The sequence below is a fragment of the Musca autumnalis genome, unplaced genomic scaffold, assembly GCF_047663935.1.
Source record: "Musca autumnalis isolate F117 unplaced genomic scaffold, ASM4766393v1 scaffold_3, whole genome shotgun sequence".
Lineage (NCBI taxonomy): Eukaryota > Metazoa > Arthropoda > Insecta > Diptera > Muscidae > Musca > Musca autumnalis.
In genome coordinates this window covers 162,261,693-162,405,871 of record NW_027411866.1, presented here as the reverse complement: position 1 = coordinate 162,405,871, position 144,179 = coordinate 162,261,693, and the positions used below count along the sequence as shown (strand labels likewise).

General features: G+C 36.9%; 1 protein-coding gene across 2 annotated transcripts; it reads left to right on the top strand.

Moving 5' to 3' along the window:
* The first annotated feature begins 43,074 nt into the window (after positions 1-43,074).
* Positions 43,075-126,295, top strand: LOC141398057 (uncharacterized). Of its 2 annotated transcripts, none has more exons than XM_073975178.1 (3): positions 43,075-43,955; positions 114,900-115,421; positions 125,133-126,295. In XM_073975178.1, exons 1-3 carry the CDS (start codon positions 43,904-43,906, stop codon positions 125,276-125,278), a joined length of 720 nt encoding a protein of 239 aa, XP_073831279.1. In that variant the 5' UTR covers positions 43,075-43,903; the 3' UTR covers positions 125,279-126,295. The 2 variants fall into 2 exon arrangements, with proteins under 2 accessions (XP_073831279.1, XP_073831280.1); XM_073975179.1 differs by lacking the exon at positions 43,075-43,955 and adding an exon at positions 79,181-80,473.
* The last annotated feature ends 17,884 nt before the right edge of the window (positions 126,296-144,179 follow it).

Below are 144,179 nucleotides of genomic sequence, written 5' to 3'. Positions count from 1 at the left end.
GTCTCTTCCAGGAATAAAAATATAAGCGACCTACAGGGCATCTACTAAATCGGAAAAAATATGTTTTTGGTCCATTTCACCCGGTAAATATTTCACGATCATCACCAATTAAAATAACGATATATTCTGATGTGAAACCGACCTCCATACCAAATTTCGTGACGATCGGTCCATAATTGCGGCCTGGAGTTTGATTACAATTTATAATGGACAGACGGACACACGGACGGACGGACACACATCTTAAAATCGCTTTATCTCGCCGAGATATGAAGATTGGTATACCACATTGGGGTTCTCCGACGAATATTTCGCGGTGTTACATGTATTTTTACCAAAACAAACTTATAATATCCTTTCCACATAGTCAAATATGTATTAGAAGGAATGGGCCCAGCAAAATTGTTTCTCTATTTTGGGAAATAACTAATTTTTGCAAATTTCTGGAGAAAGAAATAGTTATTTTTCGGGAACTATAACAGATACTGCGTTCATTCTTTTTTGTTAAGTTATTAGGGTTGATTAAACAAAATTCTCCAGTACAAATCCGCTCGCGAGCAAATTTTTGGTTTTTGTGGACAAAATTCATCGCGGTTTTACTTCTGCTTTTATTAAAGCGCTAATTATTTTAAGGAGCACAATTGTCACTAAAAGTTATCACGAAGCTACGTCAGTGAGTAGATTGCATAATATTTGTAAAGTGTTATTCAGTATTCGCGGAATTTACAAAAATTGACAACATTTTAAATGTAATACGACTTTTTTTACAAAATATAGGCCCATTTACGCGTCAAAAATTACAAAAAATTAATTTTAAATAAAAACTTCACGGGGAATCAAATGAGACCAAAATTATAAAGATCGGGATAATAGTTTGGATGTTATAGCCAAAATAAGCACATATTTGGGTAACAAGAAATGAATTTTGGTTTGAAAAAAATAGTTTTCACATGCATTCTAGAGTTGAAAATACTGGAAAAAATCTATAGGAGTACTTCTTTCATATTTCTTCAAAATTCCAAGAAAATTTGCGGATTTTGCTTTATCTACGTTCACTTAGAAGGTTTCCCATCAAGAAAAATTATCGGGTTGTTGAGATAAATCATTAGGCTTCTTAAACGAAAATAGAGCACAAATAAACCGTTTCAATTTATATGCATTTTTAAAATATGTGTAAATCGCGTAGTTATCAAAATTATTTTGTCCGCATGTGATTTTCATACCATATCTTTAATTTGTATATATTTTTCGAAATATAATTTGGACGCTAAGATGTAGCATCGGCTGCATCTTAGCATTAAAAAACCTATAAAACATCGCTAATTTGCGCAAAGTGCATACAATTTTGTTCCGCATCCTGTTTCAGTGTCACCACGAAAGTCTACAACGATATATATATATATATATATATATATATATATATATATATATATATATATATATATATATATATATATATATATATATATATATATATATATATATATATCTATTTCAAGGCGATCAATCAGGAACCGTGGATGTAGCATTACACAATATTTTTTGGGATAAAATGAATATAGCTCCCTTAGCAGTGAAGTTGCTGAATCTCGGTTTCCGCAAAAACGAAGATGCTGCACTAGTTTTTTCATTGCAGTGGAAACGGCACCCAGAATACGCGATAAAATGCTCCATATTTTCGAAAACAATTTTAGGTGATTTTCCTATCTTGGAATTTCTTGTATCTCGCGTTTTAGTAGATGGAATTGTACGAGTAAAGATTTATTAGATCCACAACGTAAAAATCTAAAATTTGCAATCAAGTAAAAATAGGCCCGAAAAATAGGATTTTTAGAAAAATTTTCGCACAAAATTTTCGTATTTGGTTGCAGATTTCTGTGAAGCTGTGTAGGCTACATTCACGAGACATATGTATATCAAATAACTCAGAATCGCGATTTCTACAATCCTATATACGAATTTTTGGAAAACGTGTTTGCGGAACGAAATTAGAAGAAAATTCCAAAAAACACTTAAAATCTGGCTTCAAAATATCAGTATCATTTAATGGTAGAAGCAGATCAAATTGTGAAAAGTTATAAATAGGTGAGATGATCCTTATTTTGTTGGCTTCTACATTTAATTTGACAGGATTATCGTGAAAAGTGTGGTTTAATCACAAATCGAGAGAAAACAAAAAAAGACAAGTTGGCTTCAGCCCATTTTTTCCCATTATTTAACATAACCGTAGCCACAGCTTCCATGCAAATTAAGTTTTAAACCCAATAGTTTTTGCCAAGTCTAAAAACATTTCATTTTATCCGAAAGCATTTAATTTGTATAATATTCAACAACATTTCGCGAGTTATAAACGGATAAACCTTGGCTTCAACTATGTTAAATTTTCAAAAATATTGCCCATATACACTTTCATACAGGTAAAATGTGCCTCATCGAAATAATGGTTTTAGACCCAAGTATGTTTGGACGAAATGTGTCCACCCCTTCTGGTACCTCCCCCACAAAAGTTCGAAAATGTTCGGAAAATTTGTACGCACGATAACTCTTGAAGGGAGTAAATGATTTGGTCCATACTTTGCAAATCGTGAAATGTCTGCCAGACTTAGATGAGGTTCAAATATGGACTCCATCGGTCCACTCCTTCGGGTACCTCCCACACAAAATTTCGGATAAGGTCAGTTTAGGACCTGCTCTCCAATTGCTTTGATTTTTGTCTTAACAACTTGTATTCACTGCCCCCTACACGACGGTACCAGTTTCATCAGGGGCAAGTACACACTTCCTGAGAAAATAAACTGAAAGTTGCAAAAACCCTATGACCGTGTGAGGTGGTTGGAGCGCAAGACAACTCTCGAACGGATCTGTCGATTTGGTCCAAAATTTGGCCTTAGTAATATTTTGTGCAAACATAGTTTAAGTTCGAAGATAAGCCATATCGGTCCACTCCTTCAGGTACCTCCCCCACAAAAGATCAAAAATGTTCGGAAATATTGTTTGTACGGTAACTTTTGAAGGGAGTGGTCCATACTTTACACATCCTAATATATCTACCAGATATAGATCCGGTTCAAATATGGACTATATTTTTCCACTCCATCCGGTACCTCCCACACAAAATTTCGGATAAGTTCACTTTAAGACCTTCTATCGAATCACTTTGATTTTAGTTGAAGTAACTTGCATTCGCTGCCTCAATTACGATGGTAAACGTTTTTCAGCGGCAAGTCCATTCCAACCGCCCGAAGGGTGTAAAAACCCCTTATGGCACCATATGTAGTGGCAGATCCACTTCCATAATGGTCAATGTCGATCCATTCCTTTAAGTATCTCCTCCGCAAAACTTTTGAACTTTAATCATTATTAACATTTTTGTCTGTTCATACGCCCAGAATTTTTAAAACCACCCAAATACATTGTTTTTTTGGGAAAAAATTGTTTCAATATACACAGGCTGAGGGTATATCTCTGTCGGCAAAGCCGATTGATAATTTTTTCCTTGTTCCATAGGCAGGTCAAGTTCGTTCTACGTTTTGGTATAGCCCCCATATAACGGTATCTCCCGATTTTCGGTATTTTGAGGATTTTAACTACAATTTTTACCCGAACAATCTGTAATTTGACATTTGAGATTTTTAGGTGTCAAAACACTACTCCATCAAAAACTGTCAACATGGGTCCATGTTTAGATATAGTCCCCATATAACTGTACCCATATAACTGTTCGGTATATTTAGGGTTTTAGCTACGATTTTTAATGGAATTAGCTGTAATTTTACATTTTAGGTTCCAAGGGGTCACAATATTACTCCACCAAAAATTGTCAACATGAGTCCATGTTTAGGTATACCCCCATATAATGGTACCTCCCGATTTTCGGAATTTTGAGGGATCTAGCTAAAATTTTTAACAGAATTAGTTGTATTTTGATACTTAAGGTTCCTAGGGGTCATTACACTACTCCACCAACAACTGTCAATATAGGACCGTATTTTGACATTGAAGGTAATTTGACATGTAAGGTTCTTAAGGGTCACAATATTACTCCACCAAAAACTGTCAATATAGGTCAATGTTTTGACAATCTAAGTTCTCAGTGGCCACAAAATTCTCCCCCAAAAATCGTAAACATATGTCCATGTTTAGGAATAGCTCCCATATAACGGTACCTCACGATTTTCGATATTTTGAGGATTTTAGCTATATTTTTTGACACAACTATTTGACATTTGAGGTTATCAGTGGTCATGAACATTTGTCACTAAAAATCATTAACAAAGGTCAGGGTTTTGGTAAACCCCCTATAACGGTATCTCCCGATTTTGGTATATTGAAGATTTTAGCTACATTTTTAAACGAACTACCTGTAGATTGACGTTTGAGGTTCCCAGTGGTCATAAAATGTCTCCACTGCAAACTGTCAACATAGGCCCACGTTTTGGTACAGCCCCCATATAACGGTAGCGCCCGATGTATTTTGAGAATTGTAGCTACATTTTTGACCGAACTACCTGTAATTTGACTGTTGAGGTTCCTAGTGATCACAAAACATTTCCACCAAAAATTGTCAACATAGGTCCACACTTTGATCTAGCCCTATATAAAGGTGGTTATGACCTGTGATCCAAGTAAGAACTACTCTGGTCGGACGCCCTTATTTTCCAAGTTCTTCACGTTAACATTGATAACGTGACCGTTCAGTGGTGATCCGTTAATCCATTCTTTTCGGCTTGGATATTTGACTTCAAAAGGCTGGTCAAAAGCCATTGCAGAAGTGCAGTGCGTGATCTGATAGTCGTCATATATTGGAGATTGCATATTTGGTTTTTGTAGTAAATAGCACCATCTCAGTTTTCCATGGAATCTTCCCCCAGCGCACTTCTTTTAGTCTAGGTATCTAGTGCTTTGGCGGATCCGTTTATGAGGCCACTCAGAACAGCACGGACGGAAACCTTTAAAGTAAGCGTTTTACTAGAAGATGTTGATTGAGTTCTCCATAACTTCTCGAATATGCACGTAGATGAGTCTCTCAAGTGTGTAGCATTTTTCGATTTCTACCACTAATTCTACTGGTCAATAAAATAAAAAAGTTTGATGTTTCATCCGAAGAGCTGACGGAGAAAAACCGCGACCGGATTCGGAAATAACTTACCGATTTTACTTAGAAACCCAAATAAAATTCGGATGAAACAAAAGTCGTGTTGAGCAGTGATATTATACATCGCCAAACACTAAAGACATTTTCCCCTCTGCAACCTCTCCCCCACAATAAATTTCAATACGATCCGATCGAAAAAGCGACCTGTAGTGTGCTTACAAGGATTATATGGATTTACACTCGTAGCCAGGTCCACTCAGCTCTTCGAAATATTTATTTTAGTAAAATATACATATATTCCAAAAACAAACAATAAAATAAAACACTTTTAATTTCGAGAACGAAAATATAAACTGAATATTTCATATAAATATGTAAGCGTATGGTTGTGACTAAAATGGTATGTTTCAACAACACCCATATGTATTTATGTATGTGAGTTAACTTGAAACCCGCAAACTTTTCATTCATTTACTTTATTTGTAAGCAACCAAAGCAACGATTGAGTTTAGCAAAGCAGTAATTGAAATAGCATTTTCCCCCATCAATTATTCCTTGTTTCGGTAATTATGATTTTGACATTGAAACACCCACACATACGAAATCAATAAATTTTCTCTTTTAGTTAAACACATATTTGAAATCAATTACAAAAACCAATTTAATTGTCTGCAAATAACATTAATTGAGTTGTACGAATTGTGTGTTAAAATGGATTACAATAGCGATGCTTAGTTAAAAAATGTCAAATCGGGATGTGAAATGTGTCATAAAAACGTACTTAATTTGATAAAAAAAAAAAATAATTGCTAGAAAATGATTTATGAAAATTGACGTGATGTACATACATTACAAAATATTTTTTTGTGAAATAGTTTATTAAAATATGTTTCACGGCTGACTAGAAGGAGAGATCCATGTATTTGGTCTGGAAAAACAAGATTTTGGATGTAAAGAACTGGAAAAATTTACACATGGGGGGCAAGTGAAGTGGTAAAACACATATAGATTTAATTTGACAAGACTAAAACGAGTAACCCCCTGTTTTTGTAACTATTTTTTGTTCGTTCGTCTATATTCGTAATAATTTGAGTATCCATAGCTCAGCCCCTAGACGATATACAGACCTAATTCTTCGTAGGCATGTTCTATATATAGTATAGAATTCCTCATTCAAAAATCAGCGTTCTACATTTGCCCTAAGGCGAGTAAATCGATCTACAAAATTTGACAATTCGTGTGAGAACAATAAATATTTTTACAAAAACTGGGGGTAAGTGGTCAATAAAGGCACCAGACATTTAAGTAGCTTAAACGCTATAATATAATACAACAAGTAAAAACGTATCAGCCGGGCTTTGCCGACAGACCTAATGAAGAGAAGCAAACACAATGTGGGTTGTTTTATTACTTTGGTAGTTAATACTTCCGGAACTCTCCGAAATAAAGTTTAAAATTTATCCGCGGACACGTCTGAAAATGTTCCTAAACGTAAAATTTTAACTTTTATGGAGAGGTACAGGAATAAGAGGACCGATACGAGGGCTGAACGATTTTGATCTGGCCTAACAATGATAACGCAAATATTTACCATCAAAAATAGTTTTATTGTTTTCTTAAGTAGTCTCCAGTACGATTTATACGCTTCTTCATGCACTCAAACCAGTTATTGAAACCCTTTTTCCACTCCGATTTAGACACCTCCAAACCATGGTTTTTGAAAGCATCTTCTGGCTACGAAAATCATTGAGCACGCTTTTTTCTTGATATACTGGAATCAAATAAAGTCATTGGATTCCCAGTCAGGGCTGTACGGCGGATGAACCATATATTCCACGTTTTGTCCGGTCAAATATGCACTGGTTTGAATCACTGTGTTAGAGCTCGGATTGTCATGATGCAGAATGATTCCTCTTCTCTTGTTCGTTTTTCGAATTTCTCAGGAGACTTCAGGCAAACAAATTATAGTATACTTCTCAGAATTAACCGTCCTACAATCCTGAAGCCGTATAGTCGCCACACGTTCAGTTTTGCCGAAGAAACAGGCGACCATTTGCTTCGATGTGCTTCCTACATGATCAACTTTCGTTGGATTTGGCTCGCTTTCGTAGACCTAAACGGTCGATTTCGGGTTTGTTTCGGGCTGTTAAGCACAGATTCAAGATTCGTCGTCTGTGGCGATCTTAAAAACGTCGTTTGAAGCACAACGATCGATTTTATTCTCAATTTCTTTGCACCAATCCACAAGAGCCTCATTTTGAGCGATTGTCCAATTTTGCTGGATCTAACGAGAAAATCCATTTTTGCTGCCAGTTGTTCATGCAATATCAAATCTTAGTTGGTGGAAGAAATGCCCACGGATGCCTCTATCTCACAGTTTATAACATGGCGATCTTGCGTTATCAGTTCATACACGGCTTAATTTTTTTCTGGCACAACGACCGATTTTGCGCTATCCTCACGACTTTCGTTTTTTGGCTAGTGTAGGCCACGATTGAATTCATTAAACCAGTTTTTCATAGTGCTATAAGATGGCCATTTATCAACATACAAATATTTAATTTGATCGATGCACACTTGTCGTGATTATCCACGTCGAAGTTTGTGAAAAATGATCGGACGAAAATGATCACAGGTAAATTCCATTTTTATACCCTCAGCCTTTAGGCTAAGATACGATGAAAATGTGCCTCATCGAAAGAATGTTTTTAGACCCCAAGTCTGTTTGGACGAAATGTGTTTCAGACAATTTGGAGTCGATCTAGCCATGTCCGTCCGTCTGTCTGTCCTGCTGGCTGGAGCGCACGTTAACTCTCGAACGGATGAACCGATTCGGTTCAAATGTTGGCTTTCGTAATATTTTGCCCAAACTTAGTTCAAGTTCGAAGATGAGCCACATAGGTCCACTCCTTCCGGTACCTCCCCCACGAAAGTTCGAAAATGTTCAGAAAGTTTGTGCGCACGATAACTCTGGAAGGGTCCGATTTGGTCCATTTTTTGTACATCGTAAACTTTCTACCAGAGTAATATGAGGTTCCAATATGGTCTCAATAGGTCCACTCCTTCGGGTACCTCCCACACAAAATTTCGGGAAAGTTCAATTTAGGGCCATCTCTTGAATCGCTTTGATTTTTGTTTTAGCAACTTGTATTCCCTGCCCTCCACACGACGGTACAAGTTCCTTCAGGGGCAAGACCTTACTTCCTGAGAGAATAGCATGAAAGTTGCAAAAAACCCCTATGACACCGAGTGAGGTGGCTGAAGCGCAAAATAACTCTCGAACGGATCTGCCGATTCGGTCCAAAATATGACCTTAGTAATATTTTGTCCAAACATAGTTTAAGTTTGAAGATAAGCCATATCGGTCCACTCCTTCAGGTACCTCCCAAACAAAAGTTCAAAACTGTTCAGAAAAATTGTTCGTATGGTAACTCTTGAAGGGAGTGGCCGAATTGGTCTATACTTCACACATCCTAATATACCTACCAGATATAGATCAGGTTCAAATATGGACTATATTTGTCCACTCCATCCGGTACCTCCCACACAAAATTTCGGATAAGTTCACTTTAAGACCTAATATCGAATAACTTTGATTTTTTTTGAAGCAGCTTGCATTCGCTGCCTCAATTACGATTGAGTCCGAAGAGTGTAAAAACCCCCTATGGCACCATATGTTGTGGCTGGAGATCCACTTCCATAACGGTCAATGTCGATCCATTCCTCTTAGTATCTCCTCCGCAAAACTATTGATATTTAATCCTAGTCAACATTTTTGTCTGTTCAAACGCCCAACATTTTTAAAACCCCCTAAATACATACGTATTTTGGAAAAAAAATGTTTCAATATACACAGGCTGAGGGTATATCTCTGTCGGCAAAGCCGACTGATACTTTTTTACTTGTTTTTTTTAGGCCAGATGGTTTTTGTGTAGCCCTCGTACAATCCATTTTAGGCCAGATGGTTTTTGTGTAGCCCTCGTACAATCCATTTTCGGATTTGAAGTAAGTTTGGAAGAACGATTACGATGAGCAAAAAGTGGACCAATTCAGGACTCCACCAAAGAGCAACCCAATATGGACTAACCGCCGTTTAAAATTGAGCCCACAGGACTAAATGCTGTCAAAATTTCCAAACTATCCTAAATATGTCATTAAATTGCAAATTAGCGAGAAGTATTTAAAATTTGTGCGGGAGGTAACAGAGGAAGTGGACCGATATAGTCCATGTTCGAACATGATTTAAGTCTGAAAGAAATATTACGATGTCCAACATTTAGACTAATGTAAATAACTACTTTCTAAATTTGCTAACGATTCTAAACAGTATTTGATCAACAATTTAAAGATATTCGTGGAACTTGATGTACGTTGGGAAAACATTTTACGATGTGCAATATTTCGGCCAAATCGGATACACAATTTCGTAAGCTCATCAGTGATTTGAACTGGTGCCGACACAGTTTTTTTAGAATTTTGGGACATTACCTCAGGAAGCATGGACTTGTCCCGAAAAAATTGTCGGTGTCAAGCTTAAGTGTTCCATACGTCATTTTTGACTTTTTGAGATACAGGTGGTTTCCAAGGTTTTTCGGTATGCTCTATCTGAATTTTTGGTCTGCTCTAGTTTTCCAGACATCCACTCTTCGACTCGAAAGCTTAAACTTGTTTTAGTTAGGAAATTAATATTTCAAAAACGTACAAGTTAAAAAAAAAAAACATTTCGAAAATCAGAACTTTAATTTTCGATTTAAAAGATTTTCATTTATTGAGGCAAAGATAGAATTTTTTTGTCACTTTGTTCCATATGGTGTACAATATTTCACATTTGTATCATAATTGTGGATATAGAACAAATCGAACAATTTCTTTTTTAATAAAATCTCTATAACTTTTACATTCCAATACATATTTGTCTATATTTTACTTATATGTTCTATATACTTTAATTAATAACACTGTGCAGCAGCATTTTGGTGGTGGGAAATTCTCTTTCAAAATTATTTTATTCTCGCATCGGAATCAACAAAGTTGCAATCAGCGAATTGATTTCATGTGATTCACGATTTTATAAGCTTTCTAATGGTGTACATATAAGCCTTATCGGTTATTTGAAACCGGTTCAAAACTCGAGTATTATATCGAAATATCCGGCTCAAAAATTTTGAAAACCGTATCTATCCTCCAAGAAAATTTGTCATTAACGTGTTTGGCATAACGAGAGCTATTTATGGTAAATATTTCAGATGCACCCCAGATGTCTATATAAGCAATAACCAATAGACACATATACAAACCAATAACGAATATACAGAAAAACAAAACAGTTTAATTCTGAAACAAGTCCGAGTAATTGTCAAAAATGACAATGAAAACGGGACAAAATCGATTACTTGTCAAACAGCACTGTTCCTAAAATCTTCTGAGCAACATTTTTTGTAGAATATTTGGATGTTGAAAATATCTCATCTTGTAGTACTTTTAATGCGGTACAAGAAATAAAGGGCGAAAAGGACATGAAAAACATTGAGTTAGACGAATGAAATGTTCTATAAATAGATTCGCCAATCGATATGGCTGAAGACATGTCATCTTAAAACGACGATACCACAACGCCAAACAGAGAAATAGAGCTATCTTTCCAAGTATTATAGGAAACAAGTAAAAAAGTATCCGTCGGCTTTGCCGACAGAGATATACCCCCAGCATATCTGAATTTAAACTATAATCTACGGACAGATCGAATGTATTTAGGGTCTTTTCAGAATTTTGTGGCCCTTTTTGGACATTTGAACTTGCCGACAAAAATGTGGATTAGGATTAAAATTCAAAAGTGTTGCGGAGGAGGTACTTAAAGGAATAGACCGATATAGTGCATTACGAAAGTTGATATTGTTTTTGATAGATATCATAAATTTTGGACCAGAAAATCGATATCGGTCATTTTGGAAGTTAAACTAAATTTGGACAACATATTAGGAGATCCAAAGGTTTGAACAAATTGGTTGCGCCGTTCAAGTGACATCGTGCATTCCATTTTGCATGTTCTGTGAAATTTTTGAAATATTGAGGGAGAAATACCGGATGTTGTTGCCCATCTTCGAACTGAGACTAAGTTTGGACAAAATATGACGAATGCTAAATTTTGGACCAAATCGGTTAATCAGTTCGAGAGTTATAGTGCTATCCAGCGACTACATATGGTGCCATGGGGTTTTTACACCTTTCGGGCAGTTTTATCAAGAAGAATGGACTTGTCGTAATTGAGGCAGCGAATGCATGTTGCGTCAAAATGAAAGATGATTCGAGCAGGTTTTAAAATGAACTTATGCGAAATTTTGTATGGGAGGTACGCAAAGGAGTGGACAAATATAATCCATATTCAAAACTGATATACATCTTGTAGATATATCGTGCGCACAATTTTTCCGAACATTTTTAAACTTTTATGGGGGAGGTACCTGAAGGAGTCTACCGATATGGCTTATCTTCGCTTAAGTTTGGACAAAATATGACGAAGGTCAAATTTAGGACCAAATCGGGAAATCAGTTGTAGAGTTATCTTGCGCTCCAACCACTACACACGGTGTCATTGGGGTTTTTTGCAACATTCCGGTTATTTTCTCAGGAAGTATGGACTTGCCCCAGATAGAACTTGCACCGTCGTATGGGGGGCGGTGAATACAAGATGTTACAACAAAAACCGAAGCGATTCGAGAGCTGGTCCTAAACTGAACTTTTCCGAAATTTTGTGTGGGAGGTACCCGAAGATAGTGTACTCAGGATATGGAAAGAACATTTTTCAAATCTGTTGGTATCCAATAGCAGCGAAGACGACGAAGATACCACAGTCCCAATCCCAGAAGATGGTATTGAATGTATACCGCCCAGCCAAGATGAGGTAAGACAGCAATAAATCGGCTGAAGAATAATAAGGCAGCAGGAGCCGATGGCTTACTAGCCGAGCTGTTCAAAACCGGAGGCGACACGCTGATAAGGTGTATTCATCAGCTAGTTAGCACCATCTGGCAGGAAGAACGAGTACCTGTGCCCCGTCCACAAGAAGGGAGATAAGACTGTATGCTCTAACTATAGGGGCATAAGTCTACTCCCTATTGCCTACAAGATCGTGTCAGGGATATTGTGCGAACGACTAAAGCCTATGGTCAACTAGATAATTGGACCATACCAATGCGGCTTTAGACCTGGCAAGTCCACCATTGACCAGATTTTTACCCTGCGGCAAATCCTGGAGAAGACCCAAGAGATGCAGATCGAAACCTACCACCTTTTTGTCGATTATAAAGCAGCCTTCGACAGCCCGCTGCGTTCAAAGGTATTCCAAGCCTTGTCTGAATTCGGCTTTGCAAAATGACTTTAACTGACACGAGGTCCTCAGTTAAAATAGGAAAGAACCTCTCCGAAGAGTTTGGTACCAAAAGAGGTTTCAGATAAGGAGACAGCCTTTCGTGTGATCTCTTTAACATCCTGCTGGAAAAGGTTATACGAGAGGCAAACGTCAAAAGAAGTGGCACAATCTACACCAATAGTCACATGTTACTTGCTTATGCTGATGATATAGACATCATAGGCCGATCAGTAAAAGAAGTAACTGATACCTTTATGAAGGTCGAAGGAGAATCTGCTAAAGTGGGTCTGGCGGCAAACGGTGAGAAGACCAAGTTGATGGTGTCGACGCGCAATGCGTCCATTGAGCTCGGACCGACTGTGGAAGTTGGTTCCTATAATATTGAGGTAGTAAAAGACTTCGTCTACCTCGGCACCTCCGTAAACACAACAAACGACATCAGTTGTGAAATAAAAAGAAGAATTGTATTGGCCAACAGATGCTACTTTGGTTTAAGTAAGCAGTTTAAAAACAAAGCCACATCTCGTCAAACAAAAATAACGCTCTACAATACACTGATACTACCCGTGCTGATGTATGGCTCCGAAGCCTGGGTACTTGCGCAAGCAGACATGGCAGTGCTTGTTGTGTTTGAGAGAAAAATTATTCGAAAGATCAACGGACCAATCTGCGTTGACGGTGAATATCGACGTCGCATGAACCACGAGCTGTATCTGCTGTACAACGACATCAATATAGTTAAACGTATCGAGATACAGCGATTGCGTTGGCTAGGACATATCATAGGAATGAGCGATGATGACCCCGCTAAAAAGGTGTATAAACACGGACCGCTTGGCGGTGCACGCAGAATTGGCTGGCCAAGGAATAGATGGCGCAAACAAGTGGATGATGAGATGAGAAGGCGCGGTATTCCAGAAAGCGAAGCAACAAATAGAGAGAATTGGAGATCTTTTCTTAGTTCGGCCTATAGAACAAATGTTCTGTAATGGGCCAGCTAAGTAAGTAAGTAAGGTACCCGAAGGAGTGAACCGATTGTAGATTGTAGGTAGAAATTTCACGACGTGCAAAGCATGGACCATATCGGTTACTCCCTTCAAGAGTTATCGTGCGCACAAATTTTCAGAACATTGTCGAACACTTGTGGGGGAGGTACCGGAAGGAGTGGACCGACATAACCCATCTTCGAACTTAAACTAAGTTTGGACAAAATATTACGAAAGCCAAATTTTGGGCCCAATCGGCTCATCCGTTCGAGAGTTATCGTGCGCACCAGGCAGCAAGGGAGACAGACGGACATTGCTTAATCGACTCCAAATTGTCTGAAACACATTTCGTCCAAACATACTTGTGGTCTAAAACCATTACTTCGATGAGGCACATTTTGTCCGTATGAAAGTTAGCCTAAATGCTAAGGGTATAAAGAATCAAAAACTTCAACGCGCTATATTTCAGGAACTTGACCTATGCCGAAAATTTCCTTTTGGGTTCTTAGTATATTTTCCACCCCCACGACTTTGTGTTTCATTTTGTGTCACAGTGTAATTCAAGTAAAAACAAGTAAGAAGGTATCAGTCAGTTTTTTTTGGACATAGACCCTCAGCCGATATATTCCATATTCCATCCTGATACATGACTGGATAAAATAATACGATGTGCAAAATTTGCAACAATTATAAAATCTCTGCGAGAATAATATTGAGGATTTACCATTTTGTTTGGTTCCGTTAAGGTTTCTTGGAGCTTTTCGGCCAATATCTCAGGAAGTATGGCCTTGCACATGAAACTACTTGTACCGTCGTAATGGGAGCCGCAAGGACAAGTAACTGAAAAAAATTTCAAAACGATCCGAGGGGAGCTTCTATACTATACGTTATCCTTTATTATTGTGTAGGATGTGGACCGATATAGCCCGCAGTCGAACCTGACCTATATCTGGAAGGAATGATACGATGTGCAAAGTTTGGACCAACTCGATTGCTCCCTTTTCGATTTTAGAAAAATTTCGAACTTTTGTGGGGGAGGTACCCGAAGGGGTGGACCGAAATGGCCCATTTTCGAACTTAAACTAAGTTTGGACAAAATATTGCGATACCAAAAATTGGGTTTGAATCGGTTGATCCATTCGAGAGTTATCGTGCGCACCAGCCAGACAGACGTACAGACAGACGGATGGACGCGGCTAAATCGGCTCCAAATTGTGTGAAACGAATTTCGTCCAAACATACTTGGGGTCTAAAACCGTTATTTCGATGAGGCACATTTTTGGTCGTATCAAAGTGTACATATATATATACCCTTTCTAGCCTAAAGGCTGAGGGTATAAATATAAATATTTTCTTAAGTTAGCAGTTGTGACGCAAAATATTAGAATGCGATTATCTCAAAACGGGCAAATGGTGTATTGAACACTTAAGTATGACACCGACGATATAGCATAGGTACAAGCGTTCGATAATTCGAACAGTCAACTTTGCATATATGTACATAAAATCGCGCTTGTGCAACTAAATTTTTATATATATTTTGTGAAACTGTTAATTTTTTAAAATTTTTTAAAATTAATTAAAAAAGTATCCAAAAATATACGTTTGTGACTTAATATACATGGGGATTTCTGAGTGAAATCGGACACTTTTTCAAGATGAGGTTTTTGATTTCCTTTATTTTTTGCTGTGGTGATGCTGTTGATTAACAAAACATTTTAGTATATTTTCAGATTTTTTTTGACTAACGGTTCCAGAGATATCGCGCCTTGAAAAAGTCAAATTCTGTAAAAACTACATGCAATGAAATACTCATAACTTCTTTAATATTGGTCAAAATTGAAAAAAATCTTTTTTTTGTATGTTTTGTTGTTTTATCAGCTATTAAATAAAAAATAGCGAAAAAAATTGCACAGTGGGCTTGGATGCTATTTTCGCGATTTAATATTTAAAATCAATTTTTAAAGATGTTCGACCCCTTCGATTTTCTTTAAATTTTTTGTATTAAACTACGTTCAATTACAACAATTTTAAGTCCTATGTGGTAATGGGATTCGGACGATTACTATTTTTTCTGAATTTTTTAAAATTTGTCAATACAATTTTTCCTTAATACCTTTGTCCAAAATTTGTATTTCCTGTATTTTTGAAGCTAAGAGTACATTTTTATCATTATATATTATATATTTATCATAAGAAATAGAAAAAACATGCACAGTGGGCTTTAATGGAATTTTCGCTGATGCATTTTCAAAATCGAAAAATGACGCAGTTTTTAAGATGTTTGAGATAAATTCATAAATATAAAATCAAAACAAATATTTATAAATGAAACTTTTATTTTTTAATAAAATAATAAATTTTGGACAAAGGTATAAAGGAAAAATTGAATTGACAAATTTTAAACAATTCAGAAAAAATAGTAATCGTCCGAATCCCATTATCACATAGGACTTAAAATTGTTGTAATTGAACGTAGTTTAATACAAAAAAATTAAAGAAAATCGAAGGGGTCGAACATCTTTAAAAATTGATTTTAAATATTAAATCGCGAAAATAGCGTCCAAGCCCACTGTGCAATTTTTTTTCGCTATTTTTTATTTAATAGCTGATAAAACGACAAAACGTACAAAGAAAGATTTTTTCAAATTGGACCAATATTAAAGAAGTTATGAGTATTTCATTGCATGTAGTTTTTACAGAATTTGACTTTTTCAAGGCGCGATATCTCTGGAACCGTTAGTCAAGAAAAATCTGAAAATATACTAAAATGTTTTGTTAATCAGCAGCATCACCACAGCAAAAAATAAAGGAAATCAAAAACCTCATCTTGAAAAAGTGTCCGATTTCACTCAGAAATCCCCACATATATATATGCTAAAACTTGTTTACAATTTTACCTTTTCATCCGTATTTTTTTTTAAGTGATTTTACTATTCGGAAAATCGAACACCAATTACGAAATGGGTTAAATCAAGTTCAAAGATATAGTCTATTATCGGACAACACCTTCTTTAACAAAATTTTAACGTTTTCGCATATTTGCAGTTTAAGGACTCATCGTGTATTGTTTTGAAATTTATTATAACTACCCTTTATGTTTCCATATCTGCATATAATCGAGTCACCAGAATGTATGTACCTCAAATAAACTATAACTCACTTTAAAAGTAAATGACCTCCGAAAATATTCGCAATATTACGGTTTTGGAATTTTTAATGCATGTTAAATGTCGCTGGCTCCGATTTATTATATCTGAGCCATGACCACCAATATGTATGAGTATAACTTTCAGCACATTTTTTGAATAAATTTTCTGGAAGCATTTTTTCTCATCTGTCAATGGTACTTTTTTCTAGTTTTTACTGGAATTTTTTGTTCTTTCATGAATGTAAGAAGGAAAAAAAAATAACTTACAACATTTTTACTGTCATTGATAAATGGTGGTTAGCAATGGACTTTACAACAACAGTATCCCATCACCACCACCAGTAGTAGAAAAATAACAAAAACAATGATGAGTCCAATAACCATCCATTGCCACACTGCAAAGACAACAATTGAAGCTACCACGGCAAAGAAGGTGGCCGACGGACGACCTTCAACGAAACGTACGTACATACATACATACTGTGTATATGGACATTTGCACTTTTTGGTTTTTATATATGGCTCTGTGTAGTTCAGATCTCCCCGGTTGATATTCACAAACAATTTTCACTCTATTCTCTAAGTTCAGTTATATATGCTTGCTTTAACGGTTTTGCTTTTTTTCCTGTACAATGTCAGTTACAAGTCATAGTTTGCCAAAGGACATAAGGTCCTTAGTAGCAAGTAGCCGTTTGGTGTGTGTGTGACTGGTTTTATTTTTTGTAATGTAAGGACTGCTATATTGCGTCGCAAAGCATTTTGCTATGCAAATGAAAAATAACACATTAAATGCAAACTAAAATGGGTAATCGTTTTGGACATTGTTCACCCAATCATCGAATAGTGAATGTGACTCTTACATGCAACACCGGTGGAGAAAGGAGCAAAAAACAAAAAATAGCATGTGCATTCGATGAGTAGTAATATGCATCTGTGGCACCTGCAAGCAATTTTAAAGTACAAACGAGGAAAGTTTTGTAAAACATTCAATCAGAGTTACGTGTACGATGCTATTATTTGGTTAAATGATGGGACATTAATTTTACCATATGGTTCATTTAAGTTTACAATATGTTACAGGTGACATTGTTAATTGGTAATTATCCCCATGAAAGGAAATTGTTATACATTTTGTACAAAGACAATTTATTTATTAAATAGAGCAGCCTAAAATAGTTGGTTGGTTCGAGAGCTGATGTGTTTTCTGTCATTCCCGAAATAAATGAAATTAATCTTTATAAATAACAAGTAAGAATGACGTTAAGTGCGGCTCGGCCGAACTTGTTATACCTTCCACCACGAGTTGTATTGAAGTGAAATTGAAAAATTAGTTTCTTTTTGTTTATGAAGAAGACAATTTAGGTAAAACAATGTGGCTATCTTTCAAAATACCGAAATGTGGGGTGAAGGCGTGGAGCTGTACGGACAAATTTCGGAGGGAAATTTTTTACTACCAACGAAGACTAAATACGAAATTTCAGCCATTTCGGAATATTGAGGCCATAAACTTCAAAATACCGAAAACTGGGATGTGCCGTTTTATGGGAGCTATATAAAGGCGTGGACCAAAACCGACATATTTAGAGGTGAAAGTATACAACGAAGACTAAATACCAAATTTCAGCCATTTCGATAGATTATTGTGTCTATAACCTTGAATATAACGAAAATCGGGAGACACCGTTCTATGGGGGCTATATTAAGGCATGTACCTGTACCGACACATTTCTGAGGGAAATTTGTATACCACCAACGAAGACTAAATAAAAAATTTCAGCCATTCCAGAAGAATATTGAGGCCGTAATCTTCAAAATACCGAAAATCGGGATGTACCGTTCTATGGGGGGCTATATGAAGGCGTGGACCTATACCGACAAATTTCATATGGAAAGTTTTATACCACAAATGAAGACTAAATACCAAATATAACCATTTCGGTGGAATATTGAGGCCACAACCTTCAAACACACAGAAAATCGGGAGGTACCGTTCTATGGGGCTATAGGCGTGGACCTAAACCGACAGATTTCATATGGAAAGTTTTGCACCCCAAGATAATATTCCAAATTTCAGACATTTCGGAGGAATATTGAGGTCACAACCTTTAAAATATATGAAGGCGTGGACCTATACCGACAAATATGGAAAGTTTTATATCCCAAGTGAAGACTAAATACCGAATTTTAGCCATTTTGGAGGAATATTGAGGCCACAACCTCCAAAATACCATTCTATGGGGGCTATATGAAGCGCCTATACCGACAAAAAAGTTTTCCGATTTTCCTGAAATTGTCAGGGAATATATCCCCCGGTAAAATAGGGTACACATTTTGTTGAATTTCGGAGGGAGGGGTACCATCCCTATACCCTATTTTTTTTAAAAAATACTATATTAACAAGAATTAATTTTGGACATTAATGCGCGAGACAATTGTGTTTGTGTCTCCGACCTTACCTATTTATGTGGGACCCAAAGACTTGACCACGCCTACTTTTCTAAATATGTTATATCTCCAAAACTACTGAACCGATTTCCATGAAATTAGCAGCAACTGCTCAAGGTTTGCCGTTCAATGTATTCTTTCTGAATTGACCATTTTTTAACTTTTATAATTTGATCGCTTTAGGATGAAGATAGGGGATATGAACGATAATAAATGCTAAACAGCATAAATGGGCGAAAAAATCCGACAAAGTTCGTAAAAGAATAGAAAGATTACATACAAAATCTTTTGATAAATTTAAAATCCTCAATGAATACAAATACCTATTTTTGAGTTGTAAAGCATAACAAGAATTGTCATTAAAACTTAATACGATGGGCCAGCTATGCGGACCCGGGTCTGCTAGTCTTAAATAAAAAAAAATAAAACCATTTAACAAGTAAAAAGCGTTGGTCGAATTTTTCATACCCTCCATCATGAAATATTCTGGGCTAAAATGGAATAATTAGTTTTGATTCCTGTCTACAACTTCAGGTGACCACGGATACCCCAAATGCCAAAATAAGGTTCGAAAATGTACCCAACATTTCTTTAATCGGGCTCCACATTTATATGGGGTCTATGACAAATTACACATAGTTCGGCTAATAATTGTAGCTAAAACCAAAAATGGGTAGATACCGTTATGTAGGTGCTGTACCAAAACATGGACAATGACATGACAATTTTTGTTGGAGAGGTTTTGTCGTTTTTTGCACTTTTAATAACGCGAGTTTCCCATTTTGATTCGAAGAAAGAACATTTAAAATTATATATTTTGTTTTCAAAAATATTTTAAACTCGCTGTTAAAATCAAAATTTCGAAAACAAAATAAAAAATATCAAAACTCAGAGCAGAATTTACACGCAATTTGTAAGAATTTGGTAATAATCAAAAACATCCCAGCTAGCGATTGGAAGACTGTTTTTTCAAAAATCACATTGAGGAGTCTTTTTAGAGTCCTTTTGGTGATCAAACATTGATTAAGTCGCTTGTATGAACAGAAAGGGACTCGAAAGTGACTCCCTATAATGATTAAAAAGAGTTCAATTTAAAATACAACAACAAATATGTAGCAATCACAAATAAATCGTTCAGGTGTTTAAAATGTGACCATTTTTTTATTTATTGTCACATTTCGATCATCTGGAAGATTGAAAAATGCTTAACCAAAAAAGGTCGTGCAGGTGTTTGAAAAGTGACTATAATTATATATCTTCTTATCATATTTTGAACAGTTAGGTGATTAAAATTAACTGTTTTGTTTTATTTTTGTTTGTTTGATAATAATTCTCATATACACTTTCTACAAAACTTTGATATAAATGTAACGTATAATATTAAGAGTATAGACAAACACAACACATGTTCAGGTTTTGCCCAGTGAAATGAAGAAGCAGTATACTCACCACGCAACATAAAGGATAATTAAAAGACATAACAAAGAAGAAAAGACAACAAAACAGAGGAAAGCAACAAAAAAAATAAAGAGAAATTTCTTTTAATTTATTTCGTCTAATAAAAAGACTCGAAAAAGAGTTCCAAATTAATCAATAAATCACCAATAAATTATTGAAATACGACTCGAAAAAAACTTTATATACCATCAGAAAATGGGTAAAAATGACTCGAAAATAATGCAGAGGAAGACTCATTTGTGATTTCCTTAGACGAGTCGCCTGAGGTTATGTTTTCCTACCGACGAAGGAGTCATTTATGATCAGAAAATGAGCTCATATTCCAGCTTTTTAATCGTGCAGTCGGATCAAAAAAGACTCGAATTTGATTAAAATTTTCAAAAAATGCTGGCTGGGATAGATATGATATTCAGTGGAATTTTTGTGGTGTGTACTTTCTGTTTTAAGAAATAATTATCTTCAAAATGTTTGTTACAGTGGAAAAAAGGCATATAGGATACAACCTAAGAAAACAAAATTATAGTTTTTTTATACCCTCAGCCTTTAGGCTATGAAGGGTATATACACTTTCATACGGGCAAAATGTGCCTCATCGAAATAATGGTTTTAGACCCCAAGTATGTTTGGACGAAATGTGTTTCAGACAATTTGGAGTCGATTGAGCAATGTCCGTCCGTCTGTCTGTCTGTCTGGCTGGCTGGAGCGCACGATAACTCTCGAAGGGATGAACCGATTCGGTTCAAATTTTGGCTTTCGTAATATTTTGTCCAAACTTAGTTTAAGTTCGAAGATGAGCTATATCGGTCCACTCCTTCCGGTACCTCCCCCACAAAAGTTCGAAAATGTTCGGAAAATTTGTACGCACGATAACTCTTGAAGGGTGTAACCGATTTGGTCCATACTTTGCCCATCGTGGAGCGTGTACCAGACTTAGATCAGGTTTTAATATGGACTCAATCGGTCCACTCCTTCGGGTACCTCCCACACAAAATTTTGGAAAAGTTCAGTTTAGGAACATCTCTCGAATCGCTTTGATTTTTGCTTTAGAAACTTGTATTCACTGCCCTCCATACGACGGTATAAGTTTCATCAGGGGCAAGTCCATACTTCCTAAGAAAATAGCCTGAAAGTTGCAAAAAACCGCTATGACACCGTGTGAGGAGGTTGGAGGGCAAAATAACTCTCGAACAGGTCTGCCGATTCGGTATAAAGATTGGCCTTAGTAATATTTTGTCCAAACATAGTTTAAGTTCGAAGATAAGCCATATCGGTCCACTCCTTCAGGTACCTCCCACACAAAAGTTCGAAAATGTTCGGAAAAATTGTGCGTACGATAACTCTTGAAGAGAGTGGCCGAATTGGTCCATACTTTACACATCCTAATATATCTACCAGATATAGATCAGGTTCAAATATGGACTATATTTGTCCACTCCATCCGGTACCTCCCACTCAAAATTTCGGATACATGTTCACTTTAAGACCTGCTTTCGAATCACTTTGATTTTTGTTGAAGCAACTTGCATTGCTGCCTCAATTGCGATGGTAAAAGTTGTTTCAGGGGCAAGTTCATACTTCTTGAGGAAACATCCCTGAAGTTCTAAAAAACCCCTATGGTACCATATGTAGTGGCTGGAGATCCATTCTTTTTAGTATCTCCTCCGCAAAACTTTTGATATTAAATCCTAATCAACATTTTTGTCAGTTCAAACGCCCAAAATTCTTAAAACTCCCTAAATACATGCGTTTTTTGGAAAAAAATTGTTTCACTATATAGATGCTGAGGGTATATCTCTGTCGGCAAAGCCGACTGATACTTTTTTACTTGTTATTATAGACTTTTACAAAATTGTTCAACTTTGTCTGAGATTCTGACACCAGAAATATCTTCAGAAGAGGGGTTTGAATTAGAGCTGGCAAAAAATCGATGGTACTATCGATAAAATCGATTGTTTTTTAAAAATTAAATATCGATAGATAGCTTTGCCTATCGATATTATCGGAACAAAAACCCCCAACCCAAAACTCATTAAAATAAATAGAAATTTCGCTGCTTTTCGGTTTTGTGTGTGTGAGAAAATAAGCCCGTAGTCACACGTACATATTTTTCGGAAAGGTAAAATGTATTTTTTTAATATTTTTATAAGATAAAAGCAATTTTTTATTCTCCTTTGCATTTCTGTGAACTACTTGTGCAAAATGTCAAGAAAAGCATTGCCATTTCCGCCATTTTTATCTCCAAATTAATGGTGTTGACAGCTTACCGATAATATCGATAGTAATCGATATTTTAAACTATTATATCGAAAATATCTAATGTTGGGAATATCGATGGTTTGCCAGCTCTAGTTTGAATCAACTACATAATATACCAAGGTGCGATTTTTTGCGTCTTTTGAGTTATATGACTCTTTTTATAGGTGGCCTCTTCGCAGAAAAAATATTTTTTTAAATTTTTGATTTGGTGAAAAAAATATTAAACACAAAAAGTACCCGATTTGAACTAAAAATATATTTTCTTTAAAGATATATTCACCATGTGTTGTAAAAAGTACAGAGGTGTCGTGGTCAACATTTTTGTTAATTATATCTGTAATATGTTATACCTAGGGATCATAATTGCGCGGTTTATCTGGTCCTTTTAAAAAAATTATATTTATAAAGATCTCTTCGCTAACCAATTTTTAAACATAGCAATGTTTTTAAAAATCTTTTGGCGGATCAGTATTTTATGTTTTATTTTATGTTTTTAATGTTTTAACCGCGTTCATTGGGTTGGAATGAATAAAAAAGGTAAAATAAGAATAGGGGTTAGGAACATTTCATTTTAAGAAGTTAAATGTGTGTACAAATATTAAGAAAAAAAACTTTGGGAACACAAAACTTTGTTCGTTATAAACGTAGTTTATTGTAACCGATTTTCGCTATATCCGAATTCTACTGTGTAATTCTTTGTTTTAGCTTACTTTTGCATATATAGCATTAAAAATGTATAAAAAGGACATTAGTCCACCGATAATAATTTTTGCCTCAAAAGCAGGCCAAATTACCTATAGTGCTCTGGTTTGAATCGATGTGTGAGAGCTCCCATTGTCAAGATGCAGAACGATACGTCTTATCTTGTTCGTTTTTCGAATTTTTCAGTACACTTCAAGCAAACAAATTTAAGCCACACGGTCAGTTTTGCCGAAGAAACAGGCGACCATTTGCTTCGAAATTATTCTCCCACCACGATTGTTTTTATTCACAATTTCTTTGCATTTTTTGAGCTATTGTCCAATATTGCTGGATATATCGAGAAAAATCCATTTTTGCGGACATGTGTTCATGAAATATCAAAAGTTACTAGGCGCAAGAAATGCCCAAGGGCGCCTCTTTTTCGCGGAATATAACATGGCGATCTTGCATTTTCCGTTCACGCACGGCTTTATTTTCTTCTGGCGCAACGTCCGATTTTGTGCCGATTGAGATATTGAAGTTCAAATTGGGACAATGGGCTGACTGTATCGTCTCCTTGGAAACCACGAGTCGTATCGTATTGGGACTAAAGAAAATGTTGTAGCAGTGAAAATTCTCTACAAGATTGACCTTTATGATCTTTTCGTAGAATTTACCGTTATTGAGATATTGAAGTTCAAATTGGGACAATGGGCTGACTGTATCGTCTTCGTATAAAACAATGCCATGATTGCAATTTCCCAACTTTATCTTATATATCTAAAAAAATGGTACAACCTCAGAAAAAATCGCACAAGCCAATCTTGTAGAGAATTTTCACAGCTATAAGATTTTCTCAGGTTCCATATCGATAAGACTTGCCGTATTCAAGCACAATCGCGAAAACCTAACAAAAAAAACCTAAAAAAAGTAGCCTGAGCTTCTTTATCTCAAAAATAGTACAACCTGGGAATAAATCATAAACGTCAATCCTCTAGAGAATTTTCACAGCTACAACATTTTAGCTCCATTTCGATTAGACTTGCGGTTTCCAAGCAAAATCGCGAAAACCTAAAGTAAACCTTAAAATGTGAACTTTGACAGCGACTTATTTAAAAATCCCTACATCGATTTTTTCTTGTTTTTGGACTTTTCTCATCTATCAACATTTTTTCAGAATCCACAAAAACATCCCAGATGTAAGCTTTTTTTACTTAATGTTAGTTAAGGCGCTCCGTGCATGACATTGTTTTATAAGGAGGCGATACAGTTAGTCCATTCTCCCAATTTGGACTTCAATATCTCAAAAACGGTAAATCCTAGGAAAGAGTCATAAAGGTCAATCGTGTAGAGAATTTTCACTGCAACAAATTTTTTTTAGTCCCATTACGATACGGCTCGTTGTTTCCAAGCAAAATCGTGAAAACCTAAAAAAACCCCAAAAAATGTGAACTTTGACCGCGATTCTTTTTGTTTTTTGATTTTTCTCATTTATGAACATTGTAGTTTCAGAATCCGCATAAACTTCCCAGGTGGAAGAACCTTTCATTTAAATTAGGTAAGGAGCACCGTGTATAATTTTGGTAGTAATTCTTTTCGATAGTTATCGTCCAAATAAGCCATTTTAGGTGGTCACCTTTGTGAAGATTTTTTCCTATATAGAGCTTCTGGGAACTTGATGTACTTTTGAAAACAAAAATTACGAAATTTTAGTTTCGGGCAAATTGCATACCCAATTTGTAAGCAGTCAGTAGCCAGCCAGACATAGGGAGCTACAGATATATGGCGACTATGCGTACGTGTGCCCAGCAAAAAAGTAATGACTTTATTCAGTAAAATTTGGCAGTTGTAACTACTTACTAATTGACCGTAAAAGTCATTATTTTTACATGGGGATGTCATAGGAAGGAAGTACTTCCTTAAATATGTTTTCTAAGTACATACTTAACCACATACCGGCAGCCGAAAAAAGCTAAAAACCATATGTTCCATTTTTAGAACAATTGAGGTGAAAATATATTCAAATTCAACACTCCACAATTTTTTTTTGTTTTTTCTTTTTCTTTTATTCCGCTCCCTGCTGGTGTCGAACACACGAACTTCTGATTTGTAGCCAAACACACTACATACTAGGCCACACATACAAATAGTAAAGGTTGTTTAAAAAAATCCATGTACATCAACATTTCTTCGTAATTTTGTCAAAACTCCCATGCAGACATTGAGCTTTGAAAACACAAACCTAAGATTTGTAGTCAGACGCACTAGGCCTGTCCCACCGTACTTATTCCTTAGTAAATAAGTAGTAATTAAGGATGTAACTAGTTATGTGTTAACTGTTATATATGTACTGTCTGATAATGCGGAGAGTAATGAGTACTCATTACCTGGTAATGAAAAAAGTAATGACATGTGCCTACAAAATTTTTGCTGGGTGGTATACTTTTTTCCCACATACGTGTGATTACTGTGCAACGCAACGGTACTGGAAGTTTATCTTCGAATCGATTAACCATATCGCTCATTTACTCAAAGAGTGACACATTTCAAAAAATCGAGTTTCGAGAAAAATGCGTTTTAAGTTGGCGATTGAAATTTGACTTCCCAACTTAAAAAGAATATTACATAAAAAACAAAATAACTACGTGCACCATATTTTTCAAACGCCTAGCCAGATATCAGTGTTAAATTTCTGTGCAAGATCAAGCATGATTTGAAGTGTTTTATTGCTTCAAAAACTCCAAACACTTTTGTGTTGAACTATGCGAAACTCGTAGTAAATCAGCTGTAACTCGTCGAGTTTTAAAGATATCAGCATGAAAATTTGACACAAGATAAAGTAGAAGTCGTAGAAAAAATAGAAATTGCTAACTCAGAAAGTGCATTTTTTGAGTTATGCCACTCTTTGAGTAAATGAGCGATATGCATTTTTATTATCAGCATAAAATTACCCCCAAGGTACTGGTGTTGCATTTCGTTGTTTTAGTTGTAACACTAAAGCGCATACAGTATTTGAATGTTGCATATTTGTTAACTGCTTTCGAAGAAACATCGCAGCAGCTGTCGTATATTTAAAAATATAAATGTGGCACAAGAAACAAAAAGAAAAAACAAAAAATGTTTTCTATAGAAAATCAATTTCATCTGACCAATAACAACATCAAAGAGAATTGGTAATCTGTGATGTGTTGTCAAATTCCATGAATAATTTGATTTCAATTCCAGATTGAGTAAAAAGCAAAATTGATTTTTTGAATAAACATACATGTGTCAACTGAATGTAAACATACATTTATGTAAGTAGATTTCCAGGAACTACCCACCATGCCATTGCTATCGAACACGAATGTTTCTCAATAGTTTTGCGAATAAGTTGTTTGAGAACGATACAGGAGAATGAATTGAAAACGATTCATTCGTCGCTCAGTTTGTGGCAGGAAAACCTTCTATTTCGAATATCGGTAATAATACTATTAGCGAATGAATTGAAGAAAGTTTTCACGATGTTGGCGAAAAAAAAATTTGGTGGAGTTTCTCGATGTTTTTGTTATGTACCTTTTTTGTCTTTATTTCTTTGATATGTTTGCGATACTGTTGATAAACATTGTTGTCTTGCATTTGGTAACATGCCCATATGTAGTCCTTATCAACACTTATTGTTTATCACGGTGCTCTTGAAGCAACTGTAAATGGAAGGTGCTTGCACCTGACAAGTTTTTGCGGATTCTGAAACTACAATGTTCATAGGTGAGAAAAATCAAAAAACAATAAAAAACCGCCGGAGCTCTTTTTAAATAAATCGCCATTCAAGTCGACATTTTAGGTTTTCACGATTTTGCTTGGAAACCGCAAGTGCTATCGAAATGGGACTTAAGAAAATGTTGTAGCTGTGAAAATTCTCTACAAGGTTGACCTTTATGGTAATTTCGTAGGTTTTACCGTTATTGAGATATAGAAGTTCAAATTGTAACAATGCAATGACTGATCGCTACCTTATAAAACAATGTCATACATGGTGCGCCTTAACTAACTTTAAGTGAAAACTGCTTTCACATGGGAAGTTTTTGCGCATTTTGAAACAGCAATATTCATGGAGAAAAAAATCCTAAAACAAGAAAAAAACGCCGGAGGGATTTTTAAATAAATCGCGGTGAAAGTTCACATTTTTTAGGTTTTTTTAGGTTTTCACTATTTTGCTTGGAAACCGCAAGTCCTATAGAAATAAGACTAAAGAAAATATTGTAGCTGTGAAAATTCTGTACAGCATAATATTTTCGTAGGTTTTACCGTTTTGAGATTCTCAGGTCTTCAGGATTTTGCTTGAAAACCGGAAGACCTATCCGAATGGGAATAAAGAAAATGTTGTAGCTTTGAAAATTCTCTACAAGATTGGCTTTCGTATCTTTTTCCTAGGTTGTACCATTTTTGAGAGATCTAAGTTGAAGTTGGTAAATTGCAGTCATGACACTGTTTTATAAAAAGACGATACAGTCAGTGCATTGTCCCAATTTGAACTTCTATATCTCAAAAGCGGTAAAATCTACGAAACTATTATAAAGGTCAATCTTGTAGAGAATTTTCATAGCTACAACATTTTCTTTCGTCCCATTTCGATAGCACAAGCGGTTACCAAGCAAAATCGCGAAAACCTAAAAAACTCTTAAAATTGCCGACTTGTCGGCAGCGATTTATTTAAAAAGCACTGCGGCGCAAAAACTTCCCTGGTGTAAGCAAATTCCATTTAAGGAGCACCGTGTTATATTATACGTAGCATTTATATCGAAATTATTTGAAAAATGCAAATGGGAATTTTATACAATCAAAATAAAATCATTTTTTGAAACAAAAAAATTTTCAAAGTAAGAAATGTTTCTCGAAACTATTTTTTATGTGAACAACTTTTGGCGAACAAAAGAAAAACACCAGAAAAAACATTTGCCAAACGTTCGAAAATGATATCGTTTTCGAAACTTGTGGCAAACATTTGAAAAATATGAGTAAGGTGGGTATTAAAAACGAATTTCGTATGTTTGTTATGAGAAAGTAGGCCAATTTGTAATGAGTATTTTTGCTGGGTAATAAAATAGTTGCTATGGATTTTCACTTCAGATTTCCATTGAAGTTTTGAGCGTACACATCTGAGTGATTTCACAATTGGAATCGGAATTCATATGATTTTTTATCTGGAACACTCTCATCATGTTACGAATGGATAAGAGTGTTCCAGGAAGAAGTCATATGAATTCTGTGTCTAATTGCGGAATCACTCAGAAGTGTAAGCTTAAAAATTCAATAGAATGATGACTTTCGACTGTTTTCGCAATTTTCCATATTTGGTCGTATTTGTTTTTTCCAAAATTTGTTTACACCAACTGACAGGAGGCTTTTTAAACGATTGAGAAATTACCAATGATACTTCTATCTCATGGCATGTCACATGACAATCTTGCATTATCAGTTCATGCAGGGCATCAAAGTTTTCTGGCACCACGGTCGTTTTTGGACGACTTTCGTCTTTGTGCGAGCGATGGCAACGATTGAATTCATTTAACCAGATTTTCGCACTGGTAATCCATCACCATATAAAGATTAAATTCATCGATGCATTCTTGTCGTGATAAACCACGTGGAAAGTTGTGAAAAATGATTGCACGAAAATGTTCAAATTTATTTTTCAAGTCACTGTAAATAAACAACGCAAAATTTCAAATATTTCAATGGAAAAGTCAGATGGCGCCACGTGGTGCCTAGACCACGTGCCGCTCGGCAATAACATTGTACTCGTAAAGTCCAGGACTTATCTTGGTACGTCTTTAATCTCAAGTGGACACTGACTTAACTGCTTTTAAAGGTATTGAACTAACATGAATTACGAAAAGTCTTTCAAAAAAAGTTATTCTTAAAACTGATGGTAACAAATAACGATAGCGTGTCCAAGTAATTGAAAGAGTACAGCATCCGTGTTACGGCCAGTGACTACCATCTCAGTGTACATATATTTGTATTTGTATCGTTTTTTTGTATTGGGAGCAGCATATCGCGGGATGCCTGCTCTACATTCTTTTGGTCCCTGCCGGGACGGAGGAAAGCCCAGGACCAATATATTTGTGCTCGGTTTGTTACCTCCGCATCTTCACCCATATCCAACGTTCGGTGAGATGCAATAGATGTCAGGAGTGGGTGAATCTAAGGGGTTGCTTTGGACTTGTCCATGTGAAGGACTACGATAGGGACTATGTTGCTGCAAGCTGCGTAAACACAGACCCCAGCGAGTCGTCGTCGTCAAACTACTAAACTTCCCCGCAGCCCCCCAACAGCAACCGCGCACACAGCATTTACTACCAGCCGTTGTTGTTCAAATTCCAGAAAATGGATCCTTTTTGCAATTTCATTGCAATGTACTCCGAGGTGAAATCGAGGAAATAGTGGACTTCATGAGAGGAGAGAAGCTTAAGGTCGCGGCAGTGCAGGAAACCAAGCTCAACAACAACTGCAGCTTACAGCGTTGTGGTGGTTACAACGTACTGAGGTAGGATCGCACCAGAAATGGAGGTGGGGGATTAGCTTTCCTATTGCACCAGTTTCTTCAATACAGGCCTATCTCGCTAGAGCCTGACCCAAATTACCCGTACATGGAATGTATGGGGGTTGCAGTTACATAGGTATGGATCTGCCGAGATAGAGTTTCTGAACGTGTGCATTCCGCCGGTAAATAGCTGTATTTCTGGTTACAAGCCTAGCATTACACCGCTATTGGTAGATCATAACCACCTGGGCTTGGGAGGACTTTAATGCGCATCATGAGTTGTGGCATTCGTTGCTCGGAAACGACCAGTGGGGTACAGCGCTAGCTGAGCAGATTGATAGCACTACGCTTTGCACTGTCAATGAGGACGCCCCTACCAGAATTAGAGGAGAGTGTTACAGTTGGCCAGACATAACTGTCGTGTCGCCTGGTTTGACAAATGTCGTTACCTAGCAACCCGTAATTTCTCTTGGATTAGACCATCTTTCCATAATTGTCTCCATTAGCAGACCGCCCGATTTCGTAACCTCTGAATGCCGCACTTTCGTCAATCATGGGAAAGCTCATTGACCGAGTTTCAGAAAGTTTACTAATCACCGCTTCAGAGATCTGCCCAATCCTTCTGATGTTCGGGTAGCGGAAAGGAGGTTCCAAGACATCATCACTGCTGCAGCCGCTCGCCATATACCTGGTGGTCGAATACGCGAAGTGAGACCAAACTTCCCAGCAGAGGCGACGGGATTAGCAAGTGAGCTTTGTCGATCCAACCCAAGTGACATCAAAGTCAGGAAGCTGACACTGGAAGTTAACAGGTTGGTCGCCGACCAGCATAAGCGGAACAAGGAGTTAAAGCATCTGAAGGGTTGCAAGATTGGAGCCGGTATAAGAGAATTGTAGGCAACGGTTAAGTCGGTCTTAAACCCTGGAAAGAAGGAAGATAGGACCCCATTCGCGTTTGGTGACGTTCCGTTGACTGACCCGAAGAGGTGCACAAGTTATTTCAGTCGACAATTTCTCGAGCATCCCGGGAGTGACAGGGCGAAAAGGAGAGTACTACGTCACATCAGATCCCTCCCAGCCGAGGATGAACATCCAAACTTGCAAGCAGAGGCGACGGGTTTAGCAAATGAGCGTGTTAAGGCTCATCGTGCCAACCCCAGTGACCCCAGAGTCAGGGAGCTGGCACTGGAAGTTAACAGGTTGGTCGCCGACCAGCATAAGCAGAGCAAGTGGTTAAATTATCTGAAGAGTTGCAACAGTGGAGCCGGTATAAGAGAATTGTAGGCAATGGTTAAGTTACTCTCTAACCCTGAAAAGAAGGAAGATAGGACTTCAGTCGCGTTTGGCGACGTTACGTTGACTGACCCGAGAGTGACAGGGCCAAGGTAAGAGTACTACGTCGCATCAAATCACTTCCTGCCGAGGATAAACCACCACAGTTTACAATGGATTATGTTATGAATGCCATCAGGAAAGCTAAATCAACCAATGCGTTGAGCCCTGATGGAATTTCCATAGTAATGCTGAAACAGCTGATGTTCGGTATATCTGCTGGTCGAATACCCGAAGTGGGACCACACTTCCCAGCAGAGGCGACGGGATTATGAAATTAGTGTGATGAGCTTCGTCGAGCCAACCCCAATTACCCCAGTCAGGGAGCTGACACTGTCAGTTAACAGAGTGGTCGGCGAGCATAAGCGGAACAAGTGGTTATATCATCTGAAGAGTTGCAATATTGGAGCCGGTATAAGCGAATTATGGACAACGATTAAGTCGCTCTCGAACCCGGGAAGATAGGACCTGAGTCACGTTTGGCGACTTTACGTTGACTGACCCCATGAGGTGCGCAAGTTATTTCAATCGGCAATTTGTCGAGCATCCCGGGAGTGACGGGGCGAAGAGAAGAATACTACGTCGCATCAGAACTCTTCCAGCAGAGGATGAACTACCACAATTTACAATGGATGACTTTGCAAATGTCACCAGGAATGCTAAATCACCCAACGCGTTTGGCCCTGATGGAATCTTCATAGTACTGCTGAAACAGCTGGATAAGCCGGGAGTGGAGTTTCTCACTAAAGTTCTCAACCTGTCGCTAGCCACTCTAATTGAAATGGTTATCCAGTTTCCGATCATCAGCATGAATTCCTTAAGCAGCACAGCATGACAACAGCGATGCAAGCTATCTCCGCATATATTTGTCGAGGACTCAACCAGAATAAGCCGTGTGATAGAACAGTGATGATGGCGCTTGACTTATCAAAACCAGGTAACCCTCCGACCAAGTCGGATATTGTCAAACGTATTCGGATGATTGTCAAACTTACTCATCTAACTCCAGTGGATCTGGGGTTACATACCATCGAAGCAGCCATATTACTGGAACTAGAGATAGACCCAGAGCCAGATTGAGCAGAAGAACGAACACACAAACATACATAATAAACACTGTTACAACAACAACAATTGACTATACCATGTCATAAAAATGATCCATGACGAACCAAGTAAAGAAACGTATAGGAGTTTTTCTGAGGTTTTTATACCCTCAGCATTTATGCTAACGAGGGTATATACACTTTCATACGGGCAAAATGTGCCTCATCGAAATAATGATTTTAGACCCCAAGTAGCTTTGGACGAAATGTGTTTCAGGCGATTTGGAGTTGATTTAGCCATGCCTGTCCGACTGTCTGTCTGGCAGGAGCGCACGATAACTCTCGAACGGATCAACCGATTCGGTCCAAAATTTGGCTTTGGTAATATTTTCCCGAAGATGGGTTATATCGGGCCACTCCTTCCGGTATCTCCCCCACAAAAGTTCGAAAATGTTCGGAAAATTTGTGCGCACGATAACTCTTGAAGGGAGTGACCGATTTGGTCCACACTTTGGACATCGTAAAATTTCTACCAGACATAGATAAAATTGCAATATGGAATCAATAGGTCCACTCCTTCGGGTACCTCTCACACAAAATTTCGGAAATGTTTAGTTTAGGACCAGCTCTTGAATCGCTTTGATTTTTGCTGTAACAACTTATACTCACTGCCCCCCCTGTACGACGGTAAAACTTTCATCAGGGGCAAGTCCATTCTTCCTGAGAAAATAGTCCGAAAGGTGCAAAAGACTCCTATAACACCGTGTGTAGTGATTGGAGCGCAAGTTAACTCTCGAACTAATCTGCCGATTCGGTCTAAAATTTGGCCTTCGTAATATTTTGTCCAAACTTACTTTAAAATGAGCCATATCGGTCCACTCCTTCAGGTACCTCCCCCATAAAAGTTCAAAAATTTTCGGAAAATTGTGCGCACGATAACTCTTTAAGGGAGTGACCGATTTGGTTCACACTTCACACATCCTAATATTTCTACCAGATATAGATCAGGTTCGAATATGGACTATATTTGTGCACTCCTTCGGGTAACTCCCACACAAAATTTCGGATAAGTTCACTTTACGACCTGCTCTCGAATCACTTTGATTTTTGTTGAAGCAACTGGCATTTGCTGCTTCCATTAAAACGGTAAAAGTTTTTTTCAAGAGCAAGTCTATACTTTTTGAGAAAACAGCCTGTAGTATGTAGTGGTTGGAGAACACGATACCTCTCGAACTGATCACCCGATTAGGTCCGAAATGTTGCCTTCGTCATATTTTGTCCAAATTTAGAATCAGTGCGAAGATGAGCAATACCGATCCACAACTTCCGGCACTTCCCCCCAATATGTATCAAAATGTCACAAAAATGGTATGCATGATATCTCTTGAACGGGGCAACCAATTTTGTTCAAGTTTTGTTTAACTTATTAAATGTCCCATATCGGTCCTCTCCTTAGGATACCCCCACAAAAGTTCAAAGTTTCAATTAACATAGGCTGAGGGTATATCTCTGTCGGCAAAGCCGACCGATACTTTCTTACTTGTTCTTTAATCCTTTTCATATGTGATCGGGTGGTGCAGCATAGTTCCCCTGGTAACATCACGGCGAGGTCAGTTTTCACTTCAGATGAAATATAAAGCAAGGTTAGTTCTGAAATTTCCTAAGTTAAGGGCGATCAGAACCGTTGCTTGGTGTCTTCCACCCCACCCTTCTACTTATTTAAACATAAATTCATTTAAATTTTTTTGTATGCGTTTTGTTCAAACACTTCATGTGGAAATGCACAAACGTTGTTGGCAAACAAAACATTTGTTTTATTCATTTATTTTATTTCATAAATACAAACAAATAGAATAAATATTAAATTCGGGTTGCAAATTCTAGTTTCCTCTCGGACACAACAAAGGATTAACAAAATTTGTTTTTATTTCAAGTTTATTCAGATTTTGCCTCTAGCTTCATATGCACATAGAAGTTGTTGAAAAATATTGTTTAGCTATGCTAGTATAGAATGTTCATTTTTCCAAGACTACAAGGCTGTATAAGACAATAAAAGACATACGAACAACATGTACAACAAAAATTTTGAAAAACAATCAACAATAAGTTTGCACGGAACAACAAGAAGAAGCGATGCAAAATTAATTTTCCTTTTAACAAAAACATGACAATTAATAAAGTTTTAGAAGAAGCTGTGGCTGGAGGCGATTTTAAATAATCTGGTATACCGCTGAGGTAAAACTTTGTATTTTCATTTCTTTCAGCCTTGGGGGATTATCTCGAAATAATATAGTGGTCAAGTATGTTGCTGTCATATGCGGATAGGTCAAATTAAGCATAGCGCGTGGAACCCTGGAGGTATGTGCAATGTCACAAGCACTGATTTGAAACTTTTTTAATTTAAAATTTTTTATGTCATTCATATTAATTTGTAAGAAATTTAAGAACTTTGTCAAAACTTCAAAAATAAGAATAATAGTAGACTAATAAACATCTTTCAAACCAATTCAATGTAGAACATTCAAAAAATTTATTGCAAGCAAAATCGACCGCCAATCGATTCATCATCTAACATCCGCCTCGAATACTCATTTGATAGACATAAATCAATCTAAAACAATGCTATCTCATTTACTGATCAATACATGATATTCTAATTGATCAAATCATAGCAAAATTGAATGGATTGATCGATTAAGTTTATTTATATCCTCACTAAATCTAAACACACACACACATACATACGATATAGTCCAGATATTTGGTAATAAAAATTCCGTTTTTATAGTTTCCTAGTCTACTTGAGATGAAACAAAGAGAACATTTAAAAGAGAGGCGAGTAAAAAAGAGACTATTTATGACAAAATGATTGTATTTTCCATAATATGTACTTTCACTTTTCATGGAAAATAAACAAAACACAGCGCAGAAGGAATGTGGATATGCAACAAGTTCTATGCATCAACACTGAATGTAGCACACGACAAATATTCTCCCACATAGAACTCTCACAAAGTGGTTGTGAGCCGGCTGCGGTCAGCCAATGTTTATATATTTTTGTCGGAGAGCTATAAAACAACACCACAATTTTTGTTTTTATAAGCAAACATTTATATTAATAACACAAATTATTTCGTTTGTTTATTGAACTTTTTCGTATTCTTACGTATTTTTTTGTATTTGCTCTTTCGACAGTGAGATGGCTCGAAGGTTCTTGCCTTACGAGTCGCGATCACTGAAAGAGTAAAATGTTTAAATGATTTTCTTCATTGTTAATGCAACATGTCTTTTGCAATTTTGATTTCTAATTAAAATACAAAACACGTAAAGTTGAGAGTAGTAAATGTATAGTGGTTTTGGAACCGATCATGGCCCTATGGGCTAGGTTTTTACATGAGCATAAATAAATAATAAAACAAATAAATAAAAAAAGTATCAGTAAGCTTCGCCGTCAGAGACACACCATCCATCAGCCTGTGAGAATTGAAACTTTCTTCTATGGACAGATAGAATATCGGCTACACAACCAAGACTCTTTCCCCACAAACTTTTATACCCTACTCCACAATGTGGTAGAGGGTATTATAAGTTTGTTTTGCCGAAAATGCATGCTTCACCACGAAATATTCGTCGCATACCCATGTGGTATACCTTTTTTGTCCGTCCGTCCGTGTGACCCTCTGTAGATTATAGGTAGCAATTATCGTCACGAAATTTGGTATGGAGGCCGGTTTAACATCAGAATAGATCACTGTTGTTATTGGTGATTATCGTAAAATATTTAGTGGGTGAAGTAGACCAAAAAACGAAGATTTTACTCGATTTTGTAGCTGCTCTGTAGTTCGAAATAAAAGTCCGTTCGACGCGAAATATTAAATATGGTTTCAGGTTATGACAAGGAAGAAGATTGCAATGTAAGGAGATGATCGGATAACATGAAGCGCGTTAAATACACCAACACTTTTGGGTGAAATTAAAAAAAAATAATGTACAGTCTGTATATGTATTCCTAGAAGACCCCTTCCGGTCTAGTAAGTAATGTTTGGAAGAGGAACTTTTGACCTTTCCATTGATGTCAATTATATTGACATACGTGGTTAGATGACAGAGTTACTGCCTAATACATACAGGGATCTCACAGCGTAGTCTATTACAATCACGAAAATGTCGCAGTTATAGATCAGTATAGTTATAGGTGTCTCAGTATAGTTATTTGTCAAGGAAGATGTCAAAATTATTTTGGATGATGATCGGATAGTATTATGTGGGTATAATCGATCATAACTTTTGTGCGAAAAAATCCTAAATTAAGTGTTATTCAATATTTTATTTTCTAAAGGACAAAATGCGGCAAAATAGCTTATGTAAGGAAAATCATGCTGATTACATTAGGGTAGTCGTTAAATAACTGAAATACTTCGATGATAAAAAAATTGTCGGAATCGTGACAGAGAAAATTCTAGATTTACATTTACATCAAGGACTCAAATCGGTTGCTGCGTTTATGAGATGCTTTAGTGGGGCAGATATTAGAAGGAGTAAACAGATAAGTACACCAAGGAGTGGACCGATATTTTCCATATCCGAACCTGAAATATAAATATAGTATGTTTTGCAAATTATGGACCAAATCGGTTACTCCCTTCAAGAGTTATCGTGCGTATAATTTTAGCGAAAACAATTTAAACTTATGTAGGGGCGGTACCCTGGACAGATGTCCCATTTGCAAATCTTATCTAAGTTTGGACAAATTTTTGACAGAAACTGTTTTTCTGTTTGGGTGTTATCGTGCGCTCCATCCAGCCAGGCAAACGGACGGAGATGGCTAAATAGATTTCAAATTTTCTGAAACGGATTTCGTACAAAAATACTTGGAGTCTAAACACATTATTTCGGTGAGGTGCATTTTGGTCGTATGAAAGCGTATATGGTAAAATCCATTTTCTTTAAAAACAAATTAATTTTGCGTGCATATCTGCTATTTTTGTGGTAGAGGTTAAGGAAAACACGTAAAAAAGTATCAGTAGGCTTTACTGACAGAGATATACCCCCATGTGAATTGAAACACTTTTTGGACATTTGAATTTACCAACAAAAATGTGGATTAGGATTAAAGTTCAAAAGTGTTGCGGAGGAGGTACGTAAAGGAATGGGCCGATATAGTCCATTATCGAAGTGCAGTGACATTTTTCTAAATATTGGGGGAAGTACCGGAACTGTGGTCCGGTATTGCCCATCGTCGACCTGTAACTGAAGTTTTGACAAAATATGACGAAGGCCAAATTATGGACTATATCGGTTGATCAGTTCGAGAGTTATCGTGCTCTTCAGCCACTAATATGGTGCCATAGAGTTAACATCCTTTACATCTTTCGGGCTGTTTTCTCAAGAACTATGAACTTGCCTCTAAAAAACTGTAACCGTCGTATTTGCATTCAACAAAAATCAAAACGATTCGGAAGAAGGTCTTAAAGGGAACTTATCCGAAATTTTTTGTGATAGGTACCCGAAGAAGTGGACAAATAAAATCCATATTCGAACCTGATCTATGTCTGGCAGATCTATTTTGAGGTGCAAAGTTTGGATCAAAAGAATTGTGGTGCGCACAAATTTTCCGAACATTTTCGAAGTTTTGTGGGGATTGTACTGGTAGGATTGGACCGATATAGCCCATCTTCGAACTTAAACTAAGTTTGGTCAAAATATTACGAAAGCCAAATCGGTTGATCCATTCGAGAGTTATCGTGCGCTCCATTCAGCCAGACAGACGGAAACGGATTTCGTCCAAACATACTTGGGGTCTAAAACCATTATTTTTTTCTCTTCATTACTCGCTCGATTTCTACTCGCGAGTGAAACTCTTCTTTAATTTGAGCAAGTTGAGGGGGGGGGGGGGGGGGTGGTAAATTGTCCACTTCCCCCATCCAAACAAAAACTTAGCGCACCCTAAATTAAACTTGCCACACCCCCACCAAAAAATTGCAACCAAAACAACTTACAACCTCCCTCCGAATTGTCACTCGCGAGTAATTCGCAGCTCTGGTTTCAAATCCGTCCGCGATTTTGATTCTTATATAAAGAAAATATAATTAAAAATGTCTTATTTGTTTTTATGAGAAAACTCTTGAAGTAAACAGAGGAAATATAAAATATAATTTAAAATTTTATTTAGAAATGCACTTAAAAGTAGGAAATAATTTGTCGTGATGGAATCTTTCAAATAAAACGCTTGCCGTTTAATTTTGCCACCATTTATAATTTAAATGCAAGCGTTTTATTTAGGAGATTCCATGATGAGAAAGAATATATTTATTGAGGCTAAGCGACAAATTATTTCCTAGTTTTAAGTGCATTTCTAAATAAAACACTGAAACTTAATTTTTTTAAATTATATTTTATTTTTAACTTTTTAGTAAATACATTTTTTTGACCACTGAGAACAAAATTATAGTCAATTTAGGCCGAAAATTTTGATAAAAACTTTAAAATGCCTGAAATCGTGTAGTAGCGTTATATAAAGGCTATACCAAAACCTGGACTTATGTCCATAATTTTTGTTGGGGAAGTTTCTGTATCATTGGGGACTCCAAATGCCAAGTTACAATTCTGGCTAAAAATGAAGATAAAATCCTTAAAACACTTGAAATCGGGTGGTACCACTATATGGGGGCTATATCAAAACCGGATTACCAAAAACTTGGCAAATTTTTGTTGGAGCTAAAGTGATGTTACGATCTAACATTGATCAAACAAAGGGATTAGTTAATGGAGCAATAGGATTTATAACGAACATAATTTTGCCTCACTACCGCAGAGAACAAATGTACGAAACAGATATACCGTCAGTAAGGGTTGACTTTGATAGAATTGGTATGCATGTGATTCAGCCAAAAACAATACAATTTTCTGCTAAGTGTAGTTACGGAACTGCTGAAAGAAGAATGCTTCCACTGATACTATCATGGGCCTCAACTGTTCATAAATTACAAGGGTCAACTGTGGACTACGCAGTGGTGTATCTAGGATCCAAGCTTTTCGAAGAAGGGCAAGCATATGTGGCACTGAGTCGTGTAAGATCGCTGGATGGATTAAGAATAGAAGAACTGGATTGCTCGAAACTAACAGGAAAGAAGCCATGCAATAACGAAGCGTTAACTGAAATCAACAGGATGAGAAACTACCAACCTAAATCAATTTTTACTAACATTATACATTTAATTAATAAATGTAAGCCCATCATTAAATATCATTTATAATCTCAAGTATATACAAATAAAATTGAAAATCTTAAAAATGTTTTACAAAAAAAAAATTAAAAATAATTATAAAATTAATAAGTTTCAGTGTTCTATTTTTAAATGCACTAAAAACTAAAAAATAAATATATAATTAAAAAAAATTAAGTAACAGTGTTTTATTTATAAATGCACTTAAAAGTAGAAAATAATTTTTCATGATGGAACCTCTCAAATAAAACGCTTGCATTTGAATTAAAAATTGTGACAATATTGAACGGCAAGCGTTTTATTTGAGAGATTCCATCCTGAAAAATTATTTTCTACTTTTAAGTGCATTTATAAATAAAACACTGTTACTTAATTTTTTTTTATTGTATATTTTTTGTATTTTGTATTATTATAATTATTTTTCCAACGTACATATGTTTTTAAACAACTTTTCTTCGTTGACACTATGTAGTTATTCAAGACGATCAAACTGCACTGCAATAAAATTACTTTTGTAAAATGCTAAGGTGTCGTTCTTTTACAGAAAATAAGAGTCGATTGCTATTTCTTTTTGTATATAGAGTGAGTACTCACTTCCAAATGCTAGCAGGGTAGTCTCGTGTGTGTGACCAACAAAAACAGAGCGGGTGCATTTGTAGTGGTTGGTGAGCTCTGGTCTAAAACCATTATATCTATGAGGCACATTTTTTGTTTATATCCTGCAAACCATTGGAAGATTGTTGTATGATTTTTCGACCACATTTTTCTTCAACGCTTCTTTCCGGCGATCTTTTAGCGAATTTTTATATAAAATTCACCCATGCGAGTAATTTGCCATTCGTAGACGATTCTCAAAAATTATTGTTTATAATCAATCGCTACGACAAATTACCTGTTATGCTTCTCGGCGATCTTTCCGCGAAATTGTGTTATGTTTCGCTATTGTTAGGGCTGGCGAATAATATATTATTCTTCCGAACCCCGATCACGCGATTGTTACTACAATTTTTGATCTTAAGAATGCAGGAGCAGCCGTTATCTTTTTTTAACTATCCTATTTTATGACTTCTCAACATTGACTATTTCCCAATAGCCTGGAAAGAAAATCTAGTGGTGCCGATCTTAAAGCCTGCAACTGATGCTTGTCTGCGTGAAAGGAATAGGCCAATGTCCGTGTTGTCCGGTTATCGAGACAAGGAGGATTTTGATAAACGGTTTATGTGAATCTCAAGCTAACCCATCAACAACCAATGCTGTGGCAGCCACTTCAACATACGTAACGAAAGTTTAATACAACAAGTAAAAAAGTATCAGTCGTCTTTGCCGACAGAGATATACCCTCAGCCTATGTGAATTGGAACTTTCATCTACGGACAGATCGAATGTATTTAGGATCTTTTAAGAATTTTGTGGCACTTTTTGGACATTTGAACTTGCCGACAAAAAATATGGATTAGAATTAAAGTTCAAAAGTTTTGCGGAGGAGGGAATGGACCGACATAGTGTATTACAGAAGTGGATCTTATTTTGGGAGTCATATCTTTTCGATAGATATCGCGCCCACTAGTCATTTCAGTGGGTTATCGTACACCTGTTGGACCAGCATGCCAGGAAGCATGGACTTGTCCACGAAAAACATTATCGGTATAAATTTCCAAAGGATCTCCGAACAGACCCTAAACTGCACTTGGATACCGAGAGAACCGATATGGGGCATTTTAGAAGTTAAATTAAGTTTGGAAAAAAATATGACGAAGGCCAAAAGTTGTACCAAATCGGTCTATCAGTTCGAGAGTTATTGTGCTCTCCAACTACTACTACTACCTTCGGGCTGTTTTCCCAAGAAGTATGGACTTGCCACTGAAAAAACTTTTACCGTTGTAATTGAGACAGCGATTGCAAGTTGTTTCAACAGAAATCAAAGTTAGTCGAGAGCAGGTCTAAAAGTGAACTTATCCGAAATTTTGCGGGGGAGGTACCCGAAGGAAAGGGCAAATATATTCCAATTCAGCCAGACAGACAGACAGACGGACGGACATTGCTAAATCGACTCTAAATTGTCTGAAACACACTTCGTCCAAACATACTTGGGGTCTAAAACCATTATTTCGATGAGGCACATTTTGCCCGTATGAAAGTGCATATACCCTCGTTAGCATAAATACTGAGGGTATAAAAAAGGAAGAACTGTGTTAAGTTCGGCCGGGCCGAACTTTTTATACCCTCCACCACGAGTTGTATTGAAATAAACATGGAACAATTAATTCGTATGTGGCTAAAACCTTTAAAATACCGAAAATCTCTATCAGCTATATCAAAACGTGGTCCTAAACCGAATTTTTTTTAGAGGAATGCTGTATATCCCTAACGAAGACTATATACTTATTTCACGAATTCCTGTAATGCTGCTAAAACCTTGAAAATACCGAAAATTGGGGTTACCGTTGTTCTATGGGGCTATATAAAAACGAAGACCCGCGTTGAAAAAATTTCATGGATAGATATACTTTATAATTTCGAACATGATTATTTCAATGCGCTACAAACGGAAAAACAAACTTAATACGAGGGTCACTAAAAACCTTTTGGCCTATGTAACACACAGTGTCTCCAGGAGTCATTTGTCATTTGTTTGGAAAGTTTGACCTTTTTAGCCTAAGCGTACTCAGGACAGTTTCACATACGGCCATGTGTTGAGTTGTTTACAGTGGCTTGATTGAGACACCTCCAAAACATGGTTTTTGAACGTTTTTACAACAGAAGGTTTTTAGTGACCCTCGTATAGCCTCCATGCAATGGTGGAGGGTATAAAAACATAATGATATAGTTTTGCACCATATAATAAATATTTATAAATAATGCAAATGTTATTCAATACAAAATATCGAAATATCATACCTTACTCAATACAATGTTTCCCTCGAAAAAGTAAACCACTCTAATCAGATTGGAGTTGCGACAACGAACACAGACACTACACTGAAAAACCACCATGCTCCAATTACATTTTTTTTGTGTTCAACGCAGCAGGCTAAAAATATGAAGTGTGAGAAATGCGTCATGCGAAACGCCGCTCCATGCCGATAACAACTCCATTCCAATAATAGAAAACAATTCCATTTCATTCCAAGTGGCGAAGTCATAAAAAACCGAATGTATTGACTGTTTGTTTAGAAATATTCAAAACCAGCTGGAAGTACAATGAAAATCTCCTCAAAATGATTATTGAATTAAATCATAAAAATCAATTTTCGAAATATGTATGTATGTATCTTTGTGAGTGCTTTTGTTCTTTTTACGATTTGATATTTAATTTTTTGCTCGCTCGCTTGCTTGTCTGTTTCCATCTATAATTATGGAAAACCGCCGCTGTGTTTTTGAAGCAGCATCTTTTTGGTTTTTCTCATAATTTCCATGGTGGTCTTTTTCTTTGTCTCTCACATTCTCTCATCCATTTCACATAGCTTCGCGTGAATGGTGCCGCCGTTTTGTTTGTTATTCTTGTTCTTCTTCCAAATCGTCAGCAAGTGGAATCTCGTGCAGATTTTTGAATGTTTTCTTTTGGAATTGAATCAGTACGTCTTTACCTCTAAAAATCGTCGCAGCGTGCTTTTTATTCGAGAAAGAAAAACACCGCGTTCCGTATAATCCTTCGTTCGGCGTTGTGCATTTCTAAACGGACGGACGGCTAGACAAAAGACATTGTGCGGGTTCTTGTCGCATTTACTATGTGCTAGCGATGCGGTTCAATTTGATTTGGCCACTGTGAGTGAAAGTGAATATCAGAATCGTGGCACACATTTTTCTTTCCATCTTCGTGTGGTATCACGTAATTGTTGTCGTTGTTTTTGTGTTCTTGTCTGGAGTAGTGTTTTTTTAGCTCTTCAGTCAAAGAAATTGTTTTTTAATCTTAAAAGAAAATATTTTAATGTTTCTTTTACGTGATTTTTATTTAAAATTTGAAGATTTCTCGTATTAAATAGCCGTATATTGTGTTGATCACAAACGTTCGCTGTGGTGTTCTTGTTTCTTCTTCGAGAATTTTTTTTTTTCAATTTGATATGTGAATATTTAAGAAAAATGTGATTTGGTGTTTTTGTTTGTTATTATTTTATTTAAACACATAGAATCCAATTTAAAATTAAAATTTATTGTTTCAATTGCTGTGTCTTTTAATGTGCAAGTGGTGTTTGTGTTCATGTGAATTATTTATTTTCTAAATTAAATTTGTTATTGCTAAGCAACGAATAAAATTGCATTCTTATGAGAAACGAAGAAATCATTTGATATTAATCTTTAAAATATCTTCCGGCCGTCATTAAATATATTTCAATGTCTTATGGAAATTTCTTGGCAGACTTGCAAAAAGTTGATGATCTTATAGGTAAGTGTAGATGATGAGTTTCTTTATTATTTAAATAGCACATTATATACTTATTTACGCAAATTGGTGACAATATACTCATTTTTGTCGAATATAAGAAATCAAGTAAGTAAGGCATTATGTTCGGCCCGGTCGAACTATGAATACCCTGCACCATTAGTCAAAATTAAAAGTCGCATCATATAAATCTAAAAGGCCCTTTAAAGTTATTAACTCAGTGTACCTTATTTGTCAAACTATAGCCGATTTAAAAATACCTATTTGATACCCATATAAACAAGTAAAAAGCGTTAAGTTCGGACGGGCCGATCCTTTAAACCCTAATTTTTATATCCGAATTTTTTATACCCTCCACCATGTAAAATTTTGAACTAATATGCTATTCTTAAATTTTTTCCTAATACGAAAATACCAATTTCCACAATTTGTGGTGGGGAAGTTTTCCTAGCAAAAACAAAAAATCTTTACCAAATAAGGGTTTATATAGTACTTTGTGGTAGTAGTGACCATTTACAAAACACCCTACAAAGCCATTATTTTAACAAGGGGAAAAATGTGCTAAAACACGTAAAAAGTATCAGTCAAAAACGCATGTATTTAGAGGGTCTTCAAAATTTTGGGTAAAGCAAATACAAAAACTTTTTCATTGTTTAACTCTGCTTATGACAAGCAACAATTCTATGTTAATCATTCTTTTCAAAGCAAAGAAGACATGCAAAACGGTGGTGGATATGATTTTCTTTAGTTCGACTCATTTTGTGGGGTAATCTGCTTTGAGACCATGCAGCAAATTTCTCATTGTGTTTAATTTACTTGATGGGCTTATTGATCTGTTTATCGATGCAGATTCGGCGGCAAATGGAACTGATTAAGTTGTTTGGTTATAACTGAAACTATAGCCTTCTCTACCTCCGCCCGCAACTTAAAAAAGAACTCTCGTGCCGACAGTGAGCGTTGAACACACTAGGGGTACGTATTACAAAGCAAAAGTCGACATTTCTAATTTCTGATCGATCAAAAATTGATCTTTCAATCTTTTGATTTCTACTTAGATCTCAAAAATCGAATTTTCGATGATTTTATTTTATTATGTCTGTTCGATAATTTCGCAAGTAAAAAGTACTTTTTTTCTCTCAACTCGCTCTCTTGTACTGAACAAGTTTGTCATCGAACAGCATTTTGCACAAATTTGTTATCGTAGAGACCTATTATCAACAGATTTTTTGTCTTTCGACTCTTATCCTTTCCATTTTGTATAATTATTGTAAACAATGCTCCAGAACCTGCCACAATGAAAACGTTCAAAAGTTTTTTTTTCAAATAGAGCCTTTACAAGGACTGTTAAAACTTTGGATATGTGGATACGACAAAAATAATTTGAAAAACTACAAGGACCCAAAAGGTATTTTCGCCATAGATCAAGGTTCAGAGTTATGGCGTGGTGAATTTTTTGGTTGTCACATACATATAAATGCTTGAGAAAATGGCTTTATATTTATATTTTTTTCATTTTGTTTTTTTGTCGTTACATTCTACAAAAATCTAATAGTCAAAAGAGAAATCGATCATTTCGACAGCAAAAATCTCAAAATCAACATAGACAAGTAAGAAAGCGTTAAGTTCGGCCGGGACGTGACGTCACAACCCTCAGAATTACGAAAATCGGATGGTACCTTTCTACGTGGACCTATACTGACGAATTGCAGTCGGAAAGGTTTTTACCTAAAACGTAGCCTAAATACCAAATTTCAGCAATTTCGGTGGCTGATTTTCGGAATTTGAAGGTTGTGACCACAAACCTTCAAATACCGAAGATGTACCGTTCTTTAAGGACAATATAAAGGCGTGGACCCATACCTAAAAATTTCAGGTGAAAACTTTTGTACCCCCAACTAAGACTAGATACCAAATTTCAGCCATTTCGTTTCATTATTGTGTTCACAACCTTCAAAATACCAAAATAGGGAGGTACCGTCCTATTGGGGATACACTAAGACGTGAACCGTTACCGAAAAAAATTGGGATGAGATTTTATACTCCTAACGAAGACTAAATACCAAATGTCAGCCATTTCGAAGGAATATTGAGGCGACAACCTGCAAAATACCCATAATCGGGAGGTATTGTTCGATGATGCTCTATGAAGGTGTAGACCTAACCGATAAATTTCATATGGAAATTTCGGTGAATATTGAGGCCACAACCTTCAAAATACTGAAAATCGGGAGGTACCGTTCTATGGGGCCTATATGAAGGCGTGGACCTATACCGACAAAATTCAGGGGAAAGTTTTGTAACCCCAACGAAGACTAACCCCCTGTTTTTGTGAAAGTTTTTATTATTCTCACACGAACTGTCAAATTTTGTAGATCCATTTACTGGCCTCAGCGCAAATGTAGAGCTCTGATTTTTAAAAGAGGATTTCTTAACTATATGTGGAACGCGTCTAAGAAAAATTAGGTCCGTATGTAATCTGGGAGCTGAGCTATGGATGTCTAAATTATTACGAATATAGACGAACGAACAAAAAATAGTTACAAAAACAGGGGGTAAGTGCCAAATTTCAGCCATTTCGGAGGAATATTGAGGCCACAAACTTTAAAATACCGAAAATCGGGAGGTATTGTTCTATGGGGGCTATATGAAGGCGTGAAACCTATACCGACAAATTTTATATGGTAAGTTTTTTACCCCAAATGAAGACTAAATACCAAATTTCAACAATTTCGGTGGAATATTGATGCGGGAAACTTCAAAATGCCGTAAATACGGAGGTATCGTTCTATGGGAGCTATATGAAGGCGTGGACCTATACCGACGAATTTCATATGGAACGTTTAATACCCCAAACAATTACCCAATTTCAGTCGTTTCAGAGGCCACAACCTTTAAAATACCGAAAATCGGGAGGTATTGTTCTATGGGGGCTACATGAATGCGTGGACCTATACCGACAAATTTCATATGGAATATTTTATAACCTAAATGAAGACTAAATACCATGTTTCAACAATTTCGTTGGAATATTGATGCCGCAAACTTCAAAATACCGAAAATCGGGAGGTATCGTTCTATGGGGGCTATATGAAGGCGTGGACCTATCTATACCGACAAAATTGTGGGAGAAAGTTTTATACCCCCAAGGAAGACTAAGTACAAAATTGCAGCCATTTCGGTGTAATAATGAAGATAAATCCTTCAAAATACCGAAAATCGGGTGGTACCGTTCTATGGGTGCTATATCTATATGTGGATCGATATAGCTCATTTGCAATACCAAACATCCTAGGAGTAATAGAAACTTCTATACCACATTCTATACCACATTGTGGGTGACGTAGGGGATGGAAGATACCAAGCAACGGTCCTGACCGGTTTTAACATGGCAAAGCCCAGGATTTATCTTGGTCCCTCCCTAAAGCATGAGTTTGGTTGTGGATTCGTAGTTAGTCGGAGACTAAAACATCTGGTATCCAGCTTCACCCCAGTGAATGAAAGACTTGTTGCAATTCGAATAAAAGCTAAATTCTTCAACATTAGCTTTATTTGCGCTCATGCTCCCACTGAAGAAAAGGAAGAACAGACCAAAGATATATTTTACGAGCGCTTAGAAGAAACTTATGACCGTTGTCCTGCCCATGACATTAAAATCATTCGATTTTAATGCCAAAATTGGAAAGGAGAATATCTTTGGCCCAACAGTCGGGAAATTCAGTCTCCACAGTGAAACATCTGACAATGGTATGAGGCTGATAGACTTTGCAGCTGCAAAAAACATGGTAGTTAGCAGTACCAGATTTAATCATATCGATATTCATAAGGGCACCTGGCTGTCTCCAGATCAGAAAACAAGAAACCAAATTGATCATGTTGTGATAGATGGAAGACATTCATCGAGCGTGTTGGATGTACGATCGTTCCGAGGCGCAAACATTGATTCGGACCACTACCTTGTTGCAGCAAAGGTACGCACCCGCTTAAACGTAGCAAACAAAGTACGATCAGACACAACACGAAAGTTAGACATCGTAAGCTGCAATCACAACAGATAGCCACAGCATATTCCACTCAACTAGCCCAATTGCTTAATCAGAGCACTCCTCATCCCGATAACATATCAGCGCAATGGCAAAGCATTGCCCACTCCATGCAAACAGCCGCAAAATCCATACTTGGATACCAGAGACCTCCACCAAGTAATCCATGGTATGATGAGGAGTGTCGTGCTGCCACCGAAGAGAAAAATGCGGCATATAAGGCTACTTTACAATCCGTAGCAACGCTTAGCGCACGAGAGGGATACGGGAGAAAAGGAGAGAGGAGAAACGTCTTTTCCTCAGGAAAAAGAGAGAGATGGAAAAGCGGGAGTGTGAAAAAATCGAGATGTACAGGAGCCAGAATGAAGTCCGAAAATTCTACCAAAGAGTCAAGCATCAAACTGATGACACATCCTCCTGTAGAGACCAGCAAGGTAATTTGGTAACTGATACAGATAGTGTACTCAAGATATGGAAAGAACATTTTTCAAATCTGTTGGTATCCAATAGCAGCGAAGATGACGAAGATACCACAGTCCCAATCCCAGAAGATGGTATTGAATGTATACCGCCCAGCCAAGATGAGGTAAAGACAGCAATAAATCGGCTGAAGAATAATAAGGCAGCAAGGGCCGATGGCTTACCAGCCGAGATGTTCAAAACCGGAGGCGACACGCTGATAAGGTGTATTCATCAGCTAGTTAGCACCATCTGGCAGGAAGAACGAGTACCCGACGATTGGAACCTGAGTATCCTGTGCCCCGTCCACAAGAAGGGAGATAAGACTGTATGCTCTAACTATAGGAGCATAAGTCTACTCCCTATTGCCTACAAGATCGTGTTAGGGATATTGTGCGAACGACTATAGCCTATGGTCAACGAGATAATTGGACCATACCAATGCGGCTTTAGACCTGGCAAGTCCATCATTGACCAGATATTTACCCTGCGGCAAATCCTGGAGAAGACCCAAGAGATGCATCGACAGCCCGCTGCTTTCAAAGTTATTCCAAGCCATGTCTGAATTTGGTATTCCCGCAAAGCTCATCCGGCTTTGTAAAATGACTTTAACTGACACGAGGTCCACATTTAAAATAGGAAAGAACCTCTCCGAAGAGTTTGGTACCAAAAGAGGTTTCAGACAAGGAGACAGCCTTTCGTGTGACCTCTTCAACATCCTGCTAGAAAAGGTTATACGAGAGGCAAACGTCAAAAGAAGTGGCACAATCTACACCAATAGTCACATGTTACTTGCTTATGCTGATGATATAGACATCATGGTCCGATCAGTAAAAGAAGTAACTGATACCTTTATAAAGGTCGAGGAGGATCTGCGAAAGTGGGTCTGGCGGTAAACGGTGAGAAGACCAAGTTGATGGTGTCGACGCGCAATGCATCCATTGAGCTCGGACCGACTGTGGATGTTGGTTCCTATAATATTGAGGTAGTAAAAGACTTCGTCTACCTCGACACCTCCGTAAATACAACAAACGACATCAGTTGTGAAATAAAAAGAAGAATTGTATTGGCAAACAGATGCTACTTTGGTTTAAGTAAGCAGTTTAAAAACAAAGCCACATCTCGTCAAACAAAAATAACGCTCTACAAAACACTGATACTACCCGTGCTGATGTATGGCTCCGAAGCCTGGGTACTTGCGCAAGCAGACATGGCAGTGCTTGGTGTGTTTGAGAGAAAAATTCTTCGAAAGATCTACGGACCAATCTGCGTTGACGGTGAATATCAACGTCGCATGAACCACGAGCTGTATATGCTATACAACGACATCAACATAGTAAAACGTATCGAGATGCATTGCGTTGGCTAGACCATATCATAAGAATGAGCGATGATGAACCCGCTAAAAAGGCGTATGAATACATGCCACATGGCGGTGCACGCAGAATTGGCAGGCCAAAGAATAGATGGCGCAAACAAGTGGATGATGAGATGAAAAGGCGCGGTATTCCAGAGTGCAAAGCAACAAATAGAGAGGAATGGAGATCTCTTCTTAGTTCGGCCTATAGAACAAATGTTCTGTAATGGGCCAGCTAAGTAAGTAAGTATACCACATTGTAAATCTCTATCTTAAAAGTTGCGAGCTGTAACTCGATTTCTAAAGACGGACTGACGGACAGACGTACATGCTTATATCAACTTAGAATTTTGCCCTGGTCAAGAATATACGTATATACTTTATGGGGTCCCCGATGAATATTTCGATGTGTTACAAACCGAATGATAAATTTAATTATACCCTCCATATTATGGTGGAGGGTATAAAAATTGATCTTACGATTTTATGTGAAGTCAAAGATCGACTTCGATTGTTAGATATCATGATACCAAAAAAAATTGATTAATCGAAAGTTAACTTACTTAGTAAGGGTTTATTCGGCTCATGTGGCTCTCAATTATTTGTTGAGTAAATACCAATGGAGAAGTCTTTAATCCCTTGCCATATGACATGTAATTTTGCCTTTAAAAGTTTTTTTTTGGCCGATTAATGGTAAAAAAGAGTCCATATTTTGTTAAAAATCAAAATTTCGATTTTGACTGTTAACCATTTTTTTTTTTTTTGAAAAATTTTTATTTTTAAAATTCATTCGTTATTAGGTACTAAATAAGCCCACAAAAATATATGATGATAGGTCCATTCGTTTTCGAGCTTCAGACGACATCGCTAAACTCTTCGTTAAATAAGGGGGTAACCCCTTAATGAGGTGGTCACTGAAAATGGTAAATAATATGTTCGCCTGCAAACCTTTGCAACTGACACTTTTATACGTTTAAAGTACTCACTTTCCACAACAACAATAATATCGATATACACATTTACACTACAGAAAACTTCGTAACTAGCGATAACTGTCTGTTCGGCAAGGATTTTGATCGATAAGAACCCCAAATGCCAAATTGTAGCTAACTCGGTCTGAAAATGTAGGTAAAACCGTCAAAATACCTGAAATCGGATGGGTGATGGTTATATGAGTGCTATACCAAAACGAGGACGGACGAAGATGGACTAAATCTTCGAACTTGATCTGCTCACAAAGAAAAAAATGCATTTTTTTTTCAAAATTTCAGAGTTCTATCTCAATTTTGTGGATGCTACAGTGATTACCGACTATGTGATACCCTACACCTACACCCTGTGCATAATCTTTTCAATCGTAAACCTTTTTTTAGTTTTATACTTGGTAATGATTGAATGCTTTACTGGTCTTTTTTCTTTATATGAGAATAAAAACCGCTATAATTTTTGCGCACATCGTCCAATTTTGTGAACGCGAACAGATTTGAAACCAGAATTTTTTTCTTAACCTCTACGACAAAAAATGTGAATATGTTCGCAAAAAAATTTTTTAATTTTTTTCAAATGGAATTTCAAAGGATTTTTGTTTTTTGCCATATACGAGTACACTTTGATACGAACAAAAATGTGCCTCATCGAAATAACGGTTTGGACGAAATTCGTTTCAGACAATTTTTCTAGCGCGCACGATAAATCTCGAACGGATCAACCGATTCGAACCAAATTTTGGGTATCATAATATTTTGTCCAAACTTAGTTTAAGTTCGAAGATGGGCAATATCGGTTCACTCCTTCGGGTACCTCCCCCACAAAAGTTCAAATTTTGTCTGTAAAATGGTGTGAACGATAACTCTCGAAGGGAGCAATCGATTTGGTCCAAACTTTGCTAATCGTATTATTCCTTCTAGATATAGATCGGGTTCGAACATGGAGTATATTGGTCCACTCCTTCGAGTTCATCCCACACAAAATTCGGATAAAGTGAAGTTTAAAAGCTCCTCTCGGATAGTTCTGAAAATTTTTTTCAGTAAGTTTTTCTTGCGGCTTCCTTTACGACAGTACAATTTTTTTCTTGCGCAAGTCCATACTTCCTGATATATTGGTCTAAAAGCTCCAAGAAACACTGTCGGCACCAAACAAAATGACTTACCCGAAAGATAATTCTCGCAGGGTGTTCTGATTAGTGTAGACCTTGCACATCGTATTATTTTATCCAGTCATGTATCAGGTTGGAATATGTATAGTATCGGTCAACTTCTTAGGGTACCTCCCACACAAAATTCGGATTAAGTGAAGCTTAAGAGCTCCTCTCGCATCGTTTTGATTCTTTTTTCTGTAGGTTGTTCGAGCGGGCTTATTTACAACAGAACATTTTTTGGGAGTAAGTCAATACTTCCTAAGATAACTCTAAAAGCCTGGGTACATAAGCTGCCTCGTCTGCTTGCCTTGCTTGCTTCTGATAAGAGAATAAAAACATTTTTTCGAAGTAAGTCAATACTTCATAAGATAACTCTAAAGGCCTGGGTACATAAGCTGCCTCGCCTGCTTGCCTTGCTTGCTTCTGATAAGAGAATAAAAAAGAAAAGGGCAACCTAGTTCGAAATTCGGCTTCTTTAATCTTTTATTTTAGCAGGAAAGCAAGACAATCAGGCGAAGCAGCTTATGTACCCAAGCCTTAACTTTTTCAAAAATTTCCTTCAGTCTTAGTTTAACGTAAGTTTGGTTATTAAACATGTTTGGTATATGTCAATGGTTTGGTACAGCCCCACATTACGGTAAATAGATATCTTAAAGCAAACTCGTTTGGGTAAGTTTTTTTGTCAGGACAGCTGACTGATACTTTCTTACTTGTTTTAATTGTGATTTATTATATAACAATATCTTCAAAATCTTTCGTCCGTTACAACATATCATAATTTATAATTATGAAGTGATTCCCTCTAAATTTCAAGTTTATAGTACTTGTTTATTACAAAAAATGAAAAAAAAATATTAAAGTTCATTGCTTTCAATATATTTTAACTCGATACTATTAGTTACGACGTAAAATATAAAATGATTTACTTCAATCAAACACAAAAATGATGTCAAAAAAGTAAATGAACTTATCTCAGACGCAACAAATAACGCCAAACCAAGAACAGTAACAAAATATATCACACGAAAAGTGTTCAATTGTATAGTGTCCGATATAACGGACGGTCTGTAAAACCTAAGATAATTTATAAATAACAAAAATTTTTTCTTGAAATGTTTTATTTATCTTACTATTATTCATACAGAAAGTATGAATAAAAGTCGCCATGGAACTTCATGCATTAATGGGTAAAGACGTTTTTGTTTAATTTCAAGCATATTCTGTTGAAACTGATGTTTTTCAATAATTTGTGTTTGAAATTACGCATTTTCATAAATTGCACTATAATTTGTAAATTATTACGCACCACCTAAAAATTAACAAAAAATCATAGTGATGTTCATTGCAATTTCCAACAAATAACTGGCATCGGTTTTGAGGATTTCCCGTCAAACCGTGTTCGTTAAATTTTGCTTAAAATGTCACTGTAAGCAAATTTTCCAAAAATAATTTTATTGAATGCCGTTTGAATGCTTTTCAAGGAATGATTTGATGTATTTACCAAAGGTACTTCTTGTGGTTCAGATTTTTACGATATGCATTTTTCCGTAATTCTTTTGATAATTGACCTTCACATCGTGTGCCATCGAATTAGCATCACATTTAATCGAAACGATACACATTGCATTATTTCGGCCAAAGTTCCATTACATTCGCAAATGACTTTCTTGTGCTCCCTATTACGAGTGAATTATTTTATTCTCGAATTCCATTCCTACATAAGAGATTTGTTGGAGTCCATGGAAGTTTATTTCATTTGTTATTTTATGGCGGTACATGTAGAGAAAAACTGGGTTTCTTAGATTTTCAACCTAAATCGGGGATAACTTGCTTAATTCACAACGAATTTCTATTATTATTATAATTTTTTAATTTTTTTTTTTTTTGTTTTTTTTTTTTAAAGGGGAGCATTATATATTTCTAACAACCCGCACGTTCCAAAAAAACTTATAAAGGGTGATCCATTTAGAGGTTCCTACTTTATTTAAAGAAAAAAACACAGAAAAATTAAATTGAATGGGGAATGTTTATCATTTGAAAGAACTTTCGATGACATTTATTTTTTGCAGATTATGTCTAACAAATATTGGCCGAGGCTACGTCTCAGACGGTCTACGCGTTGAGTCCAATTTTCAATGTCTCGTTCAAGCTTTTCGACTGGTAACTGCCGATTGACACGTCTGATGTTTTCCCCAAGACCGGAATCGAAGCGACGTTATCCGCATACATATTCTCACAGGACTAGACACGCCGTTCAGAATCGGCGATAACTGTAGGGCCCATATCATTGAGCTAATATGAATTGGGGTGCACTCATTGATATGAGAGAATTCTCCCTTGTCCCTTATGCGATGTTTGTGGATGAATTATATTATATTATTATTCTCACAGGAAAGAGGCTAACGGAGTGATATGAGACGATCTTGGTGGTCCAAAACGTGCTCACCGAATTGTTCTTTTAGTAAATCCATGTGTGGGAAGTGGCCGCCGTTTTGTTGAAACCTTATATTCCTTCAGTAGTGCGATTCTCTAAATGATTTTTTGAGTTACCGACAAAAATCGATAAAATTAAAACTCAAAATTATGAATGAAAAGTTCAAAAAAGTTGACAACACTGTAGCTATCGGTAGAACTTACGACTAGTTTTTCTTAGCCGCTAACTTACCGAATAATATCGTTAATTACCGAAATTATAAGCATTTTAGTTAGAGAATCGCACTACAGGAGTATTATTGCTGTCTAGATCTCTTTCCGACTGAGAATAAGATAATAAAAATTGTCAGCATGAACTAATATATATGGTATATTATACCAGTTTGATGTTTCTCTCTTTGGTAAAATTTTCGATCTTTATTCTCGATTTTTTCTAATCCTGGACATTCGAGGTGTAGATTTATAAGTCATGAGGGTTATGTTACTAAACCAACGCATAAAATGGCATTAAACGAAGAGTTGTAACATTCGAATGAATTATTGTGAATATACTTGGCATTTGATGTTCAAGGAGCGCCAAAGAATCGGTATCAAAGAAGGGGTCATAGGCATTTGAACATTTACCCAGAGATTCTCTCACAGGTCACCTGAAGTGTTCCACTATTGTTAACCTGTGAACTCGACACATAGCTTTCAGCTTTGTTTTTCCTTTTTAAATAAGCCCACCTAATAGAGGTGATTGAGGCCACCTTTTTTAGAACGAATGAAACTTTTCCATACGTTGTATACAGCTTTATGACGCTTAGAACTTTATGACAGTTAAACAGCAAGACCAAAAGGTAAAATCTTCGTCACATGCATCATCTCAATATAATACCATACAATATTAGTGGTCAACCTGAGCTATAATCTATTTATGTATGTAAATTAGGATTTTTATTTGTCACGTTATATCTTCATTCTTATTCGAGTAATTAGAATAGGGTGACCATATTCAGAAAAATAATCTCAGGCATTTCATTTCACACAATGCGTTTATTTATATAATTTATTTCAAGGGCTATAGTCGAATAAACCGCGGTGAAAAAAATTGCCAGCAAATATGAAACATTTTTGGGCAATAATTTTCTAAAGGCCATAATATTATGGGCACTTGCTTTATTTCTATGAGCCACCTTGATTTCGAAAGTGTAAACGATGTGCTTTAAATGTAATACAATGTAGTAATTTTCCAAGGTACAAATCCTACAAATAATATCGAATTAAAAATTGTTGATCGAAACAAAACGAAACATGAGGTGAAAAGTGATGTAGTGCTTCACTAAGTATATTCTGAGTATCTTTTTTTAAAATGATGTGGTGCGATACGTACTTGTGCTGAAATGTCAAGTAAATAATTCATATTGCAATCCTTTTGGGATAGGGATATGTAATCAAAATCAAAAATCGGGGTCTTTAAAACCTTTTCAAGCGAAGTATGCTGATTAAAATCATTGCGTTGTAATAGAGACCACTCATACTACCTGTAGTAAAATCAGACTTGGGGGCTCTTTTGTGCCCTAAATATTGGTATAATTCGGTACCCATATTTCGTTGTTACTGTTGTATTCATGATCACCCCCAATTAAAATATCAACACGATCCATGAAGTGACCATACACTGGATTTAAGTGCAAAAACGTTAAACTTTTATGGATGATTCTAGAAGGAATGACGGAAACTCCACCCTGTCTCTATATCTGAAAGTACAGGCTTGCAAAGCAAGGACACATATTATATCATGGTGAAATGGAACACAAGCGATCAACAAAAAGTCCTTTAGGGATAGGGATACATAATCAAAGTCAAAAGTTGACTTTTGAACTCTTCGGTTTGGTCTAATGGCTAAATGATCGCATCGAGGAGCAAACGTCGAAAACTACAAACCATTGTATTATTGCTGTGTAGTAGCAAAGGTTCGCACTCGTTTGAACTTGGCGAATCAAATACGAACAGACAAAACACGAAGTCGCAGCATATTCCACTATACTCATCCAACTGCTAATGAAAGAACTCCCCATTGTCATACCAGATGACTCCAACAACAACCCTATGGTGTAACCAAAAATATCATGCTACTACCGAAGAGAACAATGCAGAATAAGGATCTGCTCTGTAATCTGTATCAATGCGTAGCGCAAGGATATAGCCGGACGGGGCCGACCATGTGATACCCTACACCACTTCCTCTGGGCACTGTTTTCCACGGAATTTATTTAATATGATTGCGACACGTTTTGTTATTGATATAATTCATTGAAAGTTAGCATCCCGATATAATTTACATCAAAGAAAAGGTCAAGAGTGTTTATCGAGGTGTCAGAATATTTCCACCAGAGTTTAGAGATTAGACCAAAATTTAAATTTGGATATTTTTTTACAATTGTCAATGGTCAATTTCACGAGCTAAATACTATCCGATCATTTTTCAAAATTATTTGAATTTTTCTTACCAAACCTCTTACTTCCTACAACTTTTTCAGTATTAAAATATAACTGCAACCTTTAGCGTGATTATGGTTACACTACACATAATTAAAACTGTGGCATTCCTGTACATATACGTACAAGGCTGTATATATGTTTCCCTTCCCTACTTTATACGAATATTTCGATGTGTTACAAAAGGAATGACATATATAGTTATATCCACTATCATATGGTCGAGGGTATTAAAAAGGTATTTGTGAAATCCATAGGTGAAACTACACTTTCTAAACGCATAACGACAGATAACAGAATGAAACCATAACTATATAAAAAAAAACTGCAGAAAAATTTACACTTTAGTGCCTTCTAAAATGACGGTGTCAAAATCTATTTTAAACACATTTATTTTGTGTGTCAGATTCTGTAAATGATAACTATATTTGAAAAACATTGAACTTGATTTTTCTCTGAGAATTTTTTAGTAAATGTACACATACATGTGTATGTATATAAACGTATGTATATTAAACTCCCAGCAAAATGTTCGATGTCAAAGATGCTATTCAAGAACGGGTGCAAGTGAAATGGAATGTCATTTTTTTATCATCTTCACTCATTCTGATGGTGACGTAGGGGATGGAAGATACCAAGCAACGGTCCTGACCGGTTTTAACATGGCAAAGTCCAGGATTTATCTTGGTCCCTCTTTCATCTCAAGTGGACACTGACCTTCCCGTGGTGTCACCTGGGGAACTGCCTTTAACACCCGTTAAAGGTAGTGAGCTAACATGTGCCTCGCGTTCTCCCATAAGAACGTTAAAAACTTGGGTTTAGGCGTCGGGTAAGTAACCCTCCCCTAGAAAAAACAGCATACTATGAAAAAACGAAAGAAAAGAAAAACAGCCCCCTCTGAAGTTGACGAACCCCGCAAACGTTTTAAGGACCATGATCTGCGAATCTGCTCCTGGAATGTTCGCACTCTTTATAGAGAAGGTGCAGTCTTCGCATTGGCAGACGTACTTGAAAAGTACAAGGCCGATATTACTGCCATACAGGAAATACGATGGATTGGGAAAGGCGTCACAACAACACCTAAAGGTGACGCACTGTATTATAGCTGCCATGACGTAAAGCATGAGTTTGGTTGCGGATTTGTAGTTAGTCGGAGACTAAAACATCTGGTATCCAGCTTCACTCCAGTGAATGAAATACTTGCTGCAATTCGAATAAAAGCTAAATTCTTCAACATCAGCTTTATTTGCGCTCATGCTCCCACTGAAGAAAAGGACGAACACACCAAAGATATATTTTACGAGCGCTTAGAAGAAACATATGACAGTTGCCCTGCCCATGACAATAAAATCATTCTAGGCGATTTTAATGCCAAAATTGGAAAGGAGAATATCTTTGGCCCAACAGTCGGGAAATTCAGCCTCCACAGCGAAACATCTGACAATGGTATGAGGCTGATAGACTTTGCAGCTGCAAAAAACATGGTAGTTAGCAGTACCAGATTTAATCATCTCGATATTCATAAGGGCACCTGGCTGTCTCCAGATCAGAAAACAAGAAATCAAATTGATCATGTTGTGATAGATGGAAGACATTCATCGAGCGTGTTGGATGTACGATCGTTCCGAGGCGCAAACATTGATTCGGACCACTACCTGGTTGCAGCAAAGGGGTGCGTACCTTAAACGTAGCAAACAAAGTACGAACAGACACAACACGAAAGATAGACATCGGTAAGCTGCAATCACAACAGATAGCCACAGCATATTCCACTGAACTAGCCCAATTGCTTAATCAAAGCACTCCTCATCCCGATAACATATCAGCGCAATGGCAAAGCATTGCCCACTCCATGCAAACAGCCGAAAAGTCCATACTTGGATACCAGAGGCCTCCACCAAGGAATTCATGGTATGATCAGGAGTGTCGTGCTGCCACCGAAGAGAAAAATGCGGCATATAGGGCTACTTTACAATCCGTAGCAACACGTAGCGCACGAGAGAGGAATGGGGAGAAAAGGAGAGAGGAGAAACGTCTTTTCCGCAGGAAAAAGAGAGAGATGGAAAAGCGGGAGTGTGAAAAAATCGAGATGTACAGGAGCCAGAATGAAGTCCGAAAATTCTACCAAAGAGTCAAGCATCAAACTGATGGCTTTGGTACAGGCGCATCCTCCTGTAGAGACCAGCAAGGTAATTTGGTAACTGATACAGATAGTGTACTCAGGATATGGAAAGAACATTTTTCAAAACTGGCAGCAGGAGCCGATGGCTTACCAGCCGAGCTGTTCAAAACCGGAGGCGACACGCTGATAAGGTGTATTCATCAGCTAGTTAGCACCATCTGGCAGGAAGAACGAGTACCCGACGATTGGAACCTGAGTATCCTGTGCCCCGTCCACAAGGGAGATAAGACTGTATGCTCTAATTATAGGGGCATAAGTCTACTCCCTATTGCCTACAAGATCGTGTCAGGGATATTGTGCGAACGACTAAAGCCTATGGTCAACGAGATAATTGGGCCATACCAATGCAGCTTGAGACCTGGCAAGTCCACCATTGACCAGATATTGACCCTGCGGCAAATCCTGGAGAAGACCCAAAAGATGCAGATCGACACCTACCACTTTTTTGTCGATTATAAAGCAGCTTTCGACAGCCCGCTGCGTTCAAAGGTATTCCAAGCCATGTCTGAATTTGGTATCCCCGCAAAGCTCATCCGGCTTTGTAAAATGACTTTAACTGACACGAGGTCCTCAGTTAAAATAGGAAAGGACCTTTCGAAGAGTTTGGTACCAAAAGAGGTTTCAGACAAGGAGACAGCCTTTCGTGTGATCTCTTTAACATCCTGCTGGTTACACGAGAGGCAAACGTCAAAAGAAGTGGCACAATCTACACCAATAGTCACATGTTACTTGCTTATGCTGATGATATAGACATCATAGGCCGATCAGTAAAAGAAGTAACTGATACCTTTATGAAGGTCGAAGGAGAATCTGCTAAAGTGGGTCTGGCGGTAAACGGTGAGAAGACCAAGTTGATGGTGTCGACGCGCAATGCGTCCATTGAGCTCGGACCGACTGTGGAAGTTGGTTCCTATAATATTGAGGTAGTAAAATACTTCGTCTACCTCGGCACCTCCGTAAACACAACAAACGACATCAGTTGTGAAATAAAAAGAAGAATTGTATTGGCCAACAGATGCTACTTTGGTTTAAGTAAGCAGTTTAAAAACAAAGCCACATCTCGTCAAACAAAAATAACGCTCTACAAAACACTGATACTACCCGTGCTGATGTATGGCTCCGAAGCCTGGGTACTTGCGCAAGCAGACATGGCAGTGCTTGGTGTGTTTGAGAGAAAAATTCTTCGAAAGATCTACGGACCAATCTGCGTTGACGGTGAATATCGACGTCGCATGAACCACGAGCTATATCTGCTGTACAACGACATCAATATTGTTAAACGTATCGAGATGCAGCGATCGCGTTGTCTAGGTCATATCAAAAGAATGAGCGATGATGACCCCGCTAAAAAGGTGTATAAACACGGACCGCTTGGCGGTGCACGCAGAATTGGCAGGCCAAGGAATAGATGGCGCAAACAAGTGGATGATGAGATAAAAAGGCGCGGTATTCCAGAAAACGAAGCAACAAATAGAGAGAATTGGAGATCTTTTCTTTGTTCGGCCTATAGAACAAATGTTCTGTAATGGGCCAGCTAAGTAAGTAAGTAACTCATTCTTTTTACATGAGCGTGACCCCCAAAAGATGCAATTCATTTTCAGATCCTAAGCATGTCATCTTCACTAACTCGTTGGAATGGCATCTTCAACAAGTCTTTTGCATGGCATTTGTGTCATGAAACCTTGCCCTATAGAAATTTAGACGGCAACACCATCCCGAGCGTATTGAGCCAAAAATACTCTGCTTTGTCCTGACAGCTGACGCTCCTCAGCTGAGATAAATGGTGGATATTCTCCGAGGACCGCATGCAGACGATAGATAGTTGTTTATTGAATCTGCGGCTGCATTCATGTGAATACTTCTTAAACCTACTTGATAGGCTTTTTGATCCATGACATTTAACTCTATTGTTCTCAACTCCGCCCAAATGGTGAACAAAGTGGCCGTAGATTTATTGGCAGATATTTGTATATTCCTCGCGTGGAAAAGGGTGGTAAGAGTTCAGGGTGGTAATGAGTTCATCCATTCACAAATGTCATCAGGGAAGACACCTGACACCAAGATCGTACAATCATCCGCATACGTTATAGGTTAGACAGTTCCTGCAATATCACCTCGGACAACTCCAAGTTTCACTCTACGGGTCTCGGACATCTTGATCCTAAATTCTACGCACGACAGGCGTCCAACCATATAATTTACTATCCAAGTTTCAAACTTGACCGGAGCGTAAACTGCTCGATAAACTCAAACAGCGTGGAGTGCTTGACAGTCTCAAAGGGTTACTATCACTGTTCTATCGCACGGCTTACTTTGATTGAGTCCTCGACTAATATGTGTAGAGATGGCGTGCACCGCAGTTGTTGTGCTGCTTGCGGATCCCATGTTATTGATCGGCAACTAGACAGTTATTTCTGATGCTGGGGAGAACTAAAGCCCCAAGGGTCTTTGCTACGGGCGACTAAAGCGAAATTGGTCTGCACGATTCACCTTTGCTGGCATCCTTGCTAGGCTTCAGAAGCTGGTATATTTTTCAGGCTTCGGGAACGATGTGTATGGCTAGCGACAGGTTGAGAACTTTATTGAGATACTTGACATTCGGCCGTCCAGCTGTTGCAGTTTAAGCACCGCCGTTACTCGCAACATAGTTTAATTCCTCCGCAACTGATTGATTGATTCATCTTACAAAAGGTTTGTCAGTTCCCATCACCAGTACAGATTTCGACATGGCTCTAACTGCAAATTACTATATCGTGAATTTTATTTAACGAACATTTTGGAAATGTACACTGTTTTGTTTTGTATGGATCTACAAATTGACTTGTAGAGCAGGGCTCTCTAGAGCTGGCAAGGAAACTTTATAATATTACTGATTGCAGTCGGATCTTTCACGACTTCCTTTGAATGGGTTCAAATGCTGATGAAAAGATCGGATCTTCGACAACTTTATTTGAACCAATGCAAATGATCCAGTGAAATCATGGCATCTCATGGAACCACTTCCATAAAATTTTGCTGGGCTACAATTGCATTGTTTTAGTGAAAAAGTGAATATAATATTGCCAGTATTATTATGTGATTTTCTCGGCTAATCGTAATTTTTGTCGTTTTTTGCTTAGTTGTATGACACATTTAATATTTTTATTATTAGTTCTGAACATCAAGCAACACATAATAATAAAATATAACTAATCAGCGGCATTTTCAATGTCTATCGTGTCCATTTTTTTTGTTCTTTGTTAAAGTAAATATCACTGTTGAATATGTATATAATAATGTTTAGTATGTCACCATATTTTTTTTTGCGATGAATTTGGCACCTCGCCAAATTTTTATTCAAAGTCATGTAAAACTATTGTCTTAAATAGGACTAATTGCTAGATTTATTAGTGGCTGACACCAAATGCCAAAACAAATGTTTTTACTCTAAACATTGTGCCAAATGTTATTTTAAACAAATTCAAAATAAATTATAAGGAAATTTTGTAATCGCATGGAATTGCTGAAATATGGAACAAATTAAAATAGTCGAATAAATGTAATGATAAACTACGATGACGATTTAGTAATAATGAAGGTTTAATGAAGATAACGCATATGAAAGAAGTAAGAAGGTTGCAGTTGGCACGGGGGCACTTCATGGTTACGGTGACCAATATTTTTGGATGAAAATAGAGTACATATACAAATTGGTGGAAAATTATATGCCTAAACTAACCCCATCTCTTGCACTTTCGCGGTTATGGCCCCTACAAACTTGAATACTGGATGTCAAAAAAATTTCGGTTTACTCTTGGAGGCAAAATTGAAGCTTATGCATAAAGAACAAAAACCGTGAGGACAATAAATCCATACAACATCATCTGTGAGGTCAAAATCGTGAAGATCAAATTTGTTTTATAATTTTTTCTCGGATTTGGGTCCATAGATACGGAACTGATCAAAATTCATGCAAACTACTTACAAAAAGGCGCCAAGTTTCGGGGGCCATAACTGTGAAAGTGCAAAATATAGGGAAAAACGCCGGGACACATGTCTTCTTATTTGTGGTCTTCTGTTACGATTCGGTGTCGGAATAATGAAAATATTTTCGTGTCGCACAGTGTTATTAAAAAAATTTGCTACCAAGTTTTAAAACCAACAGGAAAATCAGTGATTTCATTTAAATCAAGACAATATCTTGTTTAATTTTTGCGTAGGGTTCTCTGATTTCATGGCATAACATTAAAATGTCCTTAAATTTGTAAAACAAATTAAAAATAGAGGACATAGAGTACGTCTAATGAAAATAGAGGACGGTAAAAAAATTGAGTACGGACACCTAAAATAGAGTACTGTCCTCTATAATAGAGTACGGTTGGTCACCGTATTCATGGTATACGTTTTTCACGACAAATCCCTGTAGGAAAAAAATTCTTACAAAATAAGTAGAAAAATTAATACTCCCATGACTGATTTAAAGCAAACTGCACTAATAAAATAACAATGCAACAAAATTCAGTTTATTGAAAATAACAGGAAAATCCGTCGATATTATGAATGTGAAGCGAAAACTAGACGGCAAGTTTTGAAACGTTAAATCAAGAGTTAACTTTAATACGGAACCAATATTCCCCCTTTGTATTTTTGAACATGTTAGGCGTATTTAGTATCTTAGGCAATATTACTAGCAAGTAACAAAATATCAGTCGATTTTGTCGACAGAGATTATCACTCAGCCAGTGACAGCCTCAAATATGGACTGTATTTTCTCAACAAAATTTTTTTTATTCTTGACCTTCTACTACACTTATTTACTTAGCTGGCGCATTACAGAACATTTGTTCCATAGACCGAACTAAGAAAAGATATCCAATTCTCTCTGTTTAGTGCTTCGCTTTCTGGAATACCGTGCCGTGTCATCTCTTCATCCACTTGTTTGCCCCATCTATTCTTTGGCCTGCCAATTCTGCGTGCACGGCCATGGGGCCCGTATTTATACGCTTTATTAGCGGGTTCATCTTCTCTCATTTTTATTATATGGCCTAGCCAAAGCAATCCCTGCATCTCGATACGTTTAACTATATTGATGTCGTTGTATAGCAGATACAGCTCGTGCTTCATACGACGTCGATATTCACCGTCGACGCAGATTGGTCCGTAGATCTTTCGAAGAATTTTTCTCTTAAACACGCCAAGCACTGCCTTATCTGCTTGCGCAAGTACCCTGGCTTCGGAACCGTACATCAGCACGGGTAGTATCAGTGTTTTGTAAAGCGTTATTTTTGTTTGACGAGTTGTGGCTTTGTTTTTGAAGTGCTTACTTAAGCCAAAGTAGCATCTGTTGGCCAATACAATTCTTCTTTTTATTTCACAACTGATGTAGTTTGTTGTGTTTACGGCGGTGCCGAGTCTTTTACTACCTCAAAATTATAGGAATCAACTTCAACAGTTGGTCCGAGCTCAATGAACGCGTTGCTAGTCGATACCATCAACTTGTTCTTCTCGCCGTTTACCGGCATAATCACTTTAGCAGATTCACCTTCGACCTTCATAAAGGTATCGGTTACTTCTTTTACTGATAGTCCCATAATGTCTATATCATCGGCATAACAAGTAACATGTGGCTATTGGTGTAGATTGTGCCACTTCTTTTGACGTTTGCCTCTCGTATAAACTTTTCTAGCTGGACGTTGAAAAAATCACACGAAAGGCTGTCTCCTTGCCTGAACCTCTTTTGGTACAAAACTCTTCGGAGAGGTTCTTTCCTATTTTAACTGAAGATCTTGTGTCAGTTAGAGTCATTTTATAAATCCGAATGAGCTTTGCGGGGATACAAAATTCAGACATGGCTTGGAATACCTTTGAACGTAGCGGGCTGTCGAAGGCTGTTTTATAATCGACAAAAAGGTGTTAGGTGTCGATCTGCATCTCTTGGGTCTTCCCCAGAATTTGCCGCAGGGTAAATATCTGGTCAATGGTGGATTTGCCAGGTCTAAAGCCGAATTGGTAAGGTCCAATTATTTCGTTGACCATGGGCATTAGTCGTTCGCACAATATCCCAGACACTATCTTGTAGGCGATAGGGAGAAGACTTATGCCTCTATAGTTTGAGCATAAAGTCTTATCACCTTTCTTATGGACCGGACACAGGATGCTCAGGTTCCAATCGTCGGGTACGCGTTCTTCCTGCCAGATGGAGCTAACTAGCTGATGCATACATCTTATCAGCGTGTCGCCTCCGGTTTTAAACAGCTCGGCTCCTGCTGCCTTATTATTCTTCAGCCGGTTTATTGCTGTCTTTACCTCACCTTGGCCGGGTGGTATACATTCAATACCATTTTCTGGGATTAGATTAGTGGTATCTTCATCGACTTCGCTACTATTGGATACCAACATTTTGGAAAAATGTTCTTTCCATATCCATAGCACAATCTCTGTATCAGTTACCAGATTACTTTGCTGGTCCCTACATGAGGATGTGCCAGTTCAAAAGCCATCAGTTTGATGTTTCACCTTTGGTAGAATTTTCTCGATTTGTTCACACTCCCGCTTTTACATCTCTCTCTTTTTCCTGCGGAAAAGACGTTACTCCTCTCTCCTTTTCTGCCGATACCTCTCTCGTGCACTACGCGTTGCTACTGATTGTAAAGTAGCCCTATATGCCGCGAGCCCTATATGCCGCGTATTTCTCCTCGGTAGCAGCACGACACTCTTGGTCATACCATGGATTCCTTGGTGGAGGTCTTAGGTATCCAAGTACGGATTTTGCGGCAGATTGCATGGAGTGGGGAATGTTTTGCCATTGTCCTGATATATTATCGGAACGAGGAGTGCTTTGATTAAACAGTTGGGCCAGTTGGGTGGAATATGCCGTGGCTATCTGTTGTGATTGCAGCTTACCGATGTTCAACTTCCGTGTTGTACCTGTTCGCACATTATTTGCTACGTTTAATCTGGTACGTACCTTTGCTGCAACAAGGTAGTGGTCCGAGTCTATGTTTGCACCTCGGAACGATCGTACATCCAACATGCTTGATGCATGTCTTCCATCTATCACAACGTGATCAATTTGATTTCTTGTTCTTTGATCTGGCGATAGCCAGGTGCCTTTATGAATATCGAGATGCTTAAATCTGGTACTGCTAACTACAATGTTTCTTGCAGCTGCAAAGTCAGCCTCATACCACTGTCAGATTTTTCACTGTGGAGACTGAATTTCCCGACTGTTGAGCCAAAGATATTCTTCTTTCCAGTTTTGGCATTAAAATCGCCTAGTATAATTTTAATGTCAGGGGCAGGGCAACGGTCATAAGCGCTCGTAAAATATATCTTTGGTCTGTTTGTCCTTGTCTTCAGTGGGAGCATGAGCGCAAATATAGCTGATGTTGAAAAATTTTGCTTTTAATCGAATTGCAGCGAGACTTTCGTTCACTTGGGTGAAGCTGGAGACCAGATTTTAAACCTCCGACCAACTACAAATCCACAACAAAACTCATGCTTTGTGTCATGGCAGCTATAATTAATTTTCTATTAACTTTTTCATCGGCATATATTTTTTTTTAAATTTTTCATTAACATCTTGTAACCGAAGTCCTTTTTTCCAAGTGCGTGGCCTTTTTCGGGATGTATGAATTTTAATATTTATTTAAGGGCACAAGTTGGGCGGGGTCTTTTAAATGTTTTCGAGTGAAGTATGAAGAATAAAACTATTGCGTTGTAATAGAGACCAGACTAAATATTGGGACATTTCAGGACCCATATTTCGTTGTTACTGTTGTATTCATACTCAATCTCTATTAAAATATCAACATGTTCCGAGTTGTGACCATACACTGGATTTGTAACTTGTAACTTGACCTAAACTCCACCATGTCTCTATGTCTGAAAGTACAGGCTTGACAAGGAAAAATATTATATCATGGTGAAAAGGACCACGAAGATCATATTCGGTAAATGTTTCAAAGCGATCAGCAAAAAGTCCTTGTTTTATCACGGTAGAATTTTTCAGAGCTTTTCGGTCATTATGGATTTGTTACGAAAAAATTTAAATCGTAAATTATCGTTTATTTTTAATTGGTGCCGGCAGAGTAAATACAAGGAACCACAAATGTCAAATTACGGCTAGTTCGGTTAAAAATTTCAGCTCAAATACTCAAAGTACCGAAAAATCATGAGGTACCGTTATACGACGGATATAATAAAATATGTTCCTATGTTGACGATTTTTGGTGGATAAGTTTCGTGACCGCAGAGAATCCCAAATGTCAAATTCGGTAAAAATTTTAGGTAAAATCCTCAAAATACCGAAAATCGGAAGGTAACCGTTATATGGGAGCTATATCAAAACATTGACCTATGTTCACGATTTTTCGTGGAGAAGTTTCGTGATCGTAGAGATTCTCAAATGTCACATTACAGGTAGTTTGGTTAAAAATTGTAGTAAAGCTTGAACTACCTATGACAAAAATACACTCTGCTGCAAAAATATAGCGTTCAAGCTCAATTATTGCGGACAGAATTGTATCCTGAACAAGAATATTTACATTGAAACTTAATGTACCCTCCGTAATATGGTGGAGAGTATAAAACAAGTAAGCGAGGGCTATAGTCGGTCGGGGCCGAAAATGTGATACCCTACACCATTTCCGCTGGACACTTTGTTCCACGATTTTTTCATTTTTATATGGCCTATAACAATTATGTTATTGATACAATTAACTGATACTTCTGCCTTATTTATTATTAATACAATTTGCATCAAAGTAGAAGTCAAGAGTTGGTTTTCTAGTTTCGTGTTCGTAATTTATCGGAATATGGCCCCAGAGTTAAAAATGAAGGAGTGGACGGATATAGTTCATATTCGAACACTGTTTATGTATGCCTGGAAGAAATATTACGATAATACACCACGGTGCTCTTGAATCAAATTTAAATGGAAGGTGCTTACACCTGGGAAGTTTTTGCGGATTCTGAAACTACAATGTTCATAGATGTGTAAAATCAAAAAACTAAGAAAATCGCCGGAGCGCTTTTTAAATAAATCGCGATTCAAGTTGACATTTTTAGTGGTTGTTTAGGTTTTTGCGATTTTGCTTGGAAACCGCAAGTCCTATTAAAATGGGAATAAAGAAAATGTTGTAGCAATCAAAATTCTCTACATGATTGACCTTAATGGTATTTTCGTAGGTTTTACAACTTTTGAGATATAGACGTTGAAATTGGGACAATTCAAATTCAATTCAATTCTGTATCGTCTCCTTATAAAACAATGTCATGACTGCGATTTCCCAACTTAAACTTATATATATAAAAAAATGGTACAACCTAGGAAAAATTAAATAAGGCAGTCTTGTAGAGAATTTTCACAGCTATAAGATTTTCTCAGGTCCCATGCCGATAAGACTTGCCGTATTGAAGCAAAATCGCGAAACCCTAACAAAAAACCTAAAAATGTACACTGAGCTTCTTTATCTCAAAAATGGTACAGCATGATAACAAATCATAAACGTCAATCCTGTAGAGAATTTTCACAGCTACCATATTTTCTTTAGCTCCATTTCGATTAGACTTGCGGTTTCCAAGCAAGATCGTGAAAACCTAAAAAACACCTAAAAATGTGAATTTTGACCGCGTTTTATTTAAAAATCCCTAAAGCGATTTTTTCTTGTTTTTGGATTTTTCTCATCTATGAACTTTGCTGTTTCAGAATTCACAAAAACTTCCCCTGAGTAAGCGGTTTTCATTAAAACGTAGTTAAGGCGCACCCTTCATGACATTGTTTTATAAGGGGGCATTGTCCCAATTTGAACTTCAGTATCTCAAAATTGGTTAAACCTACGAAAATACTGCAAAGGTCTTGTAGAGAATTTTCGTAGCTACAACATTCCAAAAACATCCCAGGTGTAAGCACCTTCCATTTAAATTTGATTCAAGAGCACCGTGACACATTATTTTAGTGAAATATTTTGAACTTTTTTGGGGCAGGTACCCGAAAGAGTGGACCACATTAATATTATTAAAATCTATGTATCCATACTTCTGGGTGTATTCGGCGCCGAAACTCTTGAAAACAGGCAGTAGTTGTCATGTAAATATGTAACATGTAAAAAATGATGTATTTTGTCTACAAGAATATTAAAGGTAAGCATTTTATTTCAGTATCAGGACGACAAACTTCAATAGCGGTTAATGCAATATGTGGACCCTGAAATACCCACAAACATATTCCAATGAGAATGCTTCTATTTTGTTCTGACTCTGATTGATTTAATGGGCTTATGTTAAAGAAGAATATACGAACAACACAACACTCAATCAAATAAAATTACACATGACTTGTGAGTGGCATTAAAATGCCATTAATATGCCTATCATATGTTTAGTTAAGATATATATTTTTTATTACAAGTTTGTTGTAGTTTTGTTTCTTATCGTTTCTATTGTGATGGTATTTAAAGTTGTTTATGTTATGTGAAGTGTATAAAAATAACGAAAATTTGTATTTTAAAAATGTATTTATCCAAAAGCTTAACAGCTGATCCAAAAATAAGTTTATAAATATTTACTTTGGACTATTTTAACATCTCTGGAATGATATCAGATGTTTTAACAGAACTTTTGCGATCACTGAAATGTTAACAACAGAAAGCTCTTAGGACTAATCTATAAAAAAACATTGCTTCTATTTTTTACAGTGGAAATAGTAACATTCAAAGAGAAAATAAATATTATATTAATCTCTTTATCATCAACGATAACATTTTAAGAGAAAACAGTCCAATGTTTTACTAAAAAAGAAGCTTATGTCGATTTATGTCCATTTGGAGCTATTAGTTCCTGTAGTGGAATTCTGTAACTCATTTTTTGGGTTACCTACAAAATCGGTAACAGTAAAACGCAAAATTATGAATGAAAAGTATGAATAAATTTTGATAACACTTTTTCTATCGGTAAAAATTAGCGACAGATTTTGTCTGTAACCTTTCATTTCTTATGGACTTTGTCTTATTTTTTCGCCCATTGAGTCCATATCTTAATCCTTTTCACACGGGACCATCTCCGTACATTCCCTGACAATTTCAGGAAAATCTGTTCAGTAGTTTTTTTTTAACAAAGTTAAAAATGAAAAAAAAACGGGCGTAAAAGTAGACGTGGTTCAAATTCAAAATCCGTCCAGCCGTTCTCCCCTGATTCCGTTACCAACGAATAATATTTGATTTTTATACCCTACACCACTTTGTGGAAAGGGTAAGTTTATTTTGATAAAAATTCATGTAACACCGCGAAATATTCGTCGGAAACCCCCAATGTGGTATACCAATCTTCATGTCTCGACGAGATAAATCGATTTTGAGATGTGTGTCCGTCCGTTCGTTATAATTGTATTCAAACTCCAGGCCGCAATTATGGACCGATCGTCACAAAAATTTGCATAGAGGTCGGGTTCAGACCAAAATAGATCCCTACTTTTGTTGGAGATTATCTTAAAATATTTAGAGAGTTAAATGGACTAAAAACATAATTTTTATCCAATTTTGTAGTGGCTCTGTAGGTCGCAATAATAGTCCGATCGAAATTTTAAATATGTTAAGAGTGTATGACAAAGAAGTAGCTTGCAATTTGAGATGCCGATCAGATAATATTTAGAGGGTTAAATGACCAGAACGTTTGTGTGAAAATTGTGACAAAATTTTAATATACAGATTATATCTTTGTTCCTGAAAGATACATTCGCCCACCGTGAGTTATATTTGGAAGACGATCTCTTGACTTTTGCACTGATGTCGTATACGTTGATGTACGCCTAATATATCGATTTTTTGTTTGTTTGTAGTGCAGTAATTAACACTCTACAGATCGCAATTAGAACTTAATAGTCACGAAATTTTGAACGAGGTAAGAGTTTAGGTAGAATTTTGATATTATTTAGCGGGTGACATAGACCATTACTTTTGTATGAAAAATATACAAATTGTATTTTTGGTCCATATTTTAATTCCTGGAGGGAATATACCGGCAAAGTAGCCTACATATGGAATAATAACTACTGACATTTCCGCTGATGCAAATTGCAATAATGTGTCTGCTAGAATCGGGCCTACCGCCTAATTTATAATGGGTTTTGTGTAGAGAACCACAATTTCTTCCGATGCTAAAAAAATTGTCTCTATCATGAAAGAGAAATTTTCAGTTCAGTTGTCAAATTGGAGTTTATATACAAATATTGCTACATGTGGTCGCCTATTTTATACCTCAGGATTTAGGGTAACGGGGATACAAACAAAATACGACCAAAGAAGTGTCTCATCGAAATATTGGTTTTAGACCCCAAGTATGTTTAGACGAAATTCGTTTCAGACAATATGGAGTCTATTTAGCCCTGTCCGTTCATCTGTCTCTTTTAATGTCTACCGATTAGAACCAAATTTTCCATATATACTTACTTACTTACTAATCTGGCCCATTACAGAACATTTGTTCTATAGGCCGAACTAAGAAGAGATCTCCATTCCTCTCTATTTGTTGCTTTGCACTCTGGAATACCGCGCCTTTTCATCTCATCATCCACTTGTTTGCGCCATCTATTCCTTGGCCTGCCAATTCTGCGTGCACCGCCATGTAGCATGTACTCATACGCCTTCTTAGCGGGTTCATCATCGCTCATTCTTATGATATGGCCTAGCCAACGCAATCGCTGCATCTCGATACGTTTAACTATATTGATGTCGTTGTATAGCAGATACAGCTCGTGGTTCATGCGACGTCGATATTCACCGTCAACGCAGATTGGTCCGTAGATCTTTCGAAGAATTTTTCTCTCAAACACACCAAGCACTGCCATGTCTGCTTGCGCAAGTACCCAGGCTTCGGAGCCATACATCAGCACGGGTAGTATCAGTGTTTTGTAGAGCGTTATTTTTGTTTGACGAGATGTGGCTTTGTTTTTAAACTGCTTACTTAAACCAAACTAGCATCTGTTGGCCAATACAATTCTTCTTTTTATTTCACAACTGATGTCGTTTGTTGTGTTTACGGAGGTGCCGAGGTATACGAAGTATACTACCTCAAAATTATAGGAACCAACTTCAACAGTTGGTCCGATCTCAATGGACGCATTGCGCGTCGACACCATCAACTTGGTCTTCTCACCGTTTACCGCCAGACCCACCTTAGCAGATTCTCCTTCGACCTTTATAAAGGTATCAGTTACTTCTTTTACTGATCGGCCCATGATGTCTATATCATCAGCAAAAGCAATTAACATGAGACTATTGGTGTAGATTGTGCCACTTCTTTTGACGTTTGCCTCTCGTATAACCTTTTCTAGCAGGATGTTGAAGAGGTCACACGAAAGGCTGTCTCCTTGTCTGAAACCTCTTTTGGTACCAAACTCTTCGGAGAGGTTCTTTCCTATTTTAACTGAGGACCTCGTGTCAGTTAAAGTCATTTTACAAAGCCGGATGAGCTTTGAGGGGATACCAAATTCAGACATGGCTTGGAATACCTTGGAACGCAGCGGGCTGTCGAAGGCTGCTTTATAATCGACAAAAAGGTGGTAGGTGTCGATCTGCATCTCTTGGGTCTTCTCCAGGATTTGCCGCAGGGTAAATATATGGTCAATGGTGGACTTGCCAGGTCTAAAGCCGCATTGGTATGGTCCAATTATCTTGTTGACCATAGGCTTTAGTCGTTCGCACAATATCCCTGACACGATCTTGTAGGGAGTAGACTTATGCCCCTATAGTTAGAGCATACAGTCTTATCTCCCTTCTTGTGGACGGGGCACAGGATACTCAGGTTCCAATCGTCGGGTACTCGTTCTTCCTGCCAGATGGTGCTAACTAGCTGATGAATACACCTTATCAGCCTATCGCCTCCGGTTTTGAACAGCTCGGCTGGTAAGCCATCGGCCCCTGTTGCCTTATTATTCTTCAGCCGATTTAATGCTGTCTTTACCTCATCTTGGCTGGGCGGTATACATTCAATACCATCTTCTGGGATTGGGACTGTGGTATCTTCGTCGTCTTCGCTGCTATTGGATACCAACAGATTTGAAAAATGTTCTTTCCATATCCTGAGTACACTATCTGTTACCAAATTACCTTGCTGGTCTCTACAGGAGGATGTGCCTGTACCAAAGCCATCAGTTTGATGCTTGACTCTTTGGTAGAATCTTCGGACTTCATTCTGGCTCCTGTACATCTCGATTTTTTCACACTCCCGCTTTTCCATCTCTCTCTTTTTCCTGCGGAAAAGACGTTTCTCCTCTCTCCTTTTCTCCCTGTATCAATCTCGTGCGCTACGCTTTGCTACGGATTGTAAAGTAGCCCTATATGCCGCATTTTTCTCTTCGGTGGCAGCACGACACTCTTCATCATACCATGGATTCCTTGGTGGAGGTCTCTGGTATCCAAGTATGGATTTTGCGGCTGTTTGCATGTAGTGGGCAATGCTTTGCCATTGCGCTGATATGTTATCGGGACAAGGAGTGCTTTGATTAAGCAGTTGGGCCAGTTGAGTGGAATATGCTGTAACTATGTATCTGTTGTGATTACAGCTTACCGATGTCTAACTTTCGTGTTGTGTCTGTTCGTACTTTGTTTGCTACGTTTAAGCGGGTGCGTACCTTTGCTGCAACAAGGTAGTGGTCCGAATCAATGTTTGTGCCTCGGAACGATCGTACATCCCACACGCTCGATGAATGTCTTCCATCTATCACAACATGATCAATTTGGTTTCTTGTTTTCTGATCTGGAGACAGCCAGGTGCCCTTATGAATATCGAGATGATTAAATCTGGTACTGCTAACTACCATGTTTTTTGCAGCTGCGAAGTCTATCAGCCTCATACCATTGTCAGATGTTTCGCCGTGGAGACTGAATTTCCCGACTGTTGGGCCAAAGATATTCTCCTTTCCAATTTTAAAAATCGCCTAGAATGATTTTAATGTCATGGGCAGGGCAACGGTCATATGTTTCTTCTGAGCGCTCGTAAAATATATCTTTGGTCTGTTCGTCCTTTTCTTCAGTGGGAGCATGAGCGCAAATAAAGCTGATGTTGAAGAATTTAGCTTTTATCCGAATTGCAGCAAGTCTTTCATTCACTGGAGTGAAGCTGGATACCAGATGTTTTAGTATCCGACTAACTACGAATCCACAACCAAATTCATGCTTTACGTCATGGCAGCTATAATACAGTGCGTCACCTTTAGGTGTTGTTGCGACGCCTTTCCCAATCCATCGTATTTCCTGTATGGCAGTAATATCGGTCTTGTACTTTTCAAGTACGCCTGCCAATGCGAAGACTGCACCTTCTCTATAAAGAGTGCGAACATTCCAGGTGCAGATTCGCAGATCATGGTCCTTAAAACGTTTCCATATATTATTATTCCTTCCAGATATAGATCGGATAAGACTATATCGGTCCACACCTTAGGGTACTTCCCACACAAAATTCGGAAAAGGGAAATTTAAGAGTCTTCTCGAATCGTTTTGAATTTTTTCAGCAGATTACATTTGCGCCGCAAATCCGCAAAGGAATTTTCTGATTGGTCGAAACTTTACACATCGTATTATTTCATCCAGTCATGTATCAGGTTGGAATATGGACTATATCGGTCTGTCCTTCGAGACAAAAATTTGACTTAAATTCTCAAAATACCGAAAATAGGAAGGTACCTTTATATGGGGCCTATACAAAATATGGACCTATATGGACAATTTTTTTTTTTTGGAAAGTTGTTGTCGCCATTAAGAACCCCAAATGTCAAATTATATCTAGTTCATAATTCCGAAATTCGGGGGGTACCTTTTATTGGGGGCTATATCAAATCATAGACCTTCGTTGACAATTTTTAGTGAAGAAGTTTTGTGGCCACCAAGAACTTCAAATGTCAAATTACAGATAGTTCTATTAAAAATTGTGGCAAAAATACCGAAAATCGGGAGGTACTGTTATATGGGGGCTATACCAAAACCTAGACCTATGTTGACGATTTTTACTGGAGAAGTTTCGTGAACACTGATAACCTCAAATGTTAAATTACAGAAAATCGGGAGGTACCGTTATATGGGGACTGTACCAAAAACCTAAACGATATAGCCTATCTTCGAACTTGACATGCCTATGGAAAAAAAGTCGCAAAGGTGCACCAATATTGCTTCGATCAAATTAAATCTTTGTATGTCGATAAATGACCATCCTTCAGTATTATGAGAAAATGGTTTAATGAGATATCAAATTAAGCTGTGCGTGAACGGATAATGAAATATCGCCATGTTTTCTAGCGTGAGATAGAGGCATCCTTTGGCATTTCTTCCACCAACTAGCATTTGATATTGCATGAACACCTGTCCACAAAAATGGGTTTTTCTCGTTAGATCCAACACATTTTGACAACCGCTTAAAAAAGGCTCTTATCGATCGGTATAAAGAAATTATGAAACAAGTAATAAGTCGTTAACTTCGGCCAGGCCGTACTTTTTATACCCTCCACCATAAAATAGTCTTAATTAAAATGGAATAATTAGGGTCCTTTCACAATTTTAGGTGGAACAACTTTTCGACAATGGATAGACGCCTACTGTCTCCCACTATTGCTTAAATTACACTGTGAACACAAATGTTGGGGCAGAGATAATTCCTTTTGGAGATGAAAGCCATTGGTGTGTGTATATTAAAAACCCCGAAGGACAGATGCGCCGTGAGTCGAACTTCCGTGTTATGGCGCGATAAAGTTGTTGCAAGAGACCCTGTAAGCCATCATGAATTAGCATTATATCTTTGTTTGTTGTTTTTGTAGATCACTTAAGCAACAGTGAACAAAGATATAACGCTAATTCCTGATGGTCCACAGAGTCTCTAACAAAAATTTCATCACGCCATAACGCGGAAGTTCGACTCACGGCGGATCTGTCCTTCGGGGTTCATAATATACTCACCAAGGCCTTTCTTCCCCAAGAGGAATTTTCCGTGCCCCAAGAGGAATTTTCCGTGCCCCAGACTTTCACCTCCATTTTGTTGCACAGTGTTATCTAATCTAAAAAAATGTGTTCAGCTAGGTGAAAGGTACCACCTTCGGGGCTATATCAAAGAGTCAACGTATCTTTAAATTTTTGGCGGAAAAGTTTTATAGCTGCAGGGAACTTCAAGAGTCAAATTGAGTGTAGTTTCATCAAAAGAATGTAGACCCTCAAAAATGGACCCATGTTGACGAATTTTAGTGAAGGAATTTCGTACCACTGAAAATTCCCGAAAATAGGGTGGTACAGTTATATGGGGGGATATACCAAAACATGGACCTATATTAACGATTATTTTTGAATAGACTAAATTGTAGCTAAAATTCTCAAAATACCGATCATTACAGCTAGTACGGTTAAAAATTGCAGCTAAAATTCTCAAAATACCGAAAATCGGGAGATACCGTTATATGGGGGCTATACAAAAACATGGAACTATGTTGACGATGTTTGGTGGAGATGTTTCACGACCACTGAGAACTTCAAATGTCAAATTACGGATATTTCGGTTAAAAACTGTAGCTAAAATTCTCAAAATACCGAAAATCGGGAGGTACCGTTATATGGGGGCTATACCAAACCACTGAGAACCTCAAAATTACAGCTAGTTCGGTTAAACATTGTAGCTAAAATTCTCAAAATACCGAAAATCGGGAGGTACCGATATATGGGGGCTATACCAAAACATGGACCTATGTTGACGATGTTTCGTGGAGATGTTTTATGACCACTGAGAACCTCAAATGTCAAATTACTGCTAGTTCGGTTAAAAATTGTAACTAAAATGCTCAAAATACCGAAAACCGGGAGGTACGGTTATGAGGGGGCCATATCAAAACATGAAACTATGTTGACGATGTTTGGTGGAGATGTTTAATGACCACTGAGAACCTCAAATGTCAAATTGCAGATAGCTCGGTTAAAAATTGTGGCTAAAATTCTCAAAATACCGAAAATCGGGAGGTACCGTTATATGAGGACTAAACCAAAACATGGACCTATGCCCATATCCTTTGGGATATAAGTTTGTTGATCACTAGGAACCCTAAGTACCAAATTATAGCTAATTCGGTCTGCAACTGTGGCGAAGAACGTCAAAATACCTCAAATCCGGAGGTACCGTTATATGGGGGCTATACTAAAACATGGACCTATGTTGACGATGTTTCGTGGAGATGTTTTATGACCACTTAGAACCTCAAATGTCAAATTACTGCTAGTTCGGTTAAAAATTGTAACTAAAATGCTCAAAATACCGAAAACCGGGAGGTACGGTTATAAGGGGGCCATACCAAAACATGGACCTATGTTGACGATGTTTGGTGGAGATATTTCATGACCACTGAGAACCTCAAATGGCAAATTACAGCTAGTTCGGTTAAAAATTTTAGCTAAAATTCTCAAAATATCGAAAATCGGGAGGTACCGATATATGGGGGCTATACCAAAACATGGACCTATGTTGACGATGTTTCGTGGAGATATTTCATGACCACTGAGAATCTCAAATGTCAAATTGCAGATAGTTCGGTTAAAAATTGTGGCTAAAATTCTCAAAATACCGAAAATCGGGAGGTACCGTTATATGAGGACTAAACCAAAACATGGACCTATGCCCATATCCTTTGGGATATAAGTTTGTTGATCACTAGGAACCCTAAGTGCCAAATTATAGCTAATTCGGTCTGCAAATGTGGCGAAGAATGTCAAAATACCTCAAATCCGGAGGTACCGTTATATGGGGGCTATACCAAAGAGTGGACCGATATAGCCCATCTTCGAACTTGACCTGCCTATGGCAAAAAGACCCTCGCGTGCAAAATTTCAGCACTCTATCTCAATTATTCAGACGGACAGACGGACATGGCTAGATCGTCTTAGAATTTTATCCTGATCAAGAATATATATATATACTTTATAGGGTCGCAAATGATTAGTTCGATGAGTTACAAACGGAATGACAAACTTAATATACCCTCCATACTATGGTGGAGGGTATACAAATCCGATAGCGGCGCTTCAAATGACGTTAATAAGATCGTCACAGACGACGAATCTTGGATCTATACGTATGAGCTAGAACACAAATTCAAACACATCCATTCAAACCAGCGCCTTTTTGACCGGACAAAACATGGAGTTGATGTATCATCCGCTGCACAGCCCTAGTAACTTCATTTGTCTCCCGCACATCAAGAAAAAAATGCATGGTCAACGATTTTCGTCGCCAAAAGATGTTGTTGAATCGTCCAAAACCATGTTTTGGAGGTTTATCAATCGGAAGTAAAATACACTGAAAAGCGCTTTTTGGTATAGTCAACAGCTCCTGTTTCGATTTTCTCCTCCTGAATCTTGGCAAAACCCTTTTGTTTCATCTGTGTCTTTATTTTTGTGAAGATGGAAAGTCGGCAGTTTTTGTTTTTGACCAAAAATGCACGCACAATCATCGATGTGCGAGCTGGACCGTTATCATGGTGCACAATCCATGATTGGGTTTTCCGCAATTCTTTTCGTTTTAGAGTACGCATAACTTCAAGGTGGTATGTATTTGCTTATTGACCATACGACCTTCTGGCAGGACTTCATGACGCACCACGTTATTGCATTCAAAGAAAATAATCAGAAAATCCTTCACATATTACCGAACTCGGCGTGTTTTTTCGGTTATCTTCTCGGCCTTCCTTTAACCGGTTATACCACAATTGAACTCGTGTTCTGCTCATTGTACACTCGCGAAATGTCGCTGTCAGCATTTGCCATTCCACGCGGTTAGTGAAGGTGCCATGCTTAATATCTGAATATGATTTGGATAATTTGGGTTCAATCTCTTGTAAGAGAATGTGTGAAGATGCAAAAAAGATGTCATTTCAAGTCACTTGCACCCATTCCTAAATATCATCTTTGGTATCGAACATTTTATTTTACATTTCTGTTAACAAGGCACACATGAATAACAGAAAACGAGATCATTAGAGAAATTATTCTCTTTATCTAATGCAAAGAGAAACGGATATCTAAAGAATTCTTCTCAATATAATAAAACGCCTCACAAAATACACTTAACATAATGTTAGGAATGTTTACAATTAACAGAGAACACAATTTTTGGAATGTCCAAAAAAGCGCCCAAGACGCCAGTCTATAAGTGATGTTCATGGTAAACAAACGTGCGTGAACGAAAAACAAAATAAAATTGTCGGCGGTATAACGGAATTTCGGAAAGTTTATACGTGTTGATAAATTTTTTTATATATTTGAAGGCAACATATTTGAATAAATAATATATAAATAAGCAACAAGCAAAAGTCATTGATAAATTATACTGTGTTTAAAAAGAAAATCAAATGGAATAGAAAAAAACGAAGCAAAAATAACATGAAAATACAAATTTGAAAAGGAAACAAATTATACAAGTAGTGGAAGAGATCAATTTGTGTTTTATTACATTTGTGGAGGAAGAAATACAAATTGAAAGCTATAAAAAGAAAAGTGGCGAAAATACTATTTGTGGTATCTGCATATTACCAAGAAAAGAAGGCAATTAATTAAGTGAAAGAAAAAAATTAAAATAATATACGAAACTAGTGTGATAAATTGGAAAAAACACGAATGCTTTATGTTAATTAGAAAATACCACTTATTTTATATAAATAAATTGTTTAAAAATAGTCTTGCTTTTGTTATAAAAAATCAAGTCTAAACATTTATATGCATAAAGAACAACAACAACAACAACATCCAAATAGTGTTGTTTTCGTTTGTTTACGTTCTGGCCAAACAGACTAGACATTGTTTATATCCAAATCTAGTTGGCCGTTGAAATGCTCCCATCGCTGTTCCCGGTTTTTGGTTTAGCGCTTTAGTTCAAATATATATTTTTTCGGTGTTGCATTTTGTTTATAAACTGTCGGTATTGGAAAATATTTGCTTTGTAAAGAAAAGTGAAAACCAATAATGCCTCTAATAAACCCCATTTATTTGTGAATGTTTTTTTTTTCTCGTCGATTTCTTTCATGGTCCATTAAAAAACACACACACACACACACCAGACATCGACACTCGTTGCCAAGCATTTGCCATTAAGACTATTTCCATTTAAAAAACACACATTCGTTTGTATGCGCTTTGATCACGGACAAATTTAAAATATATAAAAAAAAACTACGTATTCGAAGATTTTTTGAGTGAATCATAAAAAGAAGAAAAAATATTTTAAAGTGATAGAAATGATTTAAAAAACCATATTATTAAATACATGCATATGTATATGTGTTTTGTGGAAAATATTGATTTATAAAGTGATTTCCGACAGAGCAGAGAATCATTTGTTTTTATTAATATTGCAAAGTGAAATAATTTTGAATTTAATTGAAAAATAAATAATAAAAAAGCGGGAAAATGGAGGCCACCACTGAGATTAATGGTTCCAGTAAGTATTGCAAAAGAACTCAAATGTTTAACATTGTTTATCGTCCATAATTATTGCAAAATAATATAGCAGAGTTGGGAATATTTGCAATACATTTAAAACCCAAACTGATTCAATAATCGGCCAGTAGTGCGATACTTTAACTCGTTTTTTGAGTTACCGACAATTGTCGGTAAAATTAAAATGGTTATAATTTCGGTAATTACCCATGTTTTTTGGGTAAGTTATCGACGAATAAAAAGCAGTCGTAAAGTACTACCGATAACATGAGTTTTTGTATGATTTTTTTGTCTAAAACTTTAGAATGAAAATACTTTATAGTTTTTATACCCTCCACCATAGTTGTTTGTTTTTCCGTTTGTAACGCATTGAAATACTCATTTGCGACCCTATAAAGTATATATATTCTTGATCAGGGTAAAATTCTGAGTCGATCTGTGCATGTTCGTCCGTCCGTCCGACCGTCCGTCCGTCTGTGGTAATCACTCTAGCATCCACAAAAATTGAGATAGTATGCTGAAATTTTGGGAAAATGCGTCTTTTGTTTGCAGGCAGGTCAAGTTCGATGATGGGCTATATCGGTCCACGTTTTGGTATGGCCCCCATATAAAGGTACCCCCCGATTTACGGTATTTTGCCGTTTTTAGCTACATTTTCAGACCGATTTAGCTATAATTTGACATTTAGGTTTCTTAAGTGTCAATAAACCTATATAACAAAAGTTGTGGACATAGGTCCACGTTTTGGTATAGCCCCCATATAACGGTACCCCCCGATTTACGGTATTTTGAAGTTTTTAGCTACATTTTCAGACCGATGTAGCTATTATTTGACATTTAGGGTTCTTAAGTGTCAATAAACTTATATAACAAAAGTTGTGGACATAGGTCCACGTTTTGGTATAGCCCCCATATAACGGTACCCCCCGATTTACGGTATTTTGACGTGTTTAGCTACATTTTCAGACCGATTAAGCTATAATTTGACATTTAGGGTTCTTAAGTGTCAATAAACTTATATAACAAAAGTTGTGGACATGGGTCCACGTTTTGGTATAGCACCCATATAACGGTACCCCCGGTTTACGGCATTTTGACGTTTTTAGCTACATTTTCAAACCGATTTAGCTATAATTTGACATTTAGGGTTCTTAAGTGTCATTAAACTTATATAACAAAAGTTGTGGACATAGTCCACGTTTTGGAATAGCTCCCATATAACGTTACCGCCTGATTTACGGTATTTTGACGTTTTTAGGTACATTTTCAGACCGATTAAGCTATAATTTGATATTTAGGGTTCTTAGTGACCAAAAAACTTATATTCCAAAAAAGTATGAACATAGGTCCATGTTTTGGTATAGCCCCATACCATACCTCCCGAAATGAAGTATTTTATGTACATTATCTGACATTTTAACGTACCCACTTAAAGTTGGGGACAGGAATGAAAACTAATTATTCCATTTTAGTTCAGAATATTTTATGGTGGAGGGTATGAAAAGTTCGGCCCGGCCGAACTTAACGCTTTTTTACTTGTTACAGCTAAAGATGTTTGTATTACTTACTTACTTAGCTGGCCCATTACAGAACATTTGTTCCATAGACCGAACTAAGAAAAGATCTCCAATTCTCTCTGTTTAGTGCTTCGCTTTCTGGTATACCGTGCCTTGTCATCTCCTCATCCACTTGTTTGCGCCATCTTTTCTTTGGCCTGTCAATTCTGCGTGCACCGCCATGTGGCCCGAATTTATACGCCTTTTTAGCGGGATCATCATCGCTCATTCTTATCATATGGCCTAGCCAACGCAATCACTGCATCTCGATACCTTTAACTATATTGATGTCGTTGTATAGCAGATACAGTTGGCGGTTCATACGACGTCGATATTCACCGTCAACACAGAATGGTCCGTAGATCTTTTGAAGAATTTTTCTCTCAAACACGCCAAGCACTACCTAGGCTTCGGAACCATACATCAGCACGGATAGTATCAGTGTTTTGTAAAGCGTTATTTTTGTTTGACGAGTTGTGGCTTTGTTTTTAAAGTTTTTGCTTAAGCCAAAGTAGCATCTATTGGCCAATACAATTCTTCTTTTTATTTCACAACTGATGTAGTTTGTTGTGTTTACGGCAGTGCCGAGTTATACGAAGGCTTTTACTACCTTAAAATTATAGTAACCAACTTCAACAGTTGGTCCTATCCCAATGGACGCATTGCGCATTGACACTATCAGCTTGGTCTTCTCGCCGTTTTCCGCTAGACCCACTTTAGCAGATTCTCCTTCGACCTTCATAAAGGTATCGGTTACTTCTTTTACTGATCGTCCGATGATGTCTATATCATCAGCATAAGCAAGTAACATGTGGCTATTGGTGTAGATTGTGACACTTCTTTTGACGTTTGCCTCCCGTATAACCTTTTCTAGCAGGATGTTGAAGAGGTCACACGAAAGGCTGTCTCCTTACCTGAAACCTCTTTTGGTACAAAACTCTTCGGAGAGGTTCTTTCCTATTTTAACTGAAGATCTTGTGTCAGTTAGAGTCATTTTACAAAGCCGAATGAGTTTTGCGGGGATACCAAATTCAGGCATGGCTTGGAGTACCTTTGAACATATAGGGCTATCGAATGCTGCTTTATAATCGACAAAAAGGTGGTAGGTGTCGATCTGCATCTCTTGGGTCTTCTCCAGGATTTGTCGCAGGGTAAATATCTGGTCAATGGTGGACTTACCAGGTCTAAAGTCGTATTGGTATGGTCCAATTATTTCGGTGAACATTGGCTTTAGTCGTTCGCACAATATCCCTGACACTATTTTGTAGGCAATAGGGAGAAGATTTATGTCCCCATAGTTGGAGCATAGAGTCTTATCTCCTTCCTTATGACGGGACACAGGATGCTCAGGTTCCAATCGTGGGGTATGCGTTCTTCCTGCCAGATGGAGCTAACTAGCTGATGCATACACCTTATCAGCGTGTCGCCTCCGGTTTTAAACAGCTCGTGGCTCCTGCTTGTTGTTTGGTATACATTCAATACCATATTCTGGGATTGGATCTGTGGTATCTTCGTCGACTTCGCTACTATTGGATACCAACAATATGGAAAAATGTTCTTTCCATATCCTTAGCACACTATCTGTATCAGTTACCAGATTACTTTGCTGGTCTCTACAGGAGGATGTGCCAGTTCCAAAGCTATCAGTTTGATGCTTGACTTTTTGGTAGAATTTTCGGACTTCATTCTGGCTCCAGTACATCTCGATTTTTCCACACTCCCGCTTTTCCATCTCTCTCTTTTTCCTGCGGAAAAGACGTTTCTCCTCTCTCCTTTTCTCCCTGTATCTCTCTCGTGCGCTACGCGTTGCTACTAATTGTAAGGTAGCCCTATATGCCGCATTTTTCTCTTCGGTAACAGCACGACACTCCTGGTCATACCATGGATTCCTTGGTGGAGGTCTCTGGTATCCAAGTACTGATTTTGCGGCTGTTTGCATGGAGTGGTCAATGTTTTGCCATTGTCCTGATATGTTATCGGGACGAGGAGTGCTTTGATTAAGCAGTTGGGCCAGTTGAGTGGAATATGCTGTGGCTATCTATTGTGATTGCAGCTTACCAATGTCCAACTTCCCTGTTGTGTCCGTTCGCACTTTGTTTGCTACGTTTAATCTGGTACGTACCTTTCCTGCAACAAGGTAGTACGATCGTACATCCAGCACACTTGATGCATGTCTTCCATCTATCACAACGTGATCCATTTGATTTCTTGTTCTTTGATCTGGCGACAGCCAGGTGCCCTTATGAATATCGAGATGCTTAAATCTGGTACTGCTAACTACCATTTTTTTGCAGCTGCAAAGTCTATCTGCCTCATACCATTGTCAGATGTTTCACTGTGGAGACTGAATTTCCCGACTGTTGAGCCAAAGATATTCTCCTTTCCAATTTTGACATTAAAATCGCCTAGTATAATTTTAATGTCATGGGCAGGGCAAAGGTTATAAGTTTCTTCTAAGCGCTCGTAAAATATATCTTTGGTCTGTTCGTCTTTGGCTTCAGTGGGTGCATGAGCGCAAATAAAGCTGATGTTGAAGAATTTTGCTCTTAAACGAATTGCAGCGAGTCTTTCATTCACTGGGGTGAAGCTGGAGATCAGATGTTTTAACCTCCGACCAACTACGAATCCGCAACAAAACTCATGCTTTGTGTCATGGCAGCTATAGTACAGTGCGTCACCTTTAGGTGTTGTTGTGACACCTTTCCCGTTCCATTGTATTTCCTGTATGGCAGTAATGTCGGCCTTGTACTTTTCAAGTACATCTGCCAATGCGTAAACTGCTAAAAGAACTGCTATAAAGAGTGCGAACATTACAGGTGCAGATTCGCAGATCATGGTCCTTAAAACGTTTGCGGGGTTCGTCAACTTTAGAGAGGTTTGTTTTTCTTTTCTTTCGTTTTTTTATAGTAGGCTGCTTTCTTCTAGGTGAGGGTTACTAACCCGTGGCGCAAACGCAATTTTTTAACGTTCACATGGGTGAACGCCAGCATATGTTAGCTCACTGCCTTTAACGGGTGTTAAAGGCAGTCAGTGTCCACTTGAGATGAAAGAGGGACCAAGAAAAATCCTGGGATTTGCCATGTTAAAACCGGTCAGGACAGTTCCTTGTTATCTTCCACCCCCTACGTCACCCTAACTCACGTTTTTTATCCTTTATCACGTTTGTTTTTTTTAAAGGGTCTATTCGGTATTATTGTTGGCTTAAATTTAATATTAAGCACAAATTTTGATTTTTAAGAAGAGTGCGTTTAAACGAATATTGCACAATTTTTTTAGGTTTTTAGAAAATATCCCACGATTAATCGCAGCTGTTTTGTTATTATACCCTCAGCATTTATGCTAACGATGTAATGGTTTTAGACCCCATGTATGTTTGGACGAAATGTGTTTCAGAGAATTTGGAGTCGATTTAGCAATGTCCGTCCGTCTGTCTGTCTGGCTGGTGCGCACGATAACTCTCGAACGGATGAACCAATTTGGTCCAAAATTTGGCTTTCGCAATATTTTGTCCAAACTTAGTTTAAGTTCGAAGATTGGTTATATCGGACCACTCCTTCCGGTACATCCCCCCAGAAGTTCGAAAATGTTCGGAAAATTTGTGCGCACAATAACTCTTGAAGGGAGTAACGGATTTGGTCCAAAGTTTGGTTCCAATATGGACTCAATCGGTCCACGCCTTCGGGTACCTCCCACACAAAATTTCGGAAAAGTTCAGTTTTGGACCTGCTCTCGAATCGTTTTGATTTTTGTTAAAACAACTTGTATTTACAGTCCCCCATACGACGGTACAAGTTTCATCAGGAGCAAGTCCACACTTCTTGAGAAAATAGCCTGAAAGATGCAAAAAGCCCCTATGGCACCGTGTGTGGTGGTTATAGCGCAAGATACCTCTTGAACGGATTTGGCGATTCGATCCAAAATTTGGCCTTCATAATATTTTGTCTAAACTTAGTTTCAGTTCGAAGAGAAGCCATATCGGTCCACTCCTTCAGGTACCTCCCCCACAAAATTCAGAAATGTTCGGAAAAATTTTGCGCACGATAACTCTTGAAAGACTGACCGATGTAATCCATACTTTGCACATCCTAATAAATCTACCAGATATATATCAAGTTCCAATATGGACTATATTTGTGCACTCCTTCGGGTACCTTCCACACAAAATTTCGGATAAGTTCTCTTTAAGACCTGCTCTCGAATCACTTTGATTTTTGTTGAAGCGATTTGCATTCGCTACCTTCATTACGATGGTAAACGTTTTTTCAGGGGCAAGTTCATATTTCTTGGGAAAACAGCCCGAAAGGTGTATTATGTCATTATAGTATGTAGCGGTCGAAGAGCACGATAACTCTCGAACTGTTTAACCGATTTTGTCCTACATTTGGTCATATTATATCAAAACTTAGTTTCATGGGGCAATACCGGTCCACAACTTCCGGTACTTCTCCCCAATATTTAAAAAACGTTACTAAAATGCTAGGACGATATCATTTGAATGGGACAAACTTGGTCCAAACTTTGGATCTCCTAATATTTTGTCAAAATTTAGTTTAACTTCTAAAATGGTCCATATCGGTTCCCCCTAAGGGTACATCCCCCACAAAAGTTCAACATTTGTGTCTTAGTGCAGTTAATTCCTAATCCACATTTTTGTCGGCAAGTTCAAATGTCCAAAAAGGGCCACAAAATTCTGAAGAGACCTTAAATACATTCGATCTATCCGTAGGTGAAAGTTTCACTTCACACTGGCTGAGGGTATATATCTGTCGGCAAAGCCGACTGACACTTTTTTACTTGTTCACTTTGTTGTTCTTTTATTTTGTTATCTTATAATAAACTGAATTATTTTATAAAGAAAAACGGCAAAATCCATTTAATTCGCGAGTATATACAAATATACTAAACATTTTTTTGTGCTCAATGTCGAATGTCGACCACTGTATATTTATATATGTATGTGTGCATTTGTTTCTTATTGCAAGAAAACCTTATATTACAATTTTGTTTTGATTGATGTCTATGTGTACTAAAATACATAATTGTAAACTAAGCAAATGTTGGCCATTCATTTCGATCATTCAACACATCATGAATGTAATACATTCAATTTATTGATCGCATTGAGTGCAATTATATGGTACCATGTACATCCCAGACGATTGTAAATGTTTGCAAAGTAAGGAAGAAAATAATTTGTTGGTAAAAAAAAATATTTGCCGAATATTTCAATGAAAACCACGAAATTATATTTATAATATTGCTGTCGATTTGTATCAAAACTAGATGTTACAGTAAATGTAAATTAGTACTTTAAAGAAATAAATTTATATGCATGTGTACATGCATTTTTGAAACACCTACCTAGCCATCGTTTAAGCACTTCTAAAGTAGTAAAAATATTCAGTTGTATACACAAAATGTCATTTTATTACCTCTAAATGTTATTCACATTCATAAATCACATCATAATAATGTGATTTTAACAACAAGAATAAAAATAAAATGTATTACAATTTAACGGTAAAATGTATTACAATGCCAGAAATATGTATTTTAACACTCGTAATTTTCGTGAGTTTTTACGTTTGACGTACGTGAGCTATGAGTTTTCTTCAAATGTGTGCAATGTGAAGAACTATATGATAAACTAAAAGATACAAATAAAAAGTATATTTACTTCATTTGCCAAAGTGTTAATTGAACTTGATTAATGAATGACTAGGTAAAAAATTAATTCGAAAATATCAATATATAACTCATTGAAAGATATAATTATATTTTCATTGCAATAAATTAATACATTTGTGTACGTCATTAGAAAAAATGCGGTTATGTGGAAAGGAAGTAATTAAAATAAAATTAATTGATACACAACATATATATCGGGCACATAGTCACTACTTACTCTTCCTGCAAGAAAGTATATTCGGTATTTCAGGACGTTAATAAATACATTGGAGAATTATCTATTTTAGTCTATAAAAGTGCGGAAGGTTATGTGCAAGGTACAAATTGTAGAAATTAGTTTTTGGATACAAAACACACATTAGTTTAAATGTAGATTTTGGCTAGAGTACTAGTCACTGAGGGATCGTAGAATGTCTAGACTAGTAGAAAACTATACAGAAAAATTAATAATAGTAAAAAAATTAGTAATACAAAAGGTCTTAGTTTAAGGTAAGAAACTGATAGTATCAAGTGCTTAAATGCTTCAGAAGAGTGATTAAGGCAGCATTCTCTCAATTATATAAATGTCATGGAAGAGAATAGGTGAAAATTGTGATGCCACTTTTTGTCCTCTATCGTTGAGAAGTTCTCACACCAACTGAATTGAAATTGTGATATACAGTGAGCGTCAAAATAATCTTTACACCTCTCAACATTTTTTTTGGATTGCATTATTACACCGACATAGAGATATTATACGTATAACATATAAATGCAACTTTTTTAAGTATTTAGTGGTGTATTAAAATCCAGAAAATATTAGGCCCTTCCCACGTTTCATTACGGAATAAATGAAGATTGCCAAAATAACCCAAAATTTGACGCGTCAAAAAAAAGTTTACACTTTTGCCAAACACAAGCATGTTCTTATTTCTTTAACAAAAAGGAATGGATATTTTTGCTTTAGAACTTATTTTCAGTACTTACGGGCCTCCAAACAATAAATTAAAGAGTGTTTTGGTGTAAAATGGTGATATTTCCCCCCATTGGACCCGTGGTACCACTTTCGTGTAATATTGGCATAAAATAGGCCTCTATTACGGTTTTTGTCGAATGTTTTCGGCAAGTACTCTATGGATTTGTAGTCTAGAGACTTCAGTGGGTGATCCGATATATATAGGAGTCAAATATAGCAACATGTTATTCATAATTATAGCCGAATGCGTTAGATCCCTGCCCATATGTTACGTAAACCTTTGGTATTAGCTCCATTCCTCCAGACTAGGGTCTTTAATATCGTGTCAATGAAGGTGGAAGATATTGTTCTCATATCGCGGAACCTATAACCATTTATTTATACATTTTTATTTGAACTTTGAAAACTTATTTTATAAATGTTTGGAAAAGTTCATCCATTCGAAGAAGGTCATGCCTGATATTTGTTTGGTTGGTTAATTTGGTTTGCGGAAGAAATATTCAACAATTAAGCAAATGCGCAAAATCAATTTTTTAAATTAAGATATGAAACAGAACATACCAAAATGTATATCATAACATCATGACCTGTCCTTTGTATGTATCCTGACTTGATCTTCTCACGCGAAGAAGAACAAATCACGATACATACCGAAGGAGGGCACGATACCTACCGAAGAAAGTGACTACCAAACATGTATCGGTTCATTCCTTCGTGTACCCCCTCCACAAAATTTAAACTTCACATCTGATTGTGTTCAATGTTTAATAGGGTACTTTTTGGACTGTATTGAAATGTAATTTAATTTAAAGATGAAAGTACTCTGAAAAGTTTTACAAAAGACTGAAAAGTTGAACGAAACAAATCACACATATCCCAATGTTTGTATGTATGTGTATGTGGATTTTTTCATTTCTCATTTGGCTCTCATTTATGGTTCATAGTTGTACAAATGTACACTAAAATTAGTAGCATTTCGCATAGGATACGTAACGGAAGTCGCACGATAGTTTTCGAAATACATGGACGGCTTTTTATACGGAAGTGAGTGACTGCCTTCCTTTTGCATTGGTTGTCGCCCGACATACATAAACATGCTACAAATTACGTTAAACTAAGTCTGGAAGAAATTTTTTAAAATATTGAATGTTATTTTGCACACTATCCTATCTCAGGAATTATGGACTTACTCCGGAAAAAATTTACCGTTGTAATGGGACCGTCAATACAACCTTCTTTAAAAAATTTCAAATTGATCCGACATGAGTCCTCAACCTGCACTTTTCAAAAATTTTGTGTGGAAGGTACCCTAAGGACGGGACCGATATAGTCCATATTCCAACCTGATACATGAATCCATGAAGAAATATGATGTGCAAAGGAACTCCGCGCTAGAGTTATCTTGCCGATTTCCCATTTTAGTTGGTGCCGTCCGGAAGTGTGGATTTGCGAGTTGTGTTAGGTTGCGAAGAAAAACTTCTCATTGAAGGTTTTTCTTTGTTCACCTTTATACTTCGAGCTGACGATTGATGTTTGGGTATAAAATGTTTCTTGTTGAAGAAGTTATTGAAAAATAACTTCGGTGGAGAGTATCCAGAAAGAAGAAACAAGGGAACTGATGAGATCCAATGGCGTGGATCGAAACTAGTCTTCCCTGCCTTACCCCTTGGTGAACAATCCCAAACTTTTTCCACTAGTAAAAATAAGCCAAACTATTTTGAAAAACTAAATTATAATTACTACCACAAAATATTAATTCAGAATTATTTTCACCTAAATTTCTACAAAAACGTTAAAATACTTTAAACAGGGTGATCCCACTGTATGGGGTCGAAACTAAAACTACGACCCCAATCTATATCTGGAAGGAATAATATGATGTGCAAAGTTTGGAACAAATCGATTGTTCCCTTCGTCAGTTATTTACAGAAAAAAATTTTCACAAAATGTTGAACTTTGTGGGGAAGGTATCGTAAGGACCGATATGGCCCATCAAAGTTTGGACCGAGTCGATTGCTTCCTTCGAGAGTTATTGTTCACACCGTTTTACAGAAAACCCCGAAGTAGTGGACCGATATGACCTATCTGCAAACTCAAACTAATTTTGTGGCAAAATATTGCGAAGTGCAAAATTTGGTCCGATTTGGTTAATCCGTTCGAGAGTTATCGTGCGCACCTTACGGACAGACATTTCTAAATCGATTATAAATTGTCTGAATCGAATTTCATCCTAACAGACTTGGGGTCAAACCCGTTATTTCGATGAGGCACATTTTTGATCGTATCATGGTATAAGTAAGGAGGTAGATCTAGATGAGAACGAATTATAGAACCCTGTTTTTTCCTGAATTCCTAAACCGTCAAAATTACTAAACACAAAAGCAACAAGTGGGTTTTGTTTACAATACATTTTTTGAGCATTTTATAAAAAAACCGAAAAATGAATGAAGTGTCAAAGTTTCTCCACATAATCGAATTGTGGATATGATGAAATTAATGTTTCAATGCAAAGCTGATGTTCTAAAAACAAATTTAAAAATCAATGAATTCGATTGCTTTTAAAATTGTTTGACCTATTTTTCAAACAGCACACACACATACACAGATTTTGTATATAATTTTGAATTTGGATCGTATCAAAGTGTATATACCCTCGTTAGCCTAAAGGCTGAGGGTATAATGAAAGATGTATTCCTGCAGATTATTGTTCAATATTTTCAACTATAGAAAGTGTGTAAAACTATTTTTTCAAAAACATATTGTTTGCCACAATATGAGCTTAGTTTAGCTATAACATCCAAATGATTATCCAGTCATTATAATTTTGGTCTCATAAGAAACACTGTGATTAAAAAAACCAGTAAGGCCGACTATATGATAACCTACACCACTGTGAAGAGGTAAAATATATATGGGAGCTAAATCCAAATGTGAACAGATTACGATATAATTTTGCACATATATTTCTAAACCAAACACCGTTACACATTCCAAATTTCATCAAAATTAGACATACATAGCGTCATTGATGCATAAAATACCTTAAATTGGGCGAAAATATATATGGGAGCTATATCCAAATCCGAACCGATTTCCATAAAATTTGGCATTATTATTTCTTGATCAAATTCCGTCACACATTCCAAATTTCATTGAGATCGGACATATATAACGTGTTTCGTGCACCAAATACCAAAAATCGGCCGAAAATTTATATGGGAGCTATATCTAAATCTGAACCAATTTTATATAATTTGGCACATTTATCTATAGACGTAATTCCGTAACACATTATAAAATTGGACTGATACAGCGTGTTTGGTGCATCAAATACTTCAAATCGGCCGAAAATATATATGGGAGCTATATCCAAACCTGAACCGATTTCGATATAATTTGGCACATTTATCTATAGACATAATTCCACCACACATTCCAATTTTCATCAAAATTGGACAGATACAACGTGTTTGGTGCATCAAATACCTCAAATCGGCCGAAAATATATATGGGAGCTATATCCAAATCTGAACCGATTTTCACCAAAAGCAATAGCGTTCTTCAGGCTAACAAAATGATCTTCCCCAAATTTCAGACGGACGGACATGCATAAATCGACTCAGAAAGCGATTCTATGGATATCCCTAGAAAGAACTATAGGTCTATATCTTTTCCTTAGGCATGTGACATGCAAATGCACTAACACATAATACCCTTACCACAGGGTGGTGTAGGTTATAAATATTGTATCTAATTTCTTGTCAGATTACGAGTACATTTAATCTTTGTATGTGCATTTGTATGTAACATAACATAACATGCAGTGACTTCAAAAAATTGTCAGAAGTTCTGAAAAATAAAAACTTAAAAAAAACTTTTTGTGCGGAATCTTTTTTTATCGAATCACATATTTATTAAGATTTTATGCAATCTTATGCAAAAACCCATCATACATACGAGGTTGTAAAAAAGTCACAACCTTAATGTCTGTCCGTCCGTCCGTTCGCAACGCACAGGTCGCATTTATTGTCCGATTCAGCTGAAAAGCGGAGAATATAATTTTTTTAAACATAGGAAGAACACTATTGCTTTTGGTGAAGATCGGTTCAGATTTAGATATAGCTTCCATATATATTTTTTCGGCCGATTTCACGTATTTTCTGCTATATGTCCGATTTCGGTCAAATTTGGAATGTGTGACTGAATTTTGTCTAGAAATATGTGTAAAAAATTACATCGAAATCGATTTCAATTTGGATATAGACCCCATATTTGGAATGTGTGACTACATTTGAACTAGAAATAAATGTTCCAAATTATATCGAAATCGGTTTAGATTTGGATATAGCTCCCATATATATTTTCGGCCGATTTCACGCTGCTGCACCAAACACGCTATATATGTCCGATTTCGATGAAATTTGGTTGGAAATCAATGTGCCAAATTATATCGAAATCGGTTCAGATTTGGATACAGCTCCATATACATATATTTTATTTATTTATTTATTTATTTATTTGTTTCACTCCTGCACAACAAGACAAGAGTCTTATAAATGACAGTACAGGATTATAAATACAGACACATATCCTTATTTATGTAATGAAGTGATTAACAAAAACAAACATAAAAATAATTTTAAATATATAAATTTTGAAAAATTGAAAACGTTAACTTTTGAAATACAATTAAAAATTATTTAAGTGATAATATCAAAGAGAGAGAAAAAAAAAGGATACTATGATCATTAATGAGTAAAAAGTGATCTATGAAAAGTAGTCTATAAGCCCTTTCTTAAAAGTATGTACGTTGTTGGTGCATTGCAAATCAAAGGGTAGAGCATTCCAATGACAAATAGTGCCTATAAAGAACTGTCTTTCAGATACCAAGCACCTCCTCCTAAGAGGTATTATCTTTCTTCCTCTATTAGATCTTGTAAACTTCATTCTGTCAAAGAGATATTTAGGTTTTCTTTTACTAACTATTTTGTGAAGAAGTTGTAATGATTTAATTTTTAATAGAGAATCGAAACTGACACCGAATAAGGATTTTGAGAACTGCCTCACATTCTGCCTTTTACTTAAGCCATATACATAACGTGTAATGCTATTAAATATGACGTTTAGTTTATGACGACTCCGCGCGTCGCAATTAGCAAAAAGTTCGCACCCATACAGCAACCCGGGTACCAAATAACTTTTTGCCAAAAGACAGCGAATATATATAGGGGTATATGAGTGCGTAAGCCATAAAGTACGAAGTTTTGAGTATGTTTGTCCAACGGCCGATTTTTTGTCTAGAAATAAATGTGTCAAATTATATCGAAATCGGTTCAGATATGGATATAGCTACCATGTACATATATTTTCATGCTATATATGTCCGATTTCAAAGAAATTTTAAATATGTGTCGGAATTTGGTCTGAAAATAATTGTAAAACATTGTTGCTTAATACACAAAAAACGCTATATCTGACAATTTTGATGAAATTTGGAATGTTTGACGGAATTTAGGCTTGAAATAAGTGTCCCGAGTTATATTGAAATCGGTGGAGATTTAGTTATAGCTCCCATATTTATTTCACTTATTCACAGTGGTATAGGGTATTATAGAGTCGGCCCCGCCCGACTTTGGTTCTTTCCTTATTGTTGTTTTTTTTTTTTTTGTAAATTTCGCGAATACTTAGTAACATTTTGCAAATATTATACAGTCTATTTTGGTGACAATGGCTCTCATTAAAATAGTCAATATAATTATAATTATTTTGTTTTCTTAAAATCATAAATAAAACCGCGATAACTTTTGTCCGCAACAACCAAAAATGAGTTTGCGAGCGGATTCGTTCTAGGATTTTTTTTTTGAACATATGTACCAAAAATCGTTGATGTAGTGCGAAAAGAAATAATTGTTTTTTTTTATACCCTCAGCCTTTAGGCTAAGGAGGGTATATGGTAAATTTCAAATTTCCTTTACAATTACATAGAAAAAAAAATTAAAAACTTTTTTGGCGAGCACATTCGCAATTTTTTGAACATAGATTAAGAAAAAAGTCGTGGTTTCAAATCTGTTCGCGTTCACAAAATTGGATGCTGCGCTCCAAAGTTATGGGGGGTTTTATTCCCTTATAAAGAAAAAATATTTAAAAATTCCATTTTTGCTGTAATAAGAAAATGTGTATATAAAGCGTTAACAGCATTTAATATATATCCGTAGATGCCTAAATATTTACTAAATGTATTTCTATTTTCGCGGAAAATCAAGAAATACCGAAAAAATCTTGGAGTAAATTTAATTTATTCTACTTTGGAGTCCAAATAAAACTCGAAAAAATAAATTAAAAATACGTACAGATTCTAGACAACTCGTAGAAAAAAATAAGACCAAAATTTTAAAGATAGGATTTATAACTGCCATATTACAGCAACAACAAAAGACGAAAACTTATTGTTGGAATATTATTTCAAAAATATATTTTTTTGTTCAATACGAAAAATAGAAAAAACATTTTTGGGAGTTATTCTATTACTTCGCTAAATTTCGATGCAAGGACTGACGGACTTTGCTGAAACTTCTTCAGGGAAAATGCGATAACAAACCCGAAATTGTATTTGCTTACTTTGGTAAACAATAGAATTATGAAATAGAAAGTAATATTGAAATTACAACCAAAGAAAAAACTTAAAAGTTAAAAAACGTATAATTCGCGAATTCTTTAAAATCAGTTAAGGCGCATGCGCTTCTCAGATACAGCGAGTGCATCTTTATCAATATGTAGCGATTTTTCCACTTTTCATTCAGCGGCCAAAGTGTGCCGTCAGCTGCATCTTACTGTTCAAAAAACCTTTATGTGGGTATAAATTGCGCGATGTACATAAGATTATAAGGCGCATCCGATTTCAGTGACCGCCTATAAAAAATACGTCATTATAACAAATTTTAAACAAATTCGTCAAGAACCGCGGATGTGCTACCAAATTCTATTTTATACGAAATACGAATATTACTCCAGAATCTCGGTAATTTATGCCACACGGTTTTGGAAAATAATATAATCGCGTATATAGGATTCCATTTATGTAAAAATATCCAAAGAAAATCGCGGTTCAATGCGCGGAATCATCAAAATATAATTTTGCAGAATTTCCTACTTTCAAGGTATCTATAACCGCCGTTTTAGTGGATGGATTTGAAAGCGGAAGGGTTCATTAGATCCGGCGCGTAAAAAAACTAAAATCACGCGGGGTTCAAGGGTACCTGAGTCACAGTTGTAAATTTTGAAGCCAAAAAATAGGTTTTTAAAGAAAATTTACGCACCAACATTTCGACTTTGGACTCCTATTACTAGGGAGCTGTATGAAGCACACTCATGAGATATACATCAAACGACGTGGAATCACGAGTTCTATAATCCAATAAATAGTTTGGGTAATTATCTGGTTGCGCCCTCCAATTATAAGAAAAATTCAAAAAACCGAGATTTTAAAACTTCAAAATGTCAGCATCGATTTTAGGGGGATGCAATGTATATATCGAAAAGTCATACATAAGAACCATGTTGCACAAGGGGTATTCTTCAATTCTTTCATTGAGCTCAGGTCTGAATTTTCCGTGGTTTGACCAGAAATCAAGAAAAAACACAAAAATAAACTTGTAAACTTCAACACATTTTTACCCATTTTTTAATATTACCACCAACACAGCTTCCACATAAATTATTTGTTATGTTTCTTTTCATGCGACTCCGGCTAAAACACTTCAATTAATATAAATATATTCATATTGTATAAAATATATTGGCAGTTCGCGACTTATGAAATGGTGAACCTCAACTTCAACGATTGTAAAACATTTTTGAATATTACCATATACACTTTGATACGATGAAAATGTGCCTCATCGAAATAATGGTTTTAGACCCCAAGTATGTTTGGACGAAATGTGTTTCAGACAATTTGGAGTCGATCTAGCCATGTCCGTCCGTCTGTCTGTCTGTCTGTCTGTCTGTCCTGCTGGCTGGAGCGCACGATAACTCTCGAACGGATGAACCGATTCGGTTCAAATTTTGGCTTTCGTAATATTTTGCCCAAACTTAGTTTAAGTTCGAAGATGAGCTACATCGGTCCACTCCTTCCGGTACCTCCCCCACAAAAGTTCGAAAATGTTCGGAAAGTTTGTGCGCACGATAACTCTTGAAGGGAGTGACCGATTTGGTCCATACTTTGTATAGTGTAAACTTTCTACCAGAGTAATATGAGGTTCCAATATGGTTTCAATAGGTCCACTCCTTCGGGAACCTCCCACACAAAATTTCGGAAAAATTCAGTTTAGGGCCATCTCTCGAATCGCTTTGATTTTTGTTTTAGCAACTTGTATTCACTGCCCTCCATACGACGGTACAAGTTTCATCAGGGACAAGTCCATACTTCCTGAGAAAATAGCATGAAAGTTGCAAAAAACCCCTATGACACCGTGTAAGGTGGTTGGAGCGCACGATAACTCTCGAACGGATCTGCCGATTTGGTCCAAAATGTGGTCTTAGTAATATTTTGTCCAAACATAGTTTAAGTTTGAAGATAAGCCATATCGGTCCACTCCTTCAGGTACCTCCCCCACAAAAGTTCAAAAATGTTCGGAAAAATTGTTCATACGGTAACTCTTATAGGGAGAGGCCGAATTGGTCTATACTTTACACATCCTAATATATCTACCAGATATAGATCAGGTTCAAATATGGACTATATTTGTCCACTCTATCCGGTACCTCCACACAAAATTTCGGATAAGATCACTTTGAGACCTGATATCGAATCACTTTGATTTTTGTTGAAGCATCTTGCATTCGCTGCCTCATTTACGATGTTAAAAGTTTTTTTTAGGGGCAAGTCCATACTTCTTGAGCAAACAGCCCGAAGAGTGTAAAAACCCCCTGTGGCACCATATGTTGCGTCAGGAGATCCACTTCCATAACGGTCTATGTCGATCCATTCCTTTTAGTATCTCCTCCGCAAAACTTTAATCCTAATCAACATTTTTATCTGTTCAAACGCACAAAATTTTTAAAACCCCCTAAATACATACGTATTTTGGGAAAAAATTGTTTCAATATACACATGCTGAGGGTATATCTCTGTCGGCAAAGCCGACTGATACTTTTTTACTTGTTTTTTTGGAAATTAAGTATGAGAAAGTTGGCAACATTTCCAATATATCGAAGAGATATGACTCCCAACATAAGAACCACTTCCAAAATGGTCTATCCATTCGGTCAGTTTACCTCCTTTGCATCACTTTTGAACTTTAATCCAAATCCATATTTAAATGAGTGTTTTAAACAACGAAACTGTAAAAATAAACAGATTTAAACATCTTAAAACTTTCCAGAATGATAGAAAACCTGAATTGAGAATTTCAGTTGCAGACGTTTAGAGCAGTGGTTTGCTAGTATTAAATATTATTATTACATATTAGGATTTGATGGTCTCGTGTAAATCCGAGCTTTTGTCATTCATGTCGTTTCTTGCCGTGCCTGGTTATTTGTTCCAGGAATATTTTCCTAATATGCTTGCCGCTTGCAGTTTTCTTGTGATTCATAAAATGTATACTTTTAATATTGGCATTTGAAATAAACATCAATTCTATCATTCGCTGTTGTATACATTTGTGATTTTTTCGTTTCTCGAGTTTGACTTTTATTTACAAACGCTTCATGTTTTCGACAATTGATGCTTTGTTGTTTTATAAAAATAAACAAAAATAAATATTGCTGTGATATGAATGGAAAACAAAAGAGTTGATGGCATTGTTGTGTGCGGCACAACAATGATAATTCGTCATATGTTGTGAAATTTTTTGCAATATCATGTGGTTTTATGGGAAAAAAGACTGCATGCAACATTCTCGAAATTGGCGTATATATTTAAAACAATAACATTTATCTAGTAAAAATACAGTAGCACTAACAATTAAGGCATTAAAAAGATGCACATTTTTGGTTTATATTTACTGCTGAACTAAATTGGTATTCTCGGAAAAGAATGAAAACAGTTAAAAGATTTTATAATTCTGCGAAAAGAATTATGATTCAAAAATATGTTTTTAGCACACCATTGATGTGAAGAGCGTTCTTTCGAAATGCCCATGAAATGAACAAAAGGTACTATACGTACTCGTATATGGTGTTTTTGGTTATTATAGCCTAATAATTTTAGAATACCAACAATTTTTAAAATGCTAAAAAACAAAACGACTTCGTTGTCTTTGTGTTCAAGTTTATTGTCATGCACATTATTTGCTCAGTTGCTCTTTAATATGCAACGTTTATATTATATCACATATACAATTTATTACGATTTTGCTATTGCTTTGGTATTTATTTAAAAGCTTCAATGTCATTGAAAGATCTTTGCTTACTGACATGATGATAAGCCATTCGGAATTGCCAGTGAATTAGGTCAATAGAGTATATTGAACGAACAAAAATGTCTATAGAAACTGCTGAAAATACAATGTATTAAACATTCATTTATTTAATCGTATTTTATCGTTTTCCAATCCAAAATGTTTCAAAATGAATTTTCCGGACTAACATTAGTCATGCCAACAAAACAATAGCCCATAACATTTGAGCAGAGATAAACGATAAATGATATTCAACTATCATTGATGGACACCTTCAATGATTAGGAAGTGGAATATAAATAGATTGGGGTTGTAGTTTTGTTTTTGATTCCTTTTATTTTGTAGCAAGTTTTCTTACGTTTTGCCGTTTGTTTGAATTCTTCTGATTTTCTTTGAGTAAATGATTTATTTATTTATGTTCAGCAAAAAGATAGACAAGAAGTAGACATGGGTAAAAATAAACAAAAAAACTTATTTAGGTTCATTTAAGAGTAAGGCGTTTTCTTCTGAAATATATTTCTTTCGAAAATATTATAAGAATTAAAAAAAGAAAGCATACACATTAGGGATATAACTAAAAAATACCTCGCCAGTACCATGTGCGGAATATTGTCCTGATCACGAAAAAGCGTTTTTCAGTTCGATTCTGTGAAAAAAAGTTTTCGCTTTGTTTGAATAAATAAAAACATCATTAAAAACAGTCTGTAACTTTCACGAATTCGTTGCAAATGACCATATATTCTCTTGTACGATAGGTACAATAAATATAAACATAAAGTTCGCGAGATTAAAGAGAAAAACAAAGAATTGCAATATTGTCAAAGGTGCATTAAATGCTCTGAAATATCGCGATTTGATAACAAATTGGTCCAGAATGGTTTGATTTTAAATTAGATTAAAACTATTAATAGGTTATCACGAAAAGCGTATATCTCATTATAATAAATAAAATTAAATAATACATTTCTCAACTTCAATGCATTTAGTGCCGAAACTTTTTTCGCAATAGAGATAACATGACACTGTATTTTTTTAGTAGTTTTTCATGCTCCAGACAGCTATGCTGTGGTATTTGCAAAAATTGCAAAAAAGTTATAACCCTAATACACATATTTTTGAGGTCGGAGTTTGTTTTTAGGCAATAAAGAATAGTGGCATTTGTTTAACAAGTAAAAACCACGTTTCCACCATGTGAAAACCGAATAACTTTGAAAGTATTTCAATAAAGTCATACCAAATTTCAGACATTTCGGTGTCATTTTGATATTCTCTTCTGGTATGATTTATACATCGAAGACTAGTCAGTCATTTATTTTAGATAATGACGCTAAAACATTCAAAATAGCGAAAATCGGGAGAGACGTGGACACATAATGACAAAAAAGTTTCATACCCCTAATAAAACTAAATACCAAATTTGAGTTATTTTGGAGGAATGTATATTCAGGCCACAACCTTCAAAAAACCTAAAATCGGGAGGTATCGTTCTATGGGGGCTATATGAAGACGTGTGCATTAACTGATAATTCTCTTCTGGAGTATATATACCACCATCGAAGATGAAATTCCAAATTTCATGCAATTAGATTTGATATTGACGTGGAAGCAGGGTTTCGGAGTAGAGGTGTTTTTGGCTCGACTCCGACTCCGTCTCCAGACGAGTTTTTTTCACGACTCCGACTCCGCCTTGACTCCGAGAGTAAAATCCTATACCACTAAAAATGAATAAAATTTGCACAAATTGTTAACTTTTTCCTATATTTTGACCTATATAGGCTACAATTCATTATAAAGGACATTCGTTCGAATACATTCGAACATATCAATATTGTTTCTGCCGAATCTTACATTGAAAAATAGCAAAGTTAGAACGTTTTTGTCGGTTATCCTTTTTTGCACGAGTATATTCTGGACGGAATTCTTCCGCGTCAGAAAATCGTTAAGCTTTCAAAATAAGTGAAAATGAAGGAGCAATACAAATCATAAGGACTACATGCAAAACAATTATAGGCAATTCATGACCAAGTTTCAAACTGGATGTAAGCCAACATTTTATTATACCCTACACCACTATGTGGGGAGGTTATTTATTATAAGTTGGTTTTGGCCAAAAAGTTTGTAACGCATCGAAATAATAGACCCATACTTATATATACCAAAATGAATGTCTCGACGAGCTGAGTCGATCTGGCTATGTGTGTCCGTCCGTCAGTCCGTCAGTCCGTCCGTCCGTCCGTCTGTCCGTCTGTCCATCTAAACCTTGTAATCACGCTACAGGTCGCAATTTTGATCGGATCGTCACCAAATTTTGGGTGTTGATGAGGGTCCCGGAGGGGAAGAAGCCTATTGATTTTGGTGATGGTCGGATAATATTCAGGGGTAGGAATGGGCAAAAGACTTATTTGGGGAAAAAGTCAACGTTTTATTTCAATGGGAATATCTCCGCATCTATATTGGGTATATCAAAAGCAAAACCTGCTAATGAAAGCAGAGAATATCACCTTTACAACGATGTATAGTAGGTGGTCAAACAAAGAAGAAATCGCAATAGTCGCTAATACAACCCATCTTTTTATTTTTGCGATTTGAGGTATAATGACGAATATCACAGCATTGGTTGGGGATCTTCCGAAAGCAAAGCCTGACCATGAAAGAAGAATATCGCACCTTTACAATGATTCTAAGCGGGTCGGCGTAGTTGACCAAATAACGGAGATATCGCAATAGTCGGTAATACATCCCATTTTTCCATTTTTTTGGAAATCACGCTACAGGTCGCAATTTTGATCGGATCGTCACGAAATTTCGAGGGTTAATGGGGGTCTCACGTTTGAAGAAGCCTATTGATTTTGGTGATGATCGGATAATATTTAGGGGTCGTATTGGGCAAAAAACTTATTTGGATAAAAAGACAACGTTTTTTTCCAAAGCGAATATCTCAGCTTCTATATGGGTTATACGAAAAGCAAACGTAGAAAATATGACAATGAAAGTAGAAAATATCTTCTTTCTAATGATGTAAAGTAGGTTCTTGTAGGTGATCAAACAACGAAGATATCACAATAGTCGCAAATAAAACCTAACTTTTAATTTTTGCGATTTTAATTATAATGACAAATATCACAGCTTTTATTGGGGTTTTCCAAAGGCAAAGCCTGCCTATGAAAGTAGAAGATTCCATCTCTACAATGATGCAAACTAGGTCGGCGTAGTTGACCAAATAACGGAGATATCGCAATAGTCGGTAATAGATCCCATTTTTCCATTTTTTGGAAATCACGCTACAGGTCGCAATTTGGATCGGATCGTCACGAAATTTCGATGGTTAATGGAAGTCTCACAGAGGAAGAATCTTATTGATGTTGGTGATGGTCGGGTAATATTTAGGGGTCGGAATGAGCAAAAAATTTATTTTGAGAAAAAGTCAACATTTTATTCCAAAGCAAATATCTCAGCGTCTATAAGGGGTATACAAAAAGCAGAACCTGGCAATGAAAATAGAAAATATTACCTTTACAAAGATGTAACGTAGTTTGTCGTAGGTGGTCAAACAACGAAGATATCGCAACAGTCGCTAATAGAACCCAACTTTTCATTTTTTGCGATTTTAATAATAATGACGGATATCACAGCTTTGGTTGGACCTTCTAAAAGCAAAGCCTGACTAAGAAAGAAGAAAATCCCATCTTTAAAATTATGCAAAGTAGGTTAGCGTAGGTGGTCAAATAATAGAGATATCGCAATAGTCGGTAATGCATCCCTTTTTTCCACTTTTTCTGCAATCACACTACAGGTCGGAATTTTGATCAGATCATCAAAAAATTTTCTCACAGAGATAGAAACATATTGATGTTGGTGATGTCGATAGTAGTCAAATATAAAATTAAATATTAATTATTTGGGTTCGGTTCACCTTAAGTCATTTGGTATAAAAGCCAGATAGGTGAAAACTTTCGTATCTCTCTAAAAGAAATGTTTTCGAGTGAAAAGATTATGCACAGAAGTAGTGGTGTAGGGTATCACATAGTCGGCCCCGTACCGACTATAGCCTTTTCTCACTTGTTTTATTAAAGCATTGTGGGGTGCCAACCTTAGCTCGAAAACTAATAAACCAATTGTCATATATTTTTGTGGCCGATTTCGAGAAAAACACAGTTTATATGCTTCATACAAAATAAAATAAATTGTTTCAATCCAACGCTCACACTAAGGCAATATTGTTCCGATCGACTTAAAGATTTGACTATCTATTCTATGAAATTAATACATGCTACTTTTTTTCTGAAATTTATACACATTTTGAACATTGGTGTGGAAATATTTGAGATATAGTGTGTATTCTACCCAGCACGTAGGCAGATGGAAGTTTTCGGGAACTGAAAAATTAGCACACGATGAGATTTCGTGCATGAAAATATTCTACAAAAATGTTGCTAGGAAAATTTTATGTAGGGTCGGTCCACTAGGACAAGAAATCGATATTGCCATGTGTTCACTTCTTTATCACTTTTACCCGATCCTTTCTCATGAAACTATGATTATATATTTCATTGAATTTCGTATGTGATTGTGTAGAAAACTCGGATACACATGAACTATATCTGTTCCTGGCGGACAGATCCGGTTATTTGAATGTCTACATCTAAAGCCCTCATCGAGTATATAGCAAGATGACATGTCATCTAAAAATGATGAAACAATGCCTCCAAACTGAGATATAAAGTTATTTTCTCAATGATGGGTGGGGGTCAATGAAAAAATTCATTATGTCATAAGTCAGAAATTACAGCTATGGGATCCTTTGGGGTTCTCAATTGGGGCTTTCATTCCGAAAAGGAATTTTCCACCCCTAGATCTTGAATTCCATTTTGTGCCACAGGGTATTCAGTAAGATTTCCCATAGAGACCACACTGTCTTTAATAGAAGACAAGGATGACTTCTCATAAAACACTGGATGAGAATACCAATAGACCTTTGTGAGAAGAGCAGTAAGACTTCTGACGAAAGAGATTACAGGTCCAATCTTAATTCGATTGTCATAGAGCATTACTTTTGTTTGCAAAAATGTAAAGAATCAACTGGATCAACAAAATAGGGATGAATAGACTACACTTTAGAGGATAGTAAATATCCTGTGAATCGTCCCTTAACTCAGTATAATGTACCGTTTGCATATATGTTTTCTTATACATTTCTTTTAAAATAAAAAATTATTTTTAAAAAAATGTTCTTGTCCCAAATTTTATGTTATACATCTATAACATGGAAAAAATTTTGCCCGGAGTCGGAGTCGAGTTATTTTTTTCGACTCAGACTCCGACTCCAGCAAAATTGCTCGACTCCGACTCGTAGACTCCGACTCCGAAACCCTGGTTGAAAGCTTCACAATACCGAAAATTGGGAGACGTGGGCATACACCGAATAATTTCTGGTAGAAAGTTGTATATCCCCAACGAAAACTAAATACCAAATTTGAGCCATTTCGGTGGGATATTGAGGCCACAACCTTCAAAATATGGAAAGTCGTGAGATAAATTTCTGTGAGGCCTATATCAAAACGTTAACCAATATAGCCCATATAAAATACAAAACATATTAGGAATACTAGAAATTTATGTACCAAATTATTAAGCTCTATCCCAGAAAATGTTCGATGCCAAAGATGCTATTCAAGAATGGGTGCAAGTGAAATGGAATGTAATTTTTTTAGCATCTTCACTCATTTTTTTACAAGAGCGTGACCCCCAAAAGATGCAATTCATTTTCAGATCCTAAGCATGTCATCTTTACTAACTCGGTGGAATGGCATCTTCAACAATTCTGTGGCATGGCATCTATACCAATCCATTGGCATGTCATCTTAACCGATTACCTAGAATAGCATTTTCACTAATCTTTAGCATGTCATTTTCACCAACCCTTTGGCATGAAATTTTCACGTGTTGTTCGGAAAATGGAAAATGTATTGAAATATGATTTTCATAATTTTTTATTAATTATAGGAATTTTTGAAATAACTATTATTTAATTATCATAAAAAAGTTTACATCCATAATTGCAGTTTGTTGTTGTAACAGTAGTTTATATGTTTGTATGTCAGTTGTAAGAATTTCGATGGTTTGTAACCACAAAGCTACATACTCTGATTGAGTCCTCGACTAATATGTGTGGAGATGGCGTGCAGCGCAGTTGTTGTGCTGCTTACGGATCCCATGCTATTGATCGGCAACTGGACAGTTATTTCTGATGCTGGAGAGGACTAAATCCCCACGAGTCTTTGCTACGGGCGAAAAAAGCGAAATCGGTCTGTACAATTCACATTTGCTGGCATCCTTGCCAGGCTTCAGTAGCTGGGTAATTTGCCAGACTTCGGGAACGATGTGGGTGGCTAGCGACATGTTTAGAATTTTAGTGAGATACTCGACTTCCGGTCGTCCAGCTGTTGCATTTTTAGCACCGCCGCTCGCAACAGAGTTTATTTCCTCCGCAACTGATTTTGATTCATCTTACAAAAGGTTTTTTACTTCCCATCACCAGTGCTGATTTCGACATGGACTCCAACTGCAAATTACTATTTCGTGAATTTTATTTTACAACACTTAAAAATGAATACTTTTTTGTTTTGTAGGGATCTACAAATCAATTTGCTTATAAAGTTCTGTAGAGCAGGGTTCTCTAGACCATGTAAGGACACTTTTATAATAACAAAGAGTGCAGTCCGACTCTATTTTTAGCTCAATGATTGGAATTTCCTAGCATAATAAATCTTATAAAGCTTTAAACTTATTTAGACAAATAAAAGAAAATTTACATGTGTTTACAAAAAAAAAAAAAACACAAACTGCAACCAGAGATGGTCTGTATGACGATTTTTTAGGTTTTCGACCGTAAGAAAGTTGTAAACGTCGAAAACGTCATATACCCGTAGAAAACGTATAAAATGTAGTAAATGTCATAAACCTCAAAAAATTTATGTTACCATAATATTTTTCACTTAATATTAATTCTGCAAGCCTGTCTTTGTTATTGAAGAGGGTCCGTACCTTTTTTGAAAATAACAGAATATTTTTATTAATATTTTCAATTTTTAAAATAACTGAAATAATTGAACAATAAATTGGATTACGCACTTAGTACGCCATCTACAATATATTCCGAACACTACCACCACTTTACGTAGATTCAAAGAATTTGCGGGTGAAGTAATAAACAAACATATGTATGTGTAATGCCCATATAATATAAAAAATATATATAAAATGTACATTTTAGAGTGAAATCTTTTTATGCATGTTTTGTAATAAAACAGGATCTCAAAAAATAATAATAAAATGAGTTTTATTATTATGGAAAAACATCGATTTTTAGGATATAAAATTCGTTTGTTTATTCTGTAAAAAACCTTGTTTGTTTGGCTAGGTTTACGACGTTTCCGACGTATGTAATATACGTCAGAAATGTATGTCAGATACGTCATCATTTCAGACAGACCATCTCTGACTGCAACTCTATTGGATCGATAAAATGGGTTTAAATGCTGATGAAAAGATCTGATCTTTCACGACTTCATTTGAACCAATGCAAAAGATCCAGTGAAATCATGGCATCTCATGGAACCACTTCCATAAAATTTTGCTGGGATCTTAAATATTGCGAGCTGTATCTTGATCTCAACAGATAGACGGAAGGACAAACGTACATGAATGTATTGACATTTCTAAGTGAAATCGGACACATTTAAAAAAAAAATGGTTTTTGATTTCCTTCATTTTTTGCTGTGGTGATGCTGCTCATCAGCAAAAAATTCAGTATATTTTCAGATTTTTTTTTTAACTTCCTGTTCAGAGATATCGCGCTTTGAAAATGTCGAATTCTGTAAAAAATATATGAAAAGAAATACACATAACTTCTTTATGAAAAAAATCAATTTTTATCAATGATTGTACTCTTGGATTTTATTGAAATTTCCTGTATTAAACTAAAATTAATTATAAAAATGTTAAGTCCTATTTGGTAGTGGGGTACGAATAATTACTATCTATTCTTAATTTTTAAAAAATTAATCAATATAATTTTCCTTTATACCAGTGAGAAAAATTTTTTATATTACCAAAAAATTAAAAAAAAAAATAATAACATTTGTTTGTTGTTTTATTTTGGAATTTATCCTAATTATTGTGTCATAAATATATAAAATCAAGCCCACATCAAGCCCACAGTGCAAAATTCTTTTCTATTTTGTTTTAGATAGCTGATAAAAAAATAAAAAATACAACAAAAAAGATTTTTTCTATTTGGACCAATGTTAAAGAAGTTATGAGTATTTCATTGCATATACACAGATTTTTATAGAATTCGACTTTTTCAAGGCGTGCTATCTCTGGAACCTTTAGTAAAAAAATCAGAAAATATACTAAAATGTTTTGCTGATGAGCAGCATAACCACAACAAAAAATAAAGAAAATCAAAAACCTCATTTTGAAAAAGTGTCCGATTTCAGTCAGACATCCCCATGTATTCGTTATAGGGTCTCCAACGAACATTTCGATGTGTTACAAATGGAATGGCAATTTTAATTAATGTGGTTGGGATTTCTTGTTTCTGAACTCCACGTATGACTATCGACCATACTTATAGTTCGTGAACCAACGTTAGCATGGCTAATCGTGTCAAAGACCAGTGCTACCATCACTTTACTGTGATATGACCTGCTCTGTTTGAGAACTCCTCAAATTTGTGTGGATATTGTGAGAGCGTTCTCGTTTAAGGTGCAAAATGTGGAGTTATCTGTTAAGCCAACGGTATGTCTCTCTGTTCGTTTCCTGCCATAGTTAACGCTGCGAATAAAAATATCCAAGACCAGCCGGTTATCGACCAGCCGGTTATCGCCTTTATTATCGTAATCTAAAGACTACGACGAAGATTCACTTGGGATGATCAAGTTGGCGGAGCACGAAATAATATAATCCATATCGCTGTACTCCCTGAACGATTTCTGAAAATGTATTAAAATAAACCTGACGCCACGGGATCTATAATCCAGTTTTATTGCTGCTCAAAATACTTTAAACTCTGTCAATTCTTAAGAAAATCATTGATTGATGAGCTATGAGAATGAAATGTGAACTGCATTTTCTTTTATGAAAACATTTGTATGGTTGTATTTGCTTATTGAATATTATATTCGAATTACTTTTGAATTGATGTAATGAATTTCAGCGATGTTAAAGGACTGACGAAGGTAGTGGTCAACGTTTTTACTTCCTTGTTGTGTTTCGACATGGCAAAATTTACATACATACATTTATACGTATATATTGTCGACGTTGTGCTTAAGTGTGCTATATACCATTTAGCTTAAAGTACTTACACCTTCAAAGTAGAATATTTAGTAAAAATAGCGAATGGCGTCACATGATTAACCTTGTTCGACTGTACGATTTTCTTACTTGTTTTATTAAAAAATTATGATCTGCTACGATTCATCTTCAAACTTAAACTAAGTTTAGTTTAGATCAAATCAATTACTCCGTTCGGGAATTATCCCCTCCTCCTGATAGACGGACTTAACCGTAAGTGGTCTTAACAGATATGGAGTGTAAAACGGGGATGGGGGACATTGAGGGTATAAAAAACATCATTATGGTTTTTAGTTGTAACTTTTTAGATCTTTCGTGGCATTAAGAAAAAAATATAGTGTAATAAGAACCGTTTTAATAAGAAAAATGATTGTATGTATTGTGCTATGGGCCACTTAAGCATGGCAATGACGATACACAGGAATATATTTAAAATACGTGTAGTATGGTTGGCTGTGCGCCAAAAGTAAACAATACCAACATTGGGAACCCACAAAACAGACACACCAGGCATCCATGTACGTGGCAACATGGACCGTGGTACAAACAACATGCCCACAAATGTATGCTGAACGTGCTCTCTCTCATAAATTTGGTGGAAAATATGGAATTTTATTATTTGTCGTTTTTTGGGGCGCGATTTCTGGTTGTTGTTTCATATATTCGTTTGTTCTTGGTTTAATATGGCATTGGACTTATCACACATATTCATTAATAGGCAAAGTGTTAAATATTAGTCGAGTGGCGTATTAAGTTTGGCTTTAAATAAATTTGAACACTTGTTTAGAAAACATCATTGATGCACGTTCAAATATATCTACAAATTTAAAAAGAAAACTATTCCTAGGATTCAGAATAGTAACAAGTAAAGAAAGTATCAGTCGGCTTTGGCGACAGGGATCTACCCTCAGTCTGTGTGAATTCAAACTTTCATCTATTGCCAATATCGAATCTACTACCGGCTACGCCGATTTTGTGGCCCTTTTTGGAAGTATTAACTTTTCGACAAAAAATATATATTTGGTTTGAAGCTCAAAAGTATTGGGGAGTATGTATTTGATGGAATGGTCCGACATATTCCATTTTGAGAATGCATCTCATTTTGGGAGTCATTCCTTTCGATAGATATTGTGTCCAATTGTCATTTCAGTTGGCCACCGTATTTTGGACTACTATGTCAGAAAGTATGGACTTGCCTACGAAAAACATAATATCAATTAAACAGTACCCCAAAAAGTTGCATCGGTATAATTTTCCAAAGCATCTTTGAACAGATCCTAAATTGCACTTAAACAAAAATGTTGAACTTTTGTGGGGGAGGTACCCTAAGGAGAAGACCTATATCGTCGCCATAAATGCCTTTAGACTAAAGAGGGTATTTACACATTGATACGATCAAAAATGTGCCTTAACGAAATAATGGCTTTAGACCCATGTATGTCTGGACGAAATCTGTTTCAGAAAATGTTCTTAAGTCTGTCTGGTCCCCACAAAACTTCCAAATGTTTCTGTAAAATGGAGTGAACTATAACTCTCGAAGGGAGCAATCGATTTGGCCCAAACTTTGTACATTTTATTGCTCTTTCATGATATAGATCGGGTTCGAATATCGACTATATGGGTTCACTCCTTCAGGTAGCCCACACACAAAATTCGGAAAAAGTGAAGTTTAAAAGCCTCTCTCGGATCGTCTTTTTCAGCATGTTGTCCTTGCGGCCCCCTTTACGACGGTAAATTTTGTTCTTTTCTTTGGAACGCAAGTTCATACTTCCTGTGATAATGGTCTAAAAGCTCCAAGATACCCTGACCCCGCCAACTGAAATGGCAAATCCCCAAGATAACCCTCGAAGGGAGTTTCCATTGGTCCAAACTTTGCATATCGTATTACTTCATTCAGCCTAGTATCGGGTTGAAATATGGACAATATCGGCCCCTAGCTTCAGTTACTCCCACACTAAATTTGGATCTATTTTAAATTGCTTGCAAATATTGTTTTTACGGTCCCTATTATAACGGTACAATTGTTCCCGGTGTAAGTCCATTCTCCCTGAGATAATGGCCCAAAAGTTCGAAAAAAAACCTTCCGTGTTGTGTCTCTTCGTACCTTATTTGCGGTACGAGTGCATCAAGGTAGTGATCCAAGTCGATGTTTGCTCCTAGGATCGATCTTACATCTAGCATGGTCGATGAATATTTAAAAAATATATTTTATTTTTTTATTGTTACCAGATTTTTAATAAGAAGCTCTTGAAGAAGCTGGAAAAATCCAGCGAAACGTCGAGCAGAAAATGAAAAAAAACTCTTTTTATTGTTTTATTGTGATCTGGTGAAAATGTTGTAGCTATGAAAATTATCTACAAGATCGACCTTAACGATATTTTCTTAGGTTTTACCATTTTGAAGATATAGAAGTTCAAATTGGGACAATGCATTGACTGTATCGCCCCCTTATAAAACAATGTCATGAAGGGTGCGCCTTAACCAACTTTTGATCAAAACCGCTTACGCAAGGGAAGTTTTTGTGAATTTTGAAACAGCAGTGTTCATAGATGAGAAAAATCCAAAAACAAGAAAAAAATCGCGGTAGGGACTTTTAAATAAATCGCGGTCAAAATTCACATTTTTAGGTGTTTTTTAGGTTTTCACGATTTTGCTTGGAAACCGAAAGTCTAATCGAAATGGAGCTAAATAAAATGTTGTAGCTGTGAAAATTCTCTAGAGGATTGACCTTTATCATTTGTTTCCAGCCTGTACCGTTTTTGAGATAAAGAAGCTCAGTTTACATTTTTAGGTTTTTTTGTTAGGGTTTCGCGATTCTGCTTGAAACCGGTAAGTCTTATCGATGTGGGACCTGAGAAAATCTTAAAGCTGTGAAAATTCTCTACAAGACTGGCTTAAGTAACTTATCCTATATTGTACCATTTTTTTAGATATATAAGTTTAAGTTGGGAATTTACAGTCATGACATTGTTTTATAAAGGGGCGATACAGAATTGAATTGAATTTGAATTGTCCCAATTTGAACTTCTATATCTCAAAAACGGTAAGTCCGACGATAATACCATAAATGTTAATCTTGTAGAGAATTTTCATAGCTACAACATTTTCTTTAGTCCCATTTTAATAGGACTTGTGGTTTCTAAGCAAAATCGTGAAAACCTAAACAACCTCTAAAAATGTGAACTTAAATAGCAATTTATTTAAAAAGCGCTCCGGCGATTTTTTTTTTGTTTTTTTTATTTTTCTCATCTATGAACATTGTAGTTTCAGAATCCGCAAAAACTTCCAAGGTGTAAGCATCTTCCATTTAAAATTGTTTCAAGAGCACCGTGTTGAATGTAGTGTGGCCTAGTGGCCTAAAATGTAGTGTGTTCGGCTACAAAGCAGAAGTTAGTGTGTTCAAATCCAGTAAGGGCGAAATAAATTCCACCTCAACTGTTCTAAAAATAGAAAATATATTTTTTTTAATTATAGCTTACTTTTCAACATCCAGTGGCCGTAGAATAACTAGTTATTCTAGTGGTCATAGAATAACTGTTAATTCGGTCCGACATGCCCTTGCTAAAATAATGGGTTAGTAGGGGGATTTGTAAGTAGTTGTGGCTGCCAAAAATCCCCTACAAAACCCACTATTTTGGAAGGATTTTTTTTGCTGGGAGCAAATAATTTTTTGAGAAAAATTGGAATAGGACGATATCTCCCGATTTTCGGTATTTTGAAGGTTTTAGGTTAGGTTTTATATTATCGTACCGAAATGGCTGGAATTTGAAATTTAGTCCTCCTTTGGGATACAAAACTTCCTCCCGGTATCGGTCCACGTTTTGATGTACACCCCATAGAGCGGTACATCCCTATTTTCGGTATTTTTGAGGGTTTAGCCTCATTATAACACCGAATTGGCTGAAATTTGGTACTAAGTCTTCGTTAAGGGTATAAAATTATCCACAAGAAATTGGTCGGTATAGGTCCATGTCATCTTATAGTTCCCATAGAACAGTACCTACCGATTTTCGGTATTTTGAAGGTCGTGTCCTCAACATCCCATCGAAGTTTGGGAAATTTGGTATTCAGTGTTAGCTGCGGTGCAAAATTTTCCACCTGAAAGTATCGGCATGGGTCCAGGGTCCCTCCCGATTTTCGGTATGTTGAAGGTTGTGCCATCAATATGCCATCGAAACGGATGCAATTTAATATTTAGTCTCCGTTGTACAATGGTTCAAGAAACGATTTTACTGGCCAAAAATCAAAATCTTGTTTCGTAACAGATATTTAACTTCTATATGGGATTCGATAGTAAACATATTGTAACTAAGGAAACCAAAAAATTAGGTCAAAATATTGGAAGGTGTGGGCGTGGTGTGCCCCTAAAGACGAACATTTTCCATTTAGTAATTTTTGCAAACTTCTGGAGAAAGAAATAGCTATTTCTCGGAAACTATAACAGATATTGTGTTCATTGTTTTTTTTTTTTTTTGTTAGGTAGCTAGGATTGTGGCCTTTAAAAATAGTTTAAACAAATTACCGTAGTGTTTACACTACATGAGCTGTTTTATTTTTCCTCAGATACTAAATTTTCTGAAATTCCACATTTAGTGGACTAGAACTTTTGTGGAACAACATGGAACAATGTTCTGTTTTCACAGAAAGATGCCCGAGTCTCCTCTTTGAGCCCATATATATTTTTGTAACCGCCAGTTCCCTCCGTCTAGAACTTTTTTAAATTTATTGAAATTACATGGGTAAAAATATGTGTTTTTCCATACCATTTCCCATATGAATTACAGCTTGTTTACACAAATTAACATTTTTGGAAAACCCAAGGAGTTTTTTTCTTTAATTTTTGAAAAAAAAAATTTTTTTGTAAATTTTTTTTAAAAAAAAATTCAGAAAAAATTGTTTGGTATTTTTATAGTTAATTTATTGGTGCTTGACCATCTTTAATAAAACATAAAAACACTCATATTTTGGAAAATAGTAAAAAAATCAAAAGTTTAACTTCGACCTTGAATTCCTCTGCAACTACCAGACCGAAATTGACAGCTTATAATTCACCAGAAAGAAAAAAGAAAAAAAAAAAAACATATGAAAAGTTACAGCATACATTCAAAAGTTACAAAATTTTGACCAGGAAAAAATGATTCTGAACCACTGTGCATTGGTGGTATAAAACGTTCAACCTGATTTTCCGGTATTTGTTCCATGTTTCTATATATCCCCCATAGAAAATTCCCTCCCAACTTTCGGTATTTTAAAAGTTTTTGCCACATTATTCAACGGGAGTAACGGAAATTTGGTATTTAGTCTTCGCTGGAGTTACGAAACTTTCCTCCAGAAATTTATCGGTACAGGTCAACGTTTTATACAGCCTCCGAAGAATGGTGTTCTCGATGTTGTTAAGTCTCCAAATCCAGAATATCCAGGTTTATGTCTGGTCGGTATTACCAAATTTTATGTATTTCGCTCAATTCGTGCAATAATATTTCAACTGGTGCAATAAAAGGAAGAGTTTCTAACTTTCATAAATGATATTAAACTAATTGTTCCTAAATACAGTTCGGGGTGGAGGGTATAAAAAGTTCAGTCCGACCGAACTTAACACCGTTCGTACTTGTTAATGCTTAAATGTTATAACCGTTGTTAGTCATTAATAGGCCAAAGGTCATTCATTCTTGCTACAGAAAATATTTTTTGTGAAACAGGCCAAAAATTCATAACCCTAGTATATATATCAATGCATGTATATGCTATATAAAATGTACTTCATCAGAATTCTGGAAAGAAAAAAGCACAAACCTGCATGCGTCAGAAGCGAGAATGGAAACCAAACATACCCATGTTATGGGTGTATTGTATGCAAACAATGTCCAAAGTCGAATGCATTTCCACCAATGCAAAAACGGTGGGGGAGAAATTTAAATCGTTTATCTTTTCAAATAAATTAACAAACAACTATTCATATTTTATTGTTTGTACAAGAATGTTAACAAGCAATAAATTATGTTTTTTTTGTTGATTTACAAAACATAGTATTTGATAAATAACTGCTGGATTTTGTTTTTTGCTTCACATTGAAATGGGTTTTTTTGCAAAAAATAATAATTATGTCCATGAAATTTTCATTAATTATGATTGCTTTGTGAATCTGTATGTACATTTATATATTTAGTAGATTATTTTTAATGAATATTCATGGCAAAGAAAATTTTAATTTCAATGTTAGTTTAGTGATTTTTTATGCAAAACTATTAAAGAAGAATGTTTTGAATCGCATAAAGAAGACAAATTATGTAAAATCTCAATATTGGTTGCGCATTGCTAATAAAAAAGTAAAAATAAATTATTCAAATTCCTTACACAATACAATAACTAGATGCAATTATCAACATCTATATGCAAAATTAATTTATAGTTTTAATACATTTCCATAAATAGCTTCCACATTTAATCCCTATCGTATTTCTCTTTCAGATCCAACAATCCACCAACACAACTATAACAGTAATAACAACAATAATAATAATAATTCCAACAAACAACACAACGGCAACTCTAATCCGAAAATAGTCATTTCCAGTAGCAGTAGTTCCACTGCAACCTTAAACGATAACGTGAACGGTAACAATAGTAACAACGTCAGCAATAGCCTTAATACCAATATCAATATTAACAATAACAACAACAGCTGCAATAGCAACAACAATAACCACATCACACTTGACAGTTTGGATCAACATCAACAATTGATTTCGATACCTGAAACTGGTGGTGCAGCAATTTTTCTCGAAAACGACCATAACAGTTTGTCAACATCGGCGACAGAAAATACACAATTTGTTGCGATACCATTATCGGAACGGCCACCAATAATTTGTATATCACAGCAACAACACCAGCACCAGCATAATCATCATCATCAACAGGATAACTACTCACAAAGTTTGACAGGTTCAGCGTCGTGTTTACTTCGTTTGCGTCGGTGTTGTGTAAAACGTAAGTTAAATTCATACATATAAATATATTTCGTATTTGATTGCTTTCTAGATGAGAGGGAGAAATAAAACAAGTAAAAAAGTATCAGTCGGCTTCACCGACAGAGATATACCCTCAACCTGTGTATATTGAAACAATTTTTTTCCAAAGAACGTATGTATTTAGGGGGTTTTAAAAATTTTGATTATGATTAAAGATCAGAAGTTTTGCGGAGGAGATACTAAAAGGAATGGATCGACATTGACCATTACGGAAGTAGATCTCCAGAAACTACATATGGTACCATAGGGGATTTTTACACCCTTCGGGCTGTTTGCTCAAGAAGTATGGACTTGTCCCTAAAAAACTTTTGCCGTCGTAATTGAGGCAGCGAATGCAAGTTGCTTCAACAATTTATCCGAACATTTTTGAACCACCACCACCAACCAACCACCTCACACGGTGTCATAGGGGTTTTTTTTTGCAACTTTCAGGGTATTTTCTCAGGAATTATGGACTTGCCCCTAATGAAACTTGTACCGTCGTATAAGGGGCAATGAATACGAGTTGCTAAAACAAAAATCAAAGCGATTCGAGAGATGGCCCTAAACTGAACTTTTCCGAAATTTTTTTGTGGGAGGTACCCGAAGGAGTGGACCGATTGAGTCCGTAATGAAACCTTATCTAAGTCTGGTACACATTTCGCGATGGGCAAAGTTTGGACCAAATCGGTTACTCCCTTCAAGAGTTATCGTTCGCACAAATTTTCCGAACATTTTCGAACTTTTGTGTGGGAGGTACCGGAAGGAGTGGACCGATATAGCCCATCTTCGAATTTAAACTAAGTTTGGGCAAAATATTACGAAAGCCAAAATTTTAACAGAATCGGTTCATCCGTTCGAGAGTTATCGTGCGCTCCAGCCAGCCAGACAGACAGACGGACGGACATTGCTCAATCGACTCCAAATTGTCTGAAACACATTTTCGTCCAAACATACTTGGGGTCTAAAACCATTATTTCGATGAGGCACATTTTGCCCGTATGAAAGTGTATATACCCTGTTAGCATAAATGCGGAGGGTATAACAAGTAAAACAAGTGAGCAAGGGCTATAGTCGTGACGGGGCCGACCATGTGATACCCTATACCACTACCCCTGTGCATAAGCTTTTCACTGGTAATCATTTTTTAGGAAGTAAAATCCGACTACCACCAAACATAATATGCCTCTTTCTCTCTGGGACCCCCATAAGCAAAATTGCGACCTGTAGCGTGATTGCAAAAAAATTAAAGAATTGGATGCATTTCCGACTATTGTGATATCTCCCTTGTTTCACCAGCTTCTTCAACCTACTTTACACCAATTTAAAGGTAATATTTTCTTCTTCCATTGACAGACCTTGCCGTTGGAATATCCCAACTAGAAGCCAATATATTCACAAAGAATTAAACATTGACTTTGTCTCCACATAAGTCTTTCCCCATTCCGACCCCTAAATATTATCAGACTATCACCAAAATCAATAGGCTTCTTCCCCTGGTGGGCCCCCGTCAACCCCAAAAATTTCGTGACTATCCGATCAAAATTCCAACCTATAGCGTGATTAAAAAAATTGGATATATTGTTGATGTTTGCGATATCTCGGTTGTTTGTCCACTTTCGCCAACATACTTTGCATCAATATAAAGGAGATCTTTTCTTCTTCCATTGACGGGCTTTGAAATACTCCTACCAGAAGCGGAGATATTCGCATAAGAAACAAAAGTTGACTTTTCTCCACATAAGCTTTTTTCTTATTCCGACTCCTGAATATTATCCGACCATCACCAAACTTGATAGGCTTCTTCCTCTGTGGGACCCACATCAACTCCAAAAAAATCGTTAAGATCAGATCAAAATTTAGTGATTACAAACAATTTGGAAAATGGGTTGCTTTACCCACTATTGCGATGTCTCTGTTGTTTGAACACCTACGACAACCTACTTTACATCGTTGTAAAGGTGATATTTTCTACTTTCCTTGCCAGGTTTTGCTTTTGATATACCTCTGAAAGAATCGGAGATATTGGATTTGAAATAAAACGTTGACCTTTCCGACCCCTGAATATTGTCCGACCATCATCAAAATCAATAGGCTTCTTCCTCTGTGCGACCTGTAGCGCAATTTGGAAAAAGTTGAAAAGTGGGATATATTACCGACTATTGCTATATCTCCGTTTTTTGGCCACCTACGCCAATCTACTTTGCTTCATTGTAAAAGTGGGATATTCTACTTTCATAGTCAGGCTTTGCTTTTGGAAGCTACCGAACCACAACTGTGATATTTGTCATTATAATTAAAATCGAAAAAATGAAAAGTTGGGTTGTATTAGCAACTATTGCGATATCGTTGTTTGACCACCTACGACAACCAACTATACCTCGTTGTAAAGGTGATATTTTCTGCTTTCATTAGCAGGTTTTGCATTTGATATACCCCGTATAGGTGCGAAGATATTTGCTTTGAAATAAAACATTGACTTTTCCTCCAAATAAGTTTTTTGCCCATTCCGACCCCTGAATAATATCCGACCATCACCAAAATCTATAGGCTTCTTCCTCTCCGGGACTCCGGGTGACGATCCGATCAAAATTGCGACCTGTAGCGTGATTACAAGGTTTAGATGGACAGACGGACGGGCGGGCACACCTAGCCAGATCGACTCAGCTCGTCGAGACATTCATTTTGGCATACCCCTTATAGGGTATACAAATTATCAGTATTATATGCCGATAGAGATATACCCTCACCACCGGACCTAAAGAAAAGAAGTAAACACAATACAGACGAGTCCTTAAACTGTATTCTTTCTAAACTTTGTATGGAAGGTACTCGAAAGAATATTCATAGTATTTTTTTCGCAAAAATATAATCTCAAAATGGTTTTTGGGGTAACTTTTGTAATACTTAAATAGAATAAATATTCATCATTTTTGGTCTAAAACATTATTTATAACAAAACAAGTAAGAGAGGTATATAGTCGGATGGGGCCACACCACTTCCTTTGGGAACTGTTTTCCACGGAATTTATTTTATATAATTGCTACACCTTATGCTATTGATATTTTTACATCATTAATAGACCTATTTTTGGTCCGATCCAAATCAAATTTTATGACTGGGCATATTTTTGGCTTCTGATTAAATTGCAATCGAAACATATGACATATGCAACAAATTTTTCAAAAATAGGTACAAAAATGTATACTGACAAATTTCAGGTCGAAAGTTTTATAACTCCAAGGAAGACTTAATACTAAATTTCAGCCACTTCGGAGGGATATTAAGGCCACAACCTTCAACATACCAGAAATCCGGAGGAACCATTCTATGAGGGCTATATGAAGACGTGGACCTATATCGAGAAATTTCAGCCATTTTGGCGGGATATTGAGGCCACAACCTTCTAAATAGCCGAAATCCAGAGGTACCTTTCTATGGGGGCTATATGAAGAGGTGGACCTACATATACACTGTGCAACACTGGAAATGCAAACAACTTCTAATGGGCATTTTCTGAAAGTACATATTGAGGCTACAAAAACCTTAATTGGGTTTTTGTGTTCTTAGATCGGGTTTAGATTTGATGGCCTCATCTAAACCGACCTAAAATGAGCCTTTTTTCCAGTGATTGGACCTTTATCTCCGAAACTTATAAGAATTTTGCTCTGCAGTCTTCAGCAATATTGTAGCCCTAAAGTAGTAGAACATATGTGTCAAATAGATGAACTAGGAAAAGCTGCATCTAGCGCATCAAACTCGTTAAAATATAGAAAAGTTTACATAACTTCTGAAATTCTGGTCAGTAACAACTAAACTGTTGGGAGTTGAAACAAGTAGCGATTCTAAAAATTTTCCAAATAACGTAACCATCAACTCTTCAGAACATTCTGAAACTCTAAAATGGTTATTTCACTTTGTTTAAGGGGTATTTCATAACATACCATTTATAAAACCTTATTTCAAACAATGTTCACACAGGCTGTTTATTCTCATGTTGGGGATTTCAATGCATTATTGAAATATTTACCAAATTGTTGTTGAAAATTTTGCTATGAACAAGGCGATAGAGGCATTTTACAACAATATAATGTTCTGAAGAATTGTGTATTACATTCCAGAGGATATTTTCCCAAAAGGTAATATTAAGAAGAATTTAGCATTTTGGGAGATACGCTGCGAAATATACACAAATTATAGAATTTTTAGATATATTATAAAATTTGGGGCAATAAATGCAATTTTTTGAGTTCACTATTCCTCTAAATATTTTCTTTTTGTTCTTATCTACAAGTTTGCTGCAGATGTCAAAACAAGATTAGCATTGGTTTCAGAGATACAGTCCCGATTTGTTTTAAAAATTCAATATTTAATCATGTTTAGATGAGGCCATAAAAACCGAACCCGATCTAAGAAAACAAAACCCAAATATGGTTTTTGCCTATTGGTCCTCTACTTTTATAAAATTCTGGACAGAAGTTGTTTGCACGCGATTGGCTCAAAAATGTTGCACAGTGATATCAACAAATTTCAGGTGGAAAGTTTTATACCCCCAACGAAGACTAAACACCAAATTTCAGTCATTTCGGTGGGATAGTAAGGCTTCAACTTTCAAAAAACCGAAAATCGGGTGGTACCGTTCTGTGGGGGCTATATGAAGACGTGGACCTATACTGAGAAATTTCAGGTGGAAAGTTTGATACTCCCAACGAAGACTTTATACAAAATGTCAGCCAGTGTGATGTTGAGGCCACAACCTTCAAAATATCGGAAATCGGGAGGTACCGTTCTATGGGGATTATAAATATAAAGACGTGACGGACAATTTTGAGGTGTAAAGTCTCATACCCCTAATGAAGACTTAATACCACATTTCAGCCATTTCGGTGGGCTTTTTAGACCACAAATCCTTGTATATATTTTTAAATATGGTCATTTTATGCAAATATGTAAAAATATGTCAAAATATGCACGATATGCAAAATATGCAAGAATTTCTGGGCCTAATTCGTTTTATTTTGTGATGAAACGAGTTTCTGTCGAATGAGATTTTCTCTACGACCATAGGATTCCGCTGTCTAATCATTAATTATACCCTCCGCATTTATGCTAACGAGGGTATATACACTTTCATACGGACAAAATGTGCCTCATCGAAATAATGGTTTTAGACCCCAAGTATGTTTAACGAAATCAGTTTCAGACAATTTGGAGTTGATTTAGCCATGTCCGTCCATCTGTCTGTCTGTCTGGCTGGAGCGCACGATAACTCTCGAATGGATCAACCGATTCGATTTAATATTTGGCTTTCGTAATATTTTGTCCAAACTTAGTTTAAGTTCGAAGATGGGCTATATCGGTCCACTCCTTCCGGTACCCCCCGCAAAAGTTCGAAAATGTTCGGAAAAATTGTGCGCACAATAACTCTTGAAGGGAGGAACCGATTTGATCCAAACTTTGCAGATCGTGAAATTTCTACCAGATTTAGATGAGGTTCCAATATGGACTCAATCAGTGCAATCCTTCGGGTACCTCCCACACAAAATTTCGGATAAATTCAGATTAGGACCTGCTCTCAAATCGCTTTGATTTTTGTTGTAGCAACTTGTATTCACTGCCCCCCATACGACGGTATAAATTTCATCAGGGGCTAGTTCATACTTCCAGAGAAAATAGCCTGGAAGGTACAAAAACCCCTATGACACCGTCTGTAGAGGTTGGAGCGCAAGAACGAATCTGCCGATTCGGTCTAAAATGTGGGCTTCGTAACATTTTGTGCAAACTTAGTTTAAATTCAAAGATTAACCGTATCGATCCACTGCTTCAGGTACCTCACCCACAAAATGTTCGGAAAAATTGTGAGCACGATAACTCTTGAAGGAAGTGACCGATTTCGCCCATACTTTACCCATTCTAATATAGCTACCAGATATAGATCTGGTTCGAATATGGACTATATTTGTCCACTCTTTTGGGTAACTCCCACACAAAATTTCAGATAAGTTCACTTTAAGACTTTCTCTCGAATCACTATGATTATTGTTGAAGCAACTTGCATACGCTGCCTCGAATACCACGATCAAGAAGGTCCGTACTTCTTGAGACAACAGACCGAAAGGTGTAAAACCCCCCTATAGCACCATATGTAGTGGTTGCTGAGCACGATAACTCTCGAACTGATCATCCGATTCGGTCCAAAATGTAGCCTTCCACATATTTTGTCTAAACTTAGTTGCAGTTCGAAGATGGGCAATCCCGGTCCACAACTTCCGGTACTTTCGCCAATATTTAAAAAATGTCACTAAATGACATGCACGATATCCCTTGAACGGGGCAACTCATTTGGTGCAAACTTTGGATATTCTACTATTTTGTCCAAATTTAGTTTAATTTATAAATTGGCTCATATCTGTCCTCTCCTTAGGGAACCTCGCCCACAAAAGTTCAACATTTGCGTCTAAGTGCAGTTTAGGGTCTGTTCGAAGATCCTTTGGAAATGTATTCCCATGCTGTTCGTTGTGGTCCTGTTTACAGCGATATTATGTTTTCCGTGGACAATTCCATGCTTCCTGGCATACTGGTCCAAAAGTTATACGATAACCCACTGAAATTACTATCTATCGAAAAGATAGGTCTCACAAAATATATAATCTGAACCGATATAATCCATTATGGAAATGGCATAATGGATTATATCGGTTCAGATTTGGATATAGCTCTCATCAAACACGATTCTTCACGATTTATTCTCTTTTGTGTATGGGCCTAGGCCGGGGCGATTTGTGTAAAAGGAAAAAACCTTAATAGGCCCTTCGCGTTTCTGATTCCTGGGATTGAACTGAGCAAAGTCTACTGGACCATATGTCTACGATGAAAATCGAGCCTCCCGATTTTGACTTTAAGTTTTTTTCTCTACGTTTTTTGACATCTTGGCATATAACAGCCAAACCATTGAGATTTTCGAGCCAACACAAAGACAAAACTCTCCTATAAATTTAATCGACTCCTAAAATAAGATCGGGTGCCACCGTGGTGCAATGGTATGCACACCCGCCTTGCACGCTGAAGGTCGTGGGTTCGATTCCCCGGCCAGTCGACATCAAACATTTTTCAACGGTGGTCTTAGACACGACGTTCGGACTCGGCGATAAACAGTAGGTCCCATATCATTGAGCTAATATGAATCGGGGTGCACTCATTGATATGAGAGAAATATACCTTGTCCCTTCTGGGATGTTTGTGGAACAATTAAATAAGATCCACTTCCATAATGGACTATGTCGGTTCATTCCTTCAAGTACCTCCTCCGCAACACATTTGAACTTCAATCCTAATTCACATTTTTGTCGTCAAATTCAAATCCAAAAAGGACCAAAAAAGCCTTTAAAGACCCTAAATACATTCGATCTGTCGGTAGATGAAAGTTTCAAATTAAATAGACTGAGGATATATCTCTGTCGGCAATGCTGGCTGATACTTTTTTACTTGTTATTTATTATACCCTACACCACTATGTGGGGAGGGTATTATAAGTTGGTTTTGGCCAAAAAGTTTGTAACGCATCGAAATAATGGTCGTAGACCCATACTTATATATATCAAAATGAATGTCTCGACGAGCTGAGTCGATCTGGCTATGTGAGTTCGTCCGTCCGTCTGTCCGTCTGTCCATCTAAACCTTGTAATCACGCAATTTTGATCGGATCGTCACGAAATTTTGGGTGTTGATGGGGTCCCTATTGATTTTGGTGATGGTCGGATAATATTTAGGGGTCGGAATGGGCAAAAAACTTATGTGTATAAAAAGCAAAACCTGATAATGAAAGTAGAAAATATCACCTTTCTAACGATGTAAAGTAGGTTCCTGTAGGTGATCAAACAACGAAGATATCACAATAGTCGCAAATAAACCCCAAATTTTCATGTTTGCGATTTTAGTTATAATGACGACTATCACAGCTTTGGCTGGGGACTTTTCAAAAGCAAAGCCTGACTATGAAAATAGAAGATTCCACCTTTACAATGATGCAAACTAGGTCGGCGTAGGTGACCAAATAGCGGAGATATCGCAATATTCGATAATACATCCCATTTTTCCATTTTTTTGGAAATCACGCTACTGGGCGCAATTTTGATCGGATCGTCACGAAATTTCGAGGGTTAATGAGGGTCTCACAGAGGAAGAAGCCTATTGATTGAGGGTCGAATAATGTTTAGGGGTCGGAATGGGCAAAAAACTTATTTGGATAAAAAGTCAACGTTTTTTTCCAAAGCTAATATCTCAGCTTCTATAAGGGGTATACCAAAAGCAAAACCTGACAATGAAAGTAGAATATATCACCTTTCTAACGATGTAAAGTAGGTTCCTGTAGGTGATCGAACAACGAAGATATCACAGTAGTCGCAAATAAACCCCAAATTTTCATGTTTACGATTTTAGTTATAATGACGACTATCACAGCTTTGGCTGGGGACTTTTCAATAGCAAAGCCTGACTATGAAAGTAGAAGATTCCACCTTTACAATGATGTAAACTAGGTCGGCGTAGGTGACCAATATTCGATAATACATCCCATTTTTTCATTTTTTTGGAAATCACGCTACAGGCCGCAATTTTGATCGGATCGTCACGAAATTTCGAGGGTTAATGAGGGTCTCACAGAGGAAGAAGCCTATTGATTTTGATGAAGGTCGGAGAATATTTAGGGGTCGGAATGAGCAAAAACTTTATTTGGAGAAAAAGTCAATATATATAAAATATCACCTTTACAACAATGTAACGTAGGTTGTCGTAGGTGGTCTAACAACGAAGATATCGCAATAGTCGCTAATAAAACCAAACTTCTCATTTTTGCGATTTTAATAATAATGACGGATATCACACCTTTGGTTTGGGACCTTCTAAAAGCAAAGCCTGACTAAGAAAGTAGAAAATCCCATCTTATGCAAATTATGCAAAGTAGGTTTGCGCAGGTAGTCAAATAATATATATATCGCAATAGTCGTTAATGCATCCCTTTTTTCCACTTTTTCTGCAATCACACTATAGGTCGGAATTTTGATCGGATCATCACGAAATTTTCTCACAGAGATAGAAGCCTATTGATGTTGGTGATGTCGACAGTAGTCAAATATAAAATTAAATATTAATTATTTTGGTTCAGTTCGCCTTAAGTCATTTGCTTTAAGGGCCAGATAGGTCAAAACTTTCGTTTCTCCATAAAAGAAATGTTTTCGAGTGAAAAGATTATTCACAGAGGTAGTGGTGTAGGGTATCACATAGTCGGCCCCGTACCGACTATAGCCTTTTCTCACTTGTATTTCATCATATAGTCGGCCCCGCATGACTTTGTTTCTTTTTTGGTTTACAATTAATACATTTGATCATAATCTAGGTACATTCGAACTTCTCTATAACACAACTGTTGGGGACGAAAAATAACTACGTCATAGAGAAAATTTAGTTTGTGTGAATTTGTGTATTTGTGCTTTATAACACAATTCATTACAGAAAAATTATTCGTTGTAGAAACGTTCCTTATAGAAAAGTTTGACTGTAAATGAAGAGTAGTTTTCCATTACATCTTCAATATCAATCACTTCACCCTTTTCAACTGCATTCATAAATATACATAATTGAACAGAAAAGTTTAATAAAAAAATCCGTTTTATTTTTTCTCTTTCATTGCAGTTTTTAGTAAAATTATGGGCAGCAATAATCCGAGTGAAGTAGATCGATATGAGTATTATGACTGTAAGTATACAAAAACCATTATTTGGGTAATAATTTTCAAAAAGCCTGATCATGCCCATTTACATTTTATGGGTTGTGAGTGACTAACATCAATCGACTAGTAGTAAATAGCCAGTCGTAGCCATACAAAAAATGAAAATGGTCCATCAATAAAATGTTACATTGTCATGCACAGAAGAAGGGTAGCTATGGCGAATTGCTCGTAAAACCCAAAAGAAAAGCATAGTAAGCTTCTTACATCTACCAACTCTTTTTCGCAGGACAACAATGTTGTAAAAAATCTACCGGAAAACATTGCAGACCCTTTTTGAAGTCGATATAAAACCAAAACACACCATCAAGTTTTGGTTTTCGTGCAGTGTATATTAAAAAGTTTCAAGTCATAAAACATAATTGTCATGTGTGCAACATATTTGAGAAAAAAGTGAAAGAAAACTTTTTCAAATTTTCCCTTTTGCGGCAAAAAATTGTCAGGCAACAAATTTTCAAAAACAAAAATTAAAATGTAAAATTAATGGAGCAGAACACTCGTACCATTTTTTTAAATTGAATTACGGCTATGATGGAAAAATGTTGCTGCCATACACGGAAGAGAAAGTTTTACTCGATGTCATCTATCAGAAGTAAAAAAACTCAAAACTTCAAATTAACACAAATTTCATTAAACTAAGAATTTGTGGGCCGGTCCATGTTATGTGTTTCGTTTTAATGTTTTTTTTTTTGCTTTTTTTGTGATATACGACCATCTTTAGCAGCTGAGTCATTTAATGTCATCAATAAATTTTGTCATGCCTGGGTTGCTGGGTTATTATGTGGCATATGGAGATGATTTGAAAAGTTGTGGAACATAGTTTAAAGTTCGTTTTAAAAAAAGAAAAACAATTATGTAGTCATATACATACATGTACATACATATGTTAGGTCCGCTGGATATGTTTACACAGCAATTGTGGATTGGACGGTCACTTTAGTTAGAATTTTGAATATTTCACTAGTCACTAATGACAGTGATGTTTAACCATAATCTATGACAACAACAATTTCCTGCCAAAATGAAGAAAAACTTCAAAAAGGAATATAATTACAAAAGGAAAACAAAACAGATCAGATAATTCCCGATAAAAAAGCCTAAAATATCTCTGGAGCCAAACCAGGAAAAAGCGAAAAATAAATTTACACACATACATATCCATTTTGGTCCTACCGCACATCAAATCAAATATATATGTATGTATGTATGTATATTAATGTTGTATGTATAACCTCCCGTTTATGTATATATACATGAACAGTAGTTAAGCGTAGGTACATACATACATATGTATATGATGTTATGGTGATATAAAATACGTATCTGCCAAGCAAACCAATCGTACCGACATCGGAACAAAATTCGGACGCTACGTCCGATATCGGATTCGAAATCGTAACGATATCTTAACGAAAGTTGTATGAGGTGGTTGACATAATTTCGGAACGAAATGTCGGAGCAAATGTCGGATCGATTTAGGTCAGAATTCGCAACGAAATCGGAAGAAAATCCTTGGGAAATTCGGAAGCCGATTTTTTCGAATTTTCGTACAGATTTCTGAACGATTTCGGAATAATGTTGTATGAAAATCGGAGGTACTTTCCGAATCTTCGTAAAGTTTTCTGAACGATTTAGGAATAATGTCGTATGAATATCGAAGGAAAACATTTTCTCTGGGGCCTATTTTTTATTGATCAAATTCTCTTTAAAAAATTTAAAAATTTTTTATGCGAATTTTATAACCAACCAATTTGTTTTTCGACAATAAACTAAAATGAAACCCACACCTTGCTGTTAGATACATACAAAAGGTGGTTGTTGGGCGGCGAAGTGAAATTTGTTTCCGACATATTGATCCGAATTCGTACCGAAATCGAAAGAAAAACATTAGTATATTCTCTCCGAAATCGAAACTAAATCTGAATCGGAACGAAATCTGAACGATTTTGCTTCCGAAAGATGTTCAGATGTGTCGGACGTCCGACATTTGGTTTGCTGGGTTTCGATGTGCACACACACACACAAACTTACCAATACTTTTGTATATATTAATGTACACAAAATCGTATTCGATTTGTCTTATCATTTCCCCTCACCCTTACCACTTTTTCGTCTGTCAACAGATGTATGTACTTAAGAATGCTTGTATGTCAAGGATGGATATTTTAATGATAATTATCCTTTGGGAGATGGCAAAACGAGCCGTGTATGTGCGTGTGGGTGTATTTAGAAAACGAGTTGAAACAATACGCTATCATTTGCACGTCCTATAATATTAGCTTTAAGTTGTTGATAAAAGATAGTAAAAGCGTATTAAGTATTTGCAGTTAGAATGTCCTCAATAATAATTATACAGGATAGCAAACAGAATCGTTTTCCAAAGCATCCAAGCTAACGATTACAGTAACGTAATGAAATGGGTATTACAGACACATCCTTAAAACAGGGAAGTTACTTTAATCGATGGGGAATGAAAACGAAAATAAAGAGGATAAAAGATTTGGGTTTTAATTGGGATTTCCTTACTAAGGTAACTCGTGAAATTAAACAACAAGGAATTAAGAAAAGGATCTGCAAATGACACTCACATTGACGGCCATGACCTCTTTGACACATTTCTCAGAAATGGAATCATTTTGTCTGGTTCATATCTTGCAATTTTAATTTAATATCAACGGAAATGTTCTAGCCCTTGGCAAATAGACAAACCGAAAAATTGTAAACTCATTAAATAAAATAAGTAAAAAAGTATCAGTCGGCTTTGCCGACGGAGATATAACCTCAGCCTGTGTGGATTGAAATATTTTTTTGGGGCGTATGAACCGACAGAAATATGGATTGGCTTAAAGCTCTACGAAAAGCATAATATCGGGCCAATAGGAAACCCTTCGGTAAAAATGTCCAAAGGATCCTCGGACAGACCTTTATGTTGAACCGATAGGGCCCAAATTTGAACATAAACTAAGCTTGGACAAAATATTTCGAGATCGAAAATTTCGACCAAATCGGTTGCTACGTTTGTTGTTGTTGTTGTAACAGTGTTTATTATTATGTTTGTATGTTCGTTCTTCTGTTCAATCTGGCTCTGGGTCTATCTCCAGTTATAGGAAAGTGGCTGCTTCGATGGGATGTAACCACAGATCCACTGGAGTTAGATGAGTAGGTTTGGCTCGGCAGTTGAAAAGGTGTTTTGTGTCGTGCGGGCCCATGCCACGTACTGGGCAGATGTCTTGAACGGCGCGATCGATTTCCGCTCAACAAGAATTTAGGCGACTGCAATATCCCGAGCGTAGTTGAGCCAAAACTACTGTCGTGGCAGCTGACGCTCCTCAGCTGCGATAGATGGGGGATGTACTCCGAGAACTTTACTCACACTATATTTGCTTATAGCCTTAGCAACTGCATCCGTGTGAATACTATTTAAACCAGCTTGATATGCCTGTTGATATAGCTTACCACAGACCGACCTATCGCGATATATGTGGTCAACAAGGTTTCTTTATCTGCACCCCAAGTGCTGCCGGCTAGGGACTTGAGTTTGTCGCAGATAGGTGTGGAGTGCGCGCACGACGTGAAAGTAGTGTCGAATGTGACCCCTAAAAGTTTGGGACAGTTTGTGGTCGGAATTCTGCTACCGTCGACCACCGTCGACATTCAATTCTCTTCCATATTGCGCTGTCCATGTGGTAAACAGAGTTGTTGTTGATTTTGTGGCGGAAATCTGCATATTCCTCGAATGGAAAAAGGTGGTAAGATCGGTTAAATAGTTGTTCTGTCTCTGACAGATGTCATCAGGATAGGATCGTGCAGTCATCCGCATACGTTACGATCCCGATGCCATCTGGAGAGGGCGGAATACAGGAGAGGTATACGTTAAACAGTTCTGGAGATATCACCCCACCTTGGGGAACTCCCTGTTTCACTCTAAGGGGTTTGGACTTCTTGTTCCTGAATTCCACGTACGACTGGCGTCCACACATATAATTGACTATACAACGTTTCAAGCTTGGCCGGAGGGTTGTCCGCTCAATGTCCTCAAACAGCGTGGAGTGCCTGACTGTATCAAAGGCTTTTGATAAGTCAAGCGCCCCCATCACTGTTCTATCGCACGGCCGTCTCTGCTTGAGTCCTTGACAAATATGTGTGGTAATGGCGTGCAGCGCAGTTGTCGTGCTGTGCTGCTTACGGAATCCATGCTGATGATCGGCAACTTAATAGCTATTTCTGATACTGGGGAGGACTAAGCCCTCAAGGGTCTTTGCTACGGGCGACAAAAGCGAAAGCGGCCTGTACGATTCACTTTTGCTGGCATCCTCGCCGGGCTTCCGTAGTGGGACCACCCTGCCCATTTTCCAGACCTCGGGAACAATGAGTGTGGATAGCGACAAGTTTAGAACTTTAGTGATATACTCCACTCCCCGCTCATCCAGCTGCTTCAGCATTATCATGGATATTCCATCAGGGTCCAACGCTGTGGATGATTTAGCGTTCCTCATTGCAATGGCAACATCATCCATTGCCAACTGTGGTGGTTACTCCTCGGCAGGAAGAGATCTGATGCGACGTAATACTCTTCTCTTCGCCCTGTCACTCTCGGGGTGCTCGACAAACTGTCGATTGAAATAACTTGCGTACCTCTTCGGGTCAGTCAACGTAACTTCTCCAAACGTGACTGAGGTCCTATCTTCCCTTCTTCCAGGGTTCGAGAGTGACTTAACAGTTGCCCACAATTCACCTATACCAGCTCCAATGTTGCAACTCTTCACTCTTCTCATTTGCTAATCCCGTCGCCTCTGCTGGGAAGTTTGGTCTTACTTCGGGTATTCGACCAGCAGGATGATGTCTCGGAACGTCCTTTCCGCTACCCGAACTTCAGAACGATTAGACAGTTCTTTGAAGCGGTGATTGGTTAAATCTCTGAAACCCGGATAATCAGCTTTCCTCTGATTGACCAATGTGCGAGGTTCAGAGGTAATGAAATCAGGTGGTCGGCTAATGGAGACAATTATGGGGAGATGGTCTGATACAAGGGAAATGACAGGTTGCCAGGAAACGTGATTTGTCAAACCAGGTGACACGATGGTTATGTCTGGCGACAGTGTAAAACGTAGAGCTGTCAATCTGCTCGGCCATCGCTGTACCTCTCTGGTCGTTCCCTAGGGCTGAATGCCACATCTCATGATGCGCATTAAAATCCCTCAGGACCAGACGATTATGACCTTCCAAAAGCGGGCTAATGTTAGGCACGTAATCTGAGATACAGCTATTTCTCGGCGGGATGTATACGTTCAGCAACTCTATCTCGGCAGTTCCACACCTGACTGCTACCCCCATACATTCCATGTACGGGTCATTAGAGACAGGCTCAAGCGAGATAGGTCTGTATTGGACAGACTGGTGCAATAGGAAGGCTAATACCCCCTCCACTTCTGGTGCGATCCTTCTTAGCACGTTGTAACCATCGCAACGTTGTAAGCTACAGTTGTTGTAGAGCTTGGTTTCTTGCACCGCAGCGGCCTAGATATTCCTCTTAAAATCTACTATTTCCTCGATCTTACCTCGGAGTCCTTGCAATTAAATTGCAAAAAGGATGCACTTTCCGGGATTGGGGCAACAACGGCTGGTGTGAAAGGCTGCATGTGCTGTTGTTGTCGAGGGGACTGCGGGGGAGTCTAAGAATCAGACGAAGAAGGAGTTTCGTAATCCGATGACGACTCACTGGGGACTGTATTCACACAGCATGCAGCAACATAGTCCCTGTTGCAGTCCCTCACGTGGATAAGTCCAGTGCAACCCCTTAGATGCACCCACTCCTGACATCTATTGCATCTCACCGAAGGCTGTATGTGGGTGAAGATGCGGATGTGACAAACCGAGCACAAATATATTGGTCCTAGGTTTTCCTCCGTCCCGGCACGGACCAAAGGAATTCGGAGCAGGCATTCCGGGATATGCTGCTCCCAACACAGAAAAACGAAACAAATACAAACATATGTACACTGAGGTGGCAGCCGATGGCCTTAACACGGATGTTGTGTAGTTCCGGGTCAATCCGGTACGAAAGAACCCGCTGCGTGGGATTGTTGATATTGCGTTTATATTTTACCGAATAATTTCGAACTTTTGTGCGAGAGGTACCGGAAACAGTGGAGTTTCATTTTCGAAGAAATATTACGATATCCAAGATGTGGACGAACGCAGTATTCGGTTCGAGCATAGGGTTTTTTGTTACTCCTTTCGGGCTGTTTTCTCAAGAAGTATCGACTTGCCCCTGAAAAACTTTTACTGTCGTAATTGAGGCAGAGAATGCAAGATGCTTCAAAAAAAACAAAAAAAAAAAAAAAAAAAAACAAAGTGATTCGAGAGCAGGTCTTAAAGTGAATTTATCCAAAATTTTGTGTGGAAGGTACCCGAAGGAGTGAACAAAACACAGATAGTCCATATTCCAACCTGATCTATATCTGGTAAATATATAAGGATGTGTAAAGTATGGACCAATTTTGCCGAAAATTTTTAACTTTTTTGGGGGGAGGTACCTGAAGAAGTGGACCGATATGGCTTATATTCGACCTTAAACTAAGTTTGCACAAAATATTACGAAGGCCACATTTTGGACCGAATCGGTAGATCGGTGTCATGGGGGTTTATACAACTTTCAGGCTATTTTCTCAGGAAGTATGGACTTGCCCCTGATGAAACTTGTAGCGTCGAAATGGAGGCAGTGAATACAAGTTACTTAGCTTACTTAGCTGGCCTTTTACAGAACAATTGTTCCGTAAGCCGAACTAAGAAAAAATCTCCAATCCTCTCTGTTTGCTGCTGTAGTTTCCCCATATGGGATATGTAGCTTTCTGATATCTCGTTTCACTTGTTCGTTCCAACGAAGCTTTGGCCTTCCAGATCTGCGAGAACCTCCATGCGGCCCGTATTTATACGCCTTTTTAGCGGGTTCATCATCACTCATTCTTATAACATGGCCTAGCCATCGCAATCGTTGTATCTCGATTCGTTCAACTACATTGATGTCATTGTATAGTTGATACAGCTCGTTGTTCATTCGATGCCGATATTCGCCGTCAACACAGATTGGCCCGTAGATCTTTCGAAGAATTTTTCTCTCGAACACATCAAGCACTGCCTTATCTGCTTCAGCAAGTACTTCGGAACCATACATTAGCACGGGTAGTATCAGTGTTTTGTAAAGTGTTATTTTTGTTTGACAAGATTCCTAAACTGCTTACTCAGCCCAAAGTAGCATCTGTTAGCCAACACTATTCTTCTTCTTATTTCTCAAATGATGTTATTTGTTGTGTTTATGGCGGTGCCGAAGTAGACGAAGTCCTTTGTAGGTACCCAAAATTGTAGGTACCAACATGGTTTATGGACATATTACGCGTCGATACCATCAACTTGTTTTTTCGCCGTTTACTCCCAGACCAACTTTAGCAGATTCTCTTTCGACTTTTGCAAAGGTGTCAGTTACTTCCTTTACCGATCGACCCATGCTTATGCCGGCATAAGTCAGTAACATATGGCTGTATATCGTTCCATTTCTTTTGACCTTCGCGTCTCGTATGACCTTTTCCAGCAGAATGTTGAGTAGATCACACGACAGGCCGTCTTCTTCTATGAAACCTCTTTTGGTAATAAACTTTTCGGAGAGGTTCTTTCCTACTTTAACTGAGGTTATCGTCTCAGTTAATGTCATTCTACAGAGCCGAATAAGCTTTGCAGGAATACCAAAATCAGACATGGCTTGGAACACCTTTGAACGTATAGCGCTATCGAATGCTGCTTTATAATCGACGAAAAAATGGAAGGTGTCGATCTGCATTTCTTGGGTCTTTTCCAGGATTTGTCTCAAAGTCAATGGTGGATTTGCCAGATCTAAAGCCGCACTGATAGGGTCCAATAATTTCATTGGCCATAGGCATTAGTCTCTCACACAATATGCCAGATACTATCTTATATGCAATAGGGATCAGACTTATGCCCCTGTAATTGGAGCACACAGTCTGATCTCCTTTCTTGTTGACGGGACACAGGATTCTAACTAGCTGATGCATACACCTTATCAGCGCGTCGCCTCCGGTTTTAAACAGCTCGGCTGGTAAGCCATCGGCTCCTGCTTTATTATTCTTCAGCCGGTTGATTGCTGTTTTTTACCTCATCTTGGCCGGGCGGTATACATTCTATACCATCTTCTGGGATTGGATCTGAGGTATCATCGTCTTCGCTACTATTGGATACCAGCAGATTGGAGAAATGTTCCTTTCATATCCTGAGCACGCTATCTGTATCTGCTACCACATTACCTTGCTGTCCCTACAGGAGGATGTGCCTATACCAAAACCATCTGTTTGATGTTTCAATCTTTGTTAGAATTTTCGTACTTCATTCTAGCTCCTGTACATCTCGATTTTTTCACACTCCCGCTTTCCCACTCCTCTCTTTTTCTTGCGGAAAAGACGTTTCTCTTCTCACCTTTTCTCTCGATATATCTCTCGTGCGTTACGCGTTGCTACTGATTGTAAAGTAGCTCTAAATGCCGCAGTTTTCTCTTCGGTAGCAGCACAACACTCCTGGTCATACCATGAATTCTTTCTGGAGGTCTCTGGTATCCAAGTATGGATTTTGAGGCTGTTTGCATGGAGTGGGCAATATTTTGCCATTGTGTTGTTATGTTATCGGGACAAGGAGTGCTCTCATTAAGCAATTGGGCTAATTGAGTGGAATATGCTGTGGCTATCTGTTGTGTTTGCAGCCTATCGATGTCCAACTTCCGCGTTGTGTCTGTTCGTGCTTTATTTGCAACGGTTAGACGGGTACGTACCTTGGCTGCAACAAGGTAGTGGTCCGAATCAATGTTTGCGCCTCTGAACGATCGTACATCCAACATGCTCGATGAATGTCTTCCATCTATCGCAACGTGATCAATTTGATTTCTTGTTTTCTGATCTGGAGACAGCCAGGTGCCCTTATGGATGTCGAGATGTTGAAATCTGGTGCTGTTAACTACCATGTTCTTTGCAGCTGCGAAGTCTATCAGCCTCATACCATTGTCAGATGTTTCACTGTGGAGGCTGAATTTTTCGACTGTAGGGCCAAAGATATTTTCCTTTCCAATTTTGACATTAAAATCGCCTGGAATAATTTTAATGTCATGGGCAGAACTACGGTCATATGTTTCTTCTAAGCGCTCATAAAATATATCTTTGGTCAGTTCGCCTTGTCTTCAGTGGGAGCATGAGAGCAAATAAAGCTGATGTTGAAGTATTTTGTTTTTATTCGAATTGTAGCAAGTCTTTCATTCACTGGGGTGAAGCTGGATACTAGATGTTTTAGTATCCGACTAACTACAAATCCGCAACCAAACTTATGCTTTACGTCATGACAGCTATAATAGAGTGCGTCACCTTTAGGTGTTGTTGTGATGCCTTTCCCGTCCCATTGTATTTCCTGTATGGCAGTAATGTCGGCCTTGTACTTTTCAAGTACATCTGCCAATGCGTAAACTACACCTTCTCTATATAGAGAGTGCGAACATTCCAGGTGCAGATTCGCAGATCATGGCCCTTAAAACGTTTGCGGGGGTCGTCAACTTTTGAGGGATTTGTTTTTCTTTTCTTTTCTTTTCTCATATTAGGCTGCTTTTTCTAGGGGACGGTTACTAAGCCTGCGCCCAAACCCAAGCTTTTGACGTTCTTATGGGTGAACGCGCGGCACATTTTAGCTCACTACCTTTAACGGGTGTTAGATGGCAGCTACCCCAGGTGACACCACGGGGAGGTCAGTGTCCACATGAGATGAAAGAGGGACCAAGATAAATCCTGGGCTTTGCCATGTTAAAGCCTCTCAGGACCGTTCCTTGATATCTTCCAAACTGACGTAGGTGCAGTTTGGCACATTTATTTTTAGACCAAATTCAGTGACACATTCCAAATTTCATCAAAATCGGACGTATATAGCGTGTTTTGGTGCAGCAAATATGTCAAATCGGCCGAAAATATAAATGGGAGCTATATCCAAATCTGAACCGATTTCGATGTAACATTTATTTTTAGACCGAATTCAGTCACACATTCCAATTTTCATAACGTATGTAGCGTGTTTGGTGCATCAAATACGTCAAATCGGCCGAAAATATGTATATGGGAGCTATATCCAAATCTGAACTGATTTTCACCAGAAGCAATAGCGTTCTTCCTATGGCTAAAAAAATTATATTACCAAATTTTCAGCTGAATCGGACAAAAAATGCGACCTGTACGTTGAGATCAAAAATACATGGACAGGCGGCAGACGGACGGACATGCATAAATCGACTCAGAAAGTGATTATATTTATATCTATATGTTGAATATAGTTCGATTTTTATTGACTACTACATATTTTTCTTAAAAATTTTAAATCAATTATATGTAAATTGTGTTATGAAATAAAAAATGTCTATGAAATTAATGTCATTTCTTTATTTTCTTATATATTTGAAATAAAAACGGTATTAAAACAAGAAACAAACAATTTAATTTTAAACAAGTAAAAAGTCGTTAAGTTCGGCCGTTAAGTTTGTTGTTTTTTGTAGAGCACTTAAGCAACAGTGAACAAAGATATAACGCTAATTCCTGATGGCCCACAAGGTCTCTAACAAAAATTTCACCACGCCATAACGCGGAAGGCCTTTCTTTCCCAAGAGGAATTTTCCGTGCACCAGACTTTCACCTCCATTTTGTTGCACAGTGTTATCTATTCTAATCTAAAAAAATGTGTTCAGCTAGGTGAAAGGTACCACCTACGGGGCTATATCCATTTAAATTTTTTGGCGGAAAAGTTTTATAGCTGCAGGCAACTTCAATAGTCAAATTGAGGGTAGTTTCATCAAGTAGTTTCATCATGAAGACCCTCAAAAATGGACCCATGTTGACGAATTTTAGTGAAGAAATTTCGTGACCACTGAAAATTCCCGAAAATCTGGAGGTACAGTTATATGGGGGGACATACCAAAACTTCTATATTGACGATTATTTTTAAATAGACAGAATTGTAGCTAAAATTTTCAAAATACCGATCATTACAGCTAGTTCGGTTAAATATTGCAGCTAAAATTCTCAAAATACCGAAAATCGGGATATACCGTTATATGGGGGCTATACCAAAACATGGACCTATGTTGACGATGTTTCGTTGGAGATGTTTTATGACCACTGAGAACTTCAAATGTCAAATTACAGCTATTTCGGTTAAAAACTGTAGCTTAAATTCACAAAATACCGAAAATCGGGAGGTACCGTTATATGGGGGCTATACCAAAACATGGACCTATGTTGACAATGTTTCGTGGAGATGTTTCATGACCACTGAGAACCTCAAATGTCAAATAACAGCTAGTTCGGTTAAAAATTGTAACTAAAATGCTCAAAATACTGAAAATCGGGAGGTACGGTTATATGGGGGCTATACCAAAACATGGACCTATGTTGAAGATGTTTGGTGGAGATATTTTATGACCACTGAGAACCTCAAATGTCAAATTACAGCTAGTTCGGTTAAAATTTGTAACTAAAATGCTCAAAATACTGAAAATCGGGAGGTACGGTTATATGGGGGCTATACCAAAACATGGACCTATGTTGACGATGTTTCGTGGAGATGTTTCGTGACCACTGAGAACCTCAAATGTCAAATTTCAGATAGTTCGGTTAAAAATTGTGGCTAAAATTCTCAAAATACCGAAAATCGGGAGGTATTGTTATATGGGGACTATACCAAAACATGGACCTATGTTGACGATGTTTCGTTGGAGATGTTTTATGACCACTGAGAACTTCAAATGTCAGATTACAGCTATTTCGGTTAAAAACTGTAGCTTCAATTCTCAAAATACCGAAAATCGGGAGGTACCGTTATATGGGGGCTATACCAAAACATGGACCTATGTTGACAATGTTTCATGGAGATGTTTTATGACCACTGAGAACCTCAAATGTCAAATTACAGCTAGTTCGGTTAAAAGTTGTAACTAAAATGCTCAAAATACTGAAAATCGGGAGGTACGGTTATAAGGGGCCATACCAAAACATGGACCTATGTTGAAGATGTTTGGTGGAGATATTTTGTGACCACTGAGAACCTCAAATGTCAAATTGCAGATAGTTCGGTTACAAATTGTGGCTAAAATTCTCAAAATACCGAAAATCGGGAGGTACCGTTATATGGGGGCTATACCAAAACATGGACCTATGTTGACGATGTTTCGTGGAGATGTTTCATGACCACTGAGAACCTCAAATGTCAAATTTCAGATAGTTCGGTTAAAAATTGTGGCTAAAATTCTAAAAATACCGAAAATCGGGAGGTACCGTTATATGGGAACTATACCAAAACATGGACCTATGCCCATATCCTTTGGGGTATAAGTTTGTTGATCACTAGGAACCATAAGTGCCAAATTATAGCAAATTCGGTCTGCAAATGTGGCGAAGAACGTCAAAATACCTCAAATCCGGAGGTACCGTTATATGGGGGCTATACCAAAGAGTGGACCGATATAGCCCATCTTCGAACTTGACCTGCCTATGGAAAAAAGACCCTCGGGTGCAAATTTTCCGCACTATATCTCAATTATTACGGACGCTAGAGTGATTACAACAGACGGACAGACGGACATGGCTAGATCGTCTTAGAATTTTATCCTGATCAAGAATATATATACTTTATAGGGTCGCAAATGATTAGTTCGATGTGTTACAAACGGAATGACAAACTTAATATACCCTGCATATATAAAAATGGGGGGTGTCTGACATACATAGCTCCCAAAATTTTTGGAACTTATGTCCGCCTTGGTTTGTGGATTAAGAGCTATATCACAGCACCTTTTGTGTTCTCTTTTGTTTGTTCTTAATAAAATTTATGATATTATACCCTGATTTTTGTTAATTTTCTTAGTTACAACTTTCGAAAATTCGCCCCAATTTGTTGTTTTTTGTTAAAGACTGGATTGCATTTGGGCCCTAAAAGGCCCCAATGAAAAATGGAATTAGACCCCAATATTATTTAGACCCAAATTTGATTTTCGATTTACTTGTTGTGAAGACAAATTGGCCCCAACAGCTGGATGAGAAAAGGTCCCAAAAAGACGAAAATGGGCCCCAAAAGTTTTGTTGTTATTTTCCATATACTTGTTTGGTGCCTATTTTCATTTTCAATTTGGTATATTATTTCATGAGGCCTTATTTTTGTACGCCATCGATACAAACTACATTCTTCTCGTCTATATAAGTCCCTTCTGCTTGTCTGCTTTTGTACACCCTTCGCTGTAACTCTACCACAACAGCTTCAATGTCATAATTTATTTCAATTGATGGTGACATCGATGTCATTTAAATTACTATGAATTTTCTTCTTTGGAAAAATACAGTAATACAGTACTGAAACTAAATCATTAGCATCCTTATTCACATGAAGCAAGTCAACATTATTCTACCGTATTTGAAGCACTTACAAACATACATACGAAAAAGGAAGGAAACGAAAATATATCTCAGAAAAAATGTCTCGTATTCATTTACAAAGAGACGTCCTGGTTTTTTGTTTAAAGCAACAGCTGCTCAGCCGTCATTGATAATGATGTTTATGGCTCCAAAGCTGTCATTAAGCGCATGAAAAAAATATTTTATACAAAAAGATATATTATTACACGAAGTCCTCTCGAATATAGTGTACATACCAACATTCACAAACACACTCAGACAACACACAAACTCAAATACATCTACTCTCACTTCTGCACTTTAAATGAAATTTGTGTTTTCATCCCTTTTCGAGTCGATTCATACGTCTGTCTGTCTGCCTGTGCAATGCACAATTCAAAAGCCAAGACAAAAACACACAACAAACAATAGCGACAGTATCGAAATCGAAAGTGTTCTGTTGCTTTTTGTACTTTTTTTCAGAATATAGTTTATTGTGGGTAACTTGCCAAAATTGACATACAAACACACAAGTGACAGACAAGACAAGTTATTGTTTGGCAGCAACAGGTAGGCATCCCCAAAAACACACTAAAGACAAGCCTCTGCCTGCCTTTGTGCTTGTTTTATTTTATTTTCGTAAAAGCACACAAATTACTCGGAACAAGAAACACACACAGATACACAGAAATATTTTCTGAGAAAAAGGGAAATTTTCTACGTTGCTTTTGCGAAGAACATCGGTGTGTGCGCCTGCAATAGATGTGTTTGCTTTGCCTGTTTGTAGTCCCCGCACAAAAGCCAAAACGAAAAAGGAATGTGCAATTTTTCTTTCGTTTGGTTTGTTGTTGAAGCTTTTTAGTGTATGTGTGTGAGTCATGGATGGAAAATTCAGTACAATAGTACTTTTTTCAGTACCATTTCAATATAAAAAGTACCGAAGTACCCCCGCGGCCAATTCAGTACCATTTCAAATACTCTAGTCCCTTAGGTTGAACAATTTTATGTGAAACTAAAAATACAAAATTCACACTTTGCCTCCAATATTAAAATTTTTATATATGCAAAATGTATGTAGCTTTATATTGGTAATATACCAAAATATGAACCCATGATACAATGATACAAGGTAACCTCACGCTCACAACTCACAGAGTTGTATTCACTTTGCCGTCCCTTCATTGACAAAATGATTTTGACAAGCTTTGTATGTATATGTTAAAACATACTTATGTCAGGTTTATTTACATTTCAAATCTGAAACCAATTTAATTTCAAATTTTTAAATTTGTAGTCCAAATTTCGGTCTTCGTCACATTTGTTCAAATTTTAATCAATTTCGAGAGTGTTAACTTCTTCCCCCATAAAAGTTCAAAGATTTTCGTGGTGGGTACGATAACTTACGACCGGATAAACAGATTTTGTCAAAAATTAAACCTAGCAATATTTTTTCCAGACATTGATTAAGGATGAATTATATCGAGGCAGTCCTTCAAGTACCTCCAGACAAAGTTTCCTCTTAAGGGCTGTTCGAGAATAGTTTATAAATTCCTTGTGGTCCTGTTTGCAGTGATATGATGTGTTTCGTGATCAAGTCCATGCATATTTGTTCAAAGCTTAAAAATCCTATAGCGACCAACATAAATGGCTGGTGGTCACAAAAATTGAAAGAGTGGCTGACTTGACACTGATGCGTTTTTGAAACGCAGAATACACACAAAATGAACAACAGGTAGAAAACTGGGGTAGTTTTTCCAACGGTGTGCATTTGAAAGTACTTTTAGAAAGCATGTGCACAATGCAGTTTAATGACGTTCCGGAAGTCAGCCAGTGACATACATTGGTCCAACACTAGCACATCGGAATAGTTCTCTCAAACATGGCAAACATGGGCATGGTTCCTAATGACCCAAATCTCAAAAAACCCTATGGTGACAAACTAAAATGGCTGCTTGGCACGATAACTGTTGAAATGGCTACCCAAGTTAGATGCAGCGTTTATAATCATGACTACAATATCGTATTTTTCCCTTGGGAAGTTTTTATTTTTTTAAAGACCAAACATTCATAGATGTCAGTTTCCTAGGAAATATATGCTGTAAACAGATAAGGCTGCAAAACTTAAGTTAGTTTTATATACATATTCTTAAATATTATAAAAAGTCATACATTTTGCAGCATTAAAATATATAAAATTCTAACAATGTTTATAATATTTCAAAAGTGTACATCTTCTTGGGGGGCGGGGGGTGTTGGTCGGATTTCTTCTAGTTTCAAAGACCTCAAGAACCAGCAGCTTTACTGGCAACAACAGCAAAGTAGTTCTTAGCCAATTCAATTGACATTGGATTGAGACGACGAACACGGCCAAGTACCTGCGGATTTCTTCAGATTTAAAAATGCTATACAAATCGGTGTTAGCAATCTTGGGATGAGGAAGGTTCTTCAAGGTGGGTGGATCCATATTTGGAAAAAAAACCTTCATCTTTGTGGTATATGATGAGTGGTCCACGACGGCCGCGTATGGTACTTCGGCCAGCACGGAATCTTTGGTATTTCTTCACCTTTTGGATTTCAGTCCAGATCTTCAGTAGAGGCCACCATCAAGGTATGTGTTTCCAAAACCAACTGATCAGAGCACGACGAGTTTGCCAAGATTCCGTAGAGGTTTGGTCACCTATAAAAAGGAACACGCATTCAACATATGAATTTAAATCAATTCATCATCACTCCAACCCATTTACTTACCGGCTTGTTTGCTGTCAGCATAATGCACATTATGCTTATTGTTGGTTGCCGAAACGCTTTTGGTATCAGGACAATCAATTGGTTGATTCGTTGACGACATCACGGCTGGGCAAATGTTGTTTCCTCCATATGTTAATTGTTTTCCGAGTGTGTCCTGAGGACCGTGATACAGAAAAACATTGTTTTTAGGGATTTTTCACAGAAATTCTTTTTGCACGCTACTTACCATCTTTCTTGACAATTTTCCAACAAGAAAAGCGCCAAAAACTTAATACGTATATTCCCGAAATTGTGCCAAAGATTGTCGCATCATCACTTAATTGAAATTTATTTGTTCCAAGAAAAATTATATAAAATAATAAAATGTAAACAAACAGTAGTATGTTGTTATTGTTGTCATTGACATACAATAACAAAACCAACTTTCTTCTAAACGGCGGGCCCTCCGTTAATTCATACAACACTTGACCGACAAAGCCCAGTAATAAATACAAAATAAAAGTAAAGTAAAACAACTTTCATTTCGTTTCGAATGCATGGTGGTATTTGGCAGCTCAAGGACGGTTTTTTCAAATGAGATTACCTTCTTATTCTGCCATGATATGAACCTTTATTGATAATTTTCTTCGTGGAGCTCCTCCACTCATTGAGAGACCGAAATACAAAGTAACAGTTACTGAAGTAGTCTAGTCATTTAAAAAACGTCACATCGAGCGGTATCGTAGTACCTTCCAATCTGAGAAGTTGCAATACCTATTCTATGGGCGACATTAGTTCTGTTAAAGTATCGATAGTCCGACTATCGCTTTGATTACTGACACAGTTTATACAGTTGGCCATTCAGAGTTCTGTTAACAACATTTGACAACAAACATAATAGATTGTTCATTATTGTGATTTGATTTCCTTTGTATTTTATGTATTTGACAGCAAACTAAATAGTCAGGGCTAACTAGTTTGGGCCATGATGAAGTTATAAGGTGGCGTAAAACGGCCAGATGATTGGTTTCAATCTGTCAAATTTTTTGTTATTGTGAATAAATTGTATGAAAACGTAAACAAACATTTTGACATATTGAAGAATTTTCGGCTAAAATATAGTTGTTGTTGTGCTACTTACGTGACCTGTTAAATAGATCTTGGTTTGGGCTGAATGGCTAAGTCCCAATTTACATTAGGCGAGTTTACTTGCGGCAATTGTCAGTTTGATGGAGAGAAAGGTGAGGTATATGGTAACCCTTTGCCTCTCAACACCCTCTCTCACCCACAAACTGAAAATTGCCGCAAGTAAACTCGCCTAATGTAAATTGGGACCAACTGTATAAACTGTGATTACTGACGTAAAACAAAGTTAACATCGACCACCAAGACAAGTTTTTGGGCTATCTGTTTCGAATTATTTAAAAAAAAAATTGATTAGCGTTCAATATAAACGATGTACGACAGCGATCAAAACGAAAGTCGGACTATCGATAGTTTGCCAGCACTAGCCTATATTAAAACATGCGTCTATACCAAGGCATATCGACCAGGTAGTGGCATCGACATATTTGTAATATGTTATTTCAAAATTTTCTTTATGTTGTTGGGGAAATTACAACAAAAATTATTTTTTTATAAAGGGATTTGACACTTCATATTCGAACAGCTGGTGTGATACCACTACCTTGGTAATTGTGCCATGGTCTATACCCACAATTGTCTATGGAATGTTTTATACCATATCGAATACAAAATAGTTATTTCGAGCCTATACTTTTAAAATGCCGAAAATCCGATATCAAATTTCTGGTAGTGAAGACTAAATACTAAATTTCAACAATTTTGGTATTATAATATGGATCAAACCTTCAAAATATCGAAAATAGTGCGGAACCGGTAGAGTCTCCGACGAATATTTTGATGTGTTACAAAGGGAAACAAAGTTAATTATATCCTCCAGGAAGGTATAAAAATATATGCGATTTTGCAACATTCTTTCATGATATAAGCCTTGGTCGTTGTTTTTTTACTGAGTACAAATTTTTAATCTAAAAAAGTACCTTTTCAATGAGAAAAGTACCATTTAAGTACTTTTTGCCATTTTTAATTTTCCATCCCTGGTGTGAGTGTGTGCTGCTGTGTTTTTACTACAAAGAACCGGGGAATTTTTCTGGGATAATTAGTTTAATGTATGCGTAAGAGAAAAACACGAGAGAAGTATGAGGGAAATTTTCTCTGGCATTCGTGAATTTGCTGGGTATGGGAATTTTTCAATGAAAATGCCGAGAGTAAACGAACAAAATTAACTAAAATTGTTGCATGGTAGAAATTTGTTTGTGAAATAAAATGTAGTTGATATAAAAATTTTGTTATTGGCACGCCTTGACTACAGAAGGTTTAGAATATTATATGACTGGAATGTATTTTCCGGCGGCTCGCAAAATGCTAGATTTATTGTGTGATTTATGAAAACCCTCTGTATAAGTAGTGATTTTCTATGTTTGAAACGGTGTACCGACTATGTAATGAAGAGGATTTGCATAAACAATTAAAAAAATTAATCGAACTCATGTCAAACTCAAGCAAAATGTTTGCAGCCAAAGAAGTAGATGAATCATGAGTGCTCGGACTACATCTTTATACCCTCATCATTAATGCTAACGAGGGTATATCACCAATATTTTTGAAAATTTAACATAGCTGAAGCCAAGGTTCACCCTTTTAGAACATGCGACTCGTGATTTTATAGTG

Excerpts from the sequence above, each read along its gene's own strand:
- LOC141398057 (XM_073975178.1), top strand. The coding sequence starts at position 43,904 with ATGTCTTATGGAAATTTCTTGGCAGACTTGCAAAAAGTTGATGATCTT. Across the intron at positions 43,956-114,899 it reads AAAAGTTGATGATCTTATAG|ATCCAACAATCCACCAACAC; the intron begins GTAAGTGTAGAT and ends TTTCTCTTTCAG. Across the intron at positions 115,422-125,132 it reads GCGTCGGTGTTGTGTAAAAC|TTTTTAGTAAAATTATGGGC; the intron begins GTAAGTTAAATT and ends CTTTCATTGCAG.